Source organism: Tenrec ecaudatus, chromosome 1, assembly GCF_050624435.1.
Source record: "Tenrec ecaudatus isolate mTenEca1 chromosome 1, mTenEca1.hap1, whole genome shotgun sequence".
Lineage (NCBI taxonomy): Eukaryota > Metazoa > Chordata > Mammalia > Afrosoricida > Tenrecidae > Tenrec > Tenrec ecaudatus.
Genome location: NC_134530.1, coordinates 152689350 through 152816163, shown reverse-complemented (window position 1 = coordinate 152816163; position 126814 = coordinate 152689350). Strand labels below are relative to the sequence as shown.

At 49.9% G+C, this 126814-nt stretch overlaps 1 protein-coding gene across 1 annotated transcript; it reads right to left on the bottom strand.

The window, feature by feature from the left end:
- Positions 1–11471: 11471 nt before the first annotated feature.
- Positions 11472–117203, bottom strand: PTGFRN (prostaglandin F2 receptor inhibitor). Its single transcript, XM_075559950.1, has 9 exons — positions 116866–117203; positions 71995–72363; positions 67940–68353; positions 63014–63394; positions 47022–47447; positions 36600–37019; positions 24756–24863; positions 16919–17224; positions 11472–15189 (listed from the first exon to the last, which is right to left on the bottom strand). Exons 1-9 carry the CDS (start codon positions 116912–116914, stop codon positions 15023–15025), a joined length of 2640 nt encoding a protein of 879 aa, XP_075416065.1. The 5' UTR covers positions 116915–117203; the 3' UTR covers positions 11472–15022.
- Between the last annotated feature and the right edge of the window lie 9611 nt (positions 117204–126814).

Genomic DNA, 126814 nt, shown 5'->3' with positions numbered 1-126814 from the left:
GGTAGTTCCCGATTTAATCACCTTTGAACTACAACACACTTAAGACTGACCGTCTGTTCCTATTCTTGGTACCTCTATTGTTAGTAAGATGTACTACATATAATGTTGTAGCACGTGATTTATTGGTGGTGTTGTTCTTACATGTTCACTCGAAGATGTTTAATATTATGATTCATAGATCAAAACATGGTTGCACGGCAGGCCATGAACTGGTCTACAGCAGAGTCTGTGCTGTGTCAAAGTAAGGAATCGCCACAGAGAGGAAGGTGACCATATTCAGTTCTGGTGACATTGAACTACGCACACGCCCGACAGTCAAGAACAGATTGGTTCAAAAGACTTGACGGGCTGAGCGATGACGGAGAGAAAGGAGAGAGCAAAGTGAATACCAGAAGCGACTCCGAAGTCACAGACACACTAAGGCAAGTGAGAAGAAAAATGAAGTCGAAGAACTAAACGGGAAATTTCAGAGGGCAGCTTGAGAAGAGAAAGTAAAATATTAGAACGAAATGTGCAAAGACCTAGAGCTAGAAAACCAAAAATGAAGAATACGCTCAGCATTTCTCCAACTGAAAAAAACTGGAAGAAAATTCAAGCCTGGAGTTGCAATATCAAAAGATTCCATGGGGAAAATACAGAATGATGCAGGCAGCATCAAGAGAAGATGGAAAGAACACACAGAATCCCTGTGCCAAAAAGAACTGGTCGACATTCAGCCATTGTAAGAGGTAGCATACGATCAAGAACCAGTGGTACCGAAAGAAGTCCAAGCTGCACTGAAGACATTAGCCACAAACAAGGCTCCGGGAATTGATGGAATACCAACGGAAATGTTCCAACAAGCAGAGGAAGCGCTGAAAATTTGAGAGGCCAATTGACAAAGACAGGTGATCCAACAGAATGTCTAAATTCTAGAACACTATCATTGCTATCACATTCAGTGAGCTTCTGCTGGGAAAAGCATCTAGCACAGGTGTCAGCAAGGTTCCGGAGGGCCCAGCTTGATTCGGAAGAGGAAGTAGAACAAGAGGAATCGTTGCTGACATCATGTTGGCCGAAAGCACAGGATATTTACGCATGTTTTACTGACTATGCAAAGACATTTGACTATATGGACCCTAACAAACCATAAAGAGCCTTGAGAAGACTGGGATTTCCAGAACACTTCACTGTGCTCCTGCAGAACCTGTACAGGGATCGAGGCAGTTGTGTGCACAGAATAAAGGACTACTGCTGGTCTAAAATCAGGAAAGGTTGAGTATGTTGTATTCTCTCACCCTATTTATTTCATCTGGATGCCGATCAAGTTATCAGAGAAGCTGGGTTACGTGAGGAATAATGTGGCTTCAGGATGGGAGGCCGCTTAATTAACAACCTGTGCTATGCTGATGCTCCACCTTGCTTGCAGAAACCGAAAGGAATTGAAGTCCTTGCTGATGAAGATCCAGGACGTCACTCTTCAGTTTAGTCTGGATTAAAACTCAATGTAAAGAAAACAAAGCCCTCACAACTGAGCACCAGGTAACATCAAGATGCGTGGAGAAAAGGTTGACGCTGTCAAGAACTTCATGCTGCTTGGATCCACAGTCAATGCTCATGGAGGCAGCAGTCAAGAGATCAGATGACACGTGGCATTGGGTAAAGCTGCTGCACAAGATCTCTTTAACATGTTGAAAAGTAAGGATGTCACTTCGACATACTGAGGTAAATCTGACTCAAGCCATGGTATTTTCAGTCACCTCACATGCATGTGAATGTTGGATATTGAATACGGAAGACCAAAGAAGGATCTGTGCATTTGAATTGTGGTGCTGAAGAAGAATACTGTGAAAGTACCATGGACTGCCCAAACAGCAACAACAACAACATCTGTCTTGGAAGAAGCACAGCCAGAACGCTCCTTAGACGCAAGGATGGCAAGACTCTGTCTCATGTATTTTAGACATGTTGTCAGGAGAGACCAGTCCCTGGAGAAGGACAGAGGGGCAGCTTAAAAAGGAAGGCTCTTGACAGGATGGATGGATATAGTGGCTGCAACAAAGGGCCCAGCCATAAGAACCAACGTGAGCATGGCACAGCACGGGGCAGAGCTTTGTTCTGCTGAACACAGGCTTGCCGTGAGTCAGAACTGACTTGCTGGCTGACAACACACAGCAGTCATTACAGCTCCAGCTTCGTTGGTCCAATCCACAGGCATCAACAACTAAAAGGTGGATTGATAACACACTGACAATAATTTAGAAACAACAACAAAAGGTTGGGGGGAAGGTTCACCTTACATCAGAACTGACTTACAATTGGAGTTGTCTGGAATGGAAGCCTATCATAGACTGTAGCCTACCTGTAGTCATGTAAGGCAGTATGCATTGGTTATCAATTCATGGCTCAGATAAGACTGAGAGGTAGCTATAGTTAGCCATCTAAAAGGCTGTTTTTTAAATTAAATAATTTTATTGGGGGTTCGTACAGCTATTATCATAATCCATACATATATCCATTATGTCAAGTGTCAAGCACATTTGTTGCCATCATCATTCTCAAAACATTTGCTTTCTACTTGAGCCCTTGATATCAGCTCCTCATTTTCCCCCACAATCCCCGCCCCCCTTCCTCATGAACCCTTGATAATTTATAAATCATTGTTTTGTCATATCTTACACTGTCCAATGTCTCCCTTCACCCACTTTTCTTTTGTCCACCCCCTAGGGAGGAGGCTATATATAGATCCTTGTAATTGGTTCCCCCTTTCTACCCCACCTGCCCATCACCCTCCCAGTATCACCACTCTCACCACTGGTCCTGAAGGGATCATCTGTCCTGGATTCCCTGTGGTTCCAGTTCCTATCTGTACCAGTGTACATCTTCTGGTCTAGCCAGATTTGTAAGGTAAAATTGGGATCATGATAGTGGGTGGGGAGGAAGCATTTAAGAACTAGAGGAAAGTTGCACTTTTCATAGGTGCTACATCACACCCTGACTGGCTGTCTCCTCCACAGATCCTTCTATAAGGGGATGTCCAGTGGCCTACAAATGCTCTTTGGGTCTCCACTCCATACTCCCGCCTCGTTCTAAATGATATGATTGTTTGTTCTGATGATGCTTGATACTTGATCCCTTCCACACCTCGTGAACACACAGGGTGGTGTGCTGAGCTAGATGGCCGCTTGTTTACCTTCAAGCCTTTAAGACCCCCAGATGCTTTTGATAGCTGGGCACCATCAGCTTTCTTCACCACATTTGTTTATGCACCTATTTGTCTTCAGTGAAAGGTATGCATCATCGAATGCCAATTTAATAGAACAAAGTGTTCTTGCATTGAGTAAGTACTTGAGTGGAGGTCCAATGTCCATCTGCTGTAAAAGGCTGGTTTTAAGTAGGCCCTTGAACATCTGATACATTTCAAACAGGTAGAGACAAAATGATGTTCCATTAGGAAGAAATGAAATGTACAAAATATGTGGAGGTTATAGTTAGTGAAAAATTAAAGGCGATGTCTTAATTAGCTAATACAAGTGGATGGCTTTAATCAAGAAAATATTCTCAGTCTGGGAGGCTAGAGGTCTGAATTCAGGGTGCCAACTCTAGGGGAAGGCTTTGTCTTTGTTGGCTCAGGGGAGGTCCTTGTTTCCTTCCAACGCCTGGGGCCCAGTGCTCCTGGGAGATCTCAGGGTGTCAACATTCCTTGTTCTCTGGGTTTAGGAGCTTCCCAGCACAGGGACCCGGGATTTGAAGTCCAGGACCTGCTCTCAGCTCTCCTTGGTGGCACTGAGGCTCTTCCTCTGCTCATTTCTGTCTCTTTAAATCTTAGCTACAAGTTAATGCAGGCCACGCCCCAGGAAACCGCCCCTTAGTCACATCAGGGTTAAAACCTGCAAAAGGCTGGCACATCCCACCCTAATGCCCTTACAATGGATTGCATGATTACATCTGATCACATCACGGGGACGACTGCATCCTTGCACAACTGCCAAATCATATTGCTGCATAACTGTTCAAATGATCATCACGGTCATATTCTAGGGGACACAGTTGAATCCATGAAAGGGCAGTTTGCTAGGCTTTTAACTATGAAATACCTGTAGGTTTGTTAGGGTCCCCCACACCCCCTCCAGGTTTTAAGTACAAGAATTTCTTCACCATTTTCAGTTCTAGATGTCCTGGGTCACCTGCAGGTATCGTTTTAGGCAACTTCCCTCCATCAGTTAGCTACTGCTGTGTAACAAATCACCGCAAAACGTCAGAGGGTTACTATCACATTTCATTTTGCTCACAGGCCTATGGCTCAGCCAGGCACAGCTGTGTATCTGGGTGGGGTGGTCCTTTTATCTGTGGTCATCTAGGGGAGGCTGGATGGTCTCGGTGGCTTCTGACGGCTAACTCAGCTCTCCTCCGCGTGTCTCTCATTCCACTTGAGCAAGCTGGCCCGAGCACATTTCCATGGTGAAGCCAGGGGTCCATAAGACCTAGTAGAAGCACATTTGCACTTCTGAAAGATTCTGCTTGCATCGTGATTGCTAACATCCCACAGGTCAAAGCAAGTCACACGGCCATGGCCAAATTTAAGAGATGGGGAAATAGACCACCTCTTTAGTGAGGGACCTGCAAAGTATCAGAGTAAAGGGAGAGATGAAGAACCAGGACTGTAAATGCAATCAGTCTATCACGTGCACTGCAAAGAAAATTACTTTAGAGACAGCACCGACTTCAAAGATAGGCGTCAACAATACAGAAGGCCCCGTTTCCATGAAATACATACAGGCGGCCATGCTCAAGAGAAGTAACTTCTTATTCCTGGTTGTGGCCAAAATAGATTTTTTCCCTTTCTATTTTCGTGGCGTCATTTCTGCCAGAATTTAACATTGGCAGGGTGAGTCACTTCTTTTCTGGAAAAGAAGCTCTCTGTTGTCAGGGGAAAAGAGAGTAAGAACAAAAAGAAGAAAGAAAAACAAAGCCAGCAAGCGGGACAGTTATTCCAACACCTTGGGAATCCTTGCATTGCAATTGTGGTCCCAGGAAAGGAATGTGAAAAATGTAGTTTGTGATTCAGATGGAAGGAAGGAGAGCTAGTGCTGGGCAGAGCAGCCCAGGAATGTACAAAAGGAAAAAAAAATTTGCGCCAAAATTTCTGACAAAGATGCTTCTCTAAGAACTCCCCCCGCCCCAGCCCCACCCACCACCCGGCCCTTCCAGGTTTGAATCATAAAAAGTGCAGATAGGGTGGCCTCCTCTCATAGGTATCCAAGGACCCAAATTATTTAAACAGGGAGGGACCTTGTACAAGCAGGCTCTGGGCCAGGCACTCACTGTCACTGACCCCATTTGATGAACTCACTCGTATCAGTACTTGGTAGACCACAAAAACAAACTCACTGCCATCGAGTTGATTCCAACTCACACAGAAGGGCAGGGCAGAACTAGCCCTGGGTGAGCCTGCGAGACTAACTCTTTGCAGGAGTAGAAAGCTCCATCGTTCACCTCCATTATGTAATAGGTATTACTAATTTCATTGGACAGATAAGAAACAGGGATCAGCCATCTAGCAGATAATGTCTGGAATCTCAGTCTGCCTCTTTGGGCTTCCGTGTTCTTTCCACGGCATCTTTGAGTTTGTTGCCTGCAATTCTCAGAAGACAGAGCCAGCCGAGGAATAATGGCTGGAGGAGGCGGGGAAATCAGAAGGGATCAGCAAGCAGCAGATGGTTATGTTGCTTCCTTTCCCCACTGAGGTCTTAAAATACAGATCAAACTTTGGGGTCTCCTAGGCCCTAGACGAGTCACCATGTAGAAAGCCGTGTAGTGGCTCAGTAAGACTCACTTGCAAAGGTTTAGAAGGCGAGCAAATCACACCACAGGGGCAGGAAGCACCCCAGCTCTGCCAACCCCTTCGTACAGAAGTGGAAGGAACTGAGACCTCAAGTGGGAAAGCCGTTGGCCCCCAGGATGGAAAATGACAGCTGCGTCTCACAGCCCTGATGCTGGTACTTCCTACCTGGTAGACTTCACCAGCTGCTAAGTGGTTAACCAAGGCTCAGTGACAGTGCCTCCTAGTTGTGGGGAAAAACTTGAACTGGGGTTCAGTGGGCAGAGGCAAAGGGCAGGGGTGGGGAGAACTCAGAGTACAAGAAGAGAAATCGCGGGTGTGTTTGACTATTTCCTGGCAGTGGATGAGAAAGGGCAACAGAGGGGATTTCTCCGTCGTCTCCTTTTATTCCCGTGGGAAGGGAAATTTCCCTAAGCTTCCTGTCAGGGATTGACTGGCACTAACAGGCCCTGAAGAGGGGGAGAAATGAGGCAGGGGAAAATGAGGCAGGGGAACAGGAAGCTCCTTTGATCTGCGGTCTAGATACCTGCCATCTCAGCCCATGTTGTTACAGGTGCTATCCAGTCAGCTCAACTCCGAGCAGCCTCGTGTACAAGAGTCCCAGACGGCCTGGTCCTGCACCTCCCTCACAAGTGTTAAATTGGCGCCTTTGCTGACCACTGTGTCAGTCCACTTCTTTGCGGGTCTTTCTGTTCCCCTGGCCCTTTAGCAGACAGCGGTACTCTCCTTATCTAGGGACTAGCTTCTCCTGTGAACACGTCCAAAGAACATGCAACAAAGTCTTGCCAGCCTAGATCCTAAGGAGAATGCTGGCTGTACTTCTTCCAAGACAGATGTTCAGCCCAGAAGAGGCCCATTGGTTTCTCCTTCTGCTAAATAAAATCACCACCACCACCAAAAAACCCCTTCCCTGCTGCTGTCGAACAGATGACAACTCATAGGGACCGGTGCGACACAATAAAAATGCTCCCTAAGGCTTTCTTGGCTGCACGATCCAGAAAGGGTCACCAAGTCTTTCTGCTACCACAGCACTGGGTGGATTTGAACTGCTAACCTCTAGATTAGGATTCAAGTGCAAACTGCTAGCACCACGCAGGGACCTCTAGCCTACTGAAGAGGCATTAAAAAAATCATTTTATTGGGGGCTCTTATCACAAGCCATACATTCATCCATTGTGTCAAGCACATTTGTACATATGTTGCTATCATCATTTTCTAAACATTTTCTTTCTATTTGAGTCTTTGATATCAGCTTTTTTTTCCTTCCCACCCTCATGAACCCTTGAAAATTTATCTTAAAATAAAAAAAATTTTTTTCATGTCTTACACCCACTGCTGTCTCCCTTCATCCATTTTTCTGTTGTTTGTTCCTCTGGGGGACGATCATTGTGATCAGTTCCCCTTTTCTCCCCCCACCCTCCTGGTATTGCTACTCTCATTATTAGTCCTGAGGGGTTTATCTGTCCTGGGTTCCCTGTGTTGCAAACTCTTATCTGTACCCGTGTACATGCTCTGGTCTAGCTGGATTTGTAAGGTGGAATTGGGATCATGATGTGGTGCAGGAAGCATGAAAGTAAAGTTGTGTTTCATTGGTGCTGTACTGCACCCTGACCGTCAATAGCCATCTTTTAACCTCCATTTCCAACCCATTGCTCCCCTCCCTTCCCCTCTCCTAGTGCCCGACAGAGCTCTCTGATGTGTGTATTGTTTGATTCTGAGATCCTAGGCCCTTCAGCCCACTGAATGCTGGATCGGCTCCAATCCATTCAAACTTCCAAGTTACAAAATGAAGGGAGAGTGAGGATGATTTGCTTGCCTGTCCTATAAGACCATGGGTTTCACCAAAGTCCAGCGTTTACTAACTCTGCTATCCCTGTAGCAAATGTCCACTGATGCCCACGATGTCCAGACACTCTTGTGGCTGGCGTAGTGATTTAAACCCTACACAGGCCTTGGAGTGGGGGGGATCGGGGTTCAAATCTTGAGCAATGTTATGTTTCAATATTCACATTTGCCACACACCCTCCCCCCCTCACCCTGGGGACGAACAACAGAAACCACGGGGGAAGGGAGACGGTGGCCGATGTAAGATATGAAAATAATTTATAATTTATCAAGGGGGAGGGAGGGGGAAGGGGGAAAAGAGGAGCTGATACCAAGGGTTGAAATAGAAAATAATGATGGTAACATATGTACAAATATGCTTGAGACAATTGATGTAGGAAATGTTCTAAGAGCTGTAAGAGCCCCCAATAAAATGATCCAAAAATCTATGTGTCTATATTTATAGGTTTAGTATTAAGGTGGCAGAAGGACCTTTGGCCTCTACTCAAACACTCCCTCAATGCATGAATACTTTCTTTTATTAAATTGGCACTCTACGATGCTCACCCTCCTGACACAACTGCTGAAGCCACAGCGGGTGAACAAGTAAATGTGGTGAAGAAAGCTGATGGTGCCTGGCTATCAAAAGAGATAGTGTCTGGGGTCTTAAAGGCTTGAAGATAAACAAGCGGCCATCTAGCTCAGAAGCAACAAAGCCCACATGGAAGAACACACAAGCCTCTGTAATCGCGTAGTCCTGAAGGGATCAGTTATCAAGCATCAAAGAACAAAAAATCATATCATTGGCTGCACACCTCCATGATACGATCACCGAAGACAAACGGGTGCATAAGCAAATGTGGCGAAGAAAGCTGATGGTGCCCGGCTATCGAGAGATAGTGTCTGGGGTCTTAAAGGCTTGAAGGTGAACAAGCGGCCATCTAGCTCAGAAGCAATAAAGCCCACATGGAAGAAGCACACCAGCCTGTGTGATCACGAGGTGCCAAAGGGACCAGTTATAAGGCATCATGCAAAAAAAAATATATGTATATATATATATATCATAGTGAATGAAGGGGGAAGTGCAGAGTGGAGACCCAAGGCCCATTTGTCGGCCACTGGAGATCCCCTCATAGAGGGGTTTAGGAGAGAGATGGGTCAGTCAGGGTGCGATGTAGTACCGATGAAGAACACAGCTTTCCCCCAGATCCTGGATGCTTCCTCCCCCCAACTACCATAATCCGAATTCTACCTTGCAGGACTGGATAGGGCAGAGGTTGTACACTGGTGCATATGAGGGCTGGAGGAACAGGGAATCCAGGGTGGATGATACCTTCAGGACCAAGGGTGTGAGGGGCGATGCTGGGAGAGTAGAGGGTGAGTGGGTAGGAAAGGGGGAACTGATTACAAGGATCCACATGTGACCTCCTCCCTGGGAGATGGACGGCAGAGAAGGGGGGGAAGGGAGACTCCGGATAGGGAAAGATATGACAAAATAACAATGTATAAATTATCAAGGGCTCATGAGGGAGAGGGGAGCGGGGAGGGAGGGAAAAAAAAAGAGGACCCGATGCAAAGGGCTTAAGAGGAGAGCAAATGCTTTGAAAATGATTAGGGCAAAGAATGTAAGGATGTGCTTTATACAATTGATGTATGTATATGTATGGATTGTGATAAGAGTTGTATGAGCCCCTAATAAAATGTTAAAAAAAAAAGAATGGAAGGGGGTGGAGCTGAGAGACAAGCAGGGCGCCCATGGCTGGCTGGCCAGAGGAAGCAAAAGCAACAAGATGTTCTCTTTCTCTCTCAGCGGTAAGACTGGGAACTGCAGCAGCAGCAGCAGCAATCTTAACTGACAAAATCAGGGCTGCGAGTTGATCACTTAATAGATGTCACAAAAACACGGGGAATGATAGAAAGACTGATATGTGTTTTAAATGTTTCCACTGCAGCCAATAGACATACCTTCAGTCACCAACCTCTTGACCTAGCTCTGGGTTTTCCCTTTGCATGTGGGTCTCATGGAGCCTCCCACCCCTTCCCGTTTATCAGTTCACCCTGTGTGTGATGCCTTCCCAACAACCCCCAGGTTGGCATTCTTGAAAAGGCTGTGTGAACCTGTGCAAAGTCACATAAGTACAGAATCGGTCTGTGGCTTTAAAATGCTTTCTCCTCGTTCTTTATGGTTTTCCTGTTCATTCCTACATTAACTTATTTTTTTTAAGCAATGTGTTTCTATCGAGTATTTCTAGAGAATTCACCGTAGTTTCTATGAACATCACTTACTTTGGTATTCCGAAGCTTGTTAACAGGTAATGAGGAGTCCTGGTGCCGTAGTGGTTATGCTTTGGGCTTCTGACTGTAAGGTCAGCAGTTCGAAACCACCAGCTGCTCCACAGGGAATGAAGAGGCCATGTACTCTCATAGAGTTACAGTCTCGGAACCCCACAGGGGCATTTCTACCCTGTCCTGGCGGGTAGCCATGAGTCAGGTGCACTGGATGGCAATGAGCTGAGTTTGAGTAACAAGCACTGTTGGCATCAACAGTCTGAAGAATACAGGGGACTGAGAGGAGTGGGGTGAGGGTATGTCTGTGTGCTCCCAGCAGTGTGCCTGGCAAGCACATCAGTCTGTGGGTCCAAGGAATGGCATGGCTGTATCTGAATGACCCAGCTGTGTGGAGAATTTCTGCTGCAGTCACATGGCCCGCTGAAAGAAGCCCAAGGTTACTGCCATTGGAAGGCATGGGGGCCACAGTGGGTGGTGGTCCCTGCTCTCTCGGCCCTTCCAGACTCCCAGAGCAGCTCTCCGGGCATCCTCACCTAGCTTGGAAACGTCCTGGGACCTGAAAATCACATATGATAGGTGGATGGTAGGCTGGAAGGAAAGAAATTTCTAGCTAACTAGCATGTGCCAAAGCCAAAGAGAAGCAGCAGGTTGCCCCAAACAAGTGCTTGCTTGGTTTCCGATTTAAATTGGGGAGAGGAAGGGGTCAGTGACATTTAGTTAAAAACCCACCCGGGTGACATCCGTGATCGCTGAGCAGAATCCTCCTGGTTTGTGGAGAAGCAGCCAAGGATGGGTCGTTTCTGACCCTGCGGTTAGCTGCTTTCATGTAACCCACTAGACCACAGGGGATCCTACTTATGACTTTAAGCAAATAGAAATACTTACAAAACTGATAGTAAGGATTACATGCTCGCCTCCTTCAGGACCATGAATTTCACCAAGGTCCAGTGCTTACTCATTTTCTATCCATGTACAACAAACACCCACAGATGCTTAAACTATCCAGGCCTGCTGTGGCTGGTGGAGTGATTTAGGCTGAGCACTCGGAACTCCAAGCACCTGGCCTGGGCCAGGAGCAGCACCCATCACTGGAACGTGCTCATCAGCTTCCCAGCCCTTGAAGCACCCTCAACATGAAGTGGTTCCTGCCTGGGACACAGATGAGGTCAACTGGAGGTTCAGAAGGAAGGCTGGGTCTGCACCAGGGGCCAATAGAGCCAGTAGGTTCCCCCTGCTCTATCTGGCTCCAGGCAGTTGGCATGTCAGTTTGGGGAAGGGCATTTGTCTCCATGGTCTGGGGGCCGGCAGCTCCTTACTGGTTTGGCTCCAGACTCGGTGATGAGTCACAGAACTGGGTGTTTGCTTCCTCATCCGCAGAGAGGCACACCACCTAACTTCTCTTTCCTGAGGAGGGAGGTCTGAGACCTTCCAGAACGCAGCGGGATCCCACCTCCATCCCTATTCAATCCAGCCACCGACTGGCGCGGGAGAGAGTAAAAGGTAACAAGAGGCCAAACACCACGTTTCTCAAGCCACATCCGTTTAAATTAAACTTCCTTTAATGAAATCCAAAACAAAACCAAACAAAAAAAGCAGATGGTGTGTTGCATAATATTTGTGGTCACAGTAGGAAATGATACAATTTGTTCAGATAACATCGGACAGGGACCAAAACACACGAGACCCCTCCTCGTCCCTGTGAAACCCCGCAGATCAGCTGGCGCCACACTGAAGACACGGGAGGCAGGCTGGAGGTTTTCCTTCTCCTTGGGAAGCACACGGCCCCCTCGCTGCTGAGAAGTCGGCAGACGGGTGGAGGAGCCCTAGCTTCTGCACAGCCCGTTCGCTTCCTTCTCCGCTGTCATCGGTGAGGCTTTGCAACAACAACAACAAACAGTTTTCTCAACATAGCCAGTCGTGGAGTATTGCTTATGATTCTTGCCACCAAAGGCTCCGTCTTTGGCTCACAGATGTCCGGGGCAGAAATCATGGCTGCAAACGGAAGGAAAAGCGCCACCAGGAGGAGCAGACAGGGGTCTGGGCTGCAGGGACCCTCCTTCACCAAGACCACAGCCACGTGGGAGGGAGGGAGGGAAGAAAGCCCAGGTTGAAACACGTTTCTAAATAAAATGGAGAGCCAGTGGGAGAGGCAGGAGTCCCACACAGTCCTGTGAAAAAATCTGAAAAACTGTTTACAAAAAAAAAGGCAGCATATTTGCATCTTTCATTTGTTTTTTTTTTTATTTTTTAGAAAAGTGTATGTAAACATCATAAAGTAAACAATTGAAAGTAACTTGAGACTTCTCGTTGAACATGGCGTAGGCTCTCTCCTGGGGCTGGCTACCTTTATGAAGGGGAAAAACCAAACCAAAGCAAAGCAAACCGAAACGTAACCTTTCTGCTTCTTCACGCTGAGAAGTGCAATTTCACCCAGGGGGGTCACGGCCGGGCCCTTCTTTCAGTCTCCCGGGCGCTTCTGGCACGAACATCCTCCAGAAGGGCACTTTGGGGGGAGCCCTATTTGGTACAAGAAAGTGTATCTCACACTATAAAATGTGGACCCACATTCCAGGCAAGTTGATTTCCCTGTAGAGAACCAGACCTGGGACCTCGCCCTCCCTCCAGGTGGCCTGGCAATTGGCTCGGCCCCATGGGCCTACAGTGGTGGTGGGGGTGGAGGTGGAGGTACTGCCCTCATTCCAGCTTTGAACAGCAACCTCAGTTTAAAGCAGGGGATCTCAACCTTCCTAATGCCGCCACCCTTTCATACAGTTCCTCGTATGGTGGGGGCCGCAACCATAACATTATTTTCGTGGCTACTTCATAGCTGTCATTTTGCTACTGCTATGAATTGGGAGGCCCCTGTGAAAGGGTCGCGACCCATAGGTTGAGAACCATAGGTTTAAAGGCAAAGTACCTTGTGGGTGCATGGCAGGTACAACACCACCGAATGCCCGGCGTCACCCAGTCCATCGTTTTCCCTGCAGCCACCTGGTCCCATCCAAAGCCAAGCACCTTTTTCTCCTCCTATGATGGGCTGGCACCTCCCATAACCCCTTTCAATAGGACACACTGGCTGTTAAGGAAGACAGTGCCTGTTTATACGTGTTCACACTTTAACTATCATTTGTGCAATCGTCTGCAACCCGCCTCCTCCTGGAATAGCATAGTTGGGAAGTGACATGTGGAAAATATCAAGATCCACTGCCACTCCTCCTCCTCCTCCTCTTCTCCTCATTCATCCTCGGCTGAGGCGCACTGCTGCCCATCTCCCCTGCACAGACGCTGGGCTGGGGCTTCCGCTGTCATCAACACAGACGCTATAAGGTCCACCACCTGGGCAGTTGCCACCGTGGGCGACACTGAGAGAGGAAATTAGGTGGCAATCCGCCCGGGGAGATGCAGGGTGCTCAGGGCAGCACTGACCTGGGCGGCAGCCAAGGGAGCGGAGCAGTGGGCAGGGCAGGAGGAGCCAGGCTCATCCGGCCAATGTGACCAAGAGCCACGAAGGAATGGCCATCACTTTACATTACTTTATTGCTCAAAACAAACAAACCTCCTTCCTTTTTGGAAGACAGTGGTGTTAGACCCTCTGCAGCCAGGATCAAAGCACAGAGGGGAGAAATGTAGGGTGCGAGTCACCTGCGAGTCTCAACAAACCTCAGGACAATGCTTTCCCCCAAAGGCCAGTTCTCGGCAGGGAAGGAGCCACCCAGCCCAGGAACGGGAGGTTTCCAGGGCCAGGACCTTCACAGAGGAGCCAGCCGGGGCCTCCAGAGAGCTCCCCGGCCCACCGTCCCGCTCCCGAAGGCCGTAGCCAGGAAGAAGGGGTGACTCTCAAGTCGGCTGGGTAGGTTGCGATCATAAATTGCTGGGTTTCATTCATGTTCCTAATAGGAAAGCAAACATACCACAAAATACACCCTTTCTCACCAACCCCCTGCGGGGCATCTTTAAAAAGGCTCGAAGGACTGAAAAGGTCATAGGAAATGCTGCCTGCTTCTTCTGTGCAATTTCTGACTCCTTGAAGTCAGTCAGTCTTGCAGGCAGCAATTGGCCTTCATGTGAAGGAGAACCCGCAGTGCAGGAAGGACGTGGGGTGCTCCTGGAAGTCCCTGGGGGCGCTAGGCCTTTGCCTCTCAGGAGAGGTGGAAGGAGGTGGCTTCTTTGTCTGACATGCCCCCAACACCACTGCTCCTCCTCCCAGCTCCCCCAAGGACATCTAACTTCCACCGAGGCCTCCTCAGTGACCTCTGGGGTCCCCTGAGGCACAGGAGGCTCCGAACTATCCCCGCGCGTCACCAACCTCCTCCTCTCTGCCCTGGACAGAGCTGGCTGTGCATTCTTCTAATTCATTCTTAAGGCTAAGGTGGCGAGATAAGGTGCTCGGTGGAGAGCCAGAGTCTAGATCCCGGGGTGCCAGTTCAGCAATTCTCACCTAACACAAAATACCACAGGGCGGGGAAGGGGGCAGAGGCGCAGGGCCAATGCATCTGGGCGCAATAAGACGTTACAGACCATGCGCTTCGGTTTAAAGAAGCATCTCAACCCCTGAAAATAGGGGTGGGCTGGGTAGTCCAAACCCCAAGTCCGCTTTCAACACGGAGCTGGGAGGTCTCTCTGCCCACCCCGGGGAGGCGAGGGCCGCACTCAGCAGCTCCCGGGTCACCCTCGGCCGGCCATCATCCCCTTCCTAACCGCCACCCCTCACGACACAAAGGTATACACACGCAGAAGTCAGAGGACCTATAAACCAGGAGGAGGGGAGAATTAGATGAAGGTTAACCATTAAAAAGCCGCAGCTGGGAACACACACACACACACACACACACACACACACACACACACTCGATTGTGATCTACGAAAGTGCCGTGGGGAGAAGAGCGGTGTGCTGGTAAACATGTCCGCGCTCCGGACGTGCCATGCAGAGGAGAGGGAGCGCCGAGCCCCACCTGAGATTTGAGAGGACGGGTTCTGAGTGTCACGGTCACGGCACTGCGTCTTACAACGTCGCTGCCCTCTTCTGCCCGAGGCTCCGAGGACGCCCGCCCACCCGCCCCTCGGCCGCTCCTGTCCGCGGGCGCCGCCTAGTCCATCTCCATGGACATGAGGCGCCGCCGCTCCCGCCTCGTCTCCCGGACCTCCTTCTTACACCACCAGTGCGAGCTGCAGTAGCCGATGAGGCAGGACAGGAGGCCGATGACGGTGGACAGGCCGACGCCGATCAGCAGGGGGTACTTGAAGGCGTTCAACACTGCCAGGGAGGGAGAGAGGACAGGGGGAAACCAGGTCAGCAGGGAGGCGTGCCCTTAGGCTGGCGGCCACCCCTCCACCCCCCTGTGGGATGGCACCCACCCCTCTCCCCCCCTGGGTGGCATCCATCCTGCTGGGGGGCCTAGCTGGGTGATTGCAATGGGAGCAGCTCGTCCTTGTTGGCTGCAAAAATGAGCAAAGGCTTCCCCACCCAGTTCCTCGGGATGGGGGTGTGGGGGAATGGGGAAAAAGATCGTATTTGATGCGTTTGAATGTCAACTTGCTTTTTAGGGTTTTGGCAGGAGATTGATTTTTAAAAGTCAGGATAAGGGCACCACATATTCAGCAGCAGATGCATCCTTACAAAAACTGTGCAGAAATCAATTACAGGCTTCAGACAGCTGAAGGGCACTCAGGGAGCTATTTTCAGTAACACTACAGTGAAGGAGAGAGGTGCTGGTGGCGCAGAGCTTCAAGCTTCTGGCTGCCAACGGGAAGCTCCGCAGTCGGGGCCCTTCTGGGGCAGTTCTACTCTGTCCTTCGGGGAGGGCTACTGGGGGGGGGGGGGGTGGAATCCCATGGAGGCACGGGGCTTGGCTGGGGCCATCACTCATCTAACCGCATGAGAAATGGCCCCTGACTTGTCTGGTGGACCACGGTTTTCATATGGAGCACCTCCCAGGAAGGAGTCTCCAAGATGCCACTATGGGGCAAGTGACACTTTGGGAACTTCACCAACACCACTTAGATTCCACACGCCCCAAACCCCATTCCACATCCTCCACAATCATCCATGTCCTTGGGTGGAGGTCGGAAATTGTTCAAGGTATTTTACACGCAATGTGGCTTAATTTCCCCAGTAGTCCCATGGGTGAGTATTATCCATGTCTTACATGAGAGGAGACCAAGACTTGGGAAGACTCAGCCATGGAACTGGGGTTCTAATTCCAGTCTCCCCACGCTCCCCTCAATGAGATGGCAGCAAACTCAGGAGGCTTTTCCTGATCCTCGGAGACATCTGGAGTGTTTATTCTCTCCATGGGGTTATGTCTGCTACTTTCTGAAGCTTTCTGCACAGATGTGGTGGTTCTCCTTAACCAAGGGAGGACCCTGGTGCGTGTACACACACACACACACACACACACACACGCCGATCAGGAAGCAGCAGGATGGAAGAAGATCCTCAGACCATCGGGCTAAGCTGATTCCAGTGGATTGACTAGGCCGGTAAGGCTGGGGGTTCACCCATTAATCTTGGGGGCCTATGAAGTATCCACTCTATTACAAGGGGGGCCACCTTCTTCCCAGAGGCCCAGACAATAGGAGGCCGAGAGCACCAGGGACTCATGCTGCAGCCTCCCTGCAGACATGAGCCCTTCCCCCACCCCCACCCCCATACCTTTGCTCGCTACTGCTTCCTGGCCAAAGCCTCACCAAGACTAGGGTATGGGAAATGTGCTCGCAGAGAATTTATGGAAGGGGCAAAGCGTCAACTATCTGGCAAGCCTTTCCCAGGGGTGGCAACAGGACAGGATGCCAGTGTTGGGAGGACAGCTCGAGCTGCTCGGGCTCTTCCTGGGTACAGGCCCAGGGACCGCTCTGGAGAGCAAGCAGGCCAAGTGGTGGCATATTCCTCACTCCGGGAAACCTGGATTCTCTTAGTGGCGCCGTAGCATGGAGCAGATACACGCTGCCACCCCTGGAGAGAAATGTTTGTGCACCCTCCTTACCGTCCATCTTCACAGTTATAAAGACAGGCTTGGCGTGGAGCTCTGCCTCCTTCTGCCAGGCGCCTGTCGGGGACTTCACCCACGGAGTCACGGAGCAATAGTAGTTGCCGAAGTCCTGGTCCTCGGAGCCGTGCACTCTCAGCCAGAACTCCAGCACACCCACCCGCTCCAGGCTGAGGTCGCTCTTCCAGTCCTGCTGGGCCGAGTTCACGATGCCCTTCCGATCCAGGGAAGACAGGAAGACGGGAGCCTTGTCCAGGCCGAAAGAGTGCACCACGAACCAGGACACGTCAAAGGCCATGTCATCTATGAATGACCAAACACAAAATCTCGAGGTTAGCAGCTAACGTGTACACAAGGGGGCTTCCAAAAACCCGTGGGGGAAATGCCACCATTGTTCAATTCCAATTTCCCACACACCTTTTCAAGCCTCTTCTGGAAGAAGTACAGTCAGAATACTCCCGAGAAGCGAGGATGGCAAGACTTTGTCTCCCATACTTTGGACAAGGAGGGATCAGTCCCTGGACAAGGACATCACGCTTGGTCATGTTGAGGACCAGCAAGGAAGAGGACGACCCACCACACGATGGATCGACACGGTGGCTGCCACCATGGGCTCCAACACAACAACAATTGTGTGTGCGTGGGTAGCGGGGGCACAATTTTCTTTTGTTCTCGGAGTCAGAACCAATACGACGGACCTAACTCCATCAGCTGACACTGTGCGACCTGCCTTATCGGTTATTGTTCCCCCACGTGTTACCACTCTGACTCAGGGTCATCGCATGCCTCGGAGAAGAACTCAGCTTCACGGGGTCTTCAAGGGCTACCAAGCTCTTCTTCCGAAGGGCCGCTAGCTGGATTCGAACCGCCCACCTTTTGGTTAATAGCCCAGTGCGTAACAGTTTGCACCTTCAGGGACTCCCGTGCTCACTTCAGGTCTCATTTAATGCTCACAACCATGCTGTGATTGAGGTGGTGTCCTCCCCACTGTGTGGCGAGAATAAATGCCTTGCTCAAGGTCACCCAGATTGGAGGTGGCCTGGCTCCAGGGCCCACCCCCCTGAGCACGTCACAGCCACCACCTAGGCAAAGGAGTCTCAGGAAGAAGAGGCAGCGCTTGAGAGTCACCTCTCCTCTGGCTACTGCAAATTGGAAAGCCAGCGTGCGGTGTCCTTGTACGCTCTGCCTCTCAAGCAGAGCAGGGCCCGCTCACATTCCAGGCAGACGAGCTCTAGGCTCCAAAGGCACGGGAGTCGCAGCGAACAAAATGGACAGAAGATGGATCACACACACTCGAGGGGGCAAATGGTTTAGATTTTCATGTGCGTTCTGGGGCTGTGTTTCCTTCTTATTCCTTTCCCTGGCAGAAGTGCTTAAGTTCAAAACAAGAGGGAAAAAATGTCAAGCTGAGAAAATTGAACACTATTTAACAGTCCCCGAGAGTAGCGCAGCGGAGTTGTAAAGTGGCCTACCAAATTAAGGTTGTAACAGCCTCAGATAAATGAACATGGGCGTAAGAGAAGGAAGACCTTGGCGTGAGCGGTAGTTCTCTTTGAATGTGCCAATAGAGCCCCACCCTACAAGCCCTTGACCCCCTCCTCTCTCCCGGCCCCACATGACCTCAGATGCATCTGCTCTGAGATGCGTCCAGCAATCCAGAAAATACGACACGGCCAAACAGTGATTTATTCACAAGTCACCTGACCAGGCTTTGCCTATACATACTGAACAACCCAGTTTTTACTAAACGGAAACTAGCATTTATTCATTTAGAAAAAGCACAGGGATCACGCCAAACAGTACATTATAAGGCCATTTCTTTTCAGAGGCTTACAATTCATTTTAAAAAAGTATGTGAGCAAAACTAAACGCTGGCATTTCTGGCAAAAATCACCCCCAAAGTTTCCATTTCAAGCCCCTGTGAAGACATGAAGGGCCACGGGCCAATTGCACGCCCACCCCCACTCCCACAGGGCAGCGCTCTACTCCAGCGCTGAAGACATTTCCACCTGTACCTCTGTGGCCCGCGAGCACGGCGCTTTCTTCCTTTTCTTGGCATGGGCGTCATCTCTTAGGGAGAAAGAGGGAGAGGGCATGGGGGTACCCAGGTCACTCCCACACTGTCAGTGAGAACGACTCGGTGCTGGGGTCACCTGTCGGGGTGGGTGTGGTCAGTGACTCTCCATGACTTGCACCTGGACGCCAACCCCTGGTCCCCACTGTGGTGTACAGCGCAGCGCAACCAGCTGCCACGGAGTCTCATCCAACTCCGGGCGCTGCACGTGTCTCCGAGGCAAACTCAACTTGACAGTAACTGGAGGCAGGTCGCCCGGCCTTTCTCCCAGGCCCAGTGGCCGAGTCTGGTACGCCTGAACCGTACACGGCCTCTCGGGCGACCCGCTCATCACGGACAGGCACGGGGGGGGGGGGGGGGTTTGCAAAGAACACGCGGAAATAGTAAGTATGCAAAAATGGAGGATGACTGCATCACTTCACCTGGGCGTCCAATGTCCTACTGGGTCCCTGCTGAGCTCACTTGTTATGCTGCCTCCTCCTTCCCCCTGGCACCTCCGGAGAGTTCAGCCCCCGCTGCCATGCACAGGGGAGGGCTGCCCAGGGCTGGCCTCCTCCTTACCCCAAGGGTCCTCCCCGACTGTATTTCAGGATGTTTAGTCTCAGCTCATGCCCCTCATCACCCCCAATGCTCTCACTGCATTGTTTTGTTTTGTGGGGGAAGGGAACTTTTATCTGTGGGCACGGGGGCCTGAGTCCACACTTCTCACTGGGTATTCAGATGGCCTCTTGCTAGAGCATCCCCTGGCTCTCCCTGGACAGCCTGGACCCCCCACCCCACCCCCATTACCCCAGTGAGAATGGACAACGCAGATCTTCCCCAGAGGCCTGACCTCAGTCCTGGACCAGAAACTGCAATTCGCCACTCACTCTCTGACTCCACCTCCACCCAGCTTACTTGCCCTCCCTCTCCTGTGCCCGCTAGGAGGAAGCATAAGGAGCCGCACAGGTGCCAGTCAGCTGCCCTGAACACCTGATGGCAGGGCCCCAGCTCAGGGCTCCTGGTCAGCCCTGCAGCTTGGACTGGTCCAGCTCTGCAGCCCCGAGCATGGTCCACCTTCAGGACACTGGCTGTCACCACCCAGCCTCAGTCCCCTGTGGGCATCCACGACCACTGGCAGTCTCTGGTCCCTGCCACCCCATTCTAGTCCTCCTCCGGTCTACCTGGGGAGATGTGCCCGCTCTCCCTTCCTGAGCGAAGAAACCATTATGAAGTCCCTTGAACTTAGAATACTATGAAACATAAACTTCTTTTCTACAGGGTCCCTGGGTCAGGGACCCCCTTAGGGGCTTTGGCATTGGTTTGTGCCAGATGCGTGTTGTGACTGTGAAAAACAGTCAGCTGGTACTCTAGAAAACTCATGGTCTTAAACGTGGACCTTCAGAGATCATGAGAGACGCACTACGCCAGGTGCTGGCGTAATGGCCTAAGCGGTTTACTTCTTTTTAATAGACTGAGCCCATCCATTCCAAAAGCCTTTGAGTTAAAAACAAAACAAAACAACCCCCCCTCCCCTCGCACACACAAAACGCACTGCCATCAATCCAGCCGGCACGCAGAGCAACCCTATAGAATGGAGTAGAACTGCCCCTGTGGGTTTCTGAGACTAACTCTTGAAGAGAGTAGAAAGCCGAGATTTCTCTCTCGGAGCCGCTGGTAGGTTCTAACCGCTGACCTTGTGGTCAGCGGCCCAACACATAACCACTATGCCACCAGGGCTCCTAAGTCTGTCAGAGGCAGGCGCAAAGTCTTACACTTCCGATTTATTTTTAAACTAGCCCCGATAGGCAGACTGTTCTAAAGCTAGCCTCCTTTAGACGCCCTGGGAAACTGCACACTCTGCTGCCCTTGGGAACCCCTGACCCAGAGGGGCCAGTCTCCCTGCAGGGGGACTTCACCTCTATACATGGCAGTTCCCCTCGCTACTTCCTGCTCTCTCTGCGTGCTCTCTTGTTCTGGGGGCCCCTGCACTGCTTGTCTAGCTTTATTCTGGGATCACCCCCTCAATTCACTACCTGCACACTCATCTCCGGCTTTGCTTTCAGCAAGCCTGACCTGAGACACCTCCACAGGCCCCGATCTGCCAGCCTCACTCCCGCCTCCCCCGTACCCCCCGCACCTTGGCACAGAGTGCTTTGGCGCCCAGCCCACTTATGTCACACATCCTTTCCAAACAGAATCCCCTCACAGACCATATGATGCATGAGGGAAAATGAATGCACAACACGGGCTTCGTTACTCAGAATCTTCCACCCACACAATCCAAGAGGGCAGAGTTCTGGGAAATGGTGATCCGAAAGCTAACGACTACCTATTTGCCATGACTCTGGAGGCAACGACTTTCATCCCAGCTGGTGCGCCGCGAGTTTACCGAGAGGGAACAGTTAAGGGATTTATTTTTGTATAAATCATAAATGAGCTTTATGTATAAAAATGGAATTACATCCCTCCACCTTTGATAGAGGTGCTCCCATCCCCACCCTCCGCTGTCTCCTTTACTTTTACCTCCAAGTTCACTTCGAGACCTCGATCCTCCACGCCTCAGGGGCAGTAATGGCAGCTCATTCAAACGTGGGATCCTCGATTCGCACTCTTGCCCCACACACCCCTGCCCCCAGGGAACGGAGCTGACCAACTAAATATGTTGGACGTATCTTTTTCTTCCCTTAGATCAAGGAGTCCTGATGGCGTAGTGGTTACACATTTGGCTTCTAACCCCATAAGGTCAGGAGTTCCAAACCACCAGCCGCTCCGAGGGAGAAACACCAGGGTCTTTATTTCCATAAAGAGTTAAAGTAGCGGAAAGTCACAGAGGCAGTTCTATCCTGCCCGAGGGTCGGCGTCGACTTGATGGCATTGAGTTTGGGTTTCCCTTATATTTTCTCACATATTTTTCTCTCTCTCTCCCTTTCTTTCTTTCTTTAAAAAAACAAACAAACCCTTAAGCTCATCCTCTTTCTTCTTGCGTTCCCTAGTCTGTCTTAGTCTGGACACTGTGCTGAAGCCTCCCCACCATAGGTGACCCAGCTGGTATCTAAATGACCCGCGGCACAGTTTTCAGCACTGTAGTCACACGCTAGCCACCACTGTGCGGCAAACTGAAAGACTAGGAAGAAAGGGCTGGTGACCCGCTTCTGAGTTTTAGCCAGGGAAATCTCTGTGGATCCTGACAGATGACTGTCTGGTATAATGCTAAAAGGTAAGGCCCCCTAGGTCTGGAAGCTACTCCATGTACACAGAGGCTCCAACAGTGGAGCACACCAAGTCTGGTGAAGATGACATAGAGCCAGGCAACTGATTCTTCTATGCACAGGATGGTCCCGTGTGGGAGCCCACTCCAGAGCAGCTAACCACAACAAGAGCCTGTGCATGTGCCACTCTGGGCACGCCCACTCTGGGATCTACTGACTGGGTCAGAGGTTGGAAAACGACAGCCCCTAGGCCATGTCAAGTCTGCTGTCTGCTTTTGTAAATAAAGCTTTATTGGAACATTGCCATGACGGTTCATTTACACGTTATCCAGACCTGCTGTCATTTTAAATGGCAATGTCAAGTTGCTGTCATTAAAAAAAACATACGGGGAGGGTTGAGGGAAGGTGGGCTAGAAAGGGGGAACTGATTACAAGGATCTGCATATAACCTCCTCTCTGGAGGTCAGTCAACAGAAAAGGGGGTGAATGGAGACGTTGGACAGTGTAAGCTATGACAAAATAATAATGACTTGTAAATTATCAAGGGTTCATGAGGGAGAGGGAAAATGAGGATCTGATTCCAGGGAAAGCAGATGTTTTGAGAATGATGATGGTAACAAATGTGCAAATACGCTTGACACAGTGGATGTATGTATGGTGATAAGTGTTGAATGAGCCCCTCATAAAATGATTTTTTAAAAAGGAAAAAAAAACCCATACAGCCCACAAAGCCCAAACAACATTATTACCCTTACAGAGGAGGATTACTGACTCTTGAACTAGCTTCTCCTACTTGTGACCTTCCACTGGAGGTCCGGCGGAGCAGGGACTCAGGTGGTAGCCATCCAGGCCTCTGCTCTGGGGCCACCAGCCAGCTCAACTCTCCTCACAATCCCCATTCTGGCTTCACAGGTCAACCCCTGGGCTTTAGATCAGCCTCTCAAGATCGAATGGGGCTGGCTTTTTGAGTTTCCTTCTGAGACCCCACTTCCTGCAGTCCCCACAAGATTTGGTTCACTTGAACAACTGGGTAATTTCAAGGTGCACAGCTGTGAGAAGCCAGGGTTTTGCTTAAAATAGGACAGGGTGGTGGAGCAGGCAGAGGGAAGGGCAGCCCCAGAAGAGGCATAAGGGTTCTCCACAGGATCTCCAGGAAAGAGCACAGCAGGGTCCAGGCCTGCTCACCAGAGGCACACTAAGTCTATGTGATGTCCTTTTGGGTCTGGGTGTCTCAGAATGAGAGAGGGGAGCATCAACTAGCCACGGAAGGAGGCCAAGCAGGAAAGAAGATGTTCTCCACAACTCATACAAATCCTGCTGTCAAGCGGAATGCTTTCTGCAAAGACACGGCCCACAAATGTTTCCTAAGCAGTCTAGTTACAACCATCCCCCAGACCACCCACTAGTCCTTTATTCTGCTCTGTATATCTTCACGGCATTCATCACCATCGAATAGCCTATCCTACAGCAATTCATTTCTGGTCTGGTCCCTCAACCGGTTTGCAAACTCTCTGAGGGCAGAGGTCACTGGTGTAGGTCAGGTCTCTCTTCCCTGATCTAGCATGGCACCTGCACACAGAAGGTGTTCAACCAGTCAGGCATCATCAGAACAAAAACTCTTATAAAGTGAATGAGTGGGGGGGGGGGAGGGAAAGTGGAGTGGAGACCCAAAGCCCATTTGTAGGCCACTGGAGATCCTTTTACAGAAGGGTTTCAGGGAGGATATGAGGCAGTCAGGGTGCGATTTAGCGATGATGAAGCATACAACTTTCCTCTAGTTCCTAAATGCTTCCTCCCCCCACCCCCTACTATCATGATCCTAATTCTACCTTAAAAATCTGGCTAGACCAGAGGATGTATGTACACTAGTACAGATAGGAACCAGAAACACAAGGAATCCAGGGTGGATGATCCCTTCAGGACCAGTGGTGTGAGTGGCGATACTGAGAGGGTTGAGGGAGGGTGTGTTGGAAAGAGGGAACCGATTACAAAGATCTACATGTGACCTCCTCCCTGGGGGGACAGATAACAGGAAAGTGGGTGAAGGGAGACGTCAGACAGGGAAAGATATGACAAAGTAATAATTTATAAATTATCAAGGGTTCATGAGGGAGGGGAAAAAATGAGGAGCTGGTGCCAGAGCCTTAGGTGGAGAGCAAATGTTTTGAGAATGATGAGGGCAATGAATGTACAAATGTGCTTTACACATTTGATGTGTGTATGGATGGTGGTAAGAGTTGTATCATCCCCTCATAAAACGATTAAAAAATAAAAAGTTCGACCAGAAAATGAAAGGCACCAGGGAGGAGGCCGGGCTCTGCCAATGGGCTTCAAACCAGCTTGCATCAGCCCCCCGGTGGTTCACCGATCACCTTGACAACCTAGATGCCAATGTTTGTGCTTCTGAATCATCTAAGAGACAGGTGCATCCATTCAGGGCGTGTTTCACAACCCCGACTGCGTGCACAACACTGAGCGAGGCAGTGTGGGGATAGCAGACAAGCCAACGCTGTCCTCTCCATGGGTACCACACCGTGGGGATGGCAAAAAGCCACGTGGAGGATGGTACCTGGATCCAGGGCCGCTCCTTCGAGGGTGATGATGCAGAACAATTTGATCAGATCTCCCCGGATGACTGATGGTGTGGCCGAATGCACAGAGACATTGAATACAGGACCTGGAAGAAAGCCATGCAGCCTCGTTATTCCATTCCACTTTTGCCCAATAACTTTCTCTTAACACTCTTCATGGGCATCTAAATGCGGCTCCGTTTCTCTCAAAAGGAGCCTCAAACTCACCAGAAAGAAGGCGTTCTACAGTCACTTACACAGTAAGTCGCAGTCAGATAAAATGCATCTTAACACTACAACCAAAGCAGAATGCTTCTTAAAGAGCTACGGTTGTGTCGCTGGCTTTTCCTTGACCTCTTCTCCTTTGGAACCCCCAAAGGAGGCTGTTTCTAGTTTAGCACGTCTCACTTTTAGGTCAAGGTGGCGTGGAGATTCAGATGATTGGGGTTGACAGTGAGAGACTGATGCTCAGGGCGGACAGAGTCATGCCCACGATGACTGTGGTGGGGATGCTGAAGGCACAGCCCCAGCTAACCAGGGGGAGCATTGTACCCTAGATATTCCTTTGAAAAGGACCCGGGAAGAATGTGCCCTGTACACCCCCCTGAGAATACTCCACACCATGCTATCCACTCTACTTTTACGTGAGACCACCCACCTTCTCCCAAAGACCAGTTCCCCCTATTCACTACAAGGGAGAGGTGGCCCCCTCTACGTTTTTGACCTATAAGGTAGTGGGTATACATGTACGCACCATGCTCAGAGCTCTGAGACTGAGTGCGTTCCAGAGACCTTAGTGCTAGAATTTAATCGCACGGACCAGAGTCGATGGGACACATTTGACCACAGGCACGAACATCATTGTGCTATCTGATTACTATACACAAAGAAGTGGCTCATGAAATGAGAAGAAGTATTACTTCCATAAGGAATCCTGGCAGTGCTGTAAGTGAGGCGCTGGACTGCCAATCACCAGGTTGGTGGTTCAAACCCGCCAGCTGCTCCAAGGCAGAAAGAGGAGGCTGTGTGCTCCTGTAAAGATTCACGCTCTCAGAAACCTTGCAGAGGGCCGCTGTGGGTCAGCATTTGACTGGACAGCAGCGGGTGCTGGTGCTGTTGTTTTTTACATCTCCTGCATAGCGACGGTAGGCAGGAGAGCAGAGCCTCACCTCGGTGTACATCTGGTCACGGTGAGTTGGAAGGAACCTGGAGACACCAACATCAACAACTCCTCCATCGACAGAGGAAGGTTCTAGGTATGGGCCCCTCCTCCTCCCCTCTGTTTGCCTTTCCTCCTTCTTGGTGCCAATACACTTAATCTTGATTAAGACAACTATGGAAGGAAACGCTGGCCGTGGGAACCCACTCCGTGCTGCAGAAGAAAGGCCTGGAGACCTGTTCCCACCCAGGACGATCTTGAAACACCCCCCCGAAAGCAGTTCTGCTCTGCACACAGGGCCTCATCATGAGTGGAAGACGCTCTACGACACCCGATGACAACAGCATGGCCCCTCTCTAACGGCGGGGTGTCACATAGCTGCACACCGAGACGACCCCTGCGAACTCACTGCTTCCCTTATCCGAAGCCCTATCAGTTGGGAAGAGGTGGCCTGAAAGAAGGTTCCAGAACATCCACTCTCTGGGATTCCCCTGCAGTTTCCTGGGTAGGCAAGATGGTCTTGGACCCTGATTCAGAAACTCAGAAGAAACTAAGGAGGCAGGTATTCCCACCGCCATCATGAGATTGCCAGAAACGGGGGGAAAAAAATATTCAGAGAACTTGAAAAACAAACAAAACAAAAAAGTCAACCCAAAGAGAGCCCGTGAGAGAGTAAAAGGTCACGTAACCCAATGAAGCAAAGGACGGACACATTTGTATTTTCATTTCAACTTGACAAGAAATAAGATGAATTCCTCAGAGGAGTTTCCTAACACCAAGTGAATATGAATAGTGTGTGTGTGTGTGTGTGTGTGTGTGTGTGTGTGTGTGTGTGTGTGTGAAAGGTTCTCTGAGCTCGAGGAACACAAAGAGATGCCTGAAGATCATGGCCGCGGGGTGGGGCTTTCCAGCACAGGACCGCCCTCCATGCCTGTGGGAAGGCACAGGTGGACCGCGAGGGAGGGGGAAACCCAGCCACCACTTTCTGGGCCTTTTCCTTATCGATGCAGTTTTCTACTTTCTTAAAACTTCTAATCATCCCCTGCGACCACCCTGCGCACATCCGCTGAGGAGACTCCATCAAGATGACCCCTGCGGGGTGTCAGAAAACACAGCTGCCAAAGCCTCTGAGCAGACCCTGCGGCCTGGGCTGTAACCAGCCCGGCGGACTTCCGTGGATCCAGCGCTTTTATCTTATCCTTTTTTCAGGCACGCTGAGACGAAGTCAAGCGTCTTATTGTGAGAGCACCTGTCTGCAGCACTCGTGTGTCACAGATATGTTTAAACACGTGTTGAAGCTTGTGCCTGTGTAAAGGGGGAACCCGAGTAGCAGTGGTTTGGGGCAAAGTTTGACTAAGGGCCTCCTTAAAATGCCCTTCAAAGCGAACTCAAGACAACCAGCCAGTAAGAAATCCTCACCAGGATTTGGGTTTCTATTCATCTGTTTTAAAAGGGCAGAGCGAGACTTCCGAATTTGGACACATTATACTCTTTCCCTTGTATTTCCAAACAAATCCCTGAAGGCCTCCTGGGTCACAACCTAGGGTTCCCTGGTTGGCCTCGGCTCTGGGGATCAACAGGCTGTTTGTGCTCTGGCTCCGCGAGAAAAAGACCCCCATTGTGGCCTACTGCGCAGGGGGGTGCTGTCCTCCCAGTGAAATGAACGGCTCCCTGTTAACAGGGGCTTAGACATATTTTCATTATGGTCCATGTCGTGGACACGCTGTTCTCATGAGGGGATTTATCTGATGAGGTTCACAGATGATGGGCTACGGGGCTGAGAATTTAACCCAGCAGTCAGTTCACCACCCACTGAGCTTACACACAGTCAGACACAAACCTGGTTCCACTCCCGATCCCTGAAAACGAGTTTGAGGAGCCAAAAGTAGCCTGAATATCAGGGCTGTCGAGTGAACGAGGCAAGGATTTCCAACCAAATTCTCACAGGGTAGCCCTTGCCACCTCAAACTGCTAACCGCAGTGTTTTGTGGAAGCCAAACATTGCCGCTTATTAACATACCCATCACAAGGACAATGAGTCACTACATTCAAGTACATATACACAGTCACTGACATTAATTACCAGGACTCTAATATGACACGGAAGATATTTAAAACCATACTAACCCCACTGTCTTGGGGTTGATTCTGACTCATGGAGACCCTATAGAGGATTGTTGAGGCTATACATCTTTTCAGGAGCAAAGAGTCTCTTCTTTCTCCTGCAGAGTGCGGGCAGGTTTGAACTGGCGACCCTGAAGTTAGCAGTCCAGTGCTTACCGAGCAGCACCACTAGGGGTCCTGAAAGGAGGAAAGTCCCGCTCTGCCATCCGGTCAGTGCTGATGCACAGAAACCCCATAGGACAGGGAAGAACTCTCGCTGAGAGTTTCTGAGCCGGTAACTCTTTACAGGAATAAACCCCCCATCTTCTCCCAGAGCAGTGGCGGATTTCAAACGCTGCCTTCTGGTCAGCTGCCCAAAGAGTAACCACTATGCAACCGCGCTCTGAAAGGAGGAAAAACGCCATAAATTTGTGTATAAATACACTCATGGCCATCTAGTCAATTTTGACGCGCAGTGACTCTGTAGGACCAAGTAAAACTGCCCTTGGAAACTGTGGGTTCCCAAAGCTGACAATCTTTATGGGAATGAAAAGCCTCATCTTTCTCCCTCGGAGCAACTGGTGGTTTTGAACTGCTGACCTTGCAGTTAGCAGCCCAAAACACAAGCCCCTATACCACCAGGACTTCTTATAAACTTGTGTGGGCAGCCTGATCCCAAAGTCATAAGAAAACACGCTAGTGGGGGCAAAATCTTGGAAGGTTAATTCTGGTGATTTCCTTTTCAATCTTTGTACTTAACTACATTTTCAAATTTATTATAAGATGGAGGGAAAAGTGGTTATTCTTTTACATAACTACGGTCACATCTCACATTTCCAATGCTTCGCCCCCTGACTCTTGTGAGTAGTAAGCCCTGACTGGGTGGGGCCCTCTGGGAAACCCAGTTGTCAATCACAAGAAAAAAAGGCCCTGAAGTCAGACGACAGGCGGGCCAGCACCCGGGAGGATCCTGTGGTCAGGAGCGGCTTCAGGTGCACTGCTGTCGTCCGGCGGAAGGGAGGCTCTAGCCCAGCTCCTTCTGATTAAAATGTGATCTGCCCCTGGTAACTTCACAGATTGAATGAAATAAAAGCGTTAGTCTCCTCTACCTGGAAGCTATGGTGATGGTATCTGCTATTCTGGACTTAAAGAACCGAGACATGGATTCAACATCACTCTCTCGCTAGGAAATACATATGAAAGGTTTTATGCTCTTTCACATAACAGTTGAACAGAAGCATCAAATAACAAATGCAAAACATGTCTGATCTGACTCCTCCAGATTCCTACTGGTTACAGACAGCGAGAGATACACAAATAAAGGGCTAAGCCCACACGCTCATCTCCAGTCACAACAGATAAAGAAAAACACTTGACAAAAGTGTCTAATACCTTTCATGTTTGAAGCCCTCAACAGACGAGGAATGGAAGGCAGCCCCCTGGCCTAGATAACAAAGGGCGTTTGTGACCAACTCACAAAGATCAGAAACCAGACAGACAGGGCCACGTGAAGCACTTCTCTTCAGGATTACACTGTGGAGTTTAAGTAAGCTTGCCATTTGTTGTTGTTAGGGGCTGTTGGGTTGGTTCTGATGCACAGTGACCCTATTTACAAGGGAACAGAGCACTGCCCGGTGCTGCCACCCTCGGGTGTTGTCTGAGTCCACTGCTGCACCCACTGTGTCAACCCAGCTTGTCTCCCTCCACTTTACCAAGCACGGTGTCCTCTTCCGAGGACGGGTCTCCCCTGATAGCCTATGCTAAGTATGCGAGGCCAAGTCCTGCCATCCTCATTCCCAAGACATTCTGGTTGTACTTCCTCGGAGGCCCATGTGCGTGTTCTTCTGGCGTCTGAGGGACTTGCGGTGCTGCTCCCCAACACCAAACTTCAAATGCATCAGCGCGTCTGCAGTCGCCCCCATGAACTGCCCAGCTTTCACATGCATCTCAGGTGATTAACATCCCCATCCCCCTGACCCGCCGTGTCTTGGGTCAGGTGCCCCCTAGTCTTCAAAGCCACATCGTTGCCCTTGGACACGTTGAAGAGGTCTGCGCAGCACATTTGCCCAATGCACTCTATCATTTCACTTCCTGACTGCTGAGTGCAGCGACATTGGATTCGGATCCAAGTAAACCTAAATCCTAGACAACTTCAGTCTTTCTCATTTATTGCGGTTACTTATTGGTCTAGTTATGAGGACTTTTGTTTTATGTTGAGATGTAACTACACTGAAGGCTGTTGTCTTTGGTCTGTATCAATGAACGCTTCCCTTCAAGTCACCTTTACTTTAAGCAAGCAACATTGTATTACCTGCAGATTGCAGGTTATCAATGAGTCTTCTATCCTTGTTACCATTCTTCATTCTATCAGCTTCTCAGATGATTTGTTCAGCAGACATTGATTAAGGGTGGTGAAAGGATACAACCTTGACACACAACTGCTCTAGTTTCAAACCGTGCAGTATTTTTATCTGATTGAATGGCTGCCTCTTGGTCTATGTACTGGTCCTGTATGAGCACCAGGAAGTGTTCTGGACTTTCTGTTCTTTGTAAAATTATCCAGTTTGTTATCATCCACAGGAGCTAACTGCAAGGTCAGCAGTTCAAATCCACTAGCTGCTCCGCATGAGAAAGATGAAGCTTTCTACTCTTATTGAGATTTAGTATCAGAAACCCACAGAGGCAGTTCTGCCCAGCCCCATAGGGTCGCTGTGAGTCAGAACTGACTGATGATCGATTTTTGTTGTTGTTGTTATAATTCATACAGACAAATGCCTTTGTAGTCAATAAAACAGAGATAAAGATAATTTGGCATTTTCTGCATTCAGCCTAAATCCATTTGATATCAGTAATGACAGCCCCTATGTCATGTCCTTTCCTGAATCCAGCTTGAACTTGCAAGGATTTCCCGTCCATGTCGGAGGTTAAGTATGGTTGTTAACTGTATGGTTGGTCAAGTTCTAGTGAATACATGTACGAGTGTATCCCAAACACGATGTTTAAACGTGCCCGTCATCGGTGATAGCTGCAAACAGGGTATCTCAGTAATACACTTATCTCCGTCTCATTACGGTGCCTTTAAAAAGAAGGTCCAGCCAAAGCAGTGGTTCTGAGGGGATCTGCTTGGCCAGTTAAATCCAAGGCAGAGAGATCAGCTCCAAGGGCCATGGTGACGATTCTTTAGGAACCCAAAAGGGTCATCTTGACAGACTTTCTTGAAGGACAGAGGTTGATAATAAGGTTTACTCTGAAAATGTTTCAAGAAAATTTAAGATTGGTAAGAAAAAAACCAAGAAAGTTTCAATGAGGAATGTGTTCCCCCAGCGACACTCCTCCCACTCCTTCTTCACTGAAGGCACGGACTGTCCTGTGAGAACATCACTGGGAAACATTACACAACAGCCCGTACCCTGGTCCTTCAGGCTGCTTTTTGTTCCTAAACCCCAGGAACATTGAAAAGAAACACAACTGATTCCCCACGGATGCCCAACTGCTGTTTTGACCGTGCAAACTGAGGAGCGCAGAACTCTCCCAGGAAGGGTGAGAGAGATGGAGACCCTGCCGTCCGAAGTGCACAGCCCTAGATGGAGGGCTGGCTGAGCAACCATCGCTTCATGTTTTGATATTTTTGTCTATGAAAGATTTCTATGATTTTGGAGCAATACGTTTGAATTTACCTTCCTCCTACAGAAACCATTAAAATGTATCCTTATCAAAATTTTACTTGCAAGTGTTTTAATGATATTGTTCAATAACTTCTCTATTCTCTGGAGGCATGTTTCTTTGGAATGGGCACAAATATGGACCTCCTTCAGTCTATTGGCCAAGTAGTTGTCTTCCAAATTTCTTGGCAGGGATGAGCAAGTAGTTAAAAGAGCTGCATCCATTTGCTACATGCAAGCAACCTCAATTTGTATTCAATCTGTTCCTGGGCCCCTGGTTTACACCAGTGCCTTCAGTTAGCTTCAACTTCTTCCTTCAGTACCGTCAGTATATGCTATCCCTTGAGATGGCTGAACGTCAGTGATTCTTTTTTAATTCATCGACTCTATGCTCTTGATTTTCTTCCGATGCTTCCTGCACAGATCAATGTTTTGCTCATAGACTCCTCCTTCCATAGTAACTCCAGGCTTGTGTTTCTTCTTCATTCCTTTCAGCTTGAGAAATGCTGAGCATTTTTATTTTTTACCTATTTTGTCTTTCTAACTCCAGGTCCTTGCCCATCTCATTTTAAGACTTTGTCTTCTTAAGCCGTCTTTAAAAATCTTCTGTTCAGTGCTTTTGTTTGATCGTTTCTTCCCTTCAATTTAGCTAGTCTGGGTTCAAGACCAAGTTTGAGTATCTTCTGACATCCGCTCTGGTGCTTGCTTGCGTTCTTGTCTTTTTAGTAACCATTTGCTTTTTTCGTGTATGAAGTCCTTGATCATATTCCATAACTCAGCTGGTCTTCTTGGCATAGTGTTAACCGTATCACATCTGTTCTGGAGATGGTTTCTAAATTCAAGTAGGATTCTCTTAAGGTCACACTTAGGCTTTCATGGGCTTGTTTTATCGTGTTCAGCTTCAACTTGAACATGTGTTCTTATTGGTCTTGATTGTTCCCGTCAGTCTTTGCTCTTTGTTATGACAGTCATTGAGTGTGTCTGCTGTCTCCACGGACATAGCTGAATCGACTCCCATGTATTTCATGCAGCATGGTCCAAGTGGACAGTCACCACTTCTGTTCTTGGAAAAGGGTAATTGAAATGATGAAGTCATCGGTCTTGCAAAATTCTATCATTCAACAGCCAACGTTGTTTCTATCACCAAAAAAGACCAAATTATCCAGATAGCAATCCTTCTACTTTTCTAAGTTTCAAATTCCAATCACCAGTTATTATCAATGCATACTGACTACATAGATGAAGCTTTCAGATCCCGTAAAGACTCACAGCTCCAAAGGGCTCTGCTCTGTCCTGTCGGGTTGCTATGAGTGGGAATCCACTTGATGGCGGTGAATTTTGGTGACTGATGACATGTTTGATCAACTTCATACTGCAGAAGTTGGTAAAAAGTCTCCAAAGTCTCTTTACTTTGGTACTAGTGGATGGTGCGTACACTTGACGAATTGTTGTGTCGACGGGTCTTCCCTGTAAGGGGATGGGCAGTATCCTATTCCTGACAGTGCTGCGCTGCAGGAAGATCTTCAAATATGCCTTTTGCTGATGTTACTCCTCTTCAACCGTCATTCCTGGCACAGTAGACCGTACGCGTGTCAGATTTCTATTTCAGCTCACCAACTTTATGTAGTTCATTTCGTTTCTGGCAATTTCCATTTTCTTAAATTCATACTTTGAACATTCTAGGTTCTAATTATTAATAGATTTTCCCCAGCATTTTCTTCTCATTGTGAGCCATGCCACATCAGCACATGAGGTCCCGTGAGCGTTACTCTCCCCGTGTCCCTTAGACCCACCCTGATCTGAGGAGGCAGCTCTTCACCAGTTGGACTGTGGGCGCCTGCTAAGCTGAGAAGTCCATCTCTGGCAAGAGTTGCTGCTATTCATGATGCCTTAACTGGCCGGTTTTTCATCGATAGGTTGTGATGGTTACCTTCTTAGTCTGTCTCTGTCTGAAAGCTTCTCTGAAACCTGCCCATCATGAGGATCCATGCTAACAGTTGAAAGACTGGTGGCACAGCGTCTAGCAAAAGCCACCAAAGTAACACAGAATGACGGGGAGTGTTGCTTATGCGAATGAGAGAGGAGCAGTCTCCTATGAAAAGGAGGGTACACATGGTTTCACAATTTGAGGGATTTCATAAATGTCACTGAATTGTACTTGCAGGAATTGCTGAATTGGTACATGTTTCGCTGTCTATATTTCTCAACAACACAAAGTAAAATAAATTATATTTTAAATGATCCTCAAGAATCTACAAGAAAACTATTAGAACTAATACACAGACCGAGCAAGCTTCGAACATTCAGGATCAATAAATAAATATCAAATTATAATTCTATTCATTCCCAATACGCAATCCCCCAAAATGATATAAAGAGAACAATCCTATTTACAACAGCAATGAAAGAGCAAAGCTCTTAGGATCTACTTAACAAGAGAAGTTCAAAAAAAAAACAAGAGAAGTTCAAGAATGGTACACTGAAAATTGTAAAACCACAAAGAGACTTAAATAAATGGAAAGACACCTCAGATTCTCTGATGAAGACATTATTAAGATAACTTCGGTCAAGTCTGACTCACAGTGACCCTCCGGGGCTGTGTTGTACTGTAGTCTTTTGGGAAGCAGACTGCTACATCTTTCTCCTGCAGAGGGGCTGGTGGGGTTTGAACTGTTTAACTTTTTAGTTAGAGGCTAAGCACTTAAACACAACGCCCCCAGGGCCCCTCCTCATACTGATCTAGGAAGCAACACAATAGCATTAAAGTCCTAGCAGTCTCTTCTGAGGAGATTTATGCACTGATCCTAAAATCTACATGGAAATAGAAGGGACCTAGAGCAGCCAAAACACTTAAAAAAAAACAAAAACAAAACAGAAGATTCACACTTCTTGATTTTCAGACTTACAGGTAATGGCATAAGGATAGTAGTTAAAATTAGAAATTGATGGAACGAAATGAGATTCTGGAAACAAACCCTTACTTTTATGGTCAAATGATTTTTGTCAAGGATGACAATAAAATTCAATGGCAGAAGACTTTTCAAGTGGTGCTAGTTATCCATGCCAAATAATAAAGTTGGGCCCCTTCCATTAGACCCCCAAATTATCACAAAATGATCAGACCCCTAAATGCAGGAGCTAAAATGATAAAACTCTTAGAAGAAAATGCAGGCCCAAATCTTTAGCACCTCGGACCCAGGAGTGTTTTTTTTCTATTTAAAACTACAACATAATTGAAGAACCTACAAGAAAAAAGAAAAAAAATGAACTGGGACACGGGAATCTGGAAAAAAAAAAACCTTTAAAAAAAAAAAGGTTTGGTTCTTCAAAGGACACTATCAAAAAAGTAAGATGACAAACCACAGACTGGGAGAAACTATTTTAAAATCATGTATCTGATAAGGAATTTAAATTCAAACTATATGAAGAACGCTTACAATAATGAAAAGACACGTAACTCAGTTTTAAAACGGGCAAAGGATTTGAATAGACATTTCGCCAGAGAAATTATGCGACCAATTAGCAGGCGAAAAGATACATTAGAATATTCGAGAATTAATAATATTAAGGAAATGCAAATCTAAATCACAATGAGATACTACTTCACACCTACTATGGTGGCTCTCATAAAAACACAGGGCAAATACTGGTTTTTGTGAGGATGCGGCAAAATTAGCCTCTTGTGAATTCACTGTTCGTGGGAATGGAAAATGGGGCAGCTATCTCAAGAAAACAGGCTTGGGGTCCTGTATGAGGAAAAGATGGTAGACACAACAGCACACAGTTAGTAGGTTTCACTATTCAGAATAGGCAAATCTATACAAACAGCAGGGACTGCTAAGAGGGCAAGGACGTGGGACTGCAGAGACTGACTAAGGGGACGGTGTTTCTTCTGGGGAATGTTGACAAATGGATAGTTGTGATGGTTGTTTAGCTCTGAATAAACAATTTTGCCTTTGTGGTGAAGAAAGCGGATGGTGCCGGCTATCAAAAGATATAGCGTCTGGGGTCTGAAAGTCTTGAAGTTAAACAAGTGGCCATCTGGCAGAAAAGCCACAAGCGCATATGGAAGAAGCACGCCATCCTGTGAGATCATGTGGAGTCGATGGGATTGGGTAACAGGCACCAGAAGACCCCAAACAAACAAACAGACAGAAAACCATATTGTTGAGAACGAGGCGGGTCAGAGCAGAGACTACTGTCTTCACCCATCTGTAGACAGTGGGACATCCCTTCACAGAAGGGTCACAAGGAAGGGATGAGTCAACCAGACTGCAGTATAGCACCAATAAAAGACAATATTCCTCTGGCTCCTCGAGGCTTCTTCAGCCCCACTATCATGACTCCAGTCCTGCCTTTCTCTTCGGGCTAGACCGGAGCATGTACAATGGTACGGATAAGCGATAAGAGCTCAGGACACATGGAATCCAGGTACAGGAACGGGAATAGGATACCAGGAGGGTAGGGGTAGGGTGGGATGAGGAGGGGAGGAAGGGGGAACCTATCACAATGATCGACACATAACCACACACAAATACACCCCAGGGGGATGAACAACAGAAACTAGGGGGGAAGGGAGATAACTGTCATTGTAAGATATGAAAATAATAACATAATTTATCAAGGGGTCACAAGGGTGGGAAGGGGGATGGAAGGAAAAAAGAGGAGCTGATACCAAGGGCTCAAATAGAAAGTAAACGTTTAGAAAATAGTGATGGTAATATATGTACAAACATGCTTGATAAAACTGATGTATGGATTATTATAAGAGCTGCAAGGGCCCCAATACAATTATTTTTTAATAAAAAAACTTTGCATCAAACACTTTAAAGGGGTGAATTGTATCAGGTGTAAGAATAGGTTAAAGGCCTAAGGCCTCTTCCAGCTTCGTGTACAATTCAACATGGCTTCTTGCTCACCTGAGGTTTGGAAGTCTATTTCAATAGGATTGGAGAGACTGGTGGCCGCTGCTCTCCACAGGCTGCCTCCGACAGGAGACCAGGCCGTCACCAAGCAGCGGTACAGCCCTGCATCCGAGACCTGAGTCTGGTACATTCTGTAGCGAAACTCATCCTCCTGCACCTTCTCCAGCACCACGCCATCCACCCGTGATGCGTCTGTCCAATTCTCCAGCTTCACCACGGAATCCTGGTCCAGGGAGATGATGTGCTTGGTTTCATTGGGGCTCGAGAGGTCCCCCATGGGTTTCTCAGCCGTGATGAGAACAGAGTAGCGTGGCGACTTAATATTCTTGGAAGACACTTTGCAAGTCATCTCGAATGTATTTCCTGCCGCGAAGAATGGCTTGGGCTGCCTCGCCTTCACCACAAGCACAGAGTCTGAAATGAAGTAGCAGAAGAGAGTGATTGCCGACAGGAGTAGTTAAAATGCTTACACATTTAAAACATTTAAAGGCAAGCTATCAACGAGGTTGTAACGGATGTGCAAATTGTGCCACACAATAGTCTTTAATGAAATCGGGAAACTCCGAAAGAAAATCAGCTGCATCTCTAAGCAGGCTGCAGGGAAAGGGAACTGGGCTGTCAGAATTTTTAAATCCTGAAGGAGTTTTAGCAAGAATGCATGGGAGGACCTGGGAAGCTACTGGTGCCCCAAGGATGTAAGGTAGAGAGGCCATCCAAACCCCTTGCTGCTGGGTCAGTGACCTTCCAGGACAGAGTGAAACCCTGTCTGATAGGCCTTCCAAGGTGGCGATCTACACAGAAGACTGCTGCATCTTTATCCCATGGAGTGATGGCTAAGTCCAAATGGTTGACCTTCTGGTTGGCAGGCAAGTGCTTAACCACTGAGCCACTCTGCCGCCTTAGCTAGAGCCCAGCATTAATAAACCGGAATGCCATTTGCTTCTCTTTTCCGGAGATGCTCTGAGATTTAGTGAAGGGGAAGATGTTCTATTCTGAGCTGTAGTGAAGGGACAGTACTCTTCACTACACTAGCCTGCTCAGAGCGAGGAAGACATGGGCTGTTAATCACATGATGGGAACATCATAGAAGGGATTCATTCCTACAGTGGTCGCATTTATAGATCTGATAATTTCCATTTAGCTCACACTTGAATTCCAGAGATGCTATATTCACATTTTGGCCAAGTGCCTATGGCTCCACAAACTTTCCCAACTTCTTTGTCAAAAAAAAAAAAAAAAGGCAAATAAAATAAAAATCACTAAGCACACGCACATTAGATTCACTTATAATAGCAGCATGCAGAAATAGTTCAACCTTGGGTGGATGGATAAGTAATGCATTAGACACACTTTTCTTATCCTTTAAATGATTGTTTTATCTGTCCAGTTATGAGACTTTTACGTTGGGTTTTCTTGAGCCTTTGGCTCCACCAAATCTCTCAGCAGAACAGTATAGTACTCCTCTCCAGAATCACCAATTCCTGAAGATGCACTGAGCCGCTCACCTTATTTTTTAATGAGTGGTTTGGTCATCCATTCATTAAGTAAACAAGTATATGCATATATATGTGTGTGTGTGTGTGTATAATGTGTGTGTATTTGAGAGCCTTCCATACACACACACAGACACACGTATTTATCCATGTGTGCGCATTTATTTGAGAGCCTTCCATATGCCAGACACTGAAAAAGTAAAATAGTGAATACCACATTCAGAATCCCTGCATTTTTGAAGTGCTAGGGGAGGAAGGCCAAACGAATAGGGAAACTATAAGCTACAGCTAGAGAGTGATGAGTACTAAAAAGAAAATGAAGAGAAAACAACGAAGCAGAGAAGAAACAGAGAAAGCATGAGGGGAAGAGAGAAAGAGATGGAGTGTGTGTGTATGGGTCTGTGAAGGTGTCATCACAATTCCAGACAGTGTGGCTAGGGCTGGCCTCTCACCCCCAGGACATCTGTGTAAAGACCTGATAGACAGTAAATGTCTAGAAAAGAATGAGGGCAACATATGTGCAAACATGCCTGATTCAGTTGATGTATGGATTGTGATACGAGTTGTAAGAGCCCCCAATAAAATGATTTAAAATAATTTTTAAAAGAGAGAGAGAAGACCTGAAAGAAAGAAAAACAGAGAGTTTCTGTGGGACCCTGGGGGGAGGGGCGAGCAAGTGTGAAGCCTCAGGGTTGGTGCAGGCCAGATGCACAAGAGGAAACGGGCAGGCAGAGTGGCTGAGGAGAGGGCGTGCTGGGAGAGTCAGAGACAGTCTGGAGGGAGTGGGCTCATTAGCACAGGGCATCTTAGACTAATGACAGGACTTGCTCTGAGTAAGATGGGTTGCCTTTTTCAAGGACTTGACGGGGAAGAGCTGCATGATCTCATGGTCCGACCTTCACCCTAACAGGCTTGTTGCTGGGTACGAAGGCAAACGTAGAGTGACTCGAGAGAAAGAGCCAGGTGAGTGATGATGGTGGCTTGGAACAGTGGATGAGGTGTGAGCGGAGGTTCCATTCCAAATACACTTTAAAGAATGATGAATCAGAGATGTCTTTAAGGATCCCAGTGTGAGCTCTTCGTTGTGCCAGAGAAGGTTAAGAAAGAAGAGGCTTCACAGAAAAGATCAGAAGCTCCATTCTGAACAGAAGTTCACGATGCCCACTCGACAAGTACAAGTGCCAAGAAGGCACCAGAACATGGAGCCTGGAGTTCAGGAAAGAGGTTGGAGATAGAAATCTGGTCTACAGACAGTAATGCCTAGTGGCACAAATTATTAAGCAGTCAGCTACTAGCCAACAGCTCAAGTCCCCCCAGAGGCATGCCAGAAGAAAAGATTTGCTGATTTATTTCTAAAAACAAGCTACTGATCACCCTGTCCATGTCGTGAGTTCTACTCTGACCGTTATGGGCTTTCTATGCATCAGCATCAAATAACCTGGGACTTGTATGCAGATGGTATTCAAATGCATGAGAGGAAACGCGATCCAAAAGGAGCCCACCGTTTGAGGCTTCAGCAAATCCGTAAAAGGAAGAGGAAGCCGTCAAGAAGGCTGAGAAGGAACAGCCAAGCCAGTAATCCTGGAGGAACCCCTGGAAGAGGGTGATGTCAAGGAAGCCAAGAGACGTGTGCCAGGAGGAGGGGCCATGCTGAGCAAGATAACTAGACTTGGCCACGTCTCCATCACCGGCCATCCTCACAGAAGCAGTGTGTGAGAAACCCGGTTAGAGGCGGTATCCATTACAACGGGAGGAGAGATACCAGAAGCCTCAAGCGGAGATAAGCCCAACACTTTGGTGATAACAGGATGTAGCAGTCACAGGTGGCAAGACCAGTGCGGAGAACAGATGAAGACCGAGCACACTAGTCCAGCATTTGTGTGTGTGCACAGTGTGAGACCGAACCCTGTGCCCTGGTGGCATCACAGTTATGTGCTAGGCTGCTAAGCATGAAAACAGGAGAGCTAACACCGCGCTTATAGGCTGATGGAGGAAGGTCCAGTCGAGAAGTGCTGCTGATGGGAGAGGAGCGAATGACTGGAGGCAGGTTTGTGAGCAGTGGGAGCGAATGGCTTCGTGAGGAGGTCTATCTGAGTAACATGGCTGAGGTGGAATGGGAATTCTCTTCTGATTGCTTCTATTTTCACAGAAAAATAGGAAGTAACATCAACAGCTGAGAGTGAGGCTGGGGGAGGAGGTGCTGGGAGAGAACGTATGAAATCATCCTTTGGAAAAGTGGGGATGGGGCAGGGTAAAGAGATGACAGAAATGCAGAGTGATTCCCAGGCAATGTTGAAGGCTCACCAGGTAAGGTAAGGGTTGCGGATTTAAAGTGCGACCAAGTTAATGTGTTTGAATGTTTCAACTACATTTAGCTCTGTAGACGCAGGCGAGGAGGCAGCAGAGAATTGGATGTGGAGGGAGCTGAGGTTTAGTCAATTGATACAATATACAGAGAGGGAGAAGATGCTCAGGCAATGATAATGTGTGACTTGGGATTTAGGCCAGATCACTGTGGGGTGGCCACATCGTTTATCCCCATTCCTCTCTAGACATACCTGAAAATGACAGAGATTGTTCATAATAATTATCCCAGGGCAGCAGGTGTAAATTGGACTATCTTGGTTGCCCAGGGTAGGCAAGAAGACATACTGGAAATAGAGGGCTGTGTACGGAGTGGGAGAGATGAGTGGATTATGGGTCTTGGGAGGGGGGAAGACTTGCTGGGATAGCCGAGAGAAGGCTTTTTAGAGACAGAAGGTATTCTGGGGAGAGCCCAGTTGTCACCAAGTTGACTTGGACTCACGGTGACTCTGTGTGTCACATTAGAACGGCACTCCATGGTGTTTTCTGATTTTTCAGCAGTGGATTACCGACTTTCTTCCGAGGACCCTGGATGGGCTTGAATCTCCAGCCTTTCTTTTGGTGACCAAGTATGTTAACTGTTTATACCACCCAGGGATTTCATATTTAAGAGAATCCACCCGCCCACTGCCACTGGATCCATTCTGGCTCACGACGATGCTCTATAGGGCTTATGAAGCTGTAAAATTCTACGGGAGCAGACAGCCTCATCTTTTTCCCAAGGCGGGGCTGGTGGGTTTGAACCCTGTAGTTCGCAGTCCAATGCTTATTCAGCTGTGTCACCAGATGCCCTTCCTTAGCCCACAGGATGCTCGAAACTGAGATTAGGCAAGGGTTTCAGTTATCAGGTGAGATGGTCTAGTGTAGGTTGTAAGTATGGGTGTAAGTAGACCAAAATAGGGGTAAGGATAGAATGACCGGAACGAGACGGGCAAGTGAACAAGAATGGAGGGTGTTATGGATTGAACTGGGTCCCCATAAATATGTGCTAATGTAGCCAGGCCATGATTTCCAATACGGTGCAATTATACTTCATTTTTCTGACCTGATGTAATTATCCTCCGTGTTGTAAATCCTCACGGTTAAAGAGGATGATGTTAATGCTGTTGTTCTGAAGTGCTGTTGAGTCTGCTCCAAGTCACAGCGGTCCCATACACCACCGAATGAAACACACTGCCCGGTCCTACGCCATCCTCACAACTGTTTTATGGTCAAGTCCATTGTGGCGGTCACTGTGTCGATCCATTTCGTCAAAGGTCTTCCTTTGTCTCCGTTGGTCCTCCGCTCCACCAAGCATGATGTCCTTTTCCAGGGATGTATTAGTTCTTTTGGTAGTTCATGGTCCTTTTGATACTCTTGACCAGCACCATAATTCAAATGCATGGATTATTCTTCAGTTTTCCTTATGCAGTGCCCAACTTTCAAATGCATATGAGGGGACTGAAAATATCAAGGCATGGGTCAGGCACCCCCTAAGCCTTAAAGTAACCTTCCTGCTTTTCAACACTCTAAAGAGGTCTTGTGCAGCAAATTTATCCAATACAGGGGACACAACCCTGACACAGAGATTTCTTAATTTTCAACCATGCAACATTCCCTTAATTTGTTTGTACAACAGCCTCTTGATCTATGCACAAGTTCTGCACGAGCACAATTAAGTGCTCTGGAATTCCTAGTCTTCTCCAGGCTACCCATAGTTTTTTGGGTTTTTTTTATGATTCGTACAGTCGAATGCCTTGGCATAGTCAGTAAGACACAAGTAAACATCTTTCTAGTGTTCTCTGCTTCCAGCCGACATCCATTTGACATCAGTAATGTATCCTTCATTTCATTTCTTCTTCTGAATTTGACTTGAATTTCTGGCAGCTCGTTGGTGATATACTGCGGCAAGTGTTGTTGAATGAGCTCTGCACACATTGACTTGCACGGGATATTTATTCATGATGTTGTTCTGTTACTTGTACATTCTGTTGGGTCACCTTTTTTGCAATGGCTACAAATATGGACCTCTTCCAGTCAGTTGGCCAGACAGCATAGATGAATGAATGCTTTCAGTGTTTAACCAGCTTGTTGAAACATATCGATTGATGTCCCATCAATTCTGGGAGGCTTGTTCTGGGTTAATACCTTCAGGGCAGCTGGGACTTCTTCATCCAGTATTATCGGTTATTATTCACATACTGCTTCTTGCAGTGGCTGAATGCCGACTACTTTGCTTTGGTTCAGTGACTCCCATTTTCTTCTGAAGCTTCTTGCATTGTTCAATATTTTGCCCACAGAATCTTTCAATATTGTAACTCAAGGCTAGAGTTTTTTCTTCAGTTCTTCTTTAGTTTAAGATGCACTGAGCATGTTCTTTGTTGTTTTTTTTAAACTCTAGGTCTTTGCACATTTCATGGTACGATTTTTGTCTTCTCGAGCTGCCCTTTAAAATTGTCTGTCCAGCTCTCTGGCTTCGTCATTTTCCCCACTTCCTGAGCTGCTCTATAATTAAGAGAAGTTTCAGAGTCTCTTCTGACAGCCACTCTGATCCTTTCTGTCCTGTCTTTTTAATGACCTCTGGCTTCCTTCCTGAATGATGTTCTTGATGTCTTCCCACAGCTCATGAGGTCTTCTGTCATTAGCGCTCCATGTGTCAAATGTGTTCTTGAGATGGCCTCAAAATTCGGGTGGGACATACAAAAGGCCACATTTTGGCTCTCGTGGACTTGTTTTAATTTTCTTCAGCTTCAACCTGAACTTATATATGAACAATTGATAATATGTTCCGCAGTCAGCGGCTGGCCCGGTTTTAGCTACTGATAATGAGCTTCTCATCAGCTCTTCCCACAGATGTAGTCGATTTGATTTTTGTGGACCCCACCTGGAGCGTGCACGTGTAGAGTTGCCACATGTGGTGTTGAACAAAGGACTTTTTAATGAGGAAATAATTTACCTCCAGCTTCGTGTCTATCACCAAAGGCAGATTTTCCAACTACCATTCCTTCCTCTGTGTTTCCAACTTTTGCATTCCAATCACCAATAATTATCAATGCATCTTGATTTAATGTTTGATCAGTTTCAGACTTTGTGGTAAAATTCTTCAATTTTTTTCATCACTACCTTTAGTGGTTGGTGCATAAATTTGAATAATAATCATATTGACGATTTCTTTGTATGTAGATAGATATGACCCTATCATAGCACATGTCCTTTGACAAGAAACATGATGCTATTCCTTTTGAATTTGTCATTTCTGACAAAGTAAACCATATGACGGTCTGATTCACAATGGCCAATATCAGTCCATATCAGCTCAGTAATGCATAGGATATTAATCTTTATGTGCTCTATTTCATTTTTGATTGACAGCCAATCTTCCTAGAGTCATATTTCACATGTCCCACGTTTCAATTATTAATGGATGTTTGCAGTGGAGGCTAGCCTGTCAATCAGTACAGTTTAATGACCTCATTTTGCAGGCGCAAAGGAGATAAATAGCTCACTGGAGGTCAGGCACACTCACTCTCTGCTTCCACTCCCTGAGAGATATTCCTGTTGAGAAGACACATGAAGCGACACGAGAGCCCTGGAGCTGGAGAAGCCACATGGAGATCCACACCAGCTCTGAGATGCTTCCACGGCCACTGGATCCACAAGATTTCCCACCCACTTGCCTGTGATCTTTCTGCATTTGGCATAATTCATGGCCGCGCGAGTCTGAAGAGGAATTTATGGACGAGTATCAACATATGGAGTAATATCTGACTTATGAACTTGAGCTGGACTGGGCGGGGATGTTCTCTTAATGTACAATTCCTCTTTGATATAAAGTTCTCTCTTCACACATAGGGTGTCTATGAATTTGTTTCTCTAGTTAACCCGGACTACCACACCTGCCATTATGGTCAACCTTTTTGGGGAAGGCGGCTCCTCATCAATCATATTCTGAGAGCCTGCCAACCTGAGGGGCTCCCCTTCTGGCACTGCGTATCTGACGATGCTTCCAGGCTGTACAGAAGGTTTCCAGCGGCTACTTCCTCTCATGTGTGTAGCTGATTCCTTCTTTGCAGTCTGTTCTTCGTCTGGTAGCTCTGCTGAAACCTGCTCATTTTTGGTGATCCAGCTGGAATATAAAATGCTAGTGACACAGTTTCCAACATCACAGCAACACACAACCCACCACAGCAAGACAAACTGACAGACAAGTGCCCGATGATGCTAATGACAGAGAATTGTGGGCACTTATGTCAATGAGGCAGGATACAATCTGCAAGGTTAGGTCGTATCTTGTGTCTCTCTCTTTTGAAATAAAAACAACGAGATCAAACTAGAGAGCAGAGAGTGGAGGGACCAAGAAAGGAGATCTGGGGCAGAGCTCATCCCCTGGAGCCAGGATCTCTGCACTGTTTACGTCCTAGGCCCGGGGAAGACCGGTGCCAGGACACAGTGAGATCGCCAATGGTTGCCAAACCCACAGATGTTGAAAGGTGACGAGGAAAGACACAGAGCCGTCCCGTAGAGCTGCTGCCCTGAGTTTGGAATCCTAGCCTCCTAAACTGTGAAGGAATACCTTCTGTTTCTGAAAGCCCCCTACGTGTGGGATTTCTGTGCCAGCAGTACCAGAGAACTAGGACAGAAAGGTGGATCATCATGAGGGCTCTCAGCCTGGACTGGCCCACAGAAACCCCTTGGGAGCATAGAACAAGTCCACTGCCCTCACGGCACGGGCCTCAGGTCAACTGCAAAAGAGTCTTCGAGTGGAACGCAAGCCTTCATATGATTCTGAAGCTCCTTGTGTGACCCCCAATGCACAGCCACCAGGAGAACCAGTACTCTACCTAGGTTGTGATGTCAGCAAGAGAGTCTATTGGAGAGAGGGACCATGGAACCTAGCCAATGGCTACAAAGAATGAAGGGTAGAAATGAGAAGGTGGCAAGGGACGGTGCTGAGAGAAGCAGGCTGCAGCGATGCCATGAGAATCACAGCTGAGCCTCTAGCCAGCGGGGACACGGTGTGGATGCAGCAGTGAGGGCTCATCTCTAATCCAGCTTTGAGTCTATCTTGATTAATGCCGTCCTCCGTCCTCCTGGGCCCCTGAGTAGAACTAACCGCTACATGGGGTTTCCAATAGCTGGCTTTCAGACCTAGACTGCCTGCCCTTTCTTTGGAGGAGTCGCTGAGTGAACTTGTGCCTTCCACCTTTGGGTAGCGACCGAATACAAGTGTTCACACCATCCAGCGGTGAGGGGTAGGAGAAAAAAAAGCCTCCGGTGGGAAGGGCTCTATGGGAACCAGTGTCTCAGGGCAGAGAGAAGCCAGTACTGGTTCATGCAAGAGCAAGAACATTCAAAGAGGAGGTTCAGGAAACAAGAGATTTTGCTGATGACAGAGGTCTAGAGGGCTCAGTCTGGCGCTTGAGGCTGGAGAAGGCAGGCTGAGGGCCCTAGAACGATGAAGGTATGGACCAGGCTTCCTTGGATGGTGTGTAAGGACAGGCTAAGAGACTTGCTGTCCCAAAGCAGGCATTGCTCTGAGCCTTCAGGAATGGGTGCATCCAGCAAACCATCCCTTTCAGATCTTGTCACCTCGCCCTGGAAATGTATCTCTCCAAATGAGGCCTTATCTCTCAGGAGCAGGAGCAATGCTGTGAATACCCACGGGCTGGCTATGCAGTGTCTCAAAAATATGTGCACCCCAACAGGAACTTATGGACATTGACGGACCCAAGGGTTTTTCTCAGACACTCAGCTGAGCAATAAAGGCTCAGTGTTGTAGCCACAGACCCTCCGATCACTTACAAGACCACCTTCTATCACCAACCCAGTCCTAGCTGTCCCACACTTCCCCTCAGCACTACCATTTTATAGGAACTCTTACTGTCATAAAGGAGCCCTGGTGGCATCTTGATTACTCCCTGGCTGTGATCCCCAAGGTTGGCAGTTCGAAACCATCCACGGCCCCTCAGGAGAAAGACAAGACTTTCCACTCCCATGAAGAGTTCCGTCTCGGAAACTCACAGGGGCAGTTCCACTCAGTCTTCTAGGCTGGCTGGGAGTCGGCATCGACTCTATGGCAGTGAACTTGGTTTTGGTTTGCTAGAATAAGAACAAGAGCCGCGATGCCTGCTTTTGAGACTAGAGGGAACTTGGTAACTGGCGCCTGAAAACGTCCAGTTGGGTAACTTAAGCCAGGAAAGGGAGGGGAGAAAGGCTAATGAACAAGAATCACACTCTTGGCTCCACTTCCTTGTCACCACTGCCAAGGTCAAAATGGTGACGAAATTCACCACCTTCCTCAAGAATGCCTGGGCCCGGGAGCCAGAGCTGTTCGTGTCCTTCACCGCCGCAGGCCCGACTACCATTCTGCCCCCGTGAAGTCCTTACATCAAGTACTCCGACATGATCCGCAAGGCCACTCTCTCTAGCTACCCGGTGCCCCTCCAGGAGCACGGAAACATGTTCAACGTGCCCAGCCTGGAGTGGCTGAGGAACGGGGAATCCTGGCCATGCCGGCGAGGGGGGGCTGGCCCCCATTAAAAACCTGGAAGCAGACAAGCAAACAAAATCGCACTCCCACCTTCGGAGGCCCAGAACACGGTGACGGGCTTGGAGAGAACGTCCTTGCTTTTGACCCAGCTGTTATTGCGCTGCTTGCTCCAGGCGGACACCACACAGTAATAGTTGCCCCTGTCTTCCTCCGTAGTCCTTTGGATCCGGAAACGGAACGTGTCCACGTGCTCCTTGGAGAAAATGAGCTGTCCGTCCTCGGCACGCTGCTTGCTCCTCTCTCCGTACTTGAGCGTCCAGTCCCCGTTCATGACCGCGAGCAGCTCGCTGGTGACCACGTCGTCGCTGCGCCGGCTCCTCTTGTAGTACCACGACACCGTGAAGCGGACGTTCGCCTCGGGGCGCTTCGTGTCCACTACGTGACACTCCAGCTCCGTGGGGTCGTCTGAAAGCTCGGGGAGCTTGGAGGCATTCAAATACACCTGGTAGTCTGGCTCTGCACAGGGGAGACAGAAAAGGGGGAAACGGCTGAGTGGGTGACAAAGCTGGAAGAGCCAAAGGCGAGAGAAGTACTACCTTTCCCTGACATTTAAACAAGTCTTTGCTTGTGTGTGTGTGTGTGTATGTGTGTTTGTGGGGGTGGGGGTGGGGGTAGGGGGGGATGAGAAGGTTCCTGTGAGGATCCTGGAAGCGTTTGCTTTCCTAGAACTTACAGCCCCACCCCCCAACCCTGTCCCTATGCCTCTGGACAGGAAACTCGCCCCTGATGAGAAGTTTGAGGGTTTCCATCTTTCTATCCAGTGGGTTGGGCGGTTAGTCCTCCCAGGAGGCTAGAGTCTTCTGAGAAGGACTCTTTAAGGAGCTCAGGGTCTCTGTTCTGCCAACACGAGCCTTGGAGTGGTAAGCAGTACCCACAGGCCTCCAACTCCCCCCCCCTCCCCACCACCACCTGGGGCATCACTGTGTGGGTGTACATAGAGAACTCATCTCAGCTGTTAGCCAAAAGGTTGCAGGTTTGAGACCAACAAGGGCTACTTCAGAACAAAGACCTAGTCATTGACTTCAGAAAAAAAATAAACAAGATAAACCAGCCATTGCAAACCTTAAGGAGCACAGCTTACCCTGACACCATAAATCAGGGCTGACTCTTCCCAGGACTTGAGCCGATCAATCCCACTGTGGCCTGGGGGTCCTCCCAAGTTGGGCCATGGCCACAACGCAAATTCCTCAGGTCATATCCCTGTGTGGTCTGGTCCTCATGCTACTGTTCCCCTGGCGTTTCGCTGTCTTGACCTGTGTTTGGTGACCAGCTCCCATCCTCAAGCACCCCAGCCGGCACTTCTCACCACCACATGCAACACACCACGCTGTTGAGCTCACCTTGAAGGAAGGCGCCGTGACCACGGCTCTCCTAAGTCCTGGCACTCGGGAACCCCCTGCCCGGCCAGCACACACCCCAGATTGGTACACTCCTGTTTTCCACTGCTACAAAAAGGCCTCCTTCCTCTGAGGTTTAGCCCATTCCTACAGCTCCCCATTTTTGTCCTCGGTGACCCCTACGGCCTTCCTCCACATGTGATAAGGGACTGGTATCAGACCCCCTTGGTGGCCTCATTTCCTTCACTCCCACCCTGTACACACATTACACCTAATGACCTGCAAGCTCAGGGCGCAGTCTCCCTCCCACCACTGTGAGGACTGCCTGCATTAGCCCCTTCTTCTCCATGCCCTTGCAAATCCCCACTCACCCTTTAACGTCACTTCCTTCCCGGAACCCCAGAGTGATGCTCCCTCCCCGTGCTCCGAAAGCCACTTACTTCTGAAGAGCCCTGAGCACAGGCTGGGACATTGCTTAAAATGTTAGCCTGCCTGTCCCGGGGGAGGCTGTCTCGTCCTTGCCCCCAGATACTCGCTGCCTTGCCTCCAGGGGGCACACAGCAGATACAGGGGGCTTCAAAAAGTTCGTGGACAGAAAAATCCCATGATCTTCTCACCTTGTTGTTCCGTGAACATTTCGAAGCCCTGTTGTACAGACAGTAACGAAAACTGGGGCTTTTGGTATAAAACGTTGGCTTCGAGGAGGGGAAAAATCATTCAAACAGATCTTTCCATCTGCCAGTTCTCTCTTCGTTCCTCCCATCTCGGTCCAACCCTTTGGTCTGATGTCACATGACTCTTATTTATGACTCTTGCAGATTATAAACTGCTGCGGCCAAGGAACTGCTCCCCTGTGATTTACACTCCTAATGAAATTTATAACATCATGACTTCTCCGAGAAGGATTCAGTGGGCCAGGAAATGGAAAGAACTCAAAATCCTCATTCCCTGAAATGTCATCCTCAGAAGCATTTAATTGCCAGCAAAGCTGGACTCTGAGCGGCGCCAAGTTAAGCCATGTGTCCCGCCCCCGCTCCGGGCAGCACACCTTGCGGTCAAGTGGGCTCTGGAGGGAACTGCCACAGACAGGTAAGGTCGGAGAGCCAGGAAGGACCCGGGCGACCATCCGGGCCTTTCCTCTAGGGCGCACAGATGTGGGGGATCCCTCACACAGCATACTGCCTCCGGAGCAGCACAACCCAAAATACTCCTACACAAATCACCTGCCAGCCATGGACCGAGGCCTCGCTGAATGTGAAAGGGGTAGCTTTGAACCGCTGTGCCGACAGCACACGCTCACCCCTCCCAGTCCTGTGGTGATTTGCCGGCGGCAGCAGCTGAGAGCCTGTGTTGTCAGTCACCTCAACCGTCAACCGTGAGGCAGGAAAGAGCAGTGGGGCAGACCCGGGGCTCTGGGGCCAGACCGAGGTCCAGTCCTGGCTCTGCCATTTGCTTGCTGTGTAACTGTGGGAAGACGATGGACCATCCCCGGGTCCTCCTCTGTACAATTGGGTTATCACAGTAACCACTTCACGCTGTTACTGTGAGGGTTAATGGTGAAGTACGTGTAAGAAGAAATGAAGCCTAATGGTCGAGACACACATTGAGAGGAGGCCTATGTGACTGAGACACATGTAGAAACACATGATATACTACATAGAGCATTTATAAATATGCTACGTAATATACCAGACATGATATCCTACCTATGGGATATGCGAGGGGGTATCCTCCAACCTGGAATTGCTCCCCCTCCAAGCTATGTATTTAATTTTTTTTTTTTTTACAAAACAACCTTATCACCTTCAAAGTACTCTCCATTACATGTAATGCATTTGTCAAATCTGCGGTTCTAGGAAACATTTTTCAGACTCATCTGTTTGGATGGTTGACAGCACCTCCCTTGTTTTTTCCTTCACCTCTTCTAAGCTGCCAAATCATTGTCCATTTCTCCCTTCGTTCCCTGCGGATGGTGGGGGGAGTCACACGGAGCAAAGTCAGGCGAGCAAGGTGAGCGGAGCAGGAGAGGCATGCTGTTTTTTGCAAAAAACTGGCACACTGAAATGGCTGTGTGAGCAGCTGCACTGTTGTGGTGGCAAAACCAGTTCCCCGTCTGCCATAAATCAGGCCTTTTTTGTCACACACTGTTATGCAATTTTTTTTCAAAACCCCTAAATAGAAAGCTTGATTAACAGTCTGACCTGGTGGAATCAACTCTAAATCCACTATCCCCCTCACATCACATCCGTTTTTTAGGGGGGTACGCCCTTTGTGTGTGTGTGTGTGTGTGTATGAACTATGATTCAGTTCCACTGCACACCTGAGGAGACGGGGTTTAGAGGAAGTTATTAATTCGCCACACAGCTCAAAAGTGGCAGATTTGAATCCACGGTTGAATCTTTTTTTACCATCAATGAACCTACTTACAAAGAGACCACCTTAACTGTATTGGGTGTTCTATCTTCTAAGTACTATGCAGGTGCAAAGGTTGCCTGTTCAAACAACCCCTGCCCTTGACTCCACAGAAGAAAGCCCTGGTGGGCAGTAAGGACACCGTACAGGGCCATTCTACTGTCATACACGGGCTGCTTGGAGACCAGATGGCTCCACAGCGCCTAACAGCAACCCAGAGGAGAAAGTGCTGACTGGCCTCGCTAACTGCCCGCCATGGGGGACCTGACGCAGGCAAACAGCTCCGGACCAGCCGCCTCACCCACCTGACCGAGGACGCTTCCTGTGCGGATTGCCCTGCTGTCTTTCACACACGATCCACTCTACATCGTTCCTAACCCTTCATTCCTTCACGGCTTTGCTTCGAGCCCCTGAGAGTCCAGAGTCACCCCTTTCAAAGGTGGGTCAACGTTACCATGAAAAATGCTAGACGCACCATGACGTGGCTGACCCCAGGTAACATATGGAAAAGGTGGGCAAAACGAGCCAAATGCCAACTGCCAGGACAGCTCTCCCTCCCCCCACCTCCACCCCTCCTGGCGTGGCCAAATCCCCACCACCAGCATCGCACACATTCCCCCCACTTCCTTTGAGCTTCTTCCATCTCTTCCACTCCCAGGCCTGGCCCAGTGTGGGTTCCCCGGGGTATCAGATCCCAGTTGCTCCCCTGCCCTACCCCACTCTCCTTCCTTAGATGCTAGACACAGACACGAACACTGGGCTGTGCTGTGAGCATCTCTACCTGGTGTGTCTCCATGGTATCCTGACCCAATTAATTCATCCCAGTCTCCACCCCACCCCCTCCCCTGCCAGTACATACAGGAGGGCTAGTCAAAAACAGTATCACCACGAGGCTTCCAGGTCATACATCCAAACATGTTTATTCCAAAGAAAATATGTTTAATGTCTCTTAGTGGTTTGTGGCTGGCTACAGACAAGGGCTCAGGCTCATTAGCATGCCTCCAAAAAGCAGCAGGTCCAATCAAAACAGTGGCTTCTGAGTGGTTCTGCTGAGCAGTGGAATTCAAGGCAGACGTCAGCTCAGGAGGTTGTGGTAACTCTTTTGGAGTTTTTGAAGGATCCCTATCAAGATCGCAGGGCTGGTTAGGAAGAAATTTTTCAAAAAAACTAAACGTTACAGTGGTGACAAAAGGCCAGGAAGGCTGTATGGAGGAATGTCCCCCCATCACTCCCTGCACCCGCTCGTTCTTCAGAGGGAGCAAGGGCTGGTCCTCAAGAATTTCGTTGGGAAACCTTACCCAGCCCACCCTACGGCCCTGACCTTGCTCCTTCCAATTACTAAACTCAAGCAACATTAACAACGAACGTGACTGAAGTCCCGAAAAGCTGCCCACACTGCCCACACTTCTTGCTACGGTGTAAAAGCCAAGAACAAAGAATTCTTCAGGGAAGGGTTAAAGAGATCCAAACACCGCCTTCAGAGGGAATTAGACCTGGATGGAAGATAGATCTAGAAACAATAGGTGGACATTGTGATGATTTCAATAAAGATGCCTACGGTTTTGTAGCAGTATTTTTTATTTAGATAAACTCCTAGATACACTGGGCTACACACGCAGGCCCAGCTGCTCCTCTTAGCTTTCCAGGTGTTGTTCCTGTCACCGCAATTCAACCGGTCAGCCTCCCGCCCAGCCCAGCTTGAAAGGCGCTACCGGATTCTCCCTCTCTTCCTGCTCCTCTGCACTTTGAGGCGGAGCTACCACTGATGCGTGGTGACCCGCGCACCCAGGGCGTCCAAGGAGCACTGCACTGCATAGAGAGTCCAGTGGCTGATGTGTCAGGAGTCGATCACCAAGACTTTCTTCCGAGGCGCCTCTAGAAAGGCTAAAAGCCTGTAACCTTTGGGGTAGCAGCTGTACCCAAGAGCTGCACAGGATTCGGGGCTCCTGGATCTCACCCATTCTCCCCCTTCTTTACTGTCTCTCTCCTATTTCTTCCACCCCCCAGGCCCGGTTCATAGTAGGTTCTCCCTGATAAGTGAAACTCTCGTGAACAATCCCTTCATCCTGGCCCTCGCTGCCCGCAGCCAAGAAAAGTACGGTCATCTCCAATCCAACTCCAGGTGGACATAATGAACAAACCCCCAGGGAACCCCTCCACCTCCTTTCCCCGCTCACCCACTTAACTGAGACCTGCTCCTGCACCTGGCCTCTCCTCAGGGGCATCGTCCCATTTGTTCAGCCCAGCCAGCCAAAGCCTCCCTGCACATCTTCTAGACGGCATCTCTCACGATTCCCTAAGCATCCAAAGGCTTCCAACCTAGCTGCGTTTCTCCCGGTTAATGCCCTGACTCAGCACCTGGAACACCTGCTGGGGCGGTGGTGAACTGACCGGGCTCTCCCATTTTCACCCACTCCCACCTCAAATAGAGAGAGACAGCGCGTGTACATCTCCCTTTGAGGAATCCCAGTGGGCAGGGAGATAGATAAGAAGAAGCCCTCCATTGTCCTGCTCCCAAAAATTTAGCCTCCGGCCCCACAAGAGGTTTTGTTTGTTGCTCAGGCAAACAACACCAAGTGGAATCTCAGGGGGGCTATCGGACGAAGGTCCAGGTGGCTGCTTCAAGGGCATTTATAGTATGCATTCGTCTTGTAAGTTGACTTCAGACTTGAACTCCTACCAAACCGATAACAAAACTCACTGCCATCGAGTCAATTCCGCCTCACAGCGACCCCCGAGGGTCTCCAAGCCTGTAACTCTTCCCGTGAGCAGAAAGTCGGCTGATGTTGTAGTTAGCAGCCAACCTGTAAACACCGCCCACCCCACCCCGAGCTCTTACAGAAGACCCACTCCATTGGTACGGTGGGCTCTCGTAGATGCTCTTTGCTTTTGCTGCATGCGTAGAAATGTTTGATCATCAATCCATTAATCCAGGGTTTACAGAGACGGTGCCTGTTTCAGAGTAACCCCCCCTGCACGCAGCCTTCTCGCGTGTAACAGAGCGCCCCTCCCTCCTTTGAGCTCCCAGCATGTGACACCTTGACTTCCCCCACAACACCGCGCCCCTGAGCACTCATCACCCACCAGGCTCCCTGCTCTCTTAATGGTTTCACACAACACTGGCTACTTATAAGTATGTCTTCTACTCTTTCCATAGGCTTCCTAGGGACTCCCTCCCTTATCCATTGGTCTGAGCTATACACCAGTGCCTTACACATAAAAGAGCTATATATTCACTGATTGAACTAAATTTAATAGTTTGCATTAAAAAGATGCTCATTTGGGGCATAAGCACCCTACTCTTGATGACTGCTATATTCTGCTTGATCTCATCAAGAAATCAGCTAAGGAGAAAATGGTGGTTATGCAAAAAAAAAAAAAAAAAAAAAACCTCCTAATCGTTAAAGATGCATACTTAAGTATTTGATTGTGTGTGCGTTGTCGAGGCTGGGAGGTTCTTTTTAGTTTTGTGTCTGAAAATCTGTATTCTAAAGCTAAACGCACGTGAACCACCACCTGACAATATCACCCGTGTGTCCATGCTGAGGCCCTCAGAAGCGTGACCTCATTAACATGCTTGACAATGGACGCAGACTCCAGCAGGGTGACCCTTCCTTCCCCAGATAACATATTGTACTTTGAGTACGGGTCATTAAACTCCCGTGTTACAACTTTCAAAACAATGAAAAACCTCTCAGGACCACTGGCTCATGTGCAAATACAAATATGTGTGCCTACACAGGGAGGGACCTCAACTTGAAGTTTTCTGAGATTCGTAACCCCCTTTTCCTCTCACAACAAGCCTACGAGGCAGGCGGGCTGCTGCTGCGCTGAGCTGCCCTCGCGTGGGTCCTAACTCCTGGTGGACACCCTGTTCAACGGAGGGAATGGGAGGCCGCCCTGTCCAGTACCACCCTCAGGGCCTCATCTTCCAGGAATACACAGGGCAACTTTCCACTGTGATCCACGGGATCAGCCCGTGGCTAACATTTGCAAGCAGAGGATCACGCCTTTCTTCCTAGTTTGTCTTAGTCGGGAAGCTCGACTGAACCCTGAAAACAGTGGCCTTGCTGGTACTGGAAGATCGGTGACCTCGCTCCTAGCACGACAGCAGCATGCCCGTCATCACAGTGCAGCAAAGTGACAGATGGCCGGCAGTTAAGGTGCATTTCTCTCATTTTACAGTCAGCCTACCAAGTGGCTTCATTCACGGAGGCTCTGCATGTGCCAGCAACCAGGTAACAACATACTCCCGCCCGGCATTCTTGCTCAATCTTCCGAACAACTTTCTCACATAGGGACTAGGGTCATAAGTGGTTTCCAAATGAAAAACAAACAAACCAACAGAGGCGCTCAATCCCAGACGGGTGAAGTTAGAGGACTAAGCTCTGGCAGGGTGTGTGTGAGCAGAATTAACGAGCGGCTGTGGCGCACTTCGGACCAAACTGCTCCACTTCATTACACACTCAGATTATGGATGCTCTCTCTCGAAGCCGGCTGCATCCCAGAAGACAAGCGTGATGATAACGGCTGAGCACTAATCCTGAACCGTGCACCACGGGGCCCTGTTCTTACAGCCCCTTTGAAATGAAGCTAGCCTGGTACCGCTAATCAGATGAACGGGCTGCATGCTTGCGCTACACACAGGAAATGGGAGAACCAGGGTCCTCTTCGCGGCTGATGCCGTGCCTTTTATTTTTCTAATTGGGTACGTACTTTAGAGGCAGCTAAATGTGTCGACCAATTAATTGTCAAAAGGAGTTGCGTCTAGCATCCCTGTATGCCGCTGTTGTTAGGGGCAAGGGAGTTGACTTCCGCCGCCAGAGAAATGCCTTCTAGGTTTACTACGCTGTGATCTTTACAGTAAGGAGCCCTGGTGGCCCTGTGGGTTAGGGGTTAGACTGCTAACCACAAGGCCGGCAGTTCAAAGCCCAAAGCTTGCTCCAAAGGAGAAGGATGAGGCTGGGTGCTCCTGTAAAGATCTACAGTCTGAGAAATCTTCTATAGCTTCACGATGCGTCAGAATCAACTTCATGGCAGGGGAGGACTTGTTTGATATCATCTTGCTAGTAGGAGGGTGCCCGGCCTATTCTCCCACCAAGCGGCTGGTGGGTTCTACCGGCTACCTTTCAGCACTTAACCACAGTGCCACCAAAGCTCCCTCAGCATTTGTACTTAGTGCCATCGAGTCAATGCTGCCTCCTAGCAACCCCACAGAGCGAGGCAGAACTGCCCCTGTGGGTCCTCAAGGGTGCAACGCTTCACGGGAGTACAAAGCCTCATCTTAATCCCTCGGAACAGCTAGTGGTTCCAAACTGCTGACCTGGCGGTTAGCCGCCCAACACGTAACCACGGCGCCACTAGGACTCCTCCAGGATTTGTACAGCTGTGACATATCCTTTAGCATTTAAACAGACAGGGCGATATACAGAGTGATAGTTTTTTGGAGGAGCACTGTATGCCACGTCGACAGAGCATCCGTCTGAAACGGTCCTCAGCAAGCCACTTCAGAACAACTGAAACGCTATCCTTGCCCACCCCCAAAGTCGCACGCCAGATTTCTCTTCATACTCACTCACTCACTCACTCACTCACTCACTCACTCACTCACTCACTCACTCCTCCCCAAAGAACAGAGTGAATGAGCAGATTGGGGGCAACATAGGGAAGAGGCTGAGTGTGGTTAGCATCCCTTCAACCAGCTGCTTCCGGGACCACATAGTCCTAGTCCCTCCAAGACTAGGCCTCCGAGGTCTGGCTTGGTTAGGAACTAGGTGTGGAAGAGACTATTCTATATCGACTGCTCCTCAAAGCCTAAGTCACTATTATCGGCACCATTAAACTGTACTGAACTTTAAGTGCCAGGCAGTGCATCAACCACTTTACATGCACCATCTCACCAAACCAAGAAACCCCATGACATACTCAGCGATCACAGACAGAAGGTGGAGGCGCAGGACGCGGGTCCAGGTCTCCCTGTCCCTAACCTAGTGCTCTGGATCGTGTGCTCTTCTGCCCACAGAGATGACCTGGGGCAGACAACGGGGAGCTGCGGCGCTGAGACTCGGGCATAACGAATCTTACCTCCCGTCGATGGCACTACCAACTACTTAGCAGATCAATAGCTCTTGTTAAAGGAAAATAATTACTTTACTCGCTGGCACCCGGCAGGATGGGGAGGGACAGTTCTCTGGCGGGGAAGAATACAAATCAGGTTCTTAAGCTGTACCGGTGGCAGAACTCAGCTCTGCCTCCTCCAGAGTCCTGTACAGCAGGCCCTGGAACCCTGTCCAATTAACACCACAGAGGGCTAGTGCTGCAGGCAGGCAGCTCGACCATGAACTGATTAGTACCCAAACCGTGCCAAAGGCTCATTTAAGACATCTGATAGGGGAGGGCGATGGCTTCGTGTGCAAATTAACTGGCCGTTTCTCTCCGTGCTCCAAATTTTCGCCATATACCAATGTCATCACCAACACAAAGTGCCATTTGTCCCCACCCCCGAAGAAATTCCACTCCTTTACAGAAACTCCTTCACGGGCGTTAAGATTTATGCCCTCAGCTTTTATAGCGCGTGGATATGAGAAACATCCATTTAAGCAATCGCGTAGGGCCTTTTGTAAAAGAACAATTGAAAGCACCGTCCATGATATGATCCATTGGCCCTTAAACGAAAAAGTACACAACGATTTTTGGTGCCAAGACAAAGTTTGTCTCTCTGAGAGTTTGTTTTCTTTCTTCAGATGCAAACTGTATAATCAAGTCTCCTTATGCCTTTACTCTTCGAAAAACCCAGAGCAAGTTCAGGGCTGAGACGCAGGAACTAATTCATCCCAGGCGCATTACAATATTTATTCTTTGATATCCTTTTTGCTTTTCGCCCCCTTTGCTCTTGAATTTATTTTTATGTCTTCTGCTTTACACTGTGCTTCCTTTGGCAAGCTAATTTAAACCTCTTTTTTCCCCCCTTCAAAGTAGGACATAAATTCTAAATAAAGGAGGCTTTTTTTTCTTCCTCACTATATACATGTCATGAGCATTTGGGTTGCCACAAATGCTTTGGGACTTGCCAGACCCATGCACATCTTTGCCCGATCTGGATCGGCCACTACACAGGAGAAGAGTCCAATCAGGGTAACCACACTCATCCACCTCCGCGCACCATCCCCAGCAAATGAGGCCAGAGCTACCCAGCAGTTTACCTTAAACTCCACACTCAATGCTTCCCCAAGTGGGCCATATCGCCCCCTGGGGGCTGCTGGAATGACCCAGAGGGGCCGGGAAAGTAATACTTCATCCTGAATTAGGGTCTACAGTACAAACATTTTCAATCGCCAGGGAGGTGCCCAGTGTTTTTGGTTTTTCTTCTGAAAAGGGGGTAGCAGACCAAATAAGTTTGGGAACCCTACACGATAGAGTTTCATATATGAATCTTACCAGTAACTTCCGCTTGCTCTTTCTTGCAATACTAGTTCTCAGAGCTCTGAGGCCTCCTGAGAGAAGTCTGAATTCGGGACAGTCAGGCTGCTAGAGACCCCTACTGAGAGGCCCAGCGAAAACACAGAGAGGATGGGGCTTAGCCGAGCCCTACCTTCTAGGTACTTCTTCCAAGGTGCCAAACGCCAAAGCAAACCCAGTTCAGCCCAAAGCTGACCACCACACCATGTTATTGAGGCTGCTGCCATATGGGACAGGCTAGCCCAGAGGAGTCCTGCCTGAATTTCTGACCCACACGATCTCGAACTATAATAAAACAGTTGCTTTAAAAAAAAAAAAGGTAGGGGGGGGGAGAATACTTATTTAAGAATAGGCAAATGTATAGAGAGCACAGCTTATTAGTGGTTAGCAGGGGCAGGAAGGGGGGGAAAGAAGGAGTCATTGTTTGGGGAGAGTGAGTTTCTGAGCCTGGTAATGGGAACTTTGGCAAGGACTGCGGGTGATTAATGTAACTGCCATCACGAACTTGTCTATCTGGAGAATGTGGGATTGGCAAACGCTGTGTCACATGCGTGCTCCCCCATTGCCAAAAACCAAAGCTCCTTCCCAAGACCAAACATGCTTCCTCGTAAGAAGAAGACAATACGTGGGGCACCTGAACCCCGGGCTATAATTCTCTGGAAGTCATCCCAAGTAGCTCCTGAGCAAAATAAGAAACAAAACCAGCCCAGCACGAAGCACCGTGGCAAATGCTACTATCCAAGAGGGTCACAGCCATATGTCCCGATCCACATGCATTTCTGCAATAAAACCCCTCCACCCTCCCATCAAGATGTCTCTCCAGTCCCTTGACTTTAGGTGGCCTCTGTAATGGCTCTGACCAACAGAGGACACCGGAAGGGACTTGTGAAAAGTCCAGGCATAGCTTTTAACTGGCCTGCCAACTTCCACTTCCTGGCTCTTGGAAGGCAGCCACCAAGCAAGACGTGAGTGAGTGCCCTCGGATCATGCCCCGGAGAGAGGCTCTGAAGGAAAACACACCACATGCAGAGAGAGTGGGCGAGAGAGAGGCGCAGGGGCACCGAGTCATGAGAGTGAGGAGGCCATCTGCGAAGTGACCTGCCAGTCCCCAACTGTCCTGGCTGGCACTGTGTAGATCCGAGATCACTCCAGTTCCTTTCTAAGTTCTGACCCTGATGATAAACTGCACACATATTTACCAGGGCTGTTTTCGGATGGAGACAGTGGCCACACCTCTTCAGGGCTGCTGTGGAGACTAAATCGATAAGGCCCAGAAAGCCTCTAGGCCTCCACTAGGCTTGCGTTAAGCACTCGATAAATGGTCGTTATTCTTCACCTGCCAGGCAGCAAACTGGAGAGTGTTGCGTCACACATGAGAGAGGCGCCAGTTTTGCGAAGAGCTCTTCTGTGACAACACCCCATACGCGACACAGACTAAGACCACCCACGTCAATCGAGGGTTTGGCATGCCGCCCGTCCTCCTGTCGGTCTGGCCACTTCTCAGTGGCCTCAAACAGGCCTGGCTCCAAGCTGCACTTGGTATTGTACCACCCCCCCACCACCCCCGCCGGAATGAACTTACATAGACCCCACATAGAGATAACCACTCGGTGTCAGACTGGGCCCACGGGATTCTGGGTGGACCCTGCAACTGGAGTGGCCCTGCGGACACTGCTGCTGTACTCGTGTCCAGCTCGCCTCCCGAAGACGGTCCAAGCAGCTGCACTGGACGGCGCCATAGGCACGGCGAGGGGGGCGTTCTGAGTGAGGGAAGCAGGAGAAGGAACCCCGAGTTTTTTATGCACATCCGCTCCCAGGAGAGCCAGGCTCACGTGAGCGCCCCTGCGAATAATCTATGAGTGGAACGGGATGGCTTTCTTTGCAAGTCTGGTTTTCCTATGCACATATTTTAACATAATCCATATTTTGGTACTGGCTTACTGACCCACCCAACCGGTAGTTATTGAGTGCCGATTACATGCAAAATGCGGCTTGAGGTCCACAAGGGCTTTATATATTCTGTGACACCAGTCAGGGAGAGGCAAGCCGGTGACATTCCCGGCAATGGCTTTGGGACGACGCCAAAAAGAACGGGAGGCTCACTGAACCTTTCCCACAATTTCACTGCTGTATCTCTCCCCGCTCCCGGGAGACGACAGCCCCCAACCAATCCCTCCCAGTTTAAAAGAGGCCAGGGCCTCCCAGGAGCCCCCCTCCTGTCTTCTGCCGGCCGCGTCTCCCTCCCGGGTATGCTGGGATCAAGGCACCAGTGCTTCCAAGAGGCCCTCAGACAGGAGTGCAGGGAACACTTTCTAAAAAACATAAAATAAAATAAAAACCCCGGCTCTAGCTCAGCCTCGGACGCGCCGGCGGGGGGGGGGTGGGTGGGCAGGAGGGGTTTGTGCCGGGACTTGACAGCCGCACACAATGCACCGAGGATCAGAGCTGCGAAACAAATGCAGCTCCAGAGATGACAACAACCTTCTATCGGGGCTGACAACATCTGCTTTATTTTGAAGGTTGCTAAGGAGAGTTCTAGCTGGGCCAGTATTGTTCCAGTTCAGTACTTCATAGTGAGTGTCTTGTGCGGGGCTCAGACAGGAGGGAGACACGCTGCCAGACAAACCCTGCTCTTTCGCTCTTCAGACAGCGGAGAATCACTCTGCTAACGGGCAGGACTAACACCCCGTGGAGGTCTGCCTTCCAGTTGATTCCGATGCACAGCGGCCCTGTCGGGGGGCAGAGTAGCCCCACAGGTTCCCAAGGCTGCCCTCTGTATACATACCACACCCCCGGCTCCCGTGCAGCAGCTGGTGCGTTCAAACCGCTGACCTTTGCCTTAGCAGTCAAGCACTTAACCACAGTGGCGCCAGGCCTCCCTGACCAATCTGGCTGGCACTGTACCTTCTGCTTCCTCTCTCGTGACTCTTCTTTCTCCTGCTCCCTCTTCCAACTTGCCAACTCCTGAGGCTTGCGGAATACGCAGGGCTCATTACCAGCAAACACTGAACAAGCCACAAACTCAAGGGAACCTTCTGACACAGAGATAAGGATGGGCTAAATGTGATGTAGGGGTCAGAGGGGGAGGATGCTTATCAGGAGACGAAGGAGTAGATTATTTCTTGGCCTGCAGTGATCTGTTTTGAGGTTGCTGTCTCATGCTGTTGAATCATTCAGAATCATTACAGGGCAGAGCTGAACGGCCCGTACGGCTTCCAACCGAGGCTGGAATTTTTACAGGAGCAGAGGCCACAGCCCTCTCCTGTGGGGTGGCTGGTGGGTTTGAGCCGCGGACCTTTAAGTTAGCAGCCAAACACTTAACCACTGTGCCACGGGGGCTCCTTGAGATCTGTTTTATCTCCTAATAACCATGATACGAGGAAGTGGAGTGCGGTGGGAGAATTCTCACCTTCCGTGTGGGAAACCGAAAGGTTGGAATCCCGGGCAACGTGCCCACAAATGACCCACATGTATCTGCCGGGGTGGCCTCCCTGTTTCTATGAGGCTGAACCATTTTCAGTCGAAGATGGCCTAGGAAGAAAGGCCTGGCAATAGGCGCCTACAATTCAACCAATGAAAACCCCGCAGAGCACAGTGGGTGACCGTGGGATGGTGCTGGACCAGGCAGAGTGCCATTCCTTTGTGCATGAGATCACCCCAAGCCCGGGGCTGATGTGACAGCAGCTATCCACACTGCTGAAGGCCTGCATCTGGGCCCCTAACACTCCCAAGGGAAGACAGCGATGAGCTCAAATCAGGGAAGAATTTGCCTGGCAGGCCTGCCCCCGAGCTTTGCAACATGGGAATGGGAAGTGCAGCGCTCCATAAGGCCTGCAATGCCAGCCTTCCTAAGGACTTGCAAAACCAACCCGAAACCAAACTCCGTGCCACTGAGTCAATCCCAACTCCTAACAGTCCTACAGGACAGAGCAGGACTGCTCTTTGGGTTTCTGAGGCTACAAATCCTTAAAGGAATGGAAAACCTCAGCTTGCCCCAGGGGGGTGGCTGGTGGGTTCAAACTGCGGTGACCTTGTGGTTTGCAGCTCCACGCATCACCCACTCCACCAGCCGGGCCTCCTTAATTGCAATAGTCAACAAAATCGGGAAAAGTAGGGGTAGTTTTAGTCCAGAGAACAAGCATCTATAAAAAAAGGAGAGAAAGGACTGGAGGGAAAAGAGTAGGATCTGGCAAGGACCTTCGCGCAGGGGGCACGTTGCTAGGACACAGCTGGCAAGGTGGTCCACGTTTGAGTGCCACCTGGCTCCTGCACCTGTGGAACCGCCCACAGGCGAGAGAGCCCCGAAGGAAGGTGGGAAGGCTCCGGCGGTTAGCTGCTAACTGCAAATAGAGCCATTTGTGAATGCCAGGGCGGCTGGTGGAAATACTGCTTTCCGTTCATGGAAGGAATTCTCTTCCTCTCCGGGCTTTGGAAAAGCACCAGCTCTTGCTAGCGAGCACCTTGGAGTCTCGGAAAGGGAAGGAAGACTGGCAGCTTTCTCCTTCCAACAAAGATCCATTTCACACAGCCATTCAGCTCTGCGCCGACCCCGAAAATTTCTCGACAACTAAAGAAAACCATATCCTCTCAAATGAGGGTATTGAGACAAGTGAGGCCACGGACTCTACACATTTCGCTGGCCTGCCAGATTCTATTTCCACCCGCTGTGCCTCCATCCCCAGCTTGGGACCCAGCCAGGCTGCAGTGTGCAGCACAGCTAGAAAGGATGCCGGAACCATGCATAGCCACACCGCACCCCGGCTTGCAGACAGCCCAGAGGAGGAATAAGCCCAAGCCATTCTCCAAACCACTCACCTAGCCAGGTCACATCTACACCAGTGGGGGCAGACATGGCCTCAGCCACCTTATGCCAGCTCCTGTTGTGCCTGGGTGCCCAGAGTGCCACGTGGCAGAAATAGTAGCCAACGTTCTCCTTGCTGACATCTCGGAGCAGTAAGTGGTAGGAGCGTGGATCCGTGTGACTCAGGGCAATGTGGGAAGAGCTGTGCACCAAGGAGTCCCGGTCCATGCGGGCCAGCACGTGCAGGCCGGGCAGAGTGCTGTCCGGCGTCCTGCTGAAGTACCACGTCACCTCCGGCCGGATGTCGTCCGTCCGATCCGTCGTGATGTTGCAGGACAGGTCCAGTTCCTTTCCCTCAGCCACAGACACGTTCCTGGCAACAATTGTCCTCAGCACTTAAAAATGAAAAACAAACACATCTGGATCATCTGGATTAGGTCTGCCCCCTCCACAGCCCTCCCTTCAGACCAGCAGTTCTCAACCTGTGGGTCGGGACCCCTTTTGGGGTCAAACGGCCCTTTCACAGGGGTTGCCCGATTCATAACAGTAGCAAAATGACAGTGATGAAGTAGCAATGAAAATAATTTTATGGTTGGGGGGGGGATCCCCACATCATGAGGACCTGTATGAAAGGGTGGTGGCATTATGAAGGTTGAGAACCACTGCATTAGACAATCCATTTTGAAATCCTCATTTATGGAATCCAGTCAAAAGGGTTTGAACAGGGTAAGCGCTGGAGCACAAGTTTACTGAAGGACTTCTGGAAACGCTCCCTGTCTCTTCCATAAGAATGGGAACAAGCTCCATCAACAGGTGACCAGATAAACCATCGCGGAACAGTGGCATGCTGCCGGGGCGTCAGAAGAAATGAAGCGCGCATGCGTGGCACAACACGAGTGACGCTTGAAAACGGTACCCTGCACACAGTCAGTCCGACACAAAAGGACAAATGCTGCATGATTCCACTTGTACGACAGACAACCAAAGAAAGGAGATTTCCTAACGGTAATAAATAAATAAGAATGAAGATTAGAGGGTACCAGGGACCGAGGGCAGGAGGAGTGGGGAGTTATTTCATAGCTCCACTTTCTGACTGGGATCATGAAAATATGTGGGGACTAGTATAAGGTGATGGCTGTAGAACACTGTGAAGACAATTAATACCACTAACGTGCACACCTAAAAATCATGAACCTTTCTGTCACATATATCTTACCACACTACAGGAAAAATTAATATGAATACAATAGATCATTTAAATATTAAACAATAGCAGCAAATACATGCCTATCTACTAAATGTCAGGCACGGTTCAACGTGTTTGACAAAGTTTACACCGCGATGAGCTACCTACTAGTATTATCTTGATTTATGCCGATGAAGAAACAAAGCACAGAGAAGCTAAGTAAATGGCTCAAGGCCTGTGGTGGTTACATAATCTGGTGTCAATTTGTGGAGGGGTATAGTCTAGCCTGCCAATCTCGATGACCTCATTGGGAGGCACCACAGAGATAAAAATCTCACTGGAAGCCCGATAGGGACACCCACTCACTCCGTGGGAGACAAGCCCCATGGGGACACACAGATGGAGCCAGAGCTCTGGAGTTGAAGGAGCCACGTGGAGACCCCTGGCAGCGCTAAAATGCTTACACCGCCACTGGATCCACAAGACTTTCCACCCACTGATTTCCCTGCATTTGGCATCATTGCATGGGTTTCATGAGTCTGAAGAGGACTTTATAGAATGGTATCGGGCTTCTGGGCTACTATCGGACTTATGGGCTTGATCTGGACTAGGCTGTGATGTTTTCTCAATATTCAATTGCTCTTGTATGTAAAGCTCTTTCTTACACACATGAGTGTCTATGAATTTGTTTCCCTAGTCAAGCCAGACTAACACAAGGTCATACAGCTAAAATATGGCAGAGTGGGATTCAAATACAGGTGATTTATTCCAGGGACTCTGCTGTCACTATGCCACTCTTGTTGGATAAGAATCTGGTGAGCATCGGAAACCTAAAATGAAACTTTCTCCCCGTAAGGGATATGCGTCGGGTGGTTTTAGACAGACAGCATAGCTGAGTTCTGACCGGTGCATCTTTTCAGCAGGAGGGTAGCAGGTGGGGAGTGAACTGCCTCCTGACATAAGAAGCAAAATCCGCAACAGAAGGGCCAGGAAAGTCTTCCTTACGAGGCAAGGACCCAGACAGTATTCCTTATGAGTCAAGTCTTACAAGATACTGTCCTTGGACCATCGTGTATTCCCGTAGGGCACACCCACCTTAAGAAGATACGCAAAAAGCACATCCTCTGGAACCCCAACATGATGACGGTTTGGGGATTCCCCATGACACTGCCCTCTCTCATTAGTGTGGATAATTAAAAGTAGGCCACCTTTAGATGACCTGGTGGCACAGTCACTTGGCAGATGTGGCTCCAGCATTTCAGCATTCCCTTGCTCTCTTAACACTTTGCTGTCTGTCAACCCCAGTGCCACCGGGCTGCTTCTGACTCAGAGCAATCTGTGTAAGGGTTCCGAGGCTGTGAATCTTTGCAGGAGCAGAAAGCCTCATGAAATCAAAATAACCGCCACCACCACCCTGAGCATCTGTAATCAGAGGAGGAAAAACATTCAATTTGTGGCAATGCTCTGGGAACAATTATTTAGAATGATAAATAACCATTTCCCAGAGAATTCCCATGGGGGCACATCCTGATCTTCCAGCAAGAGCCATTTAGCACCAACTGCTGTCTCCCACAAGCTCACAGGAAAGGTCGATGTCTAGTCCAGAAAAGGCCCAACGCCCAAAGCCCCCAGAGGAAATTACTTTCCTATGAATATTGTCAAAGCCTGACAACATTTCCAGCAGCATTTCAAGCCACGTTCAAGTTCCACCTTGACAGAAGACAGAAAGTGAGGGAGCCTCAGCTCAGAGAAGAACTTAAGAGCTCGCGTTGTAACCTACATCTGACCTCCAAGTTCCTCATCCCCCTCTTCTTGCTCCTTTGGAGGTCAAAGGGATGTGAGGGCATTTTTGAAAGGGGCCAGCATGAAGGTTGCCTGGGTCGGCTGGTCTGGCTGGTCCTAACACGCTGGCCTGGGTCGGAGACCCTGGAATGCTGCTCGAGCCACGCTGTGCCAGCCTGTTGTTAACAGCACCTGTGGGCTTAGTCCAGATTCGTGGTGACCCCAGGCACAAAGGAATCCAACCAATGCGCTCCATTGGATGCACAAGGGTTGCTTTTCAGAAGTAGATTGCCAGGCCTTTCTTCCTAGTCTACACTAGCGTGGCATCTGCACTGAAAGCTGTTCAGCACCACAGCAACACACAAGTCTCCACCGACAGATGACCGATGGCTGTACAGGTGGTGTATTTGGCAAGAAATCAAACTTGGGAGTGGCCCCCAGGGGAGACGAGTGTAGTAGCACTGTCTTCTGGGCTTGCCATCTACTAGAGGCCAGAGAAGGTTCAGGAAGGAGTTGGCTAAGTAAAGAGGTAGTTAACCCACAGCGTGGTTATGGATTATATATATCTGGAGAAAACAGATTCTGAGGTGTTAGAAAAATTGGCGGAGCCCTGGCGGCATAGTGGTCACACATTGGACGGCTAACTGTAGGGTCAGCAGTTCAAAACCACCAGCCTGCTCAGTAGGAGAAAGATGAGGCTTTCTAGTCCCATACAGAGTACAATCTGGGAAGCACACAGGGGCAGTTCTACCCTGCCCTATATGGTTGCCATGAGTCAGAATCGACCTCACAGTAGTGAGTCTGAGGATATCCGACTCCCCTAAACCAAGTACAGCCCTGCAACCCAGCAATGCAGTGCCCGGAAGCGGCCTCTTCCCACGTTGCCTCTGCTAAGCAGGGAGCTCCCTGGCTGGGAAAGCACCTGGAGCACCCTGACCCCGGGCCCGGCTCTGAGCACAGCAGTGCTCAGTAGCATCCTACTCTCCGTAGGATCTCCACGGGTGCTTGTTGAGCTATCCTCAACAATGGCTTCTTTTCCTCCCTCCCTCCCCACCTCCTTCTAAACGGCATTTTATATCTTCTTGATTGTTTCTATAATTGGAGTAAAGATATTTTTCAAAGGGCCAATTCACACTGGTGGCATAATAGGCTACACACTTGAGTTGCTAACCACAGGTCAGCAGTTCAAATCCGCCAGCCTCTCTAAGGGCATAAGAGAGGCTTCCTGTTCTTGTCAAGATGCAAAGTCCCAGAACCTTATGGGGGCAGTAATCCTCTGTCCTATAAGGTCTCTGTAAGTGTGCATGACAGTGATGGGGTGAGCGAGATTTCACAAACGACAGGCAAAGGACCTCCTGAGAATCCACCTGAAAGACCACCCTAGGGTACACGAGCAGTCGTCAAAAAGTCCGTGGAAAAATCCCACTACCTGTGAATGCCATTCCTCCATGAACTTTAGAAGGGCCACTGGGCACACAGGAAAGGGGAGGAGGCTCATGATCAGAGAAGGCTGCGGGATCTGAGCAAGGCACCGCACACAGCCTCAGCAGCTGGGGAGTGGGGGTGGGGGCATGCTGATCCCGGGACTCGGGAAACCCCACCCAGACACCTCCTGAGAGCAGGGGGTGGGCAGCTCCACCCAGAGCCCCTCTGGCCAGCAGGCTTAACTTCACTCCTGCCTCAAAACTATGACCTTTTAGTGGAAGTACTGTCTCAGGATTATAGGCTATGCTGCAGCTCCCGGGGAAAGTAATTAGGATGAAATGTAACCGCAGAACACAACCGTAATCACATAGTGCCCGCAACAAAGGCAGCCCACCCATATACCCAATTCCCCCTCTCCCTCTCCTCCAAAGGAAAGGCTTCCCATGAGGGGCAGGTACCGCTCTTGTCAGAAAAGGAGGAGGGCCCCACGGCCAAGATGAAAAAGAAGAAAATTAGCGTCTACGCCTGGTTCTCTCCTGAAACTCACCTGTCGGCTGGATCACCACGGTGGCGACATCCACCGCTTTTTCTTGAATTTCCTGCCAGGCGCCCTGATCGCTGATCCACTCACTGACGACGCACCGGTAGAGGCCCTGGTCCGCGGACACGGCGCGGGATACGGAGAGGCGGTACACGTCGCTGCCCACGGTGTCCAGGCGCACGTCCCCGCCGTGGCAGCGCTGCTCGTAGCCGGGCCCGGGCCGGAGCCTGCTCTCGTGGGTCAGCGCCAGGACGCTGCGCCGCGCGGCGCCGCGGTGTACCTCCCACAGCACCGACAGGTGCGTGTGCAGCTGCGACGTGCTGGAGGCGGCGCAGCGCAGCTCGAAGGGCTCGGCCTCCCGCAGGCTCAGGGCCGGGGAGGGCTGCGGGCTGGCGCTCACGTGCAGCGCGTCGGCCAGCACTGTGGACGGAAAGCAGAGCGGCTTTAGACGGACGTGACCGTCGGACAAGGACCCGACACTTTCTCGCCTGAGCCACGGCTGATGCGGCCACCACAAACAACTCCGGCCGCCTTCTCTGGTGCAGGCGCCGAGGCGGGTTACTCTCTGGGACGCTATCCTCAAGGCCGGCAGTTCGAAACCCACCAGCTGCTCTCCGGGAGATACACGAGGCTATCTGGTCCTGTAAAGATCCACTCCGCCCTACGGGGTCGCAAGGAGTTGGGAACGACTCAATGGCAGGGGGTTTGGGTGTGTATTTTTTCCCTCCTCCTCATGCCCTGATGGGCTGGCTTTGCTGTTTTGATACGTACATCTTGGAAGCTGACTTCTGACTGCACAAACAAAAGTAAATAAACAAAAAGGCAGCACGCATCAAACCCTGTGGTGCAAACATCTAAGGCTCTGGCTGATGGACAAAAGGTGGGTGGTTCGAGTCTACCCAGAGACCCCTTGAAGGAAAGGCCTAGTGATCCACTTGTGATTCTCACATTTCTACGCCAACACAGAACACGGTGCATCCATGTGAACTCAGGTTGACTATCCCGCCCGGTTCTAACCGGGCGGGGAAAACTCCCTGTTATTTATGCCTTGGGGACATGCCATCCTCAGCCCACTTGCTTCATGCCTCTGTGGCTTATTTTTTTCATCTCCGAAAATAGGACAGCCACTGAATCTCCTCAGGGCTCAAAGTGAGGGTTAAGCATGTTAATAACAAGGGAAAGTACTGACACTTAGAAATGTCAGGCCTTCAGAAATCACTGAGCAATAATGGACAATAATGTGTTAAGACCCAGGGCTACAGTAGGAAGCCTGGAAAACCTAAGCGGCGGCCTTCTGAGACTGTAAGGAGTCCCGGTGGAGCAGTGGGTTAAACATACGGACTGCTAACGTCAAGGTCAGCAGTTCAAACTCATCAGCCACTCCACAGGAGAAAACGGAGGCTGTCTCCTGTTGTCGAGATTGATAGTCTTGGGAACCCTAGGAGCAGTATGAGCTGCCCGTGGCTTAACCTGGGGATACCCAAGAATGACAAGGATGCTCAGGGTATATCCCTGGGATAGGAATGTTCCAGAGAAAGCTGAAACTGACCCTATCAGTTTCTTAGAACCATTGCAAAATGAACACACTGACATCCTAGTATGCACATCAGTTGTGAGTTTGGCTAACACAGCTCAGTTGCTATGGCCACTTCATCCTTCAGGGGATGATTGGATACACAGCTGGAAGACTGGTGAAGCCGAAGGCCAGGAAACCCTGGACCATGTATGGCCCCCGTTAGAGACTGCCTGAGTGGCCAGCCAGTCTCCCTCGGTCACTCATCTGATTTCCTGACCGAAGGAGAACTAATGTATGCTGCCACTTTGCACATGCAAGAGAAGCAGAAAGATGACCAGGGGGAATTTTCCTGCCACCCTCTAACTCTAAGCTGAGAATTTTAAGTCAGACTTCAGGAGAAAGCGCTAATGGATATGTAAGCCGGCAAGTGGCCCTTGAGCAGATCCCATCTGTGTCACCGTAGGGCTGTGCTCTGCAGGACTGAATGGCTAAATTTTTAGAAGTGGATCACCAGGCCTTTCTTCCAAGGTGCCTCGGAGTGCACCTGAACCTCTAGCTTCTCAGTTAGCAGCAGAATGTGTTAACTGCTTGCAACAGCCAGGGACTACAATGAAGATGCCTTATCTCTATTATAAAAATAATACTCTATTCAATTTAAATCCAAGGACTTCATATATGGACATATAAATGTATATGAATCGTTGGAATTTTCTACAGGAATAAGGACTAGGTAATGGAAGAGGCAGAAAGTTTGTCTTTGAATGCCTACATCATGGGAACGGCTGTTATCTCTCCTCATGAATCTAATGAGGAATCAGTGGCTGACTTACAGCATTCACATCTACAAATCATTACCAAAGGAATGAATGGCTGGGTCAACCCCTCTTTTCATATCGTCTACAATCCATCTTCTTCTTCCTCGATCTTTAAATATATTCTCACTCTGACATAAATCCTCTTTGAAACTAGGCGGGTAACTGCATAATTAAGGTATAATAATAAAAATATAATATATTTCTATTTTGTTCACTCTAAGCTAAAATCGTTTGCTCCCCCACTCTTCCCTAATTAGCTGTGTGTGGTTTTCAGCAAGTAATTAACCTATGCTCTCCGATTTCCTCGTGTGCAAATGAAGAGAATGTCCTGCCCTTATCTTCTTCACTCGGTGCAGATAACTGAATGTGTGACCAAATCTAAAAGGACTTGGAAAATGAGGGGGGGGGGGGGAATAGGCAAGATCATTCCTGATACATTAAAAAAGAGAGAAAAAAATCCTACCCGGTTGTCAAATCGATTCTGAGCCCTGGTGACACCTCCACTCCCCACCCCGCCCAGGCATGTCCGCATAGAACGGTGCGCCATCATCTTGCCAATGGCCATCATCTTTTAAAAGGCGTCCCCGGGGCACTGTGGCTAGGTATTGGGCTGCTAACCAAAAGGTCCGTGGTTCAGACCCACCAACCACTCCATGGGAGGAAGATGAAGAGGTGGGCACCCATAAGGACAGACAGTCTCAGAAACCCTATCTGGAAAGGGTTACTATGAGTCAGGATCAACTCAATGGCACTCGGGGGGGGGGGGGGCGGCGGGGGATGAGTTTCTCTTTCAAAACTAGATCCCCAGGCTTTTCTTCAAGAGTATCTCTCGGGGGCAGTGAGGGAGGGACACCTCGAACCTCGAATCTTTTGATAAGTAGCCCAGCCCTTAGCCTTCCATGCCACTTAAGGTATGATTATTTGCACAGCCAGGTCCCGTTTTTCATTCCATCGGAAGCTGACAGTGACTGTACAGTTCTTTTTCTGCATACCACCCCTGGTGAGTTCCTGTATAAACAGGTATGTAAGCCACGAAGGGCACAAGAGGAAGACAGGCGCTGTGAAGTATCTGTGATCCCCGTAAACCTGAACATCATCATCACGACCATCAGCTTCTTCTTGTCACCCACCTTTTCTGAATGCTCACTGTTGCTGGGCTTTGCAGTTCAGCCAGTGCTCACTTCATCCCTGCCGCCTTTAAGGCTGGTACTGTTTTGCAGCCTGGAAGCTGAGGCATAGACAGGTATGTGACTTGCCCATGCCCACACGGTGGACAAGTGGGAGGACCAGCCACTGAAGTGCAGGCAACCTGGCTGCAGAGCTGCGTTCTCTACACCACACCTGCGGACTCCAACTGACTGGCCACAGGATGACTTGGACCAGTTTTCCCCGCAGGGGCTGGGGACACTGGAATGACCCAAGAGGGCTGCAGGAACAGATACATACACTTTAGCCTCGATCATGGTCAGTACAAACGTTTTTCATTGCCACGGGGGTGCTGAGTAATTTTATTTTCCTGAAAAGGGGACGGCAGGCCAAATAAGTTTTGTAGCCCCTGACTTAGATCACACTTTGGTCAAGGAATAAACCTAGCCCAGGTAAGCTGTTATTACTCTACTAGACAGATGATGCCAGAACAGAGCCCCAGAGGCCTGGTCAAAGCCACCTGGAGCCTAGTGGCAGAGGAAGGCCCGACCTCCTACCACAATGACCCCATGCAAGGACTGTACCTTTAACCTGCACCGTGTCCTCATAGTTGCCCTGGACGGTGGCATCCGTGCTGGGGGTCGAACACTTGTAGTAGCCTTGGTCTGAGGGCTGGACGTTCCTCATGTGGAGCTCCACGGCGTCATTGGCCGTCCTCCTCAACAGGATCTCCCCCCTCTGCAGCCGCTCCCGGTAAAGCTGGGCTGGGAAGCCCACCTCCCAGGTGCTCGCCAACTCCACAAAGACATTCCCGGAGGACGAGAAGGTCCAGTCAAAGTTCTGCTCGCTGGGGCCATCATAGTCGCTGACATTGCAAGGGATGACCAGCTCAGTGTCCACCACCCGGACCAGGGTTCCTGTCGGGACTCTCACCACGCGCCCCCGACAAAGAGCTGCAATGACAAGAGATGTTCAGTTACAGAGGGTCTCCTAAGCACCCACGGGACACACTCGTGGCTACTCCCTATTATAGGCACTAGCAGAAGTGACAACATTGAAACTTCTGGGGGAAATGCATCCTACTTGTGTAGGAAGCGGAGAGCTTTGCCGCCAGTATTTCCAATACCAGCAGGATCGCCCCTGGTGGATAGGTTTCAGCAGAGCTTCCAGACCGAGGCGGACTAGGCAGAAAGATCGGGCCATCTACTTCCAAAACCGAGCCTGGGAAAACCTTCTGGCTAACAATAGCATCTAGTCTGACACCGTGCTGGAAGATGAGTCCAGGCTGGAAGGGACTGAGACTCCGCAGTGGCCACAGTGGACGTACAGCAACAATCACGAACATGACACAGGGCCAGACCACATTGTGCACAGTGGCACGTGGGGCTGCCATGAACCAGAGCCTAATGGATGGCAACGACCAGCAGCAGCACCTGAGTCTAAGAAGAGTGGGGTGGAGAATTTCTTAGAACTACAAGCCGGGGGGGGGGGGGGTGGCACTGCAATGACTGTCTCTCATGCAACCAGTTTCTCAGGACTGACGGGGAAGAAGCAAGGAGTTGAAAGCAGGGGAACTCGGGCTGACATAGCATCTCCCCTTCGGTTACTACATATCATTACCACTCAACGTGACGTAGCAATATCTTACTTTTCGCGTAAAAGAGGACACTGCTAATCAAGTATTTACATTTCGCCCCACCCTATCTATATCCCTCGAGCCCATTCCCGGGGGCTGCCGGGGCTTCATTCACAATGATGGATGCCAATTTTTTAATCCTTGAGCAGGCCGCTGATAAAATGATTTAACTCCAGTTATCTGACATTCCCTATAAATTAATTTTAAAATACGACGACTCTACCAAGTATTAATTTTCTATTTTCTGGCTCATTTCCTTCTCTCTAGTCTTTCCCCTGATCTACATTCCCAATGAGATGCACAAAGACAGCGAGTGCCCAGTCTGGCTGGTTGCTGGGCGTTGTTAGGAATGCACTGGCTTGCTGCTGTGGCCACTGGGAAAGAGCGTGGTGGACAGAGCCAAGTGCCCTGACAGGGCCTGCCAGAGGCACCCACGTCACAGGGCCCTTAGGGACTGCCACCTGAGAGTTTTGCCTTTTAAGAAGTCTTCATTGTAATGAACTTCAACGTAAATTTTATCAGGCATTTGCTCCCTGAATGTAACACTTTAATTCAGATCAAATAAGCTGGTCTCTTTCAGGATCACTCTATGAACAGAAGTCACAAGACACACGAGGCAATGCAAGAGCTTGGGGTCCAGGAGACTGAAGTTTAAATCTGAGAGATAGCTCACAGCTCTGGTTTCCCTCTCTATAAAACGGAGCAGCAAGGAGGCCAATGGGATGCCTGGCTGAGACTGCCATGTAGTGACGGCCTAGTAACATGGGGATTTCTGCCGTTTATTTCCAAGTTTGTGTTTTTTAACCATTGTTGTTTGTTCCCGGCATAACCCATGGTTTCCAAACTCTGCGTTGCCACTCTTCAGTGGATTGTGAATGAAATGTGCATGTTTTTTTACCTGTGTTGTTCATAAATAGAAAATATTACAATAACTGTAATTTTACAGTTTGGGGCTTGTTGTTCTTCAGTGCCACCAGGTCTGTGATAGGTTTATAGTGCCAACCTGGCCAGTAGGAACAGATGGGATTAACCAGGTCACAGCTTGATAGGAGGGTGAAGCGATAAATGGCTCTGAAAGGCCCACCCCCCTCTCTTGCTCTCTGGTGATCAGGGTGTCTGGCGTGTGCAGGCTGCTGCTGTAGCTAGCTCGCTGCCTCAACCTGTGATCTACAGTACCTGTGAGCCATGTCAACCCATGGATCATGTCACTAGAGCTTGAGGCTCCCTCAAGACCTGCTCTGCTGCACAGCTGGTACATACATCTCTTGAGCTTGAGGCTGGTGGAATCTGTCCCCTGCATTGCTTGCGTTTGATATCCCAAACTGCTCTGCTAAGCTCCCAAGTTACTGAGTGCTGGTGTCCCACCCTGCCGCTTGCTCCCTGTGGGCAGACTCTGCCTGCCTTGCCCCAAGGAGGACTCTGCTGGCTGCTTCCTTGACCCTAGACCCAGCAGCCCACGTGAGTGAAAGGACTTCCAGTATATTCACTGTTCCACGGAAGTGAGCTGGAGATGAACTATACCCTCTGTACTGCTGTGTGGACCAATTAGCTGTTATATTCCTCTCACTGTATAAACACACACACACACACATCATATACACTTGAGTATAAGACGACCTGAATATCAGCCAAGGCCCCTGATTTTACCACAAAAACCACATGGTTTCATTTCTCTAGAGAACCCTGCCTAATACAAGGTCGATGTGGACTCCCAGCGACCCGATGTGCAGCACAGCAACCCAGTGCCTGTCCCTGCGTCAACCTCACACGGTTCAGTTTAAGTCCACGGTAGCAGCCACTGTGCCAGTCCATCTTGTTGAACCGGTTTCCCTCTTTTCCAATGCCCCTCTACTTCACCAAGCAGGATCTTTCTCCAGGGACTGGTCTCTCCTGACAACGCGTCCAAGGTCCGTGAGACAAAGCCAAGCTAATTTGCTTCTGAGGAGCATTTTGGTGGGACTCCTTCTAAGAGAGATTTGCTTGTTCTTCTGGCAATCGGGGGCACATTCAATATTCTTTGCCAATACCAACACCATAATTCAAATGACATTGGACTTAACAGGAGGCAAATACTGTTTCATTATTTGGAGTCAAGAGTTAGGTAAACGAAATTATGTGTGTGCTTAATTATGGTTAAAATATATTTCTTGATTTGGGTCAGGGTCCAAAAGAAGTTGAGGAGCATTCCTCTTCTCACTCCACCCCTACCCCCACCCCCTCCTGCCCACTGTCAGTTACTTGGAAAAGGAGAAGAGGAAACAGCCATATTAGAGAAATTGGTCATGGGGACACAATGGGGTCTCAGTAGGTGCCACCTGGCTTCTCTGCCAGCCTAGCTGGAGGCAGATCCAGAATTGATCTCCAGTCCCAGGAAAAGCTTCTGGACCCTAAATCACTCTCCTTAGAAATAAAATAAAGTTACAGGTACTGGTCATGCAGAACAGCTACGAATCACATTTCTTCTTAGGTAGAATGGCCAAACACTCCAAACAGCGGGAGTGTGGGAGCCCGCTACTACCGAGTGTCTAGGGCAGGTCAGTGCCTACAGGATGATGTTCCAGCCCCTCACCCACCAGTGGCAGGAAACACAGCCTCTACACGGCTTCCTTTCCTTCGGGGCAACTGCTTTCAGATGGGGCTGACCCTTCAGCCCCAGTTCTAGGATAGCCACCAGGCCCCAAACAAGGTAATCAAAATTCTCTTCGCTCCCAAGGTTTCGAGGAAGATTTCTCTCGCTTTGGAAACGGTTGCTATGAAAGAGGTTGACCCCAAAGCTATATGGATAGAAAAACTTCCACAGCGTGTGTGGAAGCCCCCGGAGTGGAAGAGGCGGGGCCAGCACCCAGAGATGTGCATGGACCATGTGCTGGCAGCCCTGGAGTCACCTCTTTTGCATCGTTCCACATGCACACATATACAGACCCCCACGCGCACACACGTGCATTGTCTGCGATGCCACTCACCCTCACCTATGTTTTCATCGAGCTAGCTTCTGTCACTGGCAGCTCAAAGGATAGGACACCATGCCTGACCACTAGCAGGGACCGACTTCCTGTGGCCGTTAGCAGCGCAGTGTGAAATGGAAATCAGTGATCTTTTTTAATTTCTCCCTTTTTTACATTTTAGAGACAACCAGGCAATTCTGAATCTCCCAAAGGGATTTTTCACCGTGGCGGAGACAACAAAAGCTGGCGCTGTACCTCTCGGTGCCTCCGCTTGCTCGCCTGTGACACGGAAGCCCCGCGATGAGCTAATGCAGTTAGTGTATTCGAGATAGTGCCCAGAGCATGCGAAGAAGGCAAACTGCGTCCAGAATAGGCCTGATCCATTCTCACTCAGCGAATTTCCTCGGCAAGGCTAAGAAAGACTTCCTTAATATGTTAGTCCTTGGATTCCTGTCCCTTGTCAAGACGTGGGCTGGGTGGACAACCTGGCTCCGGGGTCTCCTGTGTTTGTTCGGAGGACCCGGAGCACTTCAGCTCCTTGCTGTGTCTCTCTAGTCCTTCCAGGACAAGCTTGCCAAATTGATGTTTTCAACACACAAATCACGTCACTTCATTGATCAAAAAGCCTTTAATGGCTCCTTATCATTCACAGGAGAAAATCGATACTCCCACTGGCAGATCTCACCACCCCCACTGCTAGCAGACTGGCTCAAGCCTCACCTGGATCAGTACAAACAGCTTCCTAACTGGTCTCCGGGTGGCCAGGCTTGTTCCTCTTCGAGATAGGGCAGTGATCTTAGACACTGTCACTCTGCTCAGAACTCTCCCATCACTTCCATCTCACTCAGATTAAAAGGCAAAAGCCTTCTGGTGGCCTTCCAGGCTCCCCGGGGTCAGAGGCCCCCTGCACTTCGCAGGCTCCATCTCCTGCACCTCTTTCATGGCGTCCCTCCACTTTACCCGAGCCACGCTGCCTCTTGGATGTGGCCTTGAGCAAGTCAGACCCGCTCCAGCCTTTGCACCCGTCCCCAGTCCAGGAAGCGCTCAGAGACGGACTCCGCTGCCTCCAGCAGCCCCAGAACTTCACTCCGATGTCACTGTCCTAGGGAGTCCTCCCTCCCGGCCATAAACTGTCAACCTCATACCCGTACTCCTACCAAATCTTGTTACAATCGATCACTAAGACACTAAGTGTGTGTGCGTGCGTGTGCATTGATAGACTTCATATAGTATTCGTGGTCTGTCTCTTCCTCCTAGAATTTAATAGCTCCATAAGAGAAATGACTTTGTCTGGTGTGGGCATTGTTGAAGGCCAGTGTCTAGAACTGGATCGGGACACAGTTTCCGTGTACAACCGTGCTCCGCAGTTTTCAATGGCTGATGGCTTTGTAGTCGATCCCTTTCTACTGAGGCTCCTCTGGATGGCCCCCGACCTCCAACCTTATAGTCAAGCACACGACGATTTGTACCACCCAGAAATTCCCTTGTGCACAGTCGTTGTTCAATGAATGTTGGCTGACTAAATGGCAAACAAGGTGCCCATGGAGATGGGGAAAGACGATCAAAGGCGTAAAGACTTGAACGGTTAAAACGGTGTCAGTCGAGTCCCACCCTCTGATGCGTGCTGCACCTGATCTGGTTGTCAGCCTTATCTGTATTTTTGTTTGTTCCTATTAGGGTGTATCTCAGGTGTCCATGGAGATCACACTCTTGAAGCTGTGTTACATGTCATTTTGTTTTTCAGTATATGCAACTCAGGACTGATGAACCTATAGGGACAGCAAGAAAAATAAGGGTTTCGGGGGTTGGGGGGATACAGTGATCAGTGGTGGTTGCGGGGGGCACGGTGTAAAAGGGGAACGATGTCAAGGAGTCTGGAAAGAAAAAGAATGTTTAGAAACTGATGTGGTAGCAATTGTACAGTACTGCGTGATGTGATTGAACTATGGAATGACGATATATGTATTAGCTCCCAATTAATAATACATTTTTTAAAAAAACCAAGATCACTCGTGATCTGGCCTCAGCTGTCGGGTCCGCTTCATCTCCTGCCATTCTTCTAACTGCCTAGTACATACACACCAACAAAACAAACAACGCTTCGTTTCTGGGAAAGCCATGCTTCCACATGCTCCACAGCCTCCGCCCTGTGCTTCCTCCCCTGGAAGGCCCTCCCAGCGGTCTCCGCATCCTCCTGCAAAAGCAGCTCCAGCAGCACCCCCTCAGAGCAGCCTTCCTGCTCTCTCACCCCCCTGGGATCACTTGGCGGCTCATTCCTCCTTGTTCCAGCTCAACCTGCAGACGTCCCTGCAACGTGGCTTGTGTTACAGTGCCGCTGGGAAAAGTCAGGCAGATATGAGCAGATGCTTGGAAGATCCGATTCTAATCTGAAAAGACATAAACCCAAGCAGTGTCTTGCCTGCAAAACTGGGGTGTCCCCTCGTGCTCGCAAACCCAGATTTAAAATTCCGGTGACAGAACAGTGACTTGCCACCAGCAATCTGGTATTTAGCAGAGAGTTACTTTAATATTGTTAAATAACAGCTAATGATATTTAAAAATAAATGCTAACTTGTAAAAATGAAAGCATATGGCTCTTCTCAAATCAGAAAGAGTATCTACAGAGCCACACGGTGCCAATGTTTGTCAGAGTCTCCTGTTCCAACAGTTGATCACTCTGGGTGGGAAACAAATCAGCTCCTTCCTCTGTTTTCCTAAATTCGACCAGAGTTTCCACTGGGATAGCAAGCAGCTCTGAGGGTGGAGTCTATCAGTTCAACGCTCCTTTAAGCGACTTCACTAAGTTGCGATGTGAAAGGGACTGGCTTCATTTGGTTTCAGGTCAGTATAGGAAATGTTCATATGAAAACATTTATCAGCCTTGGAAGTCCAATAATTAAGGAGTAAGGGCACCGCTATATTGCTCCTTAACATGTGCTTAAACTGTAAAGTCTAGAAGCTGGGGCGGGGGGGGGCGGGGCGGTGGAGGGTAGGGGTGGGGAGAGAATGCCCATTAGTGCACATTGTGCAATCTTGCCCCAGAAAACAAGAACATGTCAGGGCAGTGAAGACAGCCCAAGAGTCCCTTGAATACACGGGGTAAAGAGACACTTTGGTATCACGGGTGTGAGGTACATTCAGGCTTCTGTGCCCAACCCTATTCCAGTTACTATATGGGCCAGCAATATGTTGCAATGTCTGACTAGATTAGATTCCCTTAGGTAAGTCTCCACCTGCCACTCCAATTGCCTACCAACGCTCATTGAAGACATTGTCGCCTGTGTTAGGGTTTAAGTTCGGGTTAAGCGCCCCTTTGCAGAAGGCTACGGATGAGAGTGAAAGTCTTAGCAGAGACCCCTGCGCATTAAGCCTCCAGTGAATTCCCTCTGAGCACTGACCGGGGCCGGGAATGGCCTTGGGAAGTGGGTTACCACTGCCACCCCCGCTCCAGCCAGCCCTGGGGTCCTTGCACAGGTGTGTCCTCAATGGCTGGGGTCACGAGTCACACCCCGATCACCTTGTTCGGACGGCGCTGGCCCAATCTTGAAAGTTCTTCTATCGAACATAATGTGCATGTCCCAATCCTGACTTGTGAGGCCCCGCCTCTAACTATGATGGGTTGATCTGCCCCAGTCATGCTTTCCTTGCCTCGCGCCCCCTTACTCCTTTTAAAAGCTCTGCATGTCAGCAAACCTTTGGGTGCCATTTTGACCTCTCCTCTCCCTCCTCTGGATGATTGTCCTTGTCCTGTTTAAGATTTCATACATCTTCCCTTTAAATGACATTTGAGATGGAGGGTCTCTTTGGTAGCCTAAATTATACATACGTAAGCATACCAAGTAAAACAAACCTAATGAAACGCTGACTAGCTTCACCTCTCTTTTCTCTTATCCCATGGCCAAGTCCTCCATTCCTCAACACACAGAAAGTTCATGTTGGAGCCACGGCTTGGCTTCAAGGCAGTTTAGTGTCAACCGGACAGCCAACGGTGGTAATCAGCCCAGTTCAACTTTCTAATGACGGTCCCTTCCTCCATCGCTACATCTTCATCTGCCTTTCCTACTGCCCTTGCTCTTTGGGGCCTTCCACGCTTACGTACGTTTTATTGTATGTGTCTGGGTGCTTGGAAGTGATCTCAAATCAAAAACGTTGGAGAGGGGAATGAGTGGGTCTATATCTTAAAAGACCAATAATTGAGATGTCCACTTTCTGATTTTTGTCATCTGTTACAGTAGATTAGCCTGTATCAGATCAACTTTTCTTCTGAGAATAAACAGACAGATAAAATGCGTGCGCACACACAAACTCCAGGCTAATTGAAGACACTGTTGAGTAATTAAGGGAGCCAGGCTCTAGGGGACCAGATCACAAACTGCGTACACTGAAGGGGGCCCACAGTTCATTGTTCGTGACCATTTATCTTGATATACTTGCCAGTTTGCAAGGGCCAGAAACTAAGGAGAGATTAGTAGCTCACAGTTCCAGAGACTTGAGAGGCCACGCGTACAATGGAAGTTCGGAGCCACGCAGGGAGCCAAGACTGCAGAACAGACAAAGAACCGGGGAGGGCAAAGGGAGCTCTGCTTTTCTCCTGAAAGTCAATTGCCTTTCACGCCGTAATTCAAATGCATCAACTGACTTCCAGGCTTTTTATACCGTCCAGTTTTCACACACCTGTTGACCGGGAATATCAAGGCTTGGGTCAGGCCCATCTTAGTCCTCGAAGTGACACCTTTGCTCTTGAACACTTATAGGGTCGTGCAACCCAATGCAATTTGTCACTTGACTTGGGGCCGCCTGCTTCTGTGAGTGCTGTCTGTGGACCCAAGCAAAATGAAATCCTGGACAACTTCCAAGTCTTCTCTGTTTATCCCAAAGTGGACGGGTGGAGTCTAGCTTGTCAATCAGGTCACAGCCTGGTGGTGGGCATAGACTTCTCAGAAGGAAGGGCCTGGGGAATCTCCCTCCTCTCCTTGCCTTTACCATCCTGCTGCTGGGTCACTCTGGGACCTGCCAGAGCCCTGTGATGCTTCCACCACCATTGCATCCACAAGCCGGTTGCACCCACCAGCCTGCGATCTTCCTGCTTTCTGCATCATTGCATGTGGCTGTGTGAGTCTGAAGAGGGACTTATGGACTCATATCGGAGTTATGGGCTGGGATGTTTTCCTGATATATCACTACTTCTTGATATAAAGCTCTTTCTTACACATATATGAGTGTCGCTGGATTTGTTTCTACTCAACCCGGCCTAACACGGTGATGTTATCTATTGGTCCAGTTTGTTTTTGTGTAATACACACTGGAGGCTGTAGTCTTTGATCTTCATCAGTAAATGTTTCTAGCCCTCTTGGCTTCCAGTAAACAACGCTGTGTCATCACAAGGTGTTGATCAGTCTTCCTCCCATTGTGATATACCTTCTACAGGTACTCCGACTTCTCGTCTGATTCGCTCAGCATATACACAGAGCTATGGGGAAAGGAGACAACCCTGATACACACCTTTCCTGATTTAAAATATACAGTGTCCCCTTCTTTGATCGGATCAACTGCCTGTTAGTCTACCTATAAGTTCCACATGACGATAAGGACGCCCATGGTTAGCCGTGTGAGCTCGCGTTTGCTTTGCGTAGTCCGTAAGACCCAGGCAAACATCTTCCTGCTTTACTCCTTTAGCTTTCAGTCCAGATCCATGTGACATCAGCAATGATGCCCCTTGTTCCATGTCCTGTTCTGAAGCTGGCATGAAGCTCTGGCAGCTCCCTGTCAATGTACTGCTACAAGTGTTTTTGAATTACCTCCCGCACAATTTTGCACGGTATTAACCACACTTGCATGCGATATTAATCATGTTGTAGGGGAATCCCCGCATTTCAGTGGGTCCCCTTCATATCTGGGGCACAAATATGCATCTCTCCCAGGTGACTGGCTAGGTTGTGTAGTCTTACAAATCTCGGCGCATAAACTAGTGAGTGCTCCCAGCTTTGCACCAGCTTGTTGAAACATTTCCACTGATATTCTGTCCATGCCCAGAGCCTGTTTTCTTGCTCATGCTGTCAGCGCAGTTCAGGCTTCTTCCTTCCATAGCATCAGTTCTTGATCACAATCTACTTCTTAACCTGAATGTCCGTCCACCTTTCTGGCCCAGTGGTTCTGTGTGTTCCTTTCATCTTCTGATGCTTCCTGCATCGTTCACATTTCGTCCACAGAGCGTTTCAACATGTTCACGCAAGACGCGCATGTTTTCTCCTCTTTCAGCTTGAAACCTGCTGAGCATACTCTTCCCTTGCGGTTTTCCAACCCCAGGCCTTTGCCCATTTCATTGTGATGCTTTATTTTGTCTTCTCGAGATGCCCTTTGGAATTTTCTGTTCAGCTCTTTGACTTCATCATCTGGTACATTTACTTTAACTACTCTGCTTTCAAGAGCAAACTTCATTGTCTCTTCGGATGTCCACCTGGGTCTTTTCTTTCTTCCCTGCCTTTTTAATAACTCTTTGCTTTCTTCAAATACGATGATCTTGATTCATCCCTGAACTCGCCTGACCTTCAGTCACTAGTGTTAAATGCATCACATCTGTTCTTAAGATGGTCTCTAAACTGAGGTGAGATAGGTTCAACGGCATATTTTGGCTGGCCTGGGCTTATCGTGATTTCCTTCAGCTTCAACATGGACTTGAATATGAGCTATGGACAGTCTGTTCCACAGCCTGCCCGTAGCCTTGTTTTGGCTGCTGATATTAGCTTCTCCATCGGTTCCTTCGACAGATGTAGTCTATTTAATAGATTGTTGAATATTTCATCTGATGAAGTCTATGTGTGTGATTGCCATTTATATTGTTGAAAACATATTTGTGGGGAAGACATCGCTGGTTTGACAATAGGCTCTCAGGCAATCGCCAGCTCCATTTCTGTCAGCAAGGCCATATTTTCAACTACTGATCCTTCCTCTGTGATTTCAATTTTTGAATCGAATCACCAGGAATTATAAACACATTTTGATGGCATGTGTGGTCAATTTCCGGCTGAAGGGATAGGTAGAATTCTTCGAGTTCTTCGGTGGCTTTAGAGGTTAGTGTGTACACTTGAATCGCTGGTGTATTACCCGATCTTCCATGTGGATGGTAGCGTACCCTATCACATGCAGCACCAAACTTCAAGACAGATACAGAGATGTTCTCGTTGATGATCAACACGCTTTCACTCCTCTTAGATCCGTCATTCTTGGCATAGCAAATTATATGATTATCAGATGCAGAATACCAGTCCATTTCCACTCACTAAGCCCTATAATACCAACCTTCAGCTTTTACGTTTCATCTTGGATGACTTCCGGTTTTTCTAATGAACGCTCCACCTGTCCCACTTTCCCATTACTCCTGGATGTGTGCAGCTGTCTCTTCTCATTTTGAGGCCTGCCCATCATCAAAGGAAGATCGGTAAGGTGGACTCTTTAAGTCGGATTTGACTGTCTTCTAAGCCAAGCAGCTTTCTCTGGGCCCTCTACCAGGCAGGGTTCTGCTGTTACTAATAAGGCTTTCGGTGGCTGAGCCCTCATAACCGGACTGTCCATTCCGTCTTCCTAGTCTGTTCTCAGACTGGAAACTTTGCTGAAACCTGTTCGCCATGGGAAACTCTGTTGGTACTTAGGATACCAGGGGCATAGCTTCCTGCATCACGGGAACATACAAGCCACTGCAGTGTGACAAAGTGACAGGCAAGCGGTGGAAAGAATCCATGATTTCAGCTAAAATTACATAGGTCATTTTCAGGTAAGTATTTTCAATGTACTCACTTTGATTTATTATCAGTTATTCAAATACCCCTCAATAAGACTGGGATGCAGTAAGAAGAGGCACCATAGCAAAGTAAGTGTCCTCTGCAGGCACCATGCTATTTGGTTATGACCCAAATGACCCTGTGAGTTGCTGAGACTGTTAACTCTCGAGGGGAGCAGAAAGCCTCGTCTTTCTACCATAAGGAGGCTGGTGGTTTCGAACTGCGGATCTTGTGGTGTGCAGTGCGTAGAGTAATCCACTCTGCCACCAGGGCTCCTTATGAACCAGGCACTATTTATAACATCCTAATTGATCCACAAAATAGAATTGCAAGGTGGATATTGTGATCCATGATCATACCGCTGTGCGTTTTCAAGTCGATTCCGATTCACAGCAACTCTGACAGATTAGAACTGCCCCAGGCTGTAATATTTATGGAAACAGATCACCAAGTGTTTCCCATCTGGAACCACTGGTAGTTCAAACCTCCAGTGCTTCAGTGAGCAGCTCAGCACTTCACCATGGCTCCACATGCACACGTATCCCTCTCAGAAGGATGAAGGAACAAGCGTCAGGGAAGTTACACAGCCTGCTGACAGTTATAACAGCTATTACGTGAAGGACTCCAACCCACGGGTCTCTGACCGACGCAGGGCACTGCCAGGCCAAAGATGGGCTGGGTTGGTTTCCAATCATTTTGTTGATAGCCCCACATTCTGTTGATCCCCCCCCCCACTTTGCTGTGCGTTGGAAGGCAAAAGAGCTTGAAATGCTCTATGAAATATTTCCAACTCCTCCAGGGGCAATAAGAATCAGATCGGTAACTAAACAGCATACAGCAGAGTCACTAAGACAAGAAATAATAAAACAGGAAGCCGAGACACTGAGAAGCAGGAATGTTAACAATAACTTCTAGTTCCTTCAAAATGAATTTTTTTTTCACATGTACCACCTCTGTTATGTTTCTGTGATCCCAGCCCTAACATCACACACGTTCCCGCCCCAAGAGGGCCAGGAGAGTGCTATTCCAACATCCTCTGCCCGACGTCTCACTAGTACGGACCACTAACCGCCAAGGTTAATGTCATTTCCAGGACATCACTTCCCCCATCTGTGGAGTGCTAACCACAAGGTCAGCAGTTTGGATCCACCAGCCACTCTGCAGGAGAAAGACGAGGCTCTCTGCTCCAGCTTCAAAAACCCGCAGAGACAGTTCTACCCTGTCTTTCATGGTCACTATGAGTCAGAATCGACTCAATGGCAGTAAGTTTGGTTTGTTTTTGGTCTTGTAGTACGCCAAGTAATTAAAGGCCTTTCACTTCTATCTGGTGGAATGGATTGGACTAGGCCCAGGAAGTCAGGCAAGCTCCCCAGGGCAGACAACCACTCATGCATGGTTCACCTCAGCGAGGTCCTACCAGTGGGCACGAGCAGATGTTAAACGAGAGCGGCCAATGAAGACTGGACGTTGTGGCTCTACCCTCTCCCAGCCACTCCTGATGGCCACGGGAACAGGTTTCATTTTTCAGTTATTATCACCAGTATTCTAAATCAAGACCCGCAGAGTACAGCTTATCTGGAAAGGATTTTCCCAATTGTTTCTATTATTGCTCAAATTTCATCATCTCACTGAGCTGCCTAGAAGCAAACAATCAGACTTTCCAATCCGAACCCTTTGTAAGATAAGCATCAGCATTTATTGGATCTGATGGTCCAGGTACAGCTGAGAGACTGAAATGCAAGAGCTGACGGTATTTCGGTGTGCCTTGTCTCAAACGCCCAGCTCTCCCTCCTTGCTTCCTTGCGAGGCCTAAGAGAGGCTCCCGGAGGCCTGTGGATTTCCATCTGGCGCCAGGCCTGCAGCCCCCACCCCCACTCCACATGTGAGCCTGCTCTGCGCAGAGAGGGAAGCGAGCCCAGAGAAGGTCAAACTTGTAAACCCTCCCGGAATCTTTATTGGATCCCTGACTTCACAAATGAGAAGCATTTGCCTCCTCAAGTCTGTCCCTGAGCGATCTGGCAGGAAGGGAGCACGCCCGCTTTCATCTAGACAGCCCCTAAGCGACAAGAGCGCAGTAATGTACACAGTAAGCAAGTTACAGCCAGCAGAGAATGTGTAATGAAGTCACATATGGCCAGGCTTCAAAAATTCCATCTGAAGGCAAATAAGATTGGACGGGAGCAGCTCTCAGAATCTTTTTTTTAGTATTTTTTTTAATTCGGCTAAGATCTCACTAAGCGACACTAGACGATGTAAGGTAAGATTACTCAATCAACAAACAGCTATTGAGATAAAGCCCCTGCGCTTGGAAGGAAGGGTATAGGCCAGAGAGATGCTCTCACAAGTGCTGTGAGACTCCAAAGTCAAGGCGGGTGTTTCTGTCCACGGGGTCACAGAAAAGCTTCCTGTAGTGTCAGCATTTGCATTGGACCTTTGAAAGGGAGTGCCACTGGGAGATGGATGGGGTGATTAGAGACCAAGAGAGGGGCATCAGCAGAGCCAGAGGAGGGGGCATTGGGACACAGGGGGTGTGGTGAAGGTGAGGGTGATTGAAGCTCTGTTGTCAAAAGTCGAGGGGCCTGGAGACGTGAGAGGGGCAGAGATGAGTCAGGAGCCCTCCACAAGAGCACAGGGAGAGAGGAGCAGCATGAGAGCTGGGGTCCCATCAGGCCTGGGAAGGGCACAGCTCTGAGAGAGAGCTGGAAGAAGGGCAGACGGGTAGACCTGTTGAGCTGACGACAGTCAGAGGGAGGCTAGTACCTGGCCAGGGAACACGGTGGGGAAATAAGAGCAGAAGAGAAAACCCGCTGCAATGGGCACCAGGCAGGTGGAATAGAAGCCCCCCCAAAGGTACCTGGGCCCTCGAGGAATGTGGAGTCACAAGCATGGAGAGATCTAACAACTAGAGATGAAGAGGTAGGCTGAGAAGTCACAAGGGAGAGAGTACAGCGGAGAGGGAGAGGGATGGGGCCATAGGGGATCCCAACACGTAAGACACCGGGGAGGAAGAGAGTGGGCAAGGAAAAGAGAGGAGGGAAAGCAGCCCGCTAGAAAGAGAAGCCCAAAAGGTTTATGTCCTAGCAGTCAAGGTGCCAGAGAGTCCATTGTTGCCCCCAACCCCACCCTTAAAACCCGTCCTGCTATCCTAAGCCCTAGACCGATGCGTGCGATCCTTTGCCCCATAGCTCTGGGCATGACCCATTGGGAATGGGGTTTTCTTTGTTAGCTTACAGAGGTCTTATTTGTGTAGGGTGTATCCTAAGCCTAATAATTTCTGAGTTCCAAAAAGAACAAACCAGACACAAAAGGTAGCACAAAGGGGGCAAGGCATGTGTGCACGGTGCCAAGCAACAGGGGCCAGCAGGACGACACAAGCTAGACACGGGCCTTCGCCCAGAGCAGAGAGAGAAGAGAGAGAGAGAACCTTCCCCTCAGTGCCTGAACCTGAGCGCCCAGCCTCCTGAACTGCGAGGACGTACATTTCCCTTCTTTAAAGCTACCTTCTCAATTGTGTTTCCATGGGAGCAACACCAAGAAATGAAGACACAAGGGATGAGAGCCATCCAAGTCGGAAGGGATGGGGCATGCTGCCTACGGATTTCCGTAGGAGCACACCCATCTGCTTGATCCTGGAGCTAAGCACTCAGCCACCCACTGAGAGAGGAGTTCGCATCCACCTGCAGGTCCCTCGGAAGCCCAGCCTCGCGATCTCACGGAAGACCACGGCCACTGAGACCCCTCCGCACACCGCTGGACTGCAGACGCACGGGGTCGCCATGAGTCAGCACTGGCTCCACAGCGTGGGCTGAGTTTCGTGGTGGTTGTTTTTCACATGCGTGTGGTGTGACTTGGAAAAGAAGGACCGGGGATCCCCAGGAGGATGAAGAATGAGTCCCACACAGACAAGGAAATATGCAAGAGAAGGGGTTACGGCCATAAACGGAAATATCAGAGTTGACAATTGAAAAGGTGAGAGGCGTCTGAGTGACAGCAAGGTCCAAGGCGCAGACATGAAATTCCCCAGGCTGTCCTTTCTCCCAGTGGCTAAGATGACCAGGGAGACGGCTCCCCAGGTCCCTGCAGGCCCGCTACTGGCTGCAGAAGTGTGAGGACAGGGCAGTGGGACCCCCAGGCTGCAGGGTGCAGAAGGGAGGCCCAGTGACGTGGATGTGGCTCTCCGCATCTAAAGGGCAGTCTCCGGCTCTCATGTGATCTGTTGTCATTTATAGCTGCCAATATTCCTTCAGCTGTCTTATTGGGGGGGGGGGGGAGGCTGGGTATCTACCTTCCCCAAATCTAACAGAACTCGGTGACAGAAAGGAGACGTTGAGTTTCACCGGCATGGACAGGTTCTTTGTGATCAAAACAACTTGACTTAGCTTTTGCTTCCAAGCTAACCATCACCTCCAGCGCTCTGCGTGAGGCTGGCGACGAGGAAGACAGGAGGAGATGCAATGTGGGGCCACCAGCCATCAAGGGCGGGGAAATGGCAGGTCACCTCTAAAGGGCCTGGTGATTCTCTAACTGAATTCCTTTTCTTACCACTTCCCTGGATCATAGCACCAAGGCGCCACTTCCAATTCTGTGCCTTTGAGAGATCCTGGGGGACCAGAGGCATGCCAGCTCTCTAATCCCCAATGATGAAACCATGTGGGCTTTGTACTGTGTCAATGCGGCGAACCTGGAACTACACCCCGCCCCCCGAACCCTATTCCTAGTGTCGTTGCGCGTTAGAATTGGAGAGAATGAACATTCTCGTGAGACTTGAGAAGGGGAAGTGAAGCAGCAGCCGCCCCTCCCATTATGGAGACCCTCTGGTTCACAGTGACGGGACAGATGCAAAGGAGCTGCGGGCGCCCCAGCCCACATCTCACTGTCATTGAGTTGGTCACAGCTCACATCAGCCCTATACAGGTCTTCCAAGCCTGCACGGGAGCAGACAGTCTCCCCGTCCTCCTGCTGAGCAGCTGGGAGGTTTGAGGAGCCAACCAGGGTGCCACGGTTGGTCTTTCTTGGCTCCGGTGATTGCTTCCCCATTCTATCTTTGCTGACTGACACGATGCCACGATCCAAGGGGTCACTATGAAGACACACTACATCTCCTCTTGCACCGCCTTCTCCTCCTCCCTGACCAACACTCCCTGGCTTCCAGAGCCCTCGGCCAGCTTTGGCTTGTCCAGCGCGCCAGCGCGGCAGGCACAGGCCCATCTGGAGGTATGGCAGGTGCGCAGAGTGCCACACAAGGGGCGATGGTGGCAATGCCTGGCTTCTATTGGTCTCTGCAGTTTCCATGGGCAGCTGGAAGAGATCCCTGAGCAATCTAAAATGAATCTCCAGAGGCCATGATTTCCATGGTCACCCCTTTGAGTTGAGGGGGGCTGGTTATGAGCGGTCCCTGATCTTCTAACCCAGCTTCTCAGACTGGCCCTGGCCCCAGTTCCTTCCGTAACTGTGTAAAGTCTAATCCCTCTGAAAATGTCCTTGCCCGTCTGATTTCCTGATGGACCCCTGATCCAGTGAACCGGGGCTTGAGTGGACAGCTGCGCCCTGAAGGACTTACGAATTGACCAAACAGCCTCGCGTTTACAGTCTTGCTTTACCCTTTGCAAACCATGTTCCCGTGATTTAACACTCAGCCTTAAATGGATTACATAAAGAAACTGAGGTTCTGAGACGCTGTAGCGAAACAACAAAAAAGAGACGTGAAAACCACTCAGAGGCAATCTGTACCGACGAGTCACCAAAATAACTCAATAAGGATGGAATGATTTAAACAGTTCTCTGTCCACAGACCAGAGGCAGAAAAAGCTGAGGCAAGAGCTATCCACAAGGTTTATTTAGAACAGTCTATAAAATTAAACAGCTGCTAGAGGCCCCCGCACTGCCCAGCCTCCCACACTACTCGCTCATCTTCAACCCTACCCCCACTCGTCTTCGCCAACGCAGGTTTCAAAGCTCTGGGTGAACACCTGGCCTGGCACCTGGGTAAAACGTGGGAAACAGGGGCTTCGAATTGGGTTTTAAACTCCCCCAAAGCACCGAGATCATTGTTGGTGACATTCTCCCCGCCTCCCCACGCTGGCCAATTTTCTTCCCTTCCGAGTACTACTTCCTACACCCACTGGGTCATAACACACTGCACAGAAAGGGAATTCCAGAGCATGTCACTGTGCTCACGCAGAACTTGTGTGACCTTTGAGATATCCTGTGGGATCCCGAGGGCTTAAACGTAGGAAAGGTGTGGGTGAAGACTGCATTCTCTCCCCATACTGCTCCAATCTGTGTGCGCAGCAAATCATCCGAGAAGATGTCACCAGGATCAGAGGGAGCCTGGAGAACAACCTGTGACTGGCCATGGCTGCTGAGCGCCAAGGCCTTGAAGCGCGCACTGATAAAGATCCAAGACCACAGCCGTCAGCACGGACTGCACCCCAATGGGAAGAAAACAAACAAAAAGTCCTCACAACTGCGTCACCAAACAATAATAACTGAGAAACGACCAAAGTTGTCAAGGATTTCATTTCACTTGGATCCACGAGTGAGCTAGATGGGGCTTTCTACTCCTAAAAAGAGTCACAGTCTTGGAAATTCGCAGGGCCAGTTCTATCCTGCGCTAGAGGGTTGCTAGGAGTCGACATCAACTCATAGTGGTGTGACCGCACCGTCCATGCTCACGGAAGCAGCAGGCAAGAAATGAAGCGACGTATCGCAAATCTGCTGCCCCAGGCTTCTTGAAGGTATTAAGGAGCAGAGCTGTCACTCTGAAGACCGCACAGGCCTGGCCCTAGCCATGGGATTTTCAATCCACCCATAGGCATGGGCAAGGAATACAGAAGACCAGAGAGGGATTGACGGTGCTGGCAAATAATCTTGAACACACTACTTGGACGGCGAGAAGAAGGAACAAATGCATCTCGGGAGGAGGGTTCCTTAGACCTAAGGACGGGGAACGTGACCTCCTTAACTTGGGGGGCCAGTCTCCTGGGGGAAGAATGTCAAGCCTGGTAAAGCAGAGGGTCAGCAAAAGAGAGGAAGAGGCTCGACGAGATGGATCGGCACAGCAGACACAACCCTGAGCCCACACAGAACACCTGCGAGGACGTTGCCGGATGGGCAGTGCTCTGTTCCACTGAGCCTGGGGTCACCTAGAGTCAGTGCAGACTCGAGGACACCTCGCAACAAGCCCGTCCTCTGCCCTTCCTTCTGCTGGTTCACTCCTCCCTCCCAACAACGCCGGAAGCTTGCCTGCCATTAACACAGGTGACCGGGTACCACGGGAGTGTGGAGGGGTGGGTCCCATTTCTCTGACTGCACAGACGTTGACAAGGCATTGGGGGAAAGGCTCTGGGTCTAACAGCCCTCTAAGTAAGAGACTTTTAACCTGCCCTTCCATTCCTTCATCCACGAAGTCCTTCTTCCCAAGCACCCACTGTGTGCACAGCCACACAATCAGTAAAGTTGATGAGCCTACACCCAGCCACATGCCCATCAGTGAGAACAACACGGCAGCTTCACCGAAACTCTGGGAGGATAGGAGGCCTTCAAAGAGATGCGAACCTTCTAAAATACCAAGAAAATAGAGGAAGTGAAGGCCGTAGACGACTGCAGGAAAGAGAAACAAGGCCCTCCACTATCTTACGGCTTTCGCTGCAGTCTGCACCGTTTCCCTCCAAAGACCTTACAACTCAACCCTCCAATCCACCACACACAAACAGATCTCATTCACCAAAGAGCACTGTGCCTTTGTGAAGGGACCCTGATGGCACTGTGGGTTAGGCACTGGCTGCTAACTTCAAGGTCGGTGGTTCAAACCCGCCAGCCTGCTCTGGCTGCTCCCATAAAGATTTAGTCTGGGAAACCCTCTACAGGGTTGGCTCGATTGAAGGCAGCGGGTGGGCACGCTTGGGAGGAGTCCACAGTGGTGCGCACGGTTAAGTGTTCAGTGAGCACGCAGCATGTTGGACGCTCAGCTCCACAGAGAAGCGCCTCAGAAGAAAGGCTTGGCGATCTTCCAAGAAAACCTCAGCCACTGAAGACCCTGTAACATTCGATGCTGTGGTCTTGAGGCACAGTCAACTCAGCAGCTGATTTTTTTTGGTTTTCTCACACACGGCTGTCTTGCTTGATCTAAGTGGTTCTCTCCAATGGAGACAAATCCCTGACCTCCTTTCCCGCCAGACAAAAGCCTCCTCATCCCGCCATGACCCAGGTCAGCGCAGCCCTCTCTGCTGAAGCCTTTCCCGTGTCTTCCTGAGCCGCAAGCCCCAATTCCCAGGCAGAGTTCAGAATGGGCCTGCTGGGGGGTGGGGGGTCCGCCTCCCCCACCAGGATCACCCCAAGCTTTGCCCTCACTGGGCCATGAGCCCATTGTGTAGCACAGACCACTCAGCTCCTCCCTGCTCCCAAGTCAGGGCCGCGGCTACGGATGCAATTTCCTGGGATTTCCGAGGCAGAAGCAAGCTTCAGATGACCGCTCTGACCACCCAGGAGTGTTAGACTCTCATGGACCGCACTCTCGGGCACTCTGGTGGCGCAGTGCTTAAGCACTCGGCTGCTAATGGAAAGGCCGGCCGGTCCAACCCACCAGTCACCCAGGGGAGGAAGATGTGGCAGTCTGCTTCGGTCAAGATGCCACCCTGGAAAACTCTACGGGCGGGTCCACTCCATCCCAGAGGATCAATCTGAGTTGGAATGAACTCATCCTCAACCGGCTTTGGTGTTTCAGAAACTCCCCACCAGTGGATCTCCCAAAGTCCTTTGCCAAGCTCACCACAGAAATGCCAAGAGCACCGAGTTGAAGCGACCATGTGACACCACGCGCTTAGAGGACAGCCCTCGGCACCTCAGGGAGAAACGATCTCAATGCCCCCCCCCCCCGGCGCCCTTTCTTCTCCTTCCCACACCAGTTTTATGAATGAGCGGGCGCAGAGGTGTGCCCCACAGCGTCTCAGACGTGCTTCCCCACCCCATTCCACTGAGGTGCCTCTGGGCGCACTCTCCCTGCTGGCCTTCGGGCTGGGCACCCAGCAGGCTAACCGCCCGTGCACCCCCCCGCTCCCCCCGGGGCCCTGGGAAAGCAACCAGTTGCAGAAACGGGGAAAGAGGAGGTCTGCCCAGGCAGCGACACAAACAGGGACACATGCCCCTCTGCCTAAACAAGACGCGAGGACGCTCCCTTGTCTCTAACTGCTCAGACGTTTTGCCTCGGACAATCCTGAAGCACCTCTATGTTGGGATTCAGCTACAGCAGAGGCAGGACTGGGTCTACGTCTCTAAGTGCCCAGCGCTCCCGCATCACGCCTGGCACAAGGCAGCTCATAAATAGCACATGCTCAGGCGGCAGCACCCCTGCCCCTTCCCTCGGACTGGGTCAAGCTGACTGCTTGCTAGAGAGTGATGGCCCACGGACAGTCGGTGGCTGGGACTAGGCCTGTCCCCTCAAAGCAAGCACTGGAATGACGAAGGCTGCTTTTCCATCATGTGAACGGCCAACAGGCATCCCAGGAAGGGAGCAGATGCCAGCCTGGGATGGGAGAGGCTGTGTCCTCGCCACGGAGGGGAGAGGTGGAGAGAGCTGGGGCAAGCATGGGAGCCAGCTTGCCTGTCTTCCACCCAAGCTGCCCGGCATGCCACAAGAGGGCCCACCTGAGGAGGACGAACGGGCCTTCTCGCCCCTTCTTTTTCATGGGGCGCCTCCAATGTCCCCTCTTTGACCACACATGCCTCTGCCTCAGAAATGAAGCCCCAAACAGGTGGGAACAACGACAGCAAACTCACAAGCCCACATGGTCTCAAGGGGTCGCAGGACCCACAAACCCTCTCCGCCCCCCACGCGTGTTAGGACGTAAGGTCCACGGTACAGATTTTATACATGAGGGAGATTGAAAAAGCACCCCTAAAAACAGAACAAAAAGGCAGTACGATTTTCTGTGAACTTTGTAGAGCCCCCTCTACATATTTCATACAGCACATGTATTGTATACTACACGAGGGGTACCGCCCAAAAAAACATAATTTTATTTTCAAAGTTATGTATTAAAATTTTCTTTTTTTAAAAAAACAACCTTATTACCATCCAAGTACTCTCCATTACACTTAATACATTGGTCAAATCTGCGATTCCATTCTTAAAAGCATTTTTCAGACTCATCTGTTTGGATGGCTGATAGCACCTCCCTCTTTTTTTCCTTCACCTCTTCCGTGTCCTCAAATCACTGTCCTTTCATGTCCCTCTTCATAGAAACAAAAAGAAGTCACACAGAGCGAGGTCAGGTGAGTAAGGTGCGTGGGGCAAGAGAGGCATGCTGGTTTTTGTCCCAAACTTAGCACACTGAGATGGCTGCGTGAGCAGGTGCATTGTCGTGGTGGCAAAACCAGTCCCTCATCCACCACAAACCAGGTCTCTTTTGTTCCACACAGTTACTCCATCTTTTCAAAACCTCTAAATAGAAAGCTTGATTAACAGTCTGACCTGGTGGGACAAACTCCAAATGCACTTACACACCAACACTGTCATCCGTCCAGGAAGTTGAAAGATGTCCAAAACGAGGTTTGTCATCAATCGACATTTTACCTTTTTTGAAACGAGAAAACCACTTTTACACTTGAACTTTTCCCATAGTGCTGTCCTTCAAAGCTGTGTTCCACATCACAACAGTCGGTGGCATTTTTCCTGCACCGCAAACAAAATTTCAGAGCTGCACGCTATTCTCTTAAATTGGTCATCACAAAAAAAAAACAAGGTTCAAGCAAAACTACTTTTGCAAAAAAATCCCATGACCAAAAAGAACCTTCCCAGGTGACGCCACTGGGTGCTCTAACTCAGAGGGAGTTGCTCGATGCTCGCCTAGCAGGGAAATATATATACTACAAAAGTTCCACTCAAAAAAAAAAAAAGCTCCACTCAGTCCAGTGCAATTCCAGGGTTTTTTTTTTGGGGGGGGGGTACCCCCTCATATATATGTACATGAAGGGGCTTTATAAAGTTCATGGGGGAAAGGACTAAAAGATAAGGGAATTTTTAAATAAACTTTTTGAAACCTCTTCGTGTGGGTGAAATATATATATTCCACAGATGTTTTCTAAACATACAGACTAATTTAATTACTCAAAGCTTGAGTTCCTCTACATGGGGTAACACAGACCAGACATGGTCTCACTTTCATGATGATTACAGTCTGGAATGCACAAAAATCAAACAATTATCCTAATAAGTTATACTTGCTCACTGCTGCCAAGTCAGCTCTCAGACAGAAACATTGCCTGTCCTGCGTCATCTTAATGATCATTGGGAGTTCCAGTCCACCGCTAGCAGTCACTATATATCTGGACTGCCTTCTAGCTTCACAAGGAGTCCTGGTGGTATACTGGATTAAGTGTCAGGCTGCCAGTGGCAAGATCGGCAGTTCAAACCTACCAGCTGCTCTGCAGGTGGAAGATGTCTGTTCCTCAGAAATCCTAAAGAGCAATTCGACACTGTCCTATTGGCTCATTATGAGTGGGAATCAACTCAATGGCAGTGGGTTCAGGTCCAATTTAGGGGCTTATCTTCTAGCTCTTCATTGGACAATATTCTGTCGAGAACCATGAGGTCTTCATTGGGTTATAGTTTGGGAAGGAGGTTGCCAGTCCTTTCTTCCTAGTCTTAGTCTAAAGCCTGTTCACCCTGGGTGACCCTGCTGGTATTTAAATCGTCGGTGATGTAGCTTCCAGAATCCTAGCAACACACAAGCCACCAAGTACAACAAACTTGCCCAAGGAGTGGGGGCCCTAAAAGCCGAGCAGTAAAAGTGGGCAGCCAAGCTCTCAGGACAGGTGGCTAGAGAAGAACTGAGAGGGAAAGAAGAGGACCAGCAGCCCTATGTGATAGGGGGCAGCCTGGGCCAGCACGTGTCCTCACGTCCCCGTGAAGTGAAGTGGACTTGAGAGTGACCATATCAAAGGTGCAGAAGAAACTCGGAGGCAAAGTAGGGGGGGCTTCTGGGTAGAGAATATGTATGTTGCTTCTAAGGGCGTGAAGGAAGGGATCTGGGGAAAACTCCATGCCCAGAGTCCATCAAACTTGAATCTACGCTCAGTTTCCCCACATCTGTATTTTGCAGCCAGAACTAGGAATGTTCTTACTATTCATCTTTCCTTAGGACTAAATACCTGCTGATTGGAAACTCTCTTGCTGTGTTGGCCGGGGGCAGCAGCCACACAGCGGTCCCCTGGGGAACGAGGGCTCAGTGCATGTCCCCTCTCCATCTCCAGAGACGTGGGTAACAGTGGTCCAGGTGGCCAGTTCCTCAGAGGATAACACTCAGCTCCTGGGACTCATTCTCCAAGTTTCAGGGGATCCTTGCTTGTGGAGGAAAGTGTTATTAAAGCGGGGACTCTGATGACTACCCACATGACTGCATAAACCTTGTTTCCACAGGAAACCAACTACAATCCCCCATTCTTCCTCTAAAGTGGATCTGCGTCTCCTATCAGGTGACGGTCCTTGGAAGAATTGCTCTGATAAACTACCTAAGGGGGACCTCAGTAATTGTTTTGTGAGCTGTTTTCCTTGTAAGAAACGACCAAAAATAGGATTATGGCCTGAGTTTATCACCTCAATTTAGCAGGCTGCCTTCCTGTGAGGCCGGCAGACCGCCCGGCTATCCATGTGGTCTCTTAGCAGCTCTGTGGGCGCTGCAGAAGCTGCCAACACCTTTCAAGGTGACTCTATTCACATTCGCCCTCCCCCTCCAACCTGCCCTCCGAGGCGCGCGGGATCCTTATCCCCAAGGCGTCCCTTACTCTCCCGCTGAAACCAGCCATCTAGTCCCATGTAGGACTCCAACCCACACACACAGCGACCCATGCCCACCTCGGCCCAACTGCACTGGACAGTTCCATACCTGACGTGATGGCTGGACAGACTCAAACTGCTCTCTAGTCCCACCTGCCCTGCGGAACGTTTCCTTAACGACAGCGCCTGTCCTCAGTTTCACCTCCGTAGCCCCACGGCACACCAGTCACACAGCTATCGACTCCGGATCCATCCACCAGAGCCTTCAAAAGCAGCCCCAAACCGCTCATCTGTTTCCTTATACTTGCTTCTGATTCTATGGTGCACTCCATTTCCTGGTCCCTTCGTAACCTCCCAGAGTTTCAGGCTGTTGTGAGCTGCTGATTCTCCAGCCCCCTCAATCCCCCAGTCCCCACCGAACTCACAGTGAGCCCGTGCACAAAATGCCACCCAGTGCAATACTCTCCCCGTGACTGGCCACAGAGCAGACCCTTGTGATTCATCGTTCTCCATGGCTGATGGTTGGTAGTGGATTGCCAGGCTCTTTGTCCTTGTCCATCCTAATCTGGAAGCTCTGCCGAAAGTTGTTCTAACATGACAGCAACCCGCAAGCCTCCGCTGGCAGATGGGATCAGGTGCACTGTGTGAGGTGCCCGAGCCCAGAATGTCCGGAATGGAAGGCCAAGAAGTCTGCTACTGCTGATCTATCAGTGGCCCTGAAGGGTGAGGTCCACGGTTAGTATTGCTGCAAAGCAACCGCTAAGGCACTAGCAAGTACAACCCCTAAGGGCAAGGAGCGAGGTCTGGCAATGAATGTGGGCATGGATGCTTACTCCTTCCGGTGCCACAACCGTGGTCCCTGTCATGAACACCACTAAGCTCCTGCTGTGTGCCCAGCTCTGTGCCAGGGACCATGTCCTTAACTGGGAGATGATGGACTATCATGTCTTCTAATAAATACGAAAACATGTGGATGCGCCAGCCTTTAGAAAATGGAAAAATCACTATCTGTGCCAGAAGGCTTCTTTCGCTTTTTTGCCTGGCTCCTCACAGCAACATAAGCAAAGTGACAGCCCCTGGACAGCCACCAACGCAGCCAAGATTCTGTTCTTGGTGCATCCTAGAGGGACAATGCATTTATAAAGGACCATCCACCCCTCTGCTTCCAGAAAAGCAGAAGACCGCAAGCTATTTCAAACACAGTCCCGAATTCTCCTGGAGAATTCTCAGTAAGCCTCAAAGACATCGGCCTCCAAGTGAGATAACATCACGGGGCCGAGCGGCAGAAGCAGTAGCGGACCTCAAGGGAGCCAGGTGGGCAGAGCTGCTCGCAGCCAGCATGCAGTGAGGGCAGGGCCACAAACGGGCTCCAACAACAATCTGCGGGCTTCTAGAACATGTCTTTTTTAAAAAAACATTTTATTAGGGGCTCATACAACTCTTATCACAATCCATACATACATCAATTGTGGAAAGCACATCCCTACATTCTTTGCCTTAATCATTTTCAAAGCATTTGCTCTCCACTTAAGCCCTTTGCATCAAGTCCTCTTTTTTCCCCTCCCTCCCCGATCCCTCCTCCCTCATGAGCCCCGATAATTTATAAATTATTATTTTGTCATATCTTGCCCTGTCCGACATCTCCCTTCACGCCCTTTTCTGTTGTCTGTCCCCCAGAGAGGAGGTCACATGTAGATCCTTGTAATCAGTTCCCTCTTTCCAACCTCCTCTCCTTCTACCCTCCCAGTATCACCACTCACACCCCTGGTCCTGAAGGTATCATCTGCCCTGGATTCCCTGTGCCTCCTGCTCCTATCTGCACCAGTGTACATCCTCTGCTCTATCCAGACTTGCAAGGTAGAATTCGGATCATAATAGTTAGGGAGGGGAGGGGAGGAAGCATTTAGGAACTGGAGGAAAGCTGTATTCTTCATCGGTGCTACATCACACCCTGACTGACTCACCAACTCCCCTAAATCCCTCTGCAAGGGGATCTCCAGTGGCCAACAAATGGGCTTTGGGTCTCCACTCTGCACTTCCCTCTTCATTCACTATGGAAAGATGTTTTTCTTGTTCTGATGATAACTGATACCTGATCCCTTTGACACCTTGTGATCGCACAGGCTGGTGTGCTTCTTCCATGTGGGTTTTGTTGCTTCTGAGCTAGATGGCCGCTTGTTTACCTTCAAGCCTTTAAGACTCCAGACTCTATACCTTTTGATAGCTAGGCACCATCAGCTTCCTACGCCACATTTGCTTATGCACCTGTTTGTCCTCAGTGATCGCATCATGGAGGTGTGCAGCCAATGATATGATTTTTTTCTTTGATGCCTGATAACTGATTCCTTCAGAACCTCATGATCACACAGGCTGGTGTGTTCTTCCATGTGGGCTTTGTTGCTTCTGAGCTAGATGGCCGCTCGTTTATCTTCAAGCCTTTAAGACCCCAGATGCTATATCTTTTGAAAGCCGGGTACTATCAGCTTTCTTCACCACATTTGCTTGTTCACCCGCTTTGTCTTCAGTGGTTGCATCGGGATGATGAGCATCATAGAAGGCCAATTTAATCGAAGAAAGTGATCTTGCATTGAGGGAGTACTTGAGTGGAGGCCCAATGTCCTTCCGCTGCCTTAATACTAAACCTATAAATATAGGCACATAGATCTATTTCCCCAACCTCATATATATTTGCATATGTACATGTCTTTGTCTAGACCTCTATAAATGCCCTTTGCCTCCCAGCTCTTCCCTTTATTTCCCTTGACTTTCCTCCTGTCCCCCTATCATGCTCCGTCTCCACCTGTGTTTAAGTTATACCTCTTAGTTACCCTTGATCATGCCCTACCAGGCCTCCCACACCCACCTCATCACCAATTTGGATCACTTGTTGTTCCCTTGTCCCTGGGCTTGTTAACACCACTACCTTTCCCCCTCACCTCCCCCTCTCTCATGTCCCCTGGGAACTGTCAGCCCCCTTGCTTTTCCTCCAGATAGTTCTTCCAGTCTATCTTATTTAGACAGACCTGTGGAGATAGTAACATGCACACAAACAAAACAGAGTAAAACAAAGCAACAATATACAACAAAACAACATCAACAAACCACTGACAAAGAACAAGACAAAACACAACAAGAAAGAAAAGATTGTAGTTAGTTCAAGAGTCATTTGTTGGCCTTTAGGAGTGTTTTCCATCCAGTCTGTTGGGGCACCACGCCCTGGTCCCAAAGTCCACTTTCAGCATTCCCTGGGGACCTTGCCGCTCCATTCCCTTGATGTTCCGCTGCACTCCCCCAGTGCTTTGCCTCGGTGTGGTGGGATCAGGTCGGGCGCAATTCCCACTGTGTCTCCAGTGCTGTCCCCTGCAGGGCTATGGGTCAGTGAGGGACGTCATGTCTCATAGTGGGGCTGGCCATGTGGTCCTCTCTGTGGACTGGCTGCTCTAACTGGGGTCATTGACCTCAGGGCCTGGTGGGCCAGGATGTGCTCCACTCTCTCCTACACCCCCTTCATCTGCTCCCGAGTGCGCGGATCAGATATGTCCCTCTCCCGGAGCTGCAGATTCAATGCTGTCCTTTGAAATAAATTCTTCTAGAACAGATCTTTTTATAGTTGGTTCTGTATCCAGCATCATTTAGAAGCCTCTCTTTCAGACCAGTGGCTAAGAAGAGGCCCTACAACACTAAGAGCACATACCTTCGAGTTCTCAGGGCCATTTACTGGAGATGTCCGAGTTTCAAGTCTCTGGTGGCGTATTGGGGAACGAGCTGGGCTGCTAACCACAAGGTGGGCAGTTCTAAAGCACCAGCCGCTTCGTGGGAGAAAGGTGAGGTTTTCAACTCCTGTAAAGATCGCGGTTTCAGAAACCCCCAGGGGCAGTTCTACCCTCTCCTATACAAATTGGAATCAAGCAGATGGCAGCGAGTTTTGGGGGCCTTTCAGGAAAATATGGTTAATATGCTCAGGGGCTGCCTCTGAAAGGCAGGTAGGTTGAGTCCACTCAGAAATGCCTCAGAAAAAGGCCCAGTGCTCCACTTCCTAAATAAATAAATACAAGTGGCCACTGAAAAGCCTAGGAATCCCAGCTCCACTCTGACACACAGAGGTTGCCCGGAGACAGGAATGACGCAGCCACGGAAAGATCCTTTAGTAAGCCTGTAAGACGCAGAGCAGCGTCAATATTTGGACACATCTAAACATGCCCGATTCTGTCCTGGAAGAAATACAACCAGAATGTTCCTTAGAACTGAGGAGGGTGAGACTTTGTCTCACAAACGTCAGACGTGTTATCATGAGGGGCTAGTCCCTGGAGAGGGCCATCTTGCTGGGTCAAGAAGACAGTCCGTGGTAAAGACAGTGACCCTCAGAGAGACGGGCTGAAACTATGGGCTCAAACCTAAGAATGAATGCGAGGCTGGTGCAGGACCTGGCACTGTTTCGTTCTGTTGTGGATCGGGTCCTGCGCGTCAGTGCCAACTGGACTGGACCTCGCAGCCACAAAGATGCCCATGGCTCCTCTTGCTGTGGCTTGGGAGTATTAAAACTCATTAAACCATACGTATTGTCATCGAGTCAATCTGGACTCATAGCAATGAACCGCCCATGTGGGTTCCTGAGACGAGCTGCTTATGGGTGCGGAAGGCTTGTCTTTCTCCCTCAGAGAAGAAGCTGGTGGTTTCGAACTGCTGACCTTGGGGTCTGTAACCCACAACGACGCCAGGGCTCCTCAGGAAAAGGAAAACCTGTGGAACACAGCCTTCTACCAGGCTCCTGCTCTCTGAACCTGCAGACTTCATGTGGAGGGAACATAACCCACACTTCTGAGGGCTGGGACTTGATTACTCCATCCCAACCCCAAAGCTGGCATCCCCAATCAAACCTTAAACACACACACACACACACACACACACACACACTCACTAAGCACAAGGGGGGGCAGTGTGCCATCTAAAACTGCCTTACTGGTTTCACTGTGTCTGTGAGCCATGACTTTTGCCAGAAGTCTATCTGAAAACCCTGCTAACGTGGTGGTGGTTGCGGGGGGAGGGGAGGAGTCGCTCTATAGCGGAGAGAAATAATGGGGAGACAGACCCCATTTCACAGTTCCGGAAAAAGCCTGATACAGGGAAGTCATTGCTGACACTGTGACAGAACAGCAAACAGTCCCAGAGGCTCTAAGGCGTGACCCATGCTGCGGTGGAGAGCAGCCAAGCAGGTGAGAGCTCACACAGGCCTGGGATGCAGACAGGTGGAGAGTTCAGGAGGATGGGCAAGGAGCCAGGGAAGCCAGGGCTGGACGGAGTGGCCCATATGGCCCACAGCAGGGGTTCACACAGACCCAGAGAGTTCTGATGGGAGGGGGCCTTTGGGATCAGCCAGCCCAATCTGTAATTGCAGAGGCCGAGAGCTACTCAGCAACTCGTCCAAGGTCACAGAACTAGTGAGTGGAAGAACTGGAGCTAGTGCCCAAGCCTCCGGCCTTAAAAGACAAGGCAATTAATGTTCACCACGTGTTGGCAACTTGCATCTATTCCTTGCTTTTGAACGATCCACACAGGGTTTCCCAAAGCAGGCGATAGCCACCCTCCACTCCCCCACAGGCCAATGGAGCAATCCAGAGAGGCTGCAAAAGTAGAAAACCTATGCTTTCTCCTGGATGACGGGATATAGTACGAAAGGTTTTAAATTGCTAGGGGGCACTGAAGGAGTCCTGGTGGCATAGTGGTTCCGAGTTAGGCTGCTAATCACAAGGTCAGCAGTTTGAAACCACCAATCTCTCCTTGAGAGAAAGGCCAGGCTTTCCACTCCTGTAAAGAGTTACAGTCCACTCCCCACCCCCCAATTCTCCCTTATAAATCCAACTAGATCAGAACATGTACACTGGCACAGACAAGAGCTAACAATACAGGGAATCCAGGACGGATAAACCCCTCAGGACCAATAATGAGAGTAGAGATACCAGGAGGGTAGGAGGAAGGTGGGGGCAGAAAGGGAGAACCAATCACAATGATCTACATATAACACCCCCCCTTTAGGGAGTCATTCAATAGAAAAGTGGGTGAAGGGAGACATTGGACGGTGTAAGACACAAAAATAATCATCTATAAATTACCAGGAGAACATGAGAGGGGTAGTGGTGAGCTGCTGATACCAAAGGCCCCTAATAAAATGATTTTTAAAAAATCAATGAAACGGCTTCAACTAAGTAAAAACAAAACCAGAACGAGTTACAGTGGTAGAAACCACAGGGGCAGTTCAACTCTGTCCTACGGGCTGCTTTGGGCCAGAATCCACTCGGTGGCAGAGCCTGAGGCATATTTTCTTCTGAAAAGGAGGTGGTAGGCCAAATTAGTGTGGGGACATACGATCCGGACCAACCCCGTGAAGCAGAATAGCCCGTTGTGTCCAGCAGCCCAGACTCCGAAGCCTGTCCAGCCCGGTTTGAACAGAAGCGGCGATGCTCTTGAGCAGGTTGCTCGCTTCGCTGTGCCGTTTCCTCAGGTGCTGGGTTAAGCGCCCTCGCCCCAGAGCAGCCCCGTGGACAGAGTTCAACTCTGCCCGGCCCTGGGCCATCTCACAACCGTGCCTACAACTGAGTCCACGGGGCAGCCACCGGGCCAGTCCATCTCATTGAGGGACTTATTTCCCACTAACCCTCTACTTCAGTGGTTCTCAACCTTCCTCACGCCGTGACCCTTTCATACAGTTCCTCACGTGGTGGTGACCCCCCCAACCATAAAACTATTTTCGTTGCTACTTCATCACTGTCATTTTGCTACTGTGATGAATCGTGCGACCCCTGTGAAAGGGTCGTTGGACCCCAAAAGGGGTCGCGACCCACAGGTTGAGAACCACTGCTCTACTTGCTCAAACATGATGTCCTTCTCCAGGGACTGGTTCCTCTGAGAATGCATTTTAAATGCATGACACACAGCCTCGACATCCCTGTGCCCGAGGAGGGCTCTGGCTGTACTTCCAAGACAGATTTGCCGATTCTTCTGGCAGCCCACGGTCTATTTCATACTCTTGGCCAACACCGTCCCTGAAGGGCAGCGGTTCCTCATTGATCACGCAGTCTCTTTCCCATTCATGAGGCAATTTAAAACACCTTGGCTTGGCTGGCATGCACCTTTGTCTTTGAAAAGACATTTTTTCTTTAAAAAAAAAAACACACTTAAAAGAGGTCTTTTGTTGCAGATGTGCCAAATGCAGTCTGGCCCTTGATTGCGTGACTGCTGCTTCCATGGGTGGTGATAGTCAGGTCAAGTAAAATGAAATCCTTTCTCCATTTATCAAGGTGTTGCTATTGGTCCAGTTGTGAGGGGTTTTGTTTTCTTTGTTAAAGTGCAATCCATACTGAAGGCTGCAGTCTTCAACCTTCCTCTGTAACTGCTTCAAGTCCGCTTTGCTTTCAACAAGCAAGGCTGTGTCATTTGCTTATTAGAGGTTGTTTCCTGAGTTATGGGGGTGGTGGTGGGGTGTGGTGGGGGAATTCTAGGCCTACTTCACAGTGTTAAGAGACTTACTAATTGAGCCAATATCTGGAACGTGCAATGGCTGGCACAAAATGAGCACAGCAGGTTGTTGTTATGAAGTACGATTCAGGTTGATTCCAACTCATAGCAGCCTCGTGTCATAGAACAATGTCTCTTCCCCATAGCAGTTTCTCGGCCGGTGGCTCTCAAGCTGTGTCAAACGACCCTTTACCAGGGTCGCCTGATTCATAACTAGCGAAATTACAGTTATGAAGTAGCAATGAAAATAGTTTTATGGTTAGGGGTCACCGCAACAGGAGGAGCTGTATTAAAGGGTCGTGGCATTAGGAAGGTTGAGAACCACAGGCTGTTAATCTTTCTCTAGCAGAGCCACTTGCTAGGTGAGTGCAAACAGCCAACCAACCAGCATCCACCAACACACCTGTTGCCATCAAGTGCTTACAACTCACAGTGACCCCTTAGAACAGAGAAGGCCTGTCCTCTGTCGTTTCCAAGGTCGTAAATCTTTATGGCAGCAGACTTCCACATTGTTCTCCTGCACTGTAGCTGATAGCTTTGAACTGAAGACCTTATCATTGCAGCTGTGCTTAATCACTGTACTCCCAGGCTCCCCACTTTGCATGTTATAGGATGAATTAAACCAACCCCACTGGCATCAGCTCAATTTCAAGTCATAGCAACTCTAAAGGTCAGTAGAAATGCTCCTTCAACTACAAATCCTTATGGGAACAGACAGCCTCATCTGTCTCCAGCAAAGTGGCTGGCAGGTTTGAACAACCGACCTGTGGTTAGCAGTCCTACTCTTAACTCACTGTACTACCAAGGCTCATATGGACTGAATTATGTCCCTCCCAAATGTGTGTAAACCTAACCTCTAGGCCTGTGGTTATCATCCCATTTGGGAGTGAGCTGCTTTGTGAAGTTACTACAGCAGGATTAGAGTAGGTATATCAAAGTCAATTTCCTTTGAGATGAAAACTGAGATTAATCAAGAAAGAGGTAGGGGGGCGGGGGAATAGATGGCAAGATGAACAGAGATCTCCAGGGTACCAGGAAGCAGAAGCTGAAGAGACCAGGACCTTCCCTGAGCCCACAGCTAGAGAAAGGTTTCCCCCAGAGCCCGTGCTCTGACGGCACACATCTAGCCTCCTCAACTGGGACAAGATGCATGCCTATTTACTAAAGCCACCCCTTACAGTGTTTCTGTTATAACAGTGCTAGGCGGCTAAGACACTGCACAAGATTTCCTTAAAACCCAACAAAAGTTGAGCTCAACCAGCAAAGACTGTCCACCTTGAACATGGCGCTCCTGTAGCATCTACCTGTCGATGGGATGACACCGACAAGAACCGCTACAAAGATTAGAGAGAGGGAATTCAGGTGCAGCGAGTTTATACTACTAAGGGCGGAATCATTCAGAAAAGGGGACTGAGAAGGATTGGGCACCTCAGAGAATATAAGCAATGTCACTGAGGGACAGAAATGTTAACAAACGCGCACTCCGTGTCTGTGGTGCTGTGCAGTCTCCACAGCCACAACAAGGAGAGAATAGTTTTTAAAGGGCTGCCATAAACCCATGGAAAGATCATGAACTCTTCCAAAACTGAAGCCCCCTCGTAGAAGAGGTCATTATCAACAGGGAGCCCTGGTGGTGCTGTTGGGAATGTGATGGCTGCTAACCACAAGGTCAGTGGTTCAAACCCACCAGCTACTCCATAGGAGAAAGATGAGGCTACAGCCTCAGAAACCCTAGAGAGGAGCCCTAGGCATTGGCATGGACTCTATGGTGGTGGGTTTGGGTTTCCGTGCTGCCTACTAGGAAGGAAATCATCCTGGGGTTGGTCCCTTCCCAGCCTAGCTCCTACCCTCACACCCCCAATTCATCTGCATCACACCACTGACTCTTAATCCACCCAGGCTCAATCCAATTAGCTAAGGCCACAATGGCCTAACAAACAAATACACCGGACAAGTTTTACTCTGCTCTAACCTACCACCCCTCGGGATTCGACCACCAAGACCCCGAATGCAGATCCCATCTCTGTTGACCCTCACCTGCTGCGCCTTTCTTGGCCTGCCCACTTGGGCGCCTCTGGATCACAACTCTCGTCCTCTGGTCCCACGCACCTGCCTGCCCCACCTGGACTTCTCAGCCAACCTTCTCTGCGATGTCCTCAGCTGCACCTGAGATTCTTGGCCCTCCGTCCTGCTCGCAGGCTGCCAAGCGTGGTGAGATAGTCACATGGCCAGGTCACCTGGCTTTACACAGACCTGGTCCTTCACTTCCAGACGAAGCCCCTGGAGCCCTGGTCAAGCCCCGCCACCTCTGTTCTGTGTAAGCTCAGCCACAGGGTAACTTGGGAGAGCATGGGGACCTTATTAAACGCAGGCTTTGGCTCCGTAGGTTGACTTGGGCCCCGACACTCTCCCAGGGACTGCTCATGCTTCTGGCCCTCAGACCAAACTTTAAGACATTCTGGGGATTTGCATACACGGTTTTCAATGTCCGTGCTTCCCTACATATACTGATTTGGAGGTTCGGAGAAATTTTAATCCTGCCTGAAGTGTCCTCTGCTGGGAAGTAATTTTCCAACAGAGTTGACGGGAAAGCTTGAACACACTCCTGTGTGGGGTTTGTTTCTCCCTCTCTAAACAGTGATTTTCAGCCAGGGGTGGGTATAGGAAGGCCATGAAGCACACAAAACCAAACCCATCAATTCCAACTTATGGCAACCCTGCAGGACAGAGCAGAACTGCTCCTGGGGGTTTTCAAGGCTGTCAATCTTTAGGGAAGCAGACTGCCACACCTTTCTCCCAGAGTGGCCGGGGGTTCGAATGCACAGTCTTTCAGCCAAGAGCTGACCCACTTGCCACCAGGGCCTCGGGAGAGCACAGATCTGTAATCCTCCATAGGCAATGCCACTTGAGATCTCCTTAGCTAAAGGGCACACCAAGAAAATCGGTTCTAAGAAAGCCACACAGTCTCTGTGCTGGGGATGCTACCCACCAGCTTTCTCTTCCTCCTCGAGTCAACGCCAACCCACAGTGACCCTACAGAGCAGGGCAGAACTGCCCCTGTGGGTTTCTGAGACGGTGACTCTTTACAGGAGTAGAAAGTCTCATCTTTCTCCTGAAGAGCAGCTGACAGTTTTGAACTGCTGACCTTGTAATTAGTAGTCCAAAGAGTAACCACTCCCCCACTGGGGCTCCACCCATCACCATAAGAAGTTATCCAGGGGGCCAGAGGAAACGAAATGGGTGCAGAGGATGAATGGAAGCTACAGACAGCCACGCTGAGGGCAGACGGGCTGAGAACTCCCCAGAGATTGACTCACTCCACAGCTCTCTTCCCCAGCCCCTCTCAACTTGGCCCTCCCCATGTCCACCCCTGCCCTCACCCCGCCCCAACCTCTAGCTGACCACTCTTATTCCCCAGGGGCAGGGCTTCTATTTAAGACCTCCACCCCACTGCCCCACCCTCTCTGTGTCCACAAGCTATCCTGGCTCCTCCTCCCCCGAGCCCTCAGCACCCTGCCTCTTCCGGATGGCCTCGAAGCTTGCTGAAGTCTCTGGGATCCTGGGAGTTGGCCTGGAGCTAGCATCTCAAGGTGATCTCCACCCCCAGCTGCCCCTGGAGGAGCAGGCTCTCGGCTCCACCTCAGATCCCCTTTGCCAGCCCTGCTGCTGTGCTTCTCTGCTGCAGCCCCGCTGCACTGGTGCCCAGATGGCAGTCTCCAAATCCAAGAAGCCCTGGTGGCACTGTGGGTGAGGCGGGGAGCTGGTAACAGCCAGGTCAGTGGTTCCAACCCCCCAGTAGCTCCCTGGGAGGCAGATGAGGCTGTCTGCTCCCATGAAGAGTTAGACCTGGAAACCGTACGTCGGGCTACTATGAGTCCGCCTGGGCGGTGTGGCAGTGGGTCTTTGGGCTCTCAGCCTTTATCTGCCCGCTTCTCTCTCGGCAGCCTTTGATCAACACAACCTTTGAACAAGCCCGCACGCCTCCACTCCCGCTTCCCACAGGGCAAATTCTCCTGGTTCTTCTCCCACCCCACTGATGACTCCTTCCAGAACTCTCCCTACCACGCCTGGTCCAAGGACCAGCTCTCAACCCTCTTCCCCTCAAACATTCCGGTGGCCCGCATTTCCTGGGTGATACCACAGAGCGCAGCTCCCGGTGCTGGGGTCCGGCCCTTGGAGGGCAGGTCGGGGCAATGGCTGGTGCATAGTCATAGGCGCCCACTTAGGACTTGCCGAATGAATACATGAGCGTCTCACCCTGTCACCCAAGCTCTGAGCCCTCCGCTTCAGCCTCTCAAGGGCTGGGGCGAAAGGTGAACGGCCTCCACACCAACCTTCCTCAAACCAGGCCCCATGCAAGCTTGGCCCAGAGGCAGCCGCTGATACACCTGCTCTAGTGTAGCGGTTCTCAACCTGTGGGTCGAGACCTCTTTGGGTGTCTAACGACCCTTTCACAGGGTCGCATGATTCATAACAGTAGCAAAATGACAGTGATGAAGTAGCAACGAAAAAAATGTTATGCTTGGGGGGGCCACCACCACATGAGGAACTGAATGAAAGGGTCGCGGCATGGGGAAGGTTGAGAACCACTGCTCTAGTGTCTAGATGCTGTGGGCTGCGGGCACGAGGATCAGAGGCGTAACACACCCACACTCCCTGTGAGCCCCAGGTGGGTCCCTGGCCATCGCCCGGTGACTGGAAAATTCTGGTCTAGCCCAGCTCTCAAGAAGCACAGGGATGCCCATTCGAAGGGCACTCCGGGCTTGTTTCACCTGTCTGTCTGTACCCAGCCTCCAGTTCATTAGGATTCCAAGGAAGCACCCACTGAAACGTGCCCTGAATGCCAAAGCACAACTCCGTTCTTCACGGTTCTAAGCCAAATTCATCCCAGACAGGGTGGCACTCGCCACGCGCGGCCCTTCTCCCACCCGCCCCCACCCCGAAATACCCTGCGTGAAGTAAACGCTTCCACGTTCCAGCAGCTTCGACACGTGAAGGAAAAGGATGCCATTGAAGTCCCAGAGCATCCTGCTGCTTAGTGACTCCGTAATGGAGCCGCAAACACTCAGGGGCCGTGGTGGGAGAATCAGCATTTGAAGAACAGACGCGCACACATGGTCGTTATCACTCGTCTCCTGCAACTGCCCCTGCCCGTACCCGGCAGTGAGCGGGTACCACTCCGCGGCTCCTCAAAGACTAGTAGATTATGGCGAACAGCAGCCCAGGCTCTGAAAGCTGCTGGCCATGCCAACTGCAGCCCTGCCTTTGCCTTTTACCAAAGATGAATTATGAAGGTTTTTGGGTTTTTTTGCCTCCACTTCCAGTTATTTCCCCAAAGCCGAGTCAAATGGCCTTGCTACCTACCCTGCCTTTAAGAAATGAACGCAATTAAAATTGAATAGCTATGAACTGCACTGACAGCTTCCCCCCAACTTCGTTTGATGAAGTGAGACGCAGACACACCGACAGACAAGCGCACACCTTATTCGGCTGCCAGACACAGGGCCTGTATGAAAATGTACATTTTACCTGGGGGGCGGGGACGGGGCTGTAAGGAGGGGAATTGGCTCTCGGCAGCTCCTCGCTAAAACAAAATCGCCATATAAATGCCGACTGGCCCCACTGCCGGGTAAGGCATGATCACTGACAACCGGAGTTCCGATTCAGCAGGCTAATAAGAATAATTATAGCCAGGGCAGGCATTAATCAGCTTGGCAGATACAGGAATTCTGTTAACTAGGCTAAAATGAGTGCCAAGGAATCTCTGAGGGCCACAGCACTTCAAAGACCGTTAAGCTGGAAGATTCGTGAGCTCCAGCTTTCTGGAGGGGCTTGCACCTCGGCCCCTGGGCCCACAGCGGGTCTGGGGGCCTGCTAGGTGTAAGCAGAGCTGTGGCTTCTCCTCAGTGCATCTGGTCTGCCTCTGGGCCAGGTCTGTGTGGGGCCTGGTTTGATGGTTGGCAGTGAGGCCGCTCACCTTCACCCCAGCCCCGAGAGGCTATTTGAAGATGAGGGCTGAGAAGCTTGGGTGAGAAGCTCAGGGTGAGAAGGTCCGCCCCCTTCCCTTTAGGGACTGTGCCTTTGCCATGCTCCCCCCAGGCCCTCCTCTTTTTAACCATACTGGTCGCACTGTCAGCTAGACATTGGGCTGCTAGCCTCAAGGTCAGTGATTCAAACCCACTATTGCTCCTAGGGAGAAAGATGAGGCTGCTCCCATCAAGATTTGCCGTTTTGGAAACTGTAGCTCTACTGTCCTGTAGGATCTGGATCAACCCCCCCAGAGGTGATGGTGGATTTTGCTTTCAACACACTAGCATCCTTTTTCCTCTTAAATGAAACACAAACAGGAGTTCCTGAGGGGTGCACAATGATGAACCCATGCCTGGGGGCCTCAGAACAAATGCCTGGCAATTGACTTGTGAAAAACAGCCACTGAGGTGTTAACAAAACCAGGGACAAGGGAAAAACAAGTGATTCAAAATCGATGGCGAGGAGGTATAGCAGGTCTGGTAGGGCTTGATCAAGGGCAATGGAACCCAGAGGAATTACTGAAACCCAAATGAAAGCTGAGCATGATCGTGGGACAAGAGGAAAGTAAAAGAAAATAGAAGAAAGAACTAGGATGCAAAGGGCATTTACAGAGGACTAAATAAAGACATGTACATATGTAAATATATTTATATATGATGATGGGGAAATAGATGTATGTACATATATTTATAGGTTTAGTATTAAGGTAGCAGATGGACATTGGGCCTCCACTCAAGTACTATCTAAATGCAAGAACACTTTGTTCTATTAAGCCAGCATTCCACGATGCTCACCTTCCCAACACGATCGCTGAAGACAAATGGGTGCATAAGCTATATGGTGAAGAAAGTTGATGGTGCCCGGCTATCAAAAGATATAGTGTCTAGGGCTTTAAGGCTTGAAGGTAAACAAGTGGCCATCTAGCTGAGAAGCAATAAAGCCCACATGGAAGAAGCACACCAGCCTGTGTGATCACGAGGTGTCAAAGGGATCAGGGATCATGCATCAAAGAACAAAAAATCATATCATTGTGAATAAGGGGGAATGTGGAGTGGAGATCCAAAGTCCATCTGTAGGCAACTGGACATCCCCTTACAGAAGAGTTACAGGGAGGATACGAGCCAGTCAGGGTGCAGTGTAGCAACGATGAAACATACAACTTTCCTCTAGTTCCTAAATGCTTCCTCCCCCTCACCCCCAATATCATGATCCCAATTCTACCTTACAAATCCTGTTAGACGAGAGGATGTACACTGGTACAGATAGGAACTGGAAACAGGGAATCCAGGGTGGATGATCCCTTCAGGACCAGTGGAGAGAGTGGCGATACCAGGAGGGTGGAAGGAGGGTACGGTGGAAAGGGGGAACTGACTATAAGGATCTACATATAACCCCTTCCCTGGGGGACAGACATCAGAAAAGTGGGTGAAGGGAGACATTGGACAGTGTAAGGCATGACAAAATAATAATAATTTATAAATTATCAAGGGTTCGTGAGGGAGGGAAGGGAGGGGAAAAATGAGGAGCGGATACCAAGGGCTCAAGTAGAAAGAAAATGTTTTGAGAATGATGAGGGCAACAAATGTACAAATGTGCTTGGGGAAAAAAAAAGGTGTATTCTATGATGAGGGCAACAAATGTGCTGGACACACGAATGGATGTTTGGCTTGTGGTAAGAGTTGTACGAGCCCTCAATAACATGATTTTTTTTAAAGACCCCTCCCCCAAAAAAAGCACCCACTGAAAACCCTACGGCTGCTATACTCTGAAACACACGTCATTGTGAGCCAGGGCCCACTCAACAGCCACGGTTCACAGGTGGTGGTTCATGGGAGATCGCTGGCCTTCCATGGGGAAGATCTGGGCCCAGTTCCCAACCAAGGCACCTCAAGTACAGCCATCACCCACCTGCCGGCGGATGCTTCCTGGTTACGATGCTGACTGGGTCTCAGCAGCGCTTCCACATGAAGGCAGAGCGGGAGGAAAGGCCTGGCGGTTCCCTTCTGAACACCCTACAATGAGTCGTCCGCTGAGCAGCCAATCGCGGGCTGGGAAGCACTTCATTCCTCTGTGCACAGGGTCCCCTTGAGCTGGGGACTGAGTCAAGCACACGAACAACCATCTCAGGCGACACAAAGAGTACAGTGACAGCGAAGAGCAGCCAGCTTTTCCTAAATAGAGACGGCAGAATGGCGCCCTGGGATCCAATCCTTTCTCTGCCTGGCTGGCTCTGGAGAAGCTGTGAACTTTTCCGGGCATCAGGTTCCTCATCCGTAACCCAGAGAAGAATGGTACCTTTGCCAACTTGGCGTTAGGAGAACTAAATAAGAGAATGTCTGTGAAGAATCTGACCTTGACACGTGTCTAGAAATAGCAGCTATTGTTACTCTGTGCCTCTTAGGTGCGACGCCCTGTGTAAGAGCTCCAAGAAAAGGAGCGAAATCTCCGGCTACACAGACTCGGTGTTCTCTTTAGGAATGGCTGTGCTTGGAAAACAGGAGGGCAGGGACAGTTTGCTTTTGCTGCACATCCTGACAGACACACACTGCTAACTGTCCGCCCAGGTCCATTTTCCTTTCTTCAGTAGTAGCTGCCTACCCACCCAGCACACCCCAGCCTTGTGTATGGTCACTGCAGGAGCCTGCCTAGTTCTCTTCGATGGCGGTGCATGGAAATGATGGTACCATTTCCCACCGTGGCCCACGCAGCATTATTCTCCCTCCTGGGGACTGGCAGGGAGAAGTGGGCCATCTTGGACGTGATGATCCAGGAAGCTGTGGGTTGAACATCAGAGCTGGCCCCCTTGCCCCCGCCCCAGCCCGAATGGCTGGGCAAAGCATGGTTCCCACGGAAAGGTTTCAGGGCAAACATCCCCTCAGGACTGTTAGGAAAGACACTTCTATTGTGTGAACCACGGCACACTGGGTCTTTTTTGTTAGAACTGTTTCGCCTAATTAATCCAATACCCTTCCGTTATTTGGATATTTAAATATAGATGATCGCTTTTGTTGTTTCAAAACCATTTGGATGCATTTGCAAAAACAAGGAGACACAAACTCTGAGAATATCTTAATTCCCAGTGCACATTCTCCACACCTTCCATTCTCCAGTCCACACAGGCCCCTCACAGGGGTTAACTCCAAACCTAGAATTACGGTGTACGGTAAACTTTCATTGGCTGTACATCCATCCATCCACCCACAGCCATGGAGCTGATACTGACTCATAGGAATCCTACAGGGCAGAGTCGATCTGCTCCTTCGAGTTCCCAAGTCCGTAAGTCCTGACAGGCACAGCCCGCCTCATCTTTCTCCCAAGATCCGGCTGGTGGGTTGGAATCAACAACATTAAGATTCACAGCTCAATGCTTAAGCCACTGTTCCACTAGCACTCCCTATTTATTCATTTAGGCAGCCAATATTAATCAAACACCTACTGTGTGCCAGGCCTCCTAGTTCAAAATGGGGATATTACAGTAAAATCAAGATGGCCTCAGGGGATAGATCAGACGAAGGAAAAGATGATTGTAATCACGTGAGGTCAATAAGTGCTCTCCATGGGGAGCTCTTGTGGCACAGTGGGTTACACTTTGGGCTGCTCACCACAAGTTCAGCAGTTCTAAGCTACCAGCTGTTCCACAGGAGACAGATGAATCCTTCTTCTGTAAAGAGAGTCTTGGGAATTCACTGGGTAGAGGTGTCTACCCAGTCGTATAGGGATTGTATGAGTCGGAATCAACTCAATGGCCGTGAGCATGGTTTTTAGTACAGTGGGTGAAGTTAACGCTGTCTGGCAGCCCCCCCCCCCCCGGGGTCTACACCACCCCTCTTCTCACAGTCCACACTTCTCAGCACAGCATGCAAGGCCTCCAGGATAGTCTGCAAACCCATCTTCCCCATTACTTGCTCTTCCTCCTTCCACCTCCAGTTATAAGAAATTTATAAACCAAGGCTGAATGAGCCATGTCCTTTCACTCATCTGCACTTCAAGTTTTTCCCCCCAGAGCCTGGAATGTTCTTCTTTCCTTTCTTTCAAAATCCTAATTATCCTCAAGGCTCAGCTCAAATGTCATCAAAATGAATCATCCTCTTCCTTACTTCCTACCAGAAGTTGGTTTCTGCATCAGGTAATTCTTTCTGCCTCATAGTGAGCTGCCTCATGATCTGTTCCCTCCTTCCCTCTGCCCACTCAGTTAAGATGCTGTGTCTCGGTCATTTGTCTCGGATTCCACATACTGGACACAGGAAGTGGGCACTCTGTATCGAATGAGCGAACAAGGCACGGAAGACGTGGGCGACAGAAGTTAAAACCTGCTTGTGGAGCCCCGTTGGGTCTGGCATGTGGTAGGTGTCGCTGTGTGTGTATGTGGGTGGGGTGGGTCTGGCGTGTGGTAGTGTGTGTGTGTGTGTGTGTGTGTGTGTGTAAGAGGAGAACAGCAGGAGAGGCCATTCCAAGACTGGGAAAGGGAAAAGGTGAAGGTTAAAGAAGGTGGTGACATGGAAGCCTACAGAATGCCTAAGGGAGCAAACAAAGGCACCAACATGGGCCCAGAAGAAAGCTATAAGGAAACAATGGGCCAAGGTGGGGCTTCCCCTCACACCCCCGCCCCTGCCCCCCAGTCCCAATAATCCTAAGGAAAAGAGAGGAACTTATCATTTTTAAAAAGGCTGAAGGGAAGACAAGAAGTGCTCTGGGGCTGGGCCTGTATCAGGAGTTGTAGAAACAGGAAGCAAAGAAGTCAGTGCTAGGAAAACCCACAGCGGTGAGGGCCTGCGTGACCGTGGAGGTCAGAGAGCAGCGGTAGCAGGCTGATGGCCAGGATGCACTAGAGCAGGAGAGACGCGATTGTGCGTCACGGGGTTTATGCTGTCTCAGGCATCGGTACTGTGAGTGTGCTGGAGGTGACACACAGGGAGGGCTTACAGGGGTCAGGCTGCAGGCACACGGGGGGGGGGGGAGCCTCTGTGGGGCAGTTACTGTGTGGAATGCTGAAGTTAGAGAATGGCTAAGGGGAAAGGCCCTGGCTGGTGATGTCAGAAATTCCGTGTGCATTCCACCTGTGACACCAAGCAAGAGCAGGGTGTACCATTCTGTGCACAACCGAGGCCGCCCCGCTCTGCTGTCTCCACTTCTATTTTGCTTCTGTCCATCTCTTGTTGACCAGAGCCTCTCCCTTTGTCTTCCTTCCCAGGGATCCTCGGGAGCATTCTTTTCAAACTACCCCCTCACCTCACCCTCTTGGCGGATGTACTCTGGGGAGAGTGGCAGACATCCAGGAGGGGACAACAGTGGCTCCTGGAGTCCCGCAGTGAACAACCTGGACAACCGCAGGCCCTGCCTCCAATTGACCAGGACACGTGAACCTGCTGACCGGATGGCAAATATTCCTAGCAATGTGCAGCCAACGGAGACCTAACTCACGAGGGTCCTGGAGTAGAAGGGAAATCCTCGAGCAGTAGGTTCAAGGGCCACAAACCCAAGTGGGAGAGCTGGGTGCTTTCTAGACACTGGGTGCCATGGAGACAAAGCAGGCTGGAGGAGCTCAGTAAGAAGTGAATTTAAGAAATCCCCTCAGAGGTGAAGCAAGAAAACGGAGCTGTATCCAAACAGGCGGGAGTCAGGGGGATTGAGGCTGGACCTTGGTACCAGCAGGAGGGGCGTGGCTGGGGGAGGCCCCTGCGGGGACCCTCGGCCCTCAAGGCAGGGCAGTCATTTACCCTCCGGTGCAGCTGGGGCCTGCCTGCTGCTGCCACCATGTCCCAGGCATCTGTGACAGACTCAGATCTGCCTTCCTGAGAGGAGCCGCGGAAAATCGGTGGTCACTTGGGAGGATTCATTAACCAAAAGAGCCAAGAACATCCCAGCCCACAATGGTGGGCCTTTCATAAATGCGTGTCTTTCTGGGGCAGGTCAAGAAAATCACGAGGCTGTACCGGGAAGAGGGGATCTGTGCGTACATGGTGTAACATGGAAAAGAGGGGGGGGCAGACGAGCACCAAGGATTCCTTGGGTTGGAGGCAGGGCGCTGGGCTAAATTATCAAGGGCACCAAGGGTTTGGGGGCGCGTGGAACACGAGGGACAGGCAGGGAGGAAAAGTAACAGGTAAAAAGAAGAATAGGGGGGGAAAAGTTGGCGAAGGCTCTTAGGTCTTTGTGTATAAATATGCAGTTTCCAGGAAAGCCAAGAAGAAAAGACTGACGCACAAAACCGGGCCACCACCAAAACGTCGGAAATGCGTCCCGAGTGTAATTGTAACGCTCTGCGGGGCCCCCGTGACCCCTGGAGGAGTTAGTTGGTGGATTCTCCCTCTGCCCTGGAAAGGCAGCTCGCCCTGGGTCTGTCTGGAGGGCGAGCCCGCCGGCCGTGGCTATGGCGGGGTGTATTACAGCCGCATATTTCCGTTCTCCAGCTGCGGACACCGGCCGGGGACCGCAGGCACCTTCCCGGACGGGAGTTCAAGGTGAGCCAGGCTCCCGGGGGGCCAACAGGTAGGGAGGTTGGGAGGGAACCCAATCCCCGGCCACTCCTCTCGGCACGTGTGGGCGCCAGGCTCGGCCTGGAGGCGCGGCGACTTGCCCACCGCGCGCTGGGCCGGGCGGATTCGCGCTCGGCGCCCGGAGCCCCGCGGCGGCTCTCAGCGCGCTTGGCCGCCCGCCGCCTCGCCCTCCCGGGGACGGCCCAGGGACCCCCGGCGGCCCAGGCCGCGCGTGGCAGCCGTGCTCGCCGATCCACCCCCGGGGAGCCCCCGGCACCCCTCGGGATCTCCGCGCGCACTCACCCAGCGCCAGGAGCGCCAGCAGCAGCGGCCTCGGCGCCAGGCGCCCCATGCTCGCCAGGCGGGAGCGACTCTCCCCCTCCTCCGCCTTCCCCGCCGCCTCTCCTCCTCCTCCTCCTCCAGCTCCGACTGCTCCAGAGTCCGCGCTCCGCCGCCTGGGCCGCGCGCCTGCTCCGCTCTCCTCTCCAGCCGATCAATCCCAGCGCTGGGCGTACGTGCGCCCCTTTCTCTGCTCTCTCCCTCCCTCCTCCTTCCCGCCCTCCTCCGGCCGCCCAGGGACCGGGATTGGGGCACCCGAGCCGGCTCAGCCGATCCGAGTGTGCGGCCCCGACCGCTTCCCGAAAGCAAAAGAGAAGAGCCGCAGCGCCCGCCCGCCTGCCCGCCCGCGCCTCCCATCCGGCGCTCTGCCAGCAACAAACACAAACTTTCCCAAGCCCCTCCCCGCTCCAGGTAACGAAGGACGGGCCAGGGCCACCCGCTTAAAGGGGAGGAGGCGTCGGATCCCACCCAGTTCTCCCCTCAGGGCCCCCACCCCCACGATCAACTTTCCTCCGACCTTTAAAAGTTGGCCTTGGAAAGACTGGTCTGGAAATCTCATTCCTTTAGCCCTCTTCCAAGACACTTCCCCCATGCACTACTCTGGAGTGCCTCCCTCAGGTCTACAAAGCTCTCAGCTACCTCCCAGAGTTCACCTTCACCTAAGCACACTTGGTTCTTAATAAGATTATTCAGAAAAGATCCAGAAAGAGCTCAAAGGAGTTGAATGGCCGTGGATTCCAAGGTCTGCATCTTAGAAGGTAGTACAGAAGCCTCCAGTGTTTGTGCTGCTGTTCAGGGCTTCCAGTAAACTCTGCCTCCTGGGGACGCTATGCACCACAGAAGGGCACACTGCCCCGGCCTGCGCCATTCTCACCGTGCTTCAGTGGGTTGAGCCCATTGTTGCAGCCACTGTCAATCCATCTTTCCAGGGCCTTCCTCCTTTTCCCCACTACCCCTCCACTTTACCAGGGACTGGTCTCTCCTGACAACATGTCCATCCTGGCCTTTAAGAAAATTCTGACTGTACTTCTTCCAAAGTGACAAGGGGTCACAGACAGACTCTCTCCCACTACCCCGTGTCTCCGTAGGCCTTGCTGCCGTGCTGCCCTCTCTCTCCAGGACAGCTATGGCACGCATTACAGACGCTTCCCACAAATACACTCTTTTTGTTTTCTTTCAAAACCCCAAGTGTATTAATAGCTACATTGCTTCATATGGAATGTGCTCTTAAGATTTTACTTTTATTACTTTAAGTGGACACAACTGGTTGCCAATCGAGACATCCTTTTTTCCCCCTGGTACAATAGGGTTAGATGCTTTTGATTTGAATACAAAAGGCCCCATAGCTTTGGGAAAATGGTTAATATGCTTTGTTTACAACTTCAGGAGGATGATTCAAACATATAGGGAGCTGTATTCTTGCCCACTGCTCCCCATACCCCATTGCAGCCCTGCTTTAATATGTGCAAAACAAAGCCCAGATGTTAATGGGGAAACTGCCCAGATTGTGGGGGGAGGGCACTGCTTTTACTTTAATGCGTCTCTATTGCCATTAACAAGTGTGTTTGCTTACCCAGGTAGGAACGGCTCTTAAAACGGATTCCTGTCACCCAACCTTGGACGTGCTGTTCACCCCGCTGACTTTTTGTCCTCATCTGATCTCATCCGTGCCTTAGGATTTCTCAGGGAAGATTTAAAATTTCCCTCATTCAACCCTGAGACACAAGCCCTACCTATGGTTGGATCTGGGAGGATGCAGGAGCTACAGAGAAGAGTATGGCAGGCCCGGTCCTCCGGAATGTCAGGTGGCAGCTTATTTCTGTTCCTCATCACTCAGTGTTTAATGTCTGGACAACACACGTCGGCACTTGGTGGCAGGTACAAGACTGTTCCCACCTCTACTATCACTGAGCCGTAAAAGCCACTGTATTCCCACCTTGCATTTGAGAGGGGGATGTTGACTTAACCTCTTGCTCAACAAACAAGTGCAAGTCTGGAAGCACGCCTGACACGTGGTCGGCCTCCAACAAATATTAATAGAGTGAATTAATACCAAGCACTAGGCTAAGCCCTGCGAATACTAGTGTGCTTACAATCTTAGGTTAACTCAAACCAAGCCAAACTCACTGCCCTCAAGTCAATTCGGTCTCAGAGCAGGGTAGAACTGCCCCTGTGGGTTTCTGAGACTGGAACTCTCTACGTGAGTAGAAAGCCTCCTCTTTCTCCCACTGGGTGACTGATGGCATCACACTGCTGACCTTGCAGATAGCAGCCCAACAAGTAACCACTACCCCATCTGAGGGTAGGGGAGAGATGGGTATATATGAGTAAGTACATCAGGACTGTGATAGAATGTATAGGGTGGTTTTGTTAGAACAAAACATAAAAGGAATGACTGAAATGAGTCCACCGAGGTCAGAGGTTTTCTGCTGTGGAGTGGAGGGATGCGCTTACAAGGTGGTGTTAGCTGCCAGGGAGTCAGCTCTGACTCACAGGGCACCCCATGTGCCGCCTGGTCCCACACCACCTGTAGGTTTGCAGGGTTCATCTGCTAGCAATGTATCAGACTCGGTTCTGTTGTGAATGCCAGGGCTTGCCAGGATTTCCTCCTTAGTCTGTCTTAGTCAAACTAAGGCAAAATTCACTGCAGTGTGTCCCCATGGGTGTCCCGGCTGGTATTTGAAATACCGGTGACAGAGCTGTCAGCATCATAGCCACAAGCAAGCCACCCCAGTAAAACAAACTGACAGACAGGGGTGGGAGTGGGGAGAAGACGGCATACAATAGATTAGTATATTTCATATGATAGTTTCTTCCCTTCTCCCTCATGGTTTATTAAATTAATTCTGCATCTTATGATCATGGAAGTCACAGCACACTTAATTAGAGTGAGAGTCCCGTGGTGGTACAGAGAGTTAAAGCCTTGGGCTGCTTGCCAAAATGTTGGGGGTGCCTCAGAAGAAAGACCTGGCTATCTACGGCCCCAAAGTCTGCCATTGACAGCTAAGTGGAGCACCATTCTCCATGGAGCATGTGAGGTCACCGTCAGTGAGAATCGACTCATTGGCATTTGGTACTTGTTGCGGTTGTCCAGGGAGGGCAGGTAGGATGAGGGCTGAAGTAGAGAGCTGGTTGAGAGGGGACGGTGCAGAGTGCCATTACCACTACCACTGTGTCCATTCTGATGCAAAGCAACCCTGTGGGACACAGGAGAACTGCCCTGTTGGGCTTCCAAGGAAATCCTCAAGGTTGAAACCGTGGGCATGTGGGTAGCAGCCCAGTGTGTAATCCACTACGCCACCAGGACCCCTTAGAGCCAACCAAAGACATCTGTTTTAGTAGCAGACAATAGACAAAAATTAATAGCTCCAGACAGTCGGTCATCACCACCATGACTTTGCATGTCCCTGACTACAAAAGGTTAGAATATTTCTAACCAGAGAACCAAGCACAGCACCTCAGCAGACCAGCACAATATGTTACCCATGGATGGCGACGATGCGTTCATTACCGAAGGTCTTTGCCAGAGTGAATGTGATGAGGCTTTTATCCCAAACTAGTGGTTCTCAGCATTTTTAAAGTGTTTTGAAGTGTTGAAAAGCAAGGAAGTAACGTTGACGATTAAGATGTGCTTGAGCCAAGCCATGGGATAGTCAGTCGCCTCAAGTGCATGTGAAAGTTGGACATTGATTAAGTAAGAATGAAGAAGAATTGATGTATTGGAATTACGGTGTTGGTAAGAATCTTGAAGGTGCCATGACTGCCAAAAGAACACACACATCTGTCTGGGAAGAAGTACAGTCAGAAGGCTCCTTACAGGCAAGGACGGTGAGACTTTGTCTCCATACTTTAGGCATGATGTCAGGAGAGACCGGTCCCTGGAGAATGACATCATGCTCTGTAAAGTCGAGGGTAGGAGAAAGAGGAATGCCCTCAGCAAGGTGGACGGACACAGTAGCTGCAGCAATGGGCTCAAGCGTTGGACCAATTGTGAGGATGACTCAGGACTGGGGTGTGCCGTGCCGTTGTACATAGGGTCACAATGATTCAGAACTGACTCAACAGCACCTAACAGCAAAACGATTGTTCTCAATTTGCTTAGTCTGTTAGCTTGCCCAGGGTAGAAAGACTCACTCTCTGGCCCCTCTATGTTATACCCACCTCCACTTCCACAACTGATAACCCCACGATAGGCTTCCGGTAGTGACCCACTCAGTGTGACCCTCAGGAGCACCGGTCACAACAACCAACTCTTACCGCCTCTTGAGGAGTGTATCAGACTAGAATCATTTTCCCTGAAACCGGTGTGATGATCCTCACACCCATTCCACGTGGGCTACCCTGCTGAGGTCAGGCAAAAACACCTTATACTGTGACGTCGCAGGAGCCTTGGTGACGTAGTGGCTGCACACGGGGACGCTACCTGCAAGCAGTGCCGTGTGAGAAAGACCAGCCTGTCCACTCCCACAAAACGTACAGTCTTGGAAAGACAGAGATGGTTCTGAATCCACCGGATGGCAGCGAGTTTGGTTGGGGTACTTTATTGACTGTGGAGCATGTTAAATAAAAATGCCTGAATTTGCTGTTGTTTCTATCTTCATCCAGGCTGTCAGGCCACCTCCTGCAACCCAGACATGCAGACACTGGGGAGGTGACAGAGTTTGTGTCTGCCAGCAACTTCCTGTGGTGGGTCACTTTCATTAGAAATAGTCTGTTTTGTTCCCAGGTGTATGGTCCCCGGGTTGCAGTTAAACAAAGGCGTATTAATCCAAAAGAAACGTAAGGTTTCATAATAGAAGCAGAGAATATAACTAATTAAGAGTTTAGAAGCGGGTAGAGAGGGGGTGGAGAGAGGAAACCTCCATTTCCTGAGCCTGAGAGACATTCAATCCTGGTGGGCCAACCGGAAGTTGTGGAATGCTTGTTTGACAGATTTCAAAAACAGCAAGAGCCTCCTCGGTTTGGAATGGGTTAAGCAGAGTTCTGCCTCAGGGCAGGTCACACTCTGTGACCTTGTCTGCTCCAGTCAGCCTTGTTAGACCAAAACAGGAGACAGTGGAGAAAGTGTTCTCAGCATGCTGAGTTCCCCTTCTGCAGGCTGGTCTCCGGGGCCCAATCACACACCCAGAGCATCCTTTACTCCTGCGGGGCTGCTGGGATGGAAGAGCCTGTGGAGAAAAGAAGAAAATGGGATGAACCAGGACTTTTAACAAAAAAGCTCTCCACCCCAGTGAGAGGCATGATTATTATGTTAAGGGAATACATGGTCCTTGCCCTGGAGAAGTTTATAATCTAATTTAATCTCTCAAAAAAGACCTCGGTGCTGCGAAGGAAGGGGAGAAGATTGATATCAAAAGAGCAGAGGGAAATTGAAAGGAAGGTAAGGAGACAAAAGAGGCACACACCATTCTGTATATTCTGCAAATATACCATCACCTGAGCTGAAGGTCTCTCTGAATGTGAATAGAGACAGCAGCTTCCACTGCAAAATAAAAGCGAGAGGGAGAGAAAAGAAGTGCTTCCACATCAGGAGAAGGGGGTGTAGAAATAGCTGGAGCAGCAGTTCTCAGCCTGTGGGTCACAACCCCTTTGGGGGTCCAACGACCCTTTCACAGGGGTCGCCTAAGACCATCGGGCAACATATCTTTCCGATGGTCTTAGGAACCCAGACACCGCTCCTCTATCCATCTCCAGGTGGGTCCGCCCCGATGCAGATATGCCCACAGACGAGAGTTCCTGGTGTGAAGACTGTTACCCATGCTACACCATGCTTCAGTACAACGTTTCATTTGTTTGTCATTAGAAATAAATATTTCACAGCATAGAATTACATATTTTTTGTGATTCATACTATGCTTTAATGATGGTCAATTTGTAACAATGAAAATACATCCTGCATATCAGATATTTACATTACGATTCATAACAGTAGCAAAATTACAGTTTTATGAAGTAGCAACGAAAACGAATTTTATGGTTGGGGGTCACCAAAACATGAGGAACTGTATTAAAGGGTCACAGCATCTGGAAGGTGGAGAACCACAGACTGGAGGGAGCTGAGGGATGCTACAGGAAACTCCTTAGCCAGGGCCAGGGCCAGGGCCAGGGATGTGGTGGTACAAAGAGGGTTTTTTTTTCCCTGGCCAGCCTTTATTCACCCAGCCATGCACCTGGGTTCTTAACCTGCTCTCCTCCCAGATCCGATGCCTTCCAACCGTGATGCTGGCAAAGAAGGTTCTCTCCACGTGGACGGCCGAAAGACTCCACAGGTCAGTCTTGTTCCACAGGTCAGTCTTGCTCCTTAACATCGGAGATGGAGAAACTTCAACTTGCTTGCTTGACACCCAGCATCAGGAAAGACCAGTTGCTAGAAAATGACGTCATGCTTGGGAAACAAAAAGGAAGGAAACCTTCAAGGAATGGGACTGACTCCAGGGCCTCCACAAAGGGCTCAAACTTACCTAAGGTGAAGAAGCTGGGGCAGGACCAAGTGCTTCGTTTGCTCTGTTATGTGGAAAGCTGCCATCAACCGCGCCAACTCCACTTCAACATATGACAGTCCTCCCACCTACCTGCCCAGGTGCTCACCCTCCTGACCATTTTCCTGCCAGCCTTTCTTAGCTCACTTGGGCTCTATTTCTGGATTCCTTGGGAATAATACCTTAATTTCTAGGCATTGCGTTTAAAAAGAGCAGCCACAAATTACAAAGCATTTGGAGTAGCGTTACTAGCTAAAAAACAGAGGAAACCATGCTGCGTTTGAATCATGAATCATATTTTATTATAAGTATGCCCTACATATGACTACATGGAACATACTTATTGCTAAAACATTTTTTTCCTGTTTACCTGAAGATGAAATTTACCTGGACATCTGATATTTGTATTTGCTAAGTCCAGCAGCTCTCATCCAGAGAGGCGTTACTGCTCTCATCCAGAGAGGGACTATCCTTCTGGAAGCACGGAAGAAGACAACAGAGAGAGAGGAGGAGTTGGTTTCAGAGCACTGGGAAGTTGTGTACTTTAGAGCAGGATTAGACTTGCTGTTACGTTAAGACAGTGGCAGAAAGGGTTAGTTTGTAAGAACCAGAGTTAGTTCAATAATAAGATGAGGGATGTTGTATGAGGGCGTGTTAGTTTGGGTAGACTAGAGAAACATATTCATAAACACCTAAGAAAGAGGTTTAGATATAAGGCCAATTGAGAAAACATTCCAGACCGAGTCGACAAGTCCAGCACCAATCCATAAAGTCCTCTTCAAACTCATGAAACACATGCAATGATACCAAATGCAGAACTATCAGAGGCCAGTTGGTGGGAAGTCTTGTGGATCCAGTGGTGGTAGAGGCATCTCAGTGCTGGCAGGGGTCTCCATGTGGTTCCTTCAGGTCCAAGGTTCTGACTGTCATCAGTCTGTCTCCATGGGGTCTCCACATGGTTCCTCCAGCTCGGGACACTAGCATAGTTCCATGTGTCTTGTCAGCTGCAATGTCTTCCCAGGAGTGAGACTTGTCAGTAAAAAGTCTCCAAGGGAGTCGGCAGAGGGAGAGAATGTCTCCCGCCTCCAAGGAAGAAATCCAGGAGTTCCCAGAATCCTCAGGAGAAGGCCATGCCCAGACAGAGGCCTCATTGGCTATATCCTGATGAATAGGCCAGACCCACCCCTTCATGCTTAATCCTCAATTGATACCAGATTATGTAGCTACCACAGAGGGTATTCAATCCTATCAAAGTGTTTAGTCAGAGTTTAGATGCCTACCCATCAGGGAGCAGACATAAGAGGCTTATTGCTTTCTATGGGGTTTGGGGCAAACAGACCCATGAACAAAATCCTTTCCAACCTCAAGAGTGGGTGAGACAGCTTAGTCCCACCAATTCTCTTACCTAGACTCTCTTCCAAAGTCGAGTCGTGGCCATGCCACATCGTCCTGTTCCCTAACTTCTAATCAGGGAGTTGAGGTGCCTTTGGGCTGGATGAACAGAGTACTCTCCTATGTGGATGACATGGGTTGACTGTGGAAAAACCTGAACAACTGCTTCTGCTGCCTACCCACCCTTTCCTTGAGAGGAGGACTCACCGATGAATTATTCTAAAATCCTAGTCATCAGTTTTGGCAGGCATCCTTAATTTTTTAACTGTTTGTAGCTCACAGTCCGCCTCAGCAAGTCATTTACCTAGGGGGACATTTTTGCAACCTTGTACGTCTTGCAGGGTGCACCCAAAACTCTCATCGCTATCCAGCTGATGGCAATTTATAGCAGCCCACAGGACAGGGTATAACGGCCCCCATGGGTCTCTGAGATCATAACTCTATGGTAGTAGAAAGCTCCATCTTCCTTGCACAGAGTGGCTGATGGTTTTGAACTACCGACCTCACAGTTAACAATGGAACTCATAACCACTATGCCACCAAGGGAGAATTATTTTGCAAAATTCATCTATACTTTCTGGGTGCTCTGCCAACCTGCTGGCCTTGTCTTCATGTCTTCATTGAATGTCTTCGGCATTAAGTGAAATGCTGCCCATTCCTGTGTCATTTCTAGAAACGATGGCAGATCCAACCATTGTGACCCATAGGATTCTCATTGGCGGATTTTCCTAAGAAGATCACCAGACCTTTCCGCCTAGTCTGTGTTAGTCTGGAAGTCTTGCTGAAACCTATTCAGCATCATAACAATACATGTGTCTCCACTGGCGAAAGGTGCTCAGCACCCCTGAGGTGCCTGGGTCAGGGATCAAACCCAGGTCTCCTGCATGGAAGGCAAGCCTTCGACCCCTGAGTCCTTAGTGTCCTCCTCACCGGCACTTTACTGAGTAGTTTTCCTACCCCTGTGGCAGAGCTGATCTGTCACATGTACTTTAGTTGTTCATTGCTTTTTCCAAACTAATGTGATTGGGCCCGTGCTTTATGGCACAAAGCCTGGGCCACCCATTTATCTCTGAGTTAGAGAGAATCTTGGGTGCATTGCCCATGAAAACGCTGGCGCCCTTGCTCTCTGAGCAACAGTGAGCTGTCCTTGCGTGGGGCTCTGGCACGTTCCCCGGAGGCTCTCAGACCTGCCCCCATTGAGCTGATTGATTGCAAGAGCAGGTGATTTTGTGCTTAACCAGCCACCTAGAACAGCCGCCATCCAGATGATAATTTCAGACTCCCTGCCCTTCCATCTTTTTTAAAGCTCTGCCAAGGGAAACCATATTTATGGAAGATTACCTGAAGTAAACGCCGTCGACACATTCTTCTCAGGGATCCTAAAATCTCCCTGTGGGTTATGAATTAAGCAGCCTGTCTGTGAGCTTGAGAGCTGGATAGATCACGATGGGGCCCCCATAAAGTTGCTTTTACTCAATTCCATTTTGTCATCGATGCCATCAGCCTACGGTGAGGGATGTCCTGAGAAGCAGCCCGATGCATTTGGTCGTTGTGTTTCCTGGAAGACAGCTTTATAGGTGCTCTTCACTGCATCCAGCAGCCGCCGCTCCGTGGAGGACCCGTGGGGGTCGAGTACGCAGGGTAGCAGTGCTTCTTCGCCTTAGCCGTGGCTTTGTGATTGCCTGGGCTGTCTGTCACTAGTGTGGCTGGGCTGCTTTCCTTTCAACACTACCAGCCAGAGAGCGCCTCTAGACAACCCGTGACCTCTCCCTAGCAAATGAATGGCACTTAACAAGGACTTTGCCGAACGTGTCCTTCCAAGTCCTTCTTGCCTTGCTGCCCTGATTTCCCGTCACCTCCTCTTATGTTTTACTCATTTCCATTTTCATGGTTTTTCTCATGTCTGTGTGGCTTCACAGTAGTGGGAACTGTCTTGTCAGTCCTCCCTGCTGGAAAATTCTGGTCCACACTTCCTGCCCTTCCAGAGACATTTTAAATTCTAACGGCTTGTTTGCAGATTAAATGCAATGAGGTAATACTCA

Excerpts from the sequence above, each read along its gene's own strand:
- PTGFRN (XM_075559950.1), bottom strand. The coding sequence starts at position 116,914 with ATGGGGCGCCTGGCGCCGAGGCCGCTGCTGCTGGCGCTCCTGGCGCTG. Across the intron at positions 68,354-71,994 it reads GGACACGGTGCAGGTTAAAG|TGCTGGCCGACGCGCTGCAC; the intron begins GTACAGTCCTTG and ends TTCCGTCCACAG. Across the intron at positions 63,395-67,939 it reads CGTGGTGATCCAGCCGACAG|TGCTGAGGACAATTGTTGCC; the intron begins GTGAGTTTCAGG and ends TTCATTTTTAAG.